The sequence below is a fragment of the Amphibalanus amphitrite genome, unplaced genomic scaffold, assembly GCF_019059575.1.
Source record: "Amphibalanus amphitrite isolate SeventyFive unplaced genomic scaffold, NRLGWU_Aamphi_draft 000045F_arrow, whole genome shotgun sequence".
In the NCBI taxonomy this organism is placed as follows: Eukaryota; Metazoa; Arthropoda; class Thecostraca; order Balanomorpha; family Balanidae; genus Amphibalanus; species Amphibalanus amphitrite.
In genome coordinates, this window is record NW_024881541.1 from 699,888 (window position 1) to 844,066 (window position 144,179).

Sequence of the window (144,179 nt, forward strand, 5' to 3'; positions counted from 1 at the left end):
AGGCGCCGCCACTGGGTGCTAGGCTCCCATGGCCGGTCGCTGGTCGGACTCGGGGGCGCTAGTATCGCTGTTTAAGCCGAGTCAGGCGTGGCCTTAGCCGTAGCAGAATGTATGTACGGCCCTCCAGCAAAAGAGTGGTTGGTTAGCCTATGTGCTTTTGGTGTAATAACTTTGAATGACAGAGACACTCCTGTAAAATGAGTCAATAAAAATGAGAAGAGGGTTCGTGCACACACTTCGGCAATGGTTTTCAATAGCCATTAGACGTATTCATCAATGCAGATCGCTTTTTGTGATGTTGGCGATCAACCACTAAATAACTACCTGGAGTGCCGTACGCCCAGCCCTCGTCCACTGCATGGTAGGTAGGAATTCATCTTGACAAATGTAACTATAATATGGACAATCATTGTATTGAGAGAGTATGAAATTCCACCATAGCACTATCAAAACAGTACAGTTACATATAGGCGTACCAGTTTCGTCTGCACAGTTCGTCAGCGCCAAGATAGGTATGAAAAATAATGCCTTGTTTTCCATACATGACGCTGACGACCTCTACAGACGAAACCAGTACACCATTAATGTAATTGTTTTGATAGTGTTATCGTGGAATTCCAGGTAGGTACTCTCAATACATTTTGACAAAGCAGACAATAGCCCCAGGGCTATGTTTTAGCCCCGGAGCTATGTTTCTATCACTTGCAGATAAGTTATAAGACAAAGACTCGCAATTCGCTACTGTTGCAAACAATTGCGCACCATACTTCCATAACATTCAGTTGGAAATATTACATCATTGAATTTGAAATCGCCATTCAGCACGGTAGTACGACAGACCGTTGCATTTCGTCAAATCTGTATGTTCTGTTTTTAAACTGGGTGGGAAGTTGAGTAAATCAGGGTCTAATCGCCGCGTAAAATAGCGTGTCTATGTGTAGCGATCTCTAATAGATCGATAGCAGAACCTCTGGGCGGGAGTGCACATTACGCTGTAGAACGAGGGCCTGCCCGGTGAATGGGAACTGCGTTACTGGCTAAAACACGCAGCTACAGCCAGCGCCCAACTGAAATAAAGGCAAAGAAAAGAGCAAAAGTATATTTTGCGTCTAGTGAGTATGCTGATGGTATATTGATCGGTACCTATCGTTCAAACCAGCATGACTACCGCTTGTTAGCGCCGTGTGAACAATCTTCTTTGGAAGTGCACGACCTTAAAGGTAGTGTGCCAGCTTTCTTGGACCATATGGAGTTTATGACCCGGATAAGGAGAACCGGATTTTTAGAACTTATCCATACCTTCAAAACTCATGGAAACGTCTTAAATTCTTCAAATTTTGAGTACCCCAGTGCGAAATTCGCCCCGACGGGTTGTCGGTCGTACCCCAACCACATTTCACACCACTATGAACAATAAATGCACACACTGAAATCGCTATTACCGATAGTCTCATCCAATCAAGTTTCGATAAACCCGTTCATCATCATCTCCTGCGGTTTCGAACACGCCTGTTAGGTGGCTTCTGATGCTCGTCGAGGTCGGAATTTCCAAACACGCGTGGTGCGTCGGGCCGCGCGCTCTGACTTCGGCCAAGAAAAATGCGTCAGCTGATCATTGTCATTTCTGCCACTTGCGTGTGGTGAAATGGGGTCATAACTTAAGAGACGGCTGTTTCATATCAATTATTTTACATAAAATCATATTTCAAACCATAAATTAATGTTCGACAGCCAAATTAAAGAAACAATACCAATACAGGCTTACAGTCTAAATTCGACATTGTGTTGTCTACGATTAGACAGCTGAGTTCTCATTCCCGTACGTCGTACCTAACTCTATAATGACCTTTGCTTATTGTCACATGTGCGCCGCATTCGCGATTGTTGCCGACGCCTGTTTGCAGGTCAGCCCGCTCGGTTGTTATACATATCGAAAAACCGATAAACTTTTAGGCAAAAAAGTCACTATTCCAGGCCCATTTTTGATTTTTTTTTGCGATATTAGGTAAAAACAGAAGCTTCTTATCGTAGGAAAAATAAAATGGGAAATCATTGGAAGGTGGCACACTACCTTTAAATACCGGTGAGGGCATACCTGGATAGGGACTGCAGAGAACAGCGTGTGAGGAAAAAATTAACATGCATTGCGCTTGGTTTGTGCGATGGCTTAGTTACTGGTACGGCATGCTCTCTAGTTGGAGGATATTTCACACATCGGAAACAGCCACACACACAAACACACTATCAGATGTCATTGTATTATAATCATTATTATCAACAGCAGTGAAAGCGTCAGCGACCGGCGGCAGGCAAGACGAGTCTGGCCGCCCGGTGACCGGACTGGAATAAATACGGTGCCGTAGAAATCTGGGCGAGATGTGTTGGGTGTCGGCCGGTCAGACGGCCAGGTTCTGCACGAGCACACCTTCCCCGGCCACCTGGACGTCGTACACGCCGTAACCGAGCTGCGGGCGGCCGAGAGACGGGGTCAGAGAGAGAGGACGGCCGGCCCGCGGCCGTCACACCCCACCCCACCACAGACCAGCGCCCCATCAGACCGGACAGACGCGCTCAGACGCACTCCAACTCCGCGCGCCGCGCCGCGCTACTGTCCGTAGGTGGGCACCGGCAGACACCGGCACCGGCACAGCTACCCGGAGAACACCGCTACCGCTGCCCGGAGAACACCGCTACCGCTACCCGGTGGGTATCGGCACAATTGTTCACGCTACCGGTACAATTGTAACCGTCTCTGCACGATATGGCACGCCACGGAGAACAGAGCGACACACAGGACAGAGAAACACAGAGAACAGAACGGCACACAGGACAGAGAAACACAGAGAACAGCACGACACAGAGGACAGAGAAACACAGAGAACAGAACGGCACACAGGACAGAGAAACACAGAGAACAGCACGACACGGAGAACAGAGAAACACAGAGAACAGAACGGCACACAGGACAGAGAAACACAGAGAACAGCACGACACGGAGAACAGAGAAACACAGAGAACGGCACAGAGGACAGAGAAACACAGAGAACAGCACGACACAGAGGACAGAGAAACACAGAGAATAGCACGACACAAAGGACAGAGAAACACAGAGAACAGCACGACACAAAGGACAGAGAAACACAGAGAACAGAACGGCACAGAGGACAGAGAAACACAGAACAGAACGGCACACAGGACAGAGAAACACAGAGAACAACACGACACAGAGGACAGAGAAACACAGAGAACGGCACAGAGGACAGAGAAACACAGAGAACAGCACGACACAAAGGACAGAGAAACACAGAACAGCACGACACAAAGGACAGAGAAACACAGAGAACAGAACAGCACAGAGGACAGAGAAACACAGAGAACAGAACGGCACACAGGACAGAGAAACACAGAGAACAGCACGACACGGAGAACAGAGAAACACAGAACAGAACGGCACACAGGACAGAGAAACACAGAGAACAACACGACACAGAGGACAGAGAAACACAGAGAACGGCACAGAGGACAGAGAAACACAGAGAACAGCACGACACAAAGGACAGAGAAACACAAAACAGCACGACACAAAGGACAGAGAAACACAGAGAACAGAACGGCACAGAGGACAGAGAAACACAGAGAACAGAACGGCACACAGGACAGAGAAACACAGAGAACAGCACGACACAGAGGACAGAGAAACACAGAGAACAGAACGGCACACAGGACAGAGAAACACAGAGAACAGCACGACACGGAGAACAGAGAAACACAGAGAACAGAACGGCACACAGGACAGAGAAACACAGAGAACAGCACGACACGGAGAACAGAGAAACACAGAGAACAGAACGGCACACAAGACAGAGAAACACAGAGAACAGCACGACACGGAGAACAGAGAAACACAGAGAACAGAACGGCACACAGGACAGAGAAACACAGAGAACAGCACGACACAGAGGACAGAGAAACACAGAGAATAGCACGACACAAAGGACAGAGAAACACAGAGAACAGCACGACACAAAGGACAGAGAAACACAGAGAACAGAACGGCACAGAGGACAGAGAAACACAGAACAGAACGGCACACAGGACAGAGAAACACAGAGAACAACACGACACAGAGGACAGAGAAACACAGAGAACGGCACAGAGGACAGAGAAACACAGAGAACAGCACGACACAAAGGACAGAGAAACACAGAACAGCACGACACAAAGGACAGAGAAACACAGAGAACAGAACAGCACAGAGGACAGAGAAACACAGAGAACAGAACGGCACACAGGACAGAGAAACACAGAGAACAGCACGACACGGAGAACAGAGAAACACAGAACAGAACGGCACACAGGACAGAGAAACACAGAGAACAACACGACACAGAGGACAGAGAAACACAGAGAACGGCACAGAGGACAGAGAAACACAGAGAACAGCACGACACAGAGGACAGAGAAACACAGAGAACAGAACGGCACACAGGACAGAGAAACACAGAGAACAGAACAGCACAGAGGACAGAGAAACACAGAGAACAGAACGGCACACAGGACAGAGAAACACAGAGAACAGCACGACACGGAGAACAGAGAAACACAGAACAGAACGGCACACAGGACAGAGAAACACAGAGAACAACACGACACAGAGGACAGAGAAACACAGAGAACGGCACAGAGGACAGAGAAACACAGAGAACAGAGAAACACAGAGAACAGAACGGCACACAAGACAGAGAAACACAGAGAACAGCACGACACGGAGAACAGAGAAACATAGAGAACAGAACGGCACACAGGACAGAGAAACACAGAGAACAGCACGACACGGAGAACAGAGAAACACAGAGAACAGAACGGCACACAGGACAGAGAAACACGGAGAACAGCACGACACAAAGGACAGAGAAACACAGAGAACAGCACGACACAGAGGACAGAGAAGCACGGAGAACAGCACGACACAGAGGACAGAGAAACACAGAGGACAGAACGGCACACAGGACAGAGAAACACAGAGAACAACACGACACAGAGGACAGAGAAACACAGAGAACGGCACAGAGGACAGAGAAACACAGAGAACAGCACGACACAAAGGACAGAGAAACACAGAACAGCACGACACAAAGGACAGAGAAACACAGAGAACAGAACAGCACAGAGGACAGAGAAACACAGAGAACAGAACGGCACACAGGACAGAGAAACACAGAGAACAGCACGACACGGAGAACAGAGAAACACAGAACAGAACGGCACACAGGACAGAGAAACACAGAGAACAACACGACACAGAGGACAGAGAAACACAGAGAACGGCACAGAGGACAGAGAAACACAGAGAACAGCACGACACAAAGGACAGAGAAACACAGAACAGCACGACACAAAGGACAGAGAAATACAGAGAACAGAGAAACACAGAGAACAGAACGGCACACAGGACAGAGAAACACAGAGAACAGCACGACACAGAGGACAGAGAAACACAGAGAACAGAACGGCACACAGGACAGAGAAACACAGAGAACAGCACGACACGGAGAACAGAGAAACACAGAGAACAGAACGGCACACAGGACAGAGAAACACAGAGAACAGCACGACACGGAGAACAGAGAAACACAGAGAACAGAACGGCACACAAGACAGAGAAACACAGAGAACAGCACGACACGGAGAACAGAGAAACATAGAGAACAGAACGGCACACAGGACAGAGAAACACAGAGAACAGCACGACACGGAGAACAGAGAAACACAGAGAACAGAACGGCACACAGGACAGAGAAACACGGAGAACAGCACGACACAAAGGACAGAGAAACACAGAGAACAGCACGACACAGAGGACAGAGAAGCACGGAGAACAGCACGACACAGAGGACAGAGAAACACAGAGGACAGAACGGCACACAGGACAGAGAAACACAGAGAACAGCACGACACGGAGAACAGAGAAACACAGAGAACAGAACGGCACACAGGACAGAGAAACACAGAGAACAACACGACACAGAGGACAGAGAAACACAGAGAACGGCACAGAGGACAGAGAAACACAGAGAACAGCACGACACAAAGGACAGAGAAACACAGAGAACAGAACGACACACAGGACAGAGAAACACAGAGAACAGCACGACACAGAGGACAGAGAAACACAGAGAACGGCACAGAGGACAGAGAAACACAGAGAACAGCACGACACAAAGGACAGAGAAACACAGAACAGAACGGCACAGAGGACAGAGAAACACAGAGAACAGAACGGCACAGAGGACAGAGAAACACAGAAAACAGAGCGACACAGAGGACAGAGAAACACAGAGAACAGAACGACACACAGGACAGAGAAACACAGAGAACAGAACGGCACACAGGACAGAGAAACGCAGAGAACAACACGACACAGAGGACAGAGAAACACAGAGAACGGCACGGAGGACAGAGAAACACAGAGAACGGCACAGAGGGCAGAGAAACACAGAGAACAGCACGACACAGAGGACAGAGAAACACAGAGAACAGAACGGCACAGAGGACAGAGAAACACAGAGAACAGAACGGCACAGATGACAGAGAAACACAGAAAACAGAGCGACACAGAGGACAGAGAAACACAGAGAACAGAACGACACACAGGACAGAGAAACACAGAGAACAGCACGACACAGAGGACAGAGAAACACATAGAACAGCACGACACAAAGGCCGGCGTGCTCTGCCTGTACCGCGGGCCGTGGCGTGACCAGTGCCGCCGCTGCAGGGAGGGGGGGGGGGACGGTGATCTGTCGTCCCCTCCCCGCGCCAAGCAGTGCTCTCAGTAGCGCCGGGACGCGGCCGGACGCCGATATCGTGACCCAGGGCCACCAAGGCGGGCGTCACTTCCGTGTGGGCCGGTCGGTCACACGGCTGCCGGCGCCGCGGAGCTCCAGCACGGAACAGCGCACCGAAAGGAACGGAGCACAGGACGGGACACACAATACAGCATGACAAACGACACACAACACAAAACGGTAGAGGATACAGAATATAGCAAATTAGCAATTGGCACGGCACAGGAGACAGAATACAAAAGGACACAAGACACGAAATAGAACAGGGCAAGGGACACAGAAAACAGTACGGCACAAGACACACAACACAGCTCAGGAGTATTGTTTGGCAGAGGACGCAGAACAGAGCACAGGGCACAGACACAGCACAGGACTCGGAGTACAGAACAGAGCACAGAAAACAGTACGGCATAGGACACATAATGCAGCACGGGACAGAATACAGATACGTGCATTGCGGCACAGAATAAAAAGATGCACCACCACGGCACTGGACATAGATTGCGCCATCGCCGCCGGGCCGCCAGTAGTCCCCCGGTGCCCTCTGCCCGTCCCCCTTCTGTCCCCCTCTCTGTGCCCCTCTGCCCGTCCCCCTTCTGTCCCCCTTCTGTTCCCTAAGCCCTCCCCTTTTGCATGCGAGTATTTCCCCACAAAGGATTTCCCACCCATCGTCTTGGCCGTGGCGTTCAAAGATGGCGGCCATATTGCGCAGACCAGAAACCGGCCGCCACATCCGCTACGTTTAGATGCGTAGATACGGAGCCCGCCATGTTAAGCAGAATTAAGCGGAAAACACGATGGGATCCTCACAAGTTCTCAGCTATAAGTAACTGATGTTATCACTCAGTGATGTATCCAAGATCTTGAAAAGGGGAAAGCCAAACCTTCTGAATGGGCCCCACCCATGCCTTAGGGGCCCCAGTGGTAGCATAATTACCCACGCCCAGGTGCGGTTCTTTGCCACTTTCGCCATGTGAGAGAACCTTTTTAGGCACACTTGGCAATCTAAAAAATAATGTTAAAACGTGAAAAAGCCTTGGCGACTTCATATGCCGTAGTTTCGTGCAGCTTTGATCACCAACTCCTTTCCAACGCCTTGGTAACTCCTTTCTTTAAAATAATAAAATAGGTGGACAGCGTGTTTCGTTTCAGCAACCAAAAGAAAGCGCTGGCCGCGGCCTGGAGCATTAACCGTGTAGCGCCTTCCTTTGGTCGCAAAACGAAATAAGCCCCGTCTCGAGGTCCATGCCTGTCGGGTCCCGATTTGAGAAGCAATACTAACATAGGTACTGACAGCACTGAGTACCGAGTGGCAGATACTGATGCCAGTGCCAGTGCGTTTTTAGGGTTTTGTGCTCGGATTCTGCCAGAATGCTCTTTTGTGTACAGGTCAAGGTAGTGTTGGAAATTTGGCCTTGTGGTTTAAATACGCGGTTTTTTGGGTGATATGTTTTTTTTTGAAAACTCACTAAGGTAGCTAATGTTGTCATACGCCTGGCAAAAGTGAGCAAAAAAGGCGGAAACCATAAATTCTTAATGAATATTTCTGCTGGGCCAAAGTTGCCATACCAGCATACAACATTGGCCACTTGCATTTTCAAAAAAAAATGTATGCAGTGTTGCAGCACACACGAATTTGTCATTTTCGAAAAGCCAAGCATCGCCTCTATCTACGCCCTCCGAAGTTGCACGAAACTATGGTATGACGTCACGTCAGGATCTAAACGCGAACACTAGGGATCGGACCTTAGGGGAAGTTGGGGCAATGCCGGAGTTGGGGCAAAGCCGAAATTCGAGATATTTCGAAAACCGTACGACATGGATGCCACCTGTCAGTGATGCTCTGAAGCTTAAGTGACTACCAATTATCGCATGTTTGTTACCAGTCGTCATTCGGAATACTTCGGCAGTGAGGGCGCCAAGAGCGTTTTCAAGGTACGTTTCCTTTGTACTACATGCGTCTTCGAAGCTGCATTTCCTACTCATTATGCTACCGTTTGTCTGGCCAATTCGGTCAAGTAATCTTCAGCACGTCTTTGCATAAGTGTGCTGCCTATTTGAAATTTATACAGCACGTTGAAAAGTTATGGGCCTGCAAATGAAAGTATGGCTAGCTGGGGTAATGCCGAAAACGTGCAATTACGCGCGTTAAAGCACGCTACGTGAACTTTACCGCTGTAGAATAGCAACGCGTATTTTTAGTCACACAAATTACACTTTTAACCGACACAACGGCCTGTTACCATAAGGAATGATTTACCTGGCCTTTTCTTATTATATCACACAATTATAACTTCCAGTGTGCACCAAGCGTCCTCAAGCTCTTAAAACGCGTGTCAGCTTTGACGAATTCTGGATAAAATTTGAGATAAAATAGCAAAACATCAATTTCGGCATTCCCGTAGATCATTTCTCCCATTTTCGGCTTTCCCCGCAGTCCGGGGCAACGCCAAAAAGTCACTTCTTTGATATTTTTAGTTTGTGCGCTTAACGGTATGCGAATTCATCAAATGCGCCTGGTATGTTTGAAAGGCAAAAGACTGGCCTCTCGAATGACGCCAACAAGAATAGCTTATGTTGTCTACCTTGCGTGCTACGGGCGTCAGAAAAAAAGTATTCGGCGTTCCCCCAACTTCCCCTACAAGCCGGACTGTATGACATTACGAATGGAGACCCTTGAGTCATGAGGGCCAGGGTAGGGCCTTTAGGTCAGTATGGGGCTCTTAAAGACCGGTACGAGCCCAAACGACCTGTGTGGGGCCGCCACGACAAAGGTGAGGCTCTTGGCATCTGGCATGGGGCCTACATCAATAAGGATACGGTATGAGATACCCAGGCGTCAGTCATGAGCACCAGAGGCCGAAATGGGGCGCTCCGAGCCCGCTGTTGGACCAACCCAGAAGCCAGCGGAGGGTCCTTGAAGGCCAGTATGGAGACTTATATCTAGGTCTAATATCTAGGTTGATGTACATAGGCCCTCAGAGGACGATGTTAGCCCTCAGACGCCAGCATGGGGCCCTCAGAGGCCAGCTCGGGGCTATCAGACACCGATTGGGGCCCTCAGAGTGCATGGCCCTCATAAGACAGTGTGGGGCCCTCAAGAGGTCGACGTGGGCCCTCAGAATCCAGTGTAGGCACTTACAGGCCAGTGTGGACCCTAAGAGGTCAGTGTTGGGGCCCTCAAAAACCTGTATGGGGGCCGTAAAAGCCGATGTGGGTTTTTAGCATTGTCATAATCGAACAAGAACCAGGGCTCCACACAACCATGATGGGGGCCCATCAGTTGTTCGGGAGCAAAATGTTATGATGCCCCCCCCCCTGATATGCCTTGGGAGGAGGGAGCATGGTCATCATGGCCCCCTGGCGACCGCCACTGACTTCCAGTGGCGCATGCCTAACTTCAGTTTCATAGAGCTCACACCACATTCATCGTCCTTAATTTTCAATCTTTGATTATAACAATTGCAGGCACCACAGCTCCAAATAGCTACCTTTAGCAGATGGCCACGACCCCTGAGATACATCCCAGCAGCAATCCTCATTCAAAATTTGTCTTGTTTCGCTCATAAATGCCTCAACCTAACAGCGAGTCACGCGCCAGCACTATGGCGGTCGGACGCAACCATTGCTTTCTGGTCTGCGCACCATGGCGCGGCGCCCATTGGACACCATCTGGTGGCCGATAGAGTTCCGCGGCTCGCGCTCTGTGTGTCGCTCTGGCCGCGCCGCGTGTGTCTGCGTGTCTGCGTGTGCTCACCCGGTCGAGGTCGTCGCGGACGGCGGCGGCGGCGTGCTCCGGTGTCCCGGCAGGCAGCATCACCAGCGCGAAGCCGCCGCCGCCGGCGCCCGTCAGTTTGGCGGGCAGGCCGCGGCGCGCCGCCGCCAGGCAGACGGCGTCCAGCGCCGGGTGCGACACGCCAAGGGCGGCCAGCAGCGCCTGGTTCAGGCCCACCAGGCGCGCCAGCGCCGGCTGGTCGCCGTCCGCCAGCGCCGCCAGCGCCGACTCCGAGACCGCCTGCATCGAGTCGAGCACCGGCTCCAGCGCCGCAGAGAACCGGTCGTCAGCCAGCTGCTCGTGCACGTGGGCCACCATGGCGCGCGTGTTACGCGGAACACGCGTGTCCACCAGCAGCACCTGCGTCCGCGGCCGTAACGGTCAGAGGGCACCGGTCAGCTCAGCGCACACGGCACGGCGGTAACGGCCACAGGTCAAATCATAACTCACAGCATATGTCACAGGCCAAATTATTCGCACGAAGCATTACATATCATTCACTAAATAAACTGAGTCATCAGTACATTGAAACGGTACGGAAATTCGCTAAGTTTCTTTTGTGTTACAAAGTAATTCGTATACCTATAATAAAATACAAAAAAAACGTTTCGTATTATTAGATTTTCCAAGGGTGATATCACCCTTGAAAAAAAAAAAAAATACGGAGCGAGCGAAGTCTTAGCGTAATTACGGAGCGAGCGAAGCGAGCGGAGTCTTTCGTAGATTAACGGAAATTTCTGAGTATGAGCGGCCGGCCGGCCGTGCGGACGCTTTTGCGAGGTTCATCTCAGCAACCACTTGACCGATTTACATCCGGTAATTTTGTAGGGTACCTTCATTCCTTCTACCAAGTATTGGACTATTCCCGATGCATGTGGGTGACCCCTTATGCACGTGCCACGTGCAAAACGAAGAGGTTCCATGACAGATCGACCAAGCCATAACACCCTACTTCTCAGATTTTGATGAAATTGCGTCTAGGGGGTTATCTGTACCATAGATTCTTAACCCTCGCCCGTATAGGGGGGGGGGGGGTCGAACGGACCCCCCCATGGTTTTTCGCGAATAACTCGCGTAAAAAGCGGCCGATCGCGACGAAACTTTCAGTACCCTCGCGTTCATCAATTTTACACCTATCCTGAAAATTTCATGACCCTGACCCAAATGACCTTTGACCTGTGACCTACTTTTCGAGACCATGTTTGGCCGGAATCGCGATTCGGCGTATGTCGGCTCGCATTAGCCGCGCGTTTGCAGTCTTTTCGTGGTTTCAAGCGTTCAAACATGTGATATGATGTTGCCCCCATGCATTAGGGTGGGTGTCAAGGTCACCTGAAGGTCAGGTCAGGTCATTGACCTTTGATGACCTCGGTTCACTTTTTCGAGTTTTACATGTTTCTAGGCCAGTTTTTGGAGCTGAATTCGAATTTAGCAACCATATGAACATTTACGAAGTAGTTTTGGTGCCTTCGTAACATGTTACGAAACTGTCAGAGGCGGTTGCCACCTACTACGAATACCCTTACTGGTTGACCTGACCTGACCTGACCCGACCTGGCCTAAATGCATGAAGACATCATCTGTGATCAAAACTAACATGATATTCGTGATCAGCACCCCGAAAAAACCAATAGCAGCCACACTTTACGACGTTCTAACACGTCCCGATTTTCCCGACTTTTGGGTCATTGACCTGACCTGCAAGGTCAGCCAATGACCTAGGACCTTAAAATTGGGTATCATCGGCTTCCTCTCGTCACGGGCAACACGCTCGTTTTTTCCGCGAAGCTCTAGCTCGATCAGGGGCGAAACGGGAAGGGGGGGGGTCCAACGGACCCCCCCTTATACGTTCGCGGCTGGAAAAACACCAATACGGGCGAGGGTTAATCTCCTATTTTCAGCGTTATAGGTACTTACTTTCCTTTCTTAAAATGGTTTACGATTTATAGCCAGTGGCATTTTTCAAAATGCTCAGAGCAACCATCTTTTTGACTCATATTATATAAAAACATGGCCAGTAACTTACATTAATATGTATTTCACTAGAATCCTCATTGACTGCAGAAAATGCATCAATAAAAATATTTGGAAAATTTTCAAAATCTCAACATTTTTTAAATAAATTATTTTTTGATTTCTGATTTTCAAAATGTGGCCATTCAATTTTTGACAAAACGATTATGCCTAAAGGTGCCTCTGGATATGGAAATTTAATGAAAAGAAATTTGAAGAGGAGTTTTGCCTTTAACTTTTTACATATATTTCTTTTATTTAAGGCAATGTTTAGGGTAAAAGGGAACATTTGGTGACACGTTCCGAAACCAATCATTCTCCTACCCTAAACCCTCGAAATAGTTTATGAAAATTGGAAATAAAAGCCTGGCACTCACACTCACACAACCGACTGCGATTATTCAATGATTTCGCTTAACTTTCGTTTCACTTTCGGGCATTGTTCAATGTCTGTCAAGAAAGCTAATTTAGAGCCGAACACTGATGTGTGCTGCCTTGCATGTACGTTTTGTGTTTTTTTTGCGGTGTTTGTGTTTGGCGGCGGGTGAGCGGGCGATGCGGGCGGTTTTTTTGCGTCGTTTGAGGTGTTAAACTTGTTTGCGGCTGGCGGCCGCTTTTTCTTTTTTGCGGTGTTTGCCTTTGGCGGCGTTCGGGCGATTTTTGGGCGTTTTCAGTTGGCGGTTAGCGGGCGTGCGACGCTGGCGGTTTTTTGCGCTGTTTTTGCGTTTTTTGCGGTTTGCGGCAGGCGTGCGTTTGTTTGTTGTTTCTGTTTGCGACGTTTGCGTTGGCGTTTCGGGCGTGCGTTTTGCGGCGTTTACGTTTTGCGGCGGGCGGGCGTTTTTCACAATTCAAAGTCCAAACCTTCGGGCCACAGCGCTCCTCAAAAAGCGCTGCCCTCGAGTAATTGATATCACAAAAATCTTTGTTTAATATCAATTATGGGGATATGCAGTTTTATATGAATCTAATGAGTATTTAGCTTAACCCTCGCCCCGTTGGGGGGGGGGGCATTTTGCCCCCCCCCCCCTGTGGTTTTTCCTGAATAGCAAGAAAACGGCGGCGCGCAGCGCCGCCAAATTTTCAGTACCTTCCCGGGCATCAATTTGACACCTTCACACCAAATTTCAAGTCTTAGGTCACCTTAGGTCAGGAGTTATTGAGGTCAAACTGAGGTCATGTTCGAGCAAAAGTGAGCAAAAAACATGCAATCTTGAAACACTCACCAAATCTACAGTTATCAAGCAATTTCAAAGTTCTTTATATGGTCTAGTAGACAAAAAGCGGCGCTACAAAACTGTTACCTCGGATTTTCAAAATTTTGGGTTTTTGACCCCAAAAAATTCAAAAAATTGATTTTTTTAAGAAAAACTAAAAAAAAATACAAAATTTTTCCGAATTTCGAAAAAACGGAATATATGTGATAGTCCCTGCGCTCTTCTATAAACATACCAAGTTTCAGATCGATATCTCGTTTTTTGGCCAAGTTATAGCGAAAAAACTGTTCAAAAATGATTACGTCAATTTTTTGAGCTCAATTTTTAGCGATTCTAGACCACGTACGGCAAAACAAAGACCACCATTGAACTCCCCGTGACAAGCTGCATCAATTCGATACCCATTTTATGCAAAAATATTAACTTTGAAATTTGACCTAATTTGACCTGACCTTGACCTGACCTTGACCAAAACGTGACCTAAGCTGGCCCCAAAGGCTGCCTGACGCACATAATCGCATTTGTCATGTAAAATGGACCATAAAACATGTATCACACGACACTTTCATATTGTGCCCCCCCGTGACCTGACCTCTGTGACCTGACCTCTGTGACCTGTCCTGGTATCAGTGACCTCAAATAGCAAAATATGTGTTTGAAGAACATTTCCCTATCGATGATTTTAAATGAAATGCATTTTACTCGATTTTACAACGCATTTCTTGAAATGCCTGTGAAAATTGGACCTTTGACCTGACCTGTGACGTCATCGGTTTGACCTAGGTCAATAAAATTGGGTCACAAGGTAGTTCCCTGACAAGGGCTATCCAACACCGTTTGCCGCTTGTCGCTAGGTTGCGTGGTTCTCTAGATCTTAGGGGGGGGGGCCAAAATGCCCCCCCCCCCCAACAGGGCGCGTTGCTCGGCAGAGCCCAGCGGGCGCGCGGGTTAATATCTGCGGATGAAATTTATAGTTTTTATGCTAGTCACTGGGGCAATATCTCCCCAAGTATTCGACGGATGTGATTTAAAATGTTACAACACGAATCGCCGGGCTAGATAACCCCATAGCCGAAATTTCATTAAAATTGGAGAGGTAGGGTGTTATTTCGCGTTTTTTTTTTTTTTTGTTGATCTGTTGTGGAATGCCCCAGGTGTCCGTTTTGTAGCAATCGCAATATCTCGGTAACTACTGAGCCGATCGCGCTGAAAGTTGGCATGTGGGTAGGCACTCAATAGGCAATGCATAATGCATATCCATGTGCCACAGTTATGGTGCTGGTTCACGTGCGCGCGCACGTTCAGGGGTCGATTCCAGATCTCGAGAACGGCTGGACCGATTGCGCTGAAATTTGGTGCATGGTTAAGGACCGGCTACACTGTAAAAAATGTTAGCACAGTTTGAGTTTTCTGACTCACTTTAATGATGTGTTCAAACAAGCTACCTTGCTAATGAATCCGTATTTATCGAGTAATTTAAACCTTATTGCGAAGCAAAACACGGTTGATCCAAATCAGGATGAACTTAGCTCGGAATCCCCATGTACAATGACACCTTTCGAGTAATCGCCATGTATTCATACCTGCATTTGGCGGACACTGTGTTCCGAAACACGAATACGATTTTGTGGAAGCATCTTTGCGCACGGTTATACCGTGTTGAATGACACGTTGGCGTGTTTTACCCCTCTGCGTCGAGTTTAAAAAGCAGAATGAGGTTATTTGAGCCGCGATCTTGAGAGATATTACCACTGTGGGTTGTTAACTTACTCGGTTCAGTTTCGCGCCAAATGCAGCGCCGCGTGGGCCTCAGTCGCCATCTTCGTGCGATCCAGGGAGCTCGTGTCTGTGCTGCGTCTGACGTCTTGTTGGTAAGTACAAGCGATACTTGCTCCAAATTATTCTTAGAAATAACATCAGTGATATTAAATGTCTTTTAGGCGTGGTTGCATAAATATTATCCGTGCAGTGTGGCGTTATGGATGGAAAGGAGGAGCCCTCGGCCCTGATTCTCATTCTGCCACTCCACCACTGGTGACTATGTGTGCGTTTATAAAAATGCTATAGGTACATGAATAATTTGGACTGTACCTTTTCAACTTTGGCTATGAGTATGTATCTACCAGCTAGTTATGATTAGTCTGCCTGGTTTCTCTCTTCCCCTCTCTCTCTCTCACCTAATCTTTCGCTCGCTTCCTCCCCCTTTCTCCCTCTCTCTCCCATTGTGCCTCCCTCCGCTTTTCTTTTTGTCTGTGGAAAACAAGTAGGTAGACATCTGTTTGGCTGCGAACTGACATAATTTATTTACTTCAGATACGGCTCAAGATGAGCAGAATGAAGGTCAATCTCGAAGTCCCAGTCAGAGCTCAAGGCCTGTGAGGCAGGACTTCATTCCTTGATGAATGCGGCTCAACTGCTAACAGGATAAAAAGGTATTGTTCTAGGCTATTTCTGCCGATTTATTATTTCACATATCACAATTAGTGTCTGCATGGGACTCGGTTGTAGTTTAGTAGACTGGGGTTTTGCCTTCTATAATTTGAAGCCGATATGAAAATTGAAATCACATGTTTAACGTATTTATTATCATCAAAAGCGTAACCGAAACCCGACGAGAGCCCGGGCGCCCGGGCGCTCTCTACCCCTGCGCTCTCCCTCCCTCTCTCGTCCCGCTCCCGTGGTCAGCTGTCCCGCTGTCCAAGCGAGGCCGTTGCCATGGCGACCGCTGACGGCCTCCTCCGACGGACGGATCCGGACGCCGAAGCTCTTAGCTCAGCCGTCTGTATTTTGATGTGCATTGGCTATTATTGGGTTGATGTTGGACGATAGGTCTATAATAGCCGTTTTCACGACGGCCATCTGGTACACTTTTGGTGCACATTTGGTGTAGATTAGGTGCAGCTTTGGTCAAATAAGGTTCAGTGTGATTCTTAGTTGCTATCAGCTAGGGTTGCACTAAGTGCGTAGATGTCTGCTTTGTCAACTTATCAGACATTATCAACGATTAAACCGCTCTAATTAATTTATAAAATGAAGATATTGGCTCTAAAAGAGATCAGGTGCAGATTTGGTCAAATTAGGTGCATTCGCCGGGAAGCCCGTCGTGAAAACGGCTAATGGGTACCTACACACCTTTTTAACCTCAAATTAAAATAAGTCAACTTCAAATTAAAATAGGTCAACTTCAAATTAAAATAGATCAACTTCAAATTAAAACTGTCAACTTCAAATTAAAATAAGTCAACTTCATATTAAAATCAGTCAAGTTCGTTTTAAAACATTGCTACACTAATAGTTATGTTCTTTGAAGCGCATATATTGTGTAAAACCATACACAGTGACAGATTCATTGGCTGATCCAGAAAGGCGGTCTTGGACGCCGCGGGGGGGGGGGCATGCCCCAAAAAGTTTCTCCAAATTCCAAAAACTCACCGGATTTTAATTCCCTGCGCACTGCTGTGCAGTTTAAAACAAACTTTTCTTATTAAAAGGTGTTTAGTTTCCGTTTTTTTCTCGAAAAAAAACGAAAATTTTCGTCAATTTCGGGGACTGCAGGGGGGGGGGCATTTGCCCCAAATGCCCCCCTTGGATCCGCCAGTGGACAGATTTGCTGCACCAATTTGTCACCGTGTATGGTGTGTATGCAGCCACTGTGAGCTGCACCAATACATACATATGTCACTGTGTATGGGTTTGCATTATATTCGCTTCAAAGAACATAACTACATAGTGTAGCAATGTTTTAATATGAAATTTACTTTTTTAATATGAAGTTGACCTATTTTAATTTGAAGTTGACAGTTTTAATTTGAAATTGATCTATTTTAATTTGAAGTTGACTTATTTTAATTTAAAGTTTACTAATTTTAATTTGAGGTTAAAAAGGTGTAGAGTCGATAGTGAACTTACCGAATCCCCAAGTATATGTTAGTTTAGTACGTTGGCCTTTCGTGTAAGAGTATAATGACAGGGAATGGCCATTTAGAGGTCAAGGGACAGTCACTTCAGTAATGGGTGCGAGCTTAACCCGCGACCCGTTGGGGAAGGGGGAGGCACCCCTGTTGTTTTACGCTGATAACTCAAAAACGGCCGCGATTTTTAACTCCAGATTCTAGTACTTCTCCGGACATCAATTTCACTAAACTCCTGAAAAATGGGTCCTAGGTCACCTCGGGTCATGAGTTATGGAGGTCAAACTGAGGTCATGTTCGGCCATTTTCCGTCGAAAAAGTAAAAAAGTGGTTCACGGAAAAAATCACAAAAATAAATGATCATTCTAGAGACTAAAAATTCGCACAGTAGGTACAAAATGCATGGCAAAGGGAACTGCTACCACAAAATTTCCAAAATAGAAATATCAAGATCTTGATATTTCTACACCCAAAACTCCTTCAGGTTTTTTTTTAATTTAGAGAAGTAAAAAACGGAGCATATGTCGGATATCTCCTTATTCCTTATCGGCTTTACACATCCTAAAAAATCAACAAAATAGGTATCTTTAAAACTGCCAGTAATGTGTATAGTTATTTGAAAGACTAAAAAAAAGCCACTGTTCTTGTGACGTCCTATTTTTTCAGCACTTGTTAGGTACTGAAAGTAGTCTAGAGTAATGTCTACGATACTTACCCTCTCTTCCTGACTGAATAGGTATAAACGTTTGTCGTCTCTTTTAAATGATAAAAGCCACTTTACGTAATAAAATGTTTGTCATTGTAAACTGGTACAATTTGACCTTGCTTGCCGTCCTGTGATGTCATAGGTCAAAGAAAAATGACGTCGAGACGCGTCGAATAACCTACAAGTTGACCTAAAAATGTCAACTTAAAAATTTGACCTCAGGTCAAGGTCACGGAAAAGGTCATGTTGCATGTCATTCGATTCGTATTGTTAATTTGAACACATTCCTGGTGTTTGCAGACACTGTTTGAGACGTTTCGTGACCTGAGATGACCTCAGAGGCATTAAAGGGGCCACAGGTGCAATTTTCCGGTTCATTGTGTCATGTTCATTTGTGTCCCGATGTTTGAGGGTGTTTTCGGCCAAAAGAAGAGGATTTCAATTTTCTTACATTGACTATATAAGTCAATGGAGAGGTCGCAAAATCGACCTGACAGGTCACCGAAATCGAAATTCCGAGATATGCAAATTGTTCATACTGACAAGCTCATGCAATCACTGGCGGATCCAAGGGGGGGGGGCATTGGGGGCAAATGCCCCTCCCGTGAAGGGCATTCAATGTAAGTATGCCCCTCCCGCCAGATAGGTTATTTTTGGCGTTTTTTGAGGTTCGAAATTTCAAAATTTTCTTCAGAATCCCATAATCTTGTCCAAATTGGATGCTTACGCATCAGACATCGTTTTAAAACCAACTTCAATTAATTAAAAAGTTAAATTTTCCTTCCAGGTACATACAAATGTCAACTTCGGTCATATTTCCGATGATTTTTTTTTGGGGGGGGGCCCAAAACGGCATGAGGCTCAATTTGAATATATTTTTTATTTTTAATTAAAAATAAATTTCGGCAAATCCCAAAAAATAGTGGCCTAAATCCAAGGAGTTTTTAGTTTTAGGGGCACCCTACCTTGGGACCCTTCGCTAAAATGCCCCTCCCATGACAGGTGGCTGGATCCGCCAGTGCATGCAATAGCATGAGTTTCAAACTTCTGGGATGTACGAATTTACTTTAGAAATGACTGAATCACAAAGTTTTTAGAGGCATAATCACTTAACTTGACCTGTGACCTGACGTTATGTGACCCGGGGTCAAAAATATTACTCACGATGCGAAATTGATGTATCATAAGCTATACCAAGTTTCGCAGCGCTGCTCGCCGCGTTTTTTACACTCGCAAAAAAACTGGCAGGTGTGGCCAACCCCCACCCGCACCCCCCACCCGTGCGAAGGTTAAGGTATGTATCATTATGCTGTTCATTCATGCACTTCGTCATTTATTAACAATAATATTTCTTTCTTATTTCAGACACGGACCAGGGTTGGACGCTTTTTAGAATTTCCTCTCGTGAGGCACAACGACGTGTCCGCGAATGATGGGTCCGCGACGCCGTCCTCCCGGCTCCCCCTGCATCCAGAACGCTAGTGTCATGGGTGGAGGGGAGCGAGGCTGCCATCTCCGAAGACAACACGCCTCTGAGTGTGCGCCTCCTAGTTTGTGCGGCAATGTTCCCCGTGTTCAATGAGAAAATTCAATGCCCCAGCGCCCAGCTAGTACTGACGCAAGAGCTCTCCCAAAAGTCGTTCGGAAAGTCGTTAAAAAATCGTTGCGCCGACCGGCTCCACAAGCTGAAGACTGCGCCAGTCAATGCATTTGAAACGGCACCTCTACTCTCCCATCGCCAGGCCCAAAGACGTGTTGTTCATAGGTGTCGTTCACACTACTAGTGTTGCTGATCGCGGAGGACCACTGTCCACTGCTCGTCCGCCGTGGCGTTACTTCTGATGAGGCTCAGAGCGCATGTTTACTGTGAACAACCTGCTGAAATATATAATGAGTAAATTTGTATTCTGAGACTTAATGAACTTGACTAACGAGGATGTGTGTTAACCCGCGCCCTGATGGGGGGGGCCATTTTGGCCCCCCCCCCCGTGGTTTTTCTTAAATAGCGCGAAAACGGCGGCGCGCAGCGCCGCCAAATTTTGGGTACCTTACCGGGCATCAATTTGACACCTTCACACAAAATTTCAAGTCACAGGTCACCTCAGGTCAGGAGTTATTGAGGTCAAACTGAGGTCATGTTCGAGTAAAAATGAGCAAAAAACATGACATCTTGAAACGCTCACCAATTCTACAGTTAACAAGCAATTTTAAAGTTCTTTATTTGGTTGTGTAGAGAAAAGACGGCGCTACAAAAATGCTATCTCGGATTTTCGAAATTTTGGGATTTTGACCCCCAAAAACAAAAAAAAATGATTTTTTTAGAAAAACTCAAAACAATTCCAAAATTTTTCGAATTTCGAAAAAACCGGAACATATGTGATAGTCCCTGCGCTCTTCGATATACATACCAAATTTTAGATCGATACCTCTTTTTTTGGCCAAGTTATAGCGAAAAAACTGTTAAAAATTGATGACATCAAATTTTTGAACTCAATTTTTAGCAATTCTAGACCTCGTAGCGCAAAACGGAGACCACCATTGAACTCCCCGTGACGAGCGGCATCGAATTGATACCCATTTTATGCAAAAATATCAACTTTGAAATTTGACCTAATTTGACCTGACCTTGACCTGACCTTGACCTGACCTTGACCTGACCTTGACCAAAACGTGATCTAAGCTGGCCCTAAAGTCTGTCTGACCCACATAATCGCATTTGTCATGTAAAATGGACCATAAAACATGTATCACACGACACTTTCATATTGTGACCCCCCCAGTGACCTGACCTCTGTGACCTGACCTGGTATCAGTGACCTCAAATAGCAAAATATGTGTTTGAAGATCATTTCTCCATCGATGATTTTCCATGAAATGCATTTTACTCGATTTTACAACGCATTTCTTGAAATGCCTGTAAACGGTGAAAATTCGACCTTTGACCTGACCTGTGACGTCATCGGTTTGACCGAGGTCAATGAAATTGGGTCACAAGGTAGTTCCCCGTTGGGGCTATCCAACACCGTTTACCGCTTGTCGCTATGTTGCGTGGTTCTCGAGATCTGAGGGGGGGGGGCCAAAATGGCCCCCCCCCCCATCAGACCGCGTTGCTCGGCAGACCCCATCTGGGCGCGGGTTAAAGCAAAACGAACTGTGTTACACGCCTCAATTATTATGTGGAATGAGTTGTATAAATGTATACTTCGTGTCGATTTATTGCGGTTAAAGACGTTACCTCTGTTTAAACGCGGCTGGGCCTGTTACACCCCGTTCGCATCAAAGGAGGTACGCCTTTCATCGCAATGAATAAGTCCACATGAATTATATATTTATATATTCATTCAACATGATCATTGCATCGTGTAATGCAGCTCATTTTGCGTTGATATACATTCTAAAAGGAGGTACTGGACGGGAAGTATATGAGCACGAACCGAGCTACGAAACACGTTACACGTTTATGGCGAGTTTACTAACATCTAATTTCCGGATATGTTAACACAAATAAGTTTATGTAGCCGATAATTATCCGAGCCCAGAAACACCAGTGGTGTTATTGAGCACTTAACATCTTTAATGCGAGCTATTTTACACGTTATTCGATACGCTAGAAACATGTTGGCGAGTTATCGAACTCGGTAACACGTCTTTATCGAGTTACGGAACACCACTTTTTGGAAAGTCAAAACTCATACCGAGTTATGTAGCACGGATTTACCGTGTATGAGAAAACACGGTGGCGTGTTATGAGATACGGCTGTACCGAGTCGTTTTTGGCCATATAACACAAAACGTGCTATCATTTTTTACAGTGTAGTAGGGTGCCGTGCAAACGTCAGTTAGCACCCATTTTGCACGTGCGCACGTGCAGGGTGCCGCTTCCAGATCTCGAGAACGGATGGGCCGATAGCGCTCGAATTTGGCACATCGCTAGGGACCAGTTAGTAGGGTGCAGTGCACAGGTTAGTTGGAGGTACCCTCTCGCAATTTCGCACGTGCAAGGCCCACCCTCTCGCTCGTTCCGTTGGTCGCCCCAAAGGCGTTTTACCCCTAATACGTTGGGTGGTTTTAGTGGTTTTATCTTACATTATACAAGAACTACTGAGCTTCTCGCATTGACCTGAATGTCACCCTCATGACCAGGACGTTCCCCCGCTGACCCGGGCGCCCCCCGCGCTGACCTGGATCAGCTGAGCGTCCTGTAGTGGCTCGATCACGCCGGCCCGGAAGGTGAGCGCGCCGCCGTGCGTGCTGACGCTGTTGTCGATGCCGCTGGCGTTGCCGTGGATGATTTTGTCGCTGGCCAGCGCCCACTCGGAGATGAGCGCCCGCGTGGCCGCGTCCGGCCGCACCGGCTCGCCAGTGCGCAGCGTGAGCCGCTCGTGCTGCGAGTTGGCCACCTGGTGGTATCGGTACAGCAGCGCCGTCACCAGGCTGACCCCGTAGGCGGCCGAGCTGCCCAGGCCGGCGCCGGTCGGCAGCTCCGAGCGCACCTCCACGTGCAGGCCCGGGAAGCCCGGACACAGACTGCAGTACAGGTAAAAGAAGGAGACCAGCGCCAGGGCGTGCTGCGCGCTGATGTCGGGCTCTCGGCGCCGGACGGCTTCGAGCAGCGCGTGGCGCAGCGGCTCGCTGGCCGGCTGCGGCGTGTGCCACTCGGCGTGCACCAGACCTCCGATCCAGGCGCGCAGCTGGTCGGCGCGCCAGCAGCGCTGCAGGCCGATGTCGGGCAGGTCGAGGCTCACCTCGCCGTCCGTCTGGTACAGGTTCAGCCGGGTGCGCAGGCTCACTGAGACGGCCACCGCCAGACGCTTGTACACCACGGAGTGCTCGCCGAACAGAATCACCTTGCCCGGAGCGGACACGCGCAGCACCGGCTGGCCGCGCTGCTTCGAGGCCATGCTGCTGCTACTGCTGCTGTCGCTCCTCCCACTGCTTAGGAGTCAGTGTCTTCTGCGAGAACGCGTGGATGTCCTTCAGTTCCTCACTGAGCAGCGAGTTGACCAGCCTGTGATTAAGCAGAGGCCGGTGTCACAGTGGGTGGGCGGGTGTTGGGAGCGCGGCGGCAAGCACGACGATCAGCAGACAGTCATCAGTCAGCCTGCCGCTGATAACGACCACTCAATGAACACGCTGCATCGAGAGTCATTCAGCCACACGGTGCTTTGGGAGACGAGAAGTGCGAGGACTGGCAAACAGGAGCCGGAAATTTCCATATCAGCCTAGAATCAAGAAGCTTATCAAAATTACTTTTTGTCCGTAATATACAAGTTTTAATGACCAGATCTCCTTGAAATGAACAAAAAATAAAAAGGTAGATATCTACCCGTTGGTATTCGTTGTTATCCGATAATATTAATGCATGAAAAAGTGATGAATTTTCGGTCACGGACCTTCTTCTGATCTAAATCTGTTTTTGAGTACAATGAAAACAAGTTTCCTAACCAACACAGGGCATATTGAATTAGGGGGTATGACCAAGACCAAGGGGGTGCGTCTGTCCGTTACCGAGGTCCCGAATTGGTGGTGCTTTGCGTGGACTACAGGCCAGACCGTTGCACCTAGCGCCCTGAAATTTGCCCAACTTATAGATCAAGGATGCGCGACGTGCCTTTGAGGGGTCTGGGCTCGATCAGATTGGTAGGGAGCGCGTGGCGTGTGCTCAAAAAGTGCAAATTCGCGTCATAGACTTTACATGTATAAATCGGCTTGCAAAATCGGGCGAAAATGGCTAAATTTGCCCGACACGGGTCCGATCCCCGTGCAATATCTCGGTAACCGTGGGCCCGATCGGTACGGGAAAAACAGCATCGTGTAGAGAATCGAACGGGCTATTGAATGGTGTGCGGTGCAGGGGATGGCATGCGCCACGTGCACCCGTGAGGATACTTTTATTGGAAAAATTGCGGTTTTTGACGGATTTTGGAATTAATTTTATTTTCAGGTAACCGTTAAATGGAGCGAGTTGAAACAACGCCTATTTGCAAGAGAAATGTACCGCCTCTCATATAAAAATTGTGAAAAGCTGATTGATCCAAATTAAGGTGGTGCAAATCACAGGAGAAAATGGTGTTTGTCAATGATGTGCCACTTTATTAATTACACGGGTTTTGCTGCATAACCTGATACCTTTGGCAATTGAATATGGTACCATTGGATAGAGCATTCAATTCTGTCCAATATTCGCTCTTCATTTTTGCATGATGAGCAACAGTATTCTTAAAAATGTAAATGTTCCAAACCATTACATTGTCATTTTTAGCGAAATTCATCGATGGCCCTCTAAAGAATTCATGCCAGTTTTCGAATCATTCTTAAGTAGAACGCATGATAATACAAGTCGGGACCTCGGTAACGGACAGACGCACCCTCCTGAAATAGTAAGATAGATGACCAAGTTTAGTAGGCATGATCTCAGCAATTACCTTGTTTGTAAGTCGGTTTTTATAATCACAATGGGTGGAGACTTCCGCTGGCGTCCAAACGAAATATATTCGGCCCCGGGCACGAATATATTTTCACAGGCGTCTAGCTTGCACGCCTCTTAACCCTCCAGGAGGTGGGGGGGGGCATTTTTTGCCCCCCCCCCCTCTAGGGTTTCCGATATATCTCCAGAACCACTGCGCCGATCGTCACCAAACTTACAGTACCCTCCCGTGAATAGCTTTTACACACTGTGATCAAATTTTTTTCAAAAGGCTATGATAAGTTGGCCGCAAATGACGTCAGAATGACGTCATTTCTGCCATTTTCGACCCAAAAAAGGTTTCGCAGGAAGAGCTGTCAGGCCTACAGCTTTAGAGATACAAAAAAATGTTACAGAAATAAAAGGTGTAGAATTAACAGGGCTACAAAACTGCTATTTCGGATTTTTGAAATTTTTGGATTTTGACCCCTAAAAATCAAAATAGATTTTTAATATAATAGCCGGAAAATAGAAAAATTGAATTTCGAAAAAACGGTATAGGTATTTGTGATAGTCCCTACCGCCTTCTATCCACATACCAAATTTGAGATCGATATCTCTTTTTTTGGCCAAGTTGTAACGAAAAAAAAACTTCAAAATTGATGACGTCTAATTTTTAAACTGATTTTTTTTGCAATTCTAGACCTCCTAGCGCAAAACAAAGACCACCATTAGACTCCCCCTGATGAGCTGCATCGAATCAATACACATTTTATGCAAAACCATGAACTTTGAAATTTGACTTTTTTACCCGAACTTGACCCAACCTCCACCATTGAGTTGTAAATGAAAAATTGGCCATAAAACATGCATCGCACAACCTTAGTAAAGTTAGGTTCATATGCTGACGCTTGGTGACCTGACCTGTGACCTGACCTGGTATTATCAGTGACCTCTAATAGCAACATATGTGCTAGGCAACTGACGCCCTATCGCTGATTTTCGACAAAATGCGTTTTAGTCGGTATTATAGCGCATTCCCTAGAAGACCCGAGAACGGTGAAACATCTTATCTTTGACCTGACCTGTATCGTCATCGGTGACCCCGAGGTCAATGAAGTTTGGTTTCTGTCGACAATTTTGACAGGGCTATCGAACGCCGTTTGAATTTTACGGATCCGTTTAGTAGTTTCGGAGATACGGGCGGGGGGACAAAAGAATGCCCCCCCCCCCCCACCGCGCGGAAAGTGGTCGGGAGGCCCGCTGCCTGCCGGGTTAACCCGGCAGGCGGGTGGGGGGATTTTTTTGCCCCCCCCCCTGTATCTCCGAAACTACTGGACGAATCCGTAAAATTCAAACGGCGTTCGATAGCCCTGTCAAATTCGTCATGGAAAACCAAATTTCATTGACCTCGGGGTCACCGATGACGTCAAAGGTAAGGTAAAAGATAAAATGTTTCACCGCCCTAATGAAAAAATCCTACAGGATTTGTACCAAAATCCTGTACGTCCCTACAGGGTCGTGCAGGGTTGCTGGAGAAGCCGTACAGGATTTCATGCAGGTAACTATGGCTGTACATGGAATCCTACAGGGTGCCCTGCACGACATCCAACAGGGGACCCTGTACTGAATCCTACAAGGAGCCCTGTACGGTATCTGATAGGGAGCCCTATAGGGAATCCTACAGGGCCCTGTAGGGAATCCTTCAGGGAGCCCTGTATGCAATGATACGGGGAGCCCTGTGCGCAGTCATACAGGGAGCCCTGTGCGCAGTCATACAGGGAGCCCTGTACGCAGTCATACAGGGAGCCATGTACGCACCCATGTGAAAAAGTCTACAAGATTTTACCAGAATCTTCACTATCTTGCATGATCTTATAAGATTTTGAAGACAGTCTTGCAAGGCCTAGCAGAGCTTGTACAAGATTGGCCAACATCATACAGAGCTTATAAGAATCTAGCATAGGCAGATTCTCGCGAGAATGTGATTCTGGTAAGATTGAAGAATCTTACAAGAATGTGCTGATCCCATGGAAGGCTACTCCCGCTAATCGTTTTTCGCATAAATCATAATTACAGAGCTCGCTTAGCTCTCAAGCAAATGCGATCATTTGCTCCACACGGACTACGTGGAGAACAGTTGTTAACGATGCACCTGTCAAGTAAAGTATGAGGACTGAGGAGTACCTACCTAGGGAGAAATGCCTCGCCCCGGTGCGTTGATATGTTGGACAATGGACATTTTTCTCAATCTGCAACCTACCGGGATTTATTCATCTCATCAGGACGGTACTGCTCATTATTAGAACTGGCGGGGACATAAACATTCGAATGTTGTTGTCAACATTGTCCCGATATATAGGGAATTACGAATGTGAATTGATCCCTAAAAGAATCGATTCACTTCATAACTCCCTAATCCTTTCATAACATTATCATCTTAATTTGACGTGTTGCTGTACTGTATTATTCGGGGAATAAAGTGTGCATTTGTGCGCTGTGGTGATCTTTCAGAGACTGTACCGACTGGAATTTAGCGACCACTGTCCGTTTTGAGACTGTACGGTCGGCGGCGGGCGTCCCGATCCTCGCCTGGGGCGGAGAGGGGAGCGCGCGTCCCCCCTCCGCCGCATTCCGTCCGTCCCATTCACTGCCCGCTCGCGATGTGCGGAGAGCCGACGGAAGTGTCGAGTGTGTGCCGTGCGGTGTCATCTGCCGTCTCCTCTTCCGACCTGAAGGTAAGTTTCTGCCATGCTGTATTGCTGTGTAACAATAAAAATTGTTCTCAATATTTGCAGCATTACAGACAAAAAAAAAAAACGGCGCCGAAACGTTCACTCAAAAATAGCTGATCGAAAAAAATAGCTGAAAAAATAGACATTTAAATGTCTACTATCAGATACCAGAGGGCATTAGTAGCGTCGACGCTACTACATAGTAGCACACAACATTAATTCAATATTAAAAATTGGTTGAATCCAGGTTGATTGTCAACATTGAGGATCAACCAATTTTCGACATCGATCCAGCATTTATTTCACGTTACATTTGCGTTGTATTTGGTTGATAGGAGCACGGAGAAATTTAAAACACTGCTAACGGTGTAAGTGGTTAAACTGCATACCCACGGGTGTTTTTGAAAGGTGTCAGATAACACTTATATGAGCGTCAAGATACACCATTGTACTATCCCTAAGGGTGTCCAGTTTCTGTACTGTGGTGTCATACACCCCAGACAAGGGTGCGTTTCGACTCTCCTCAGACACCCTATTTACACTTATAATGGTGTCACCAAGATAACACCCGTAGGGATACTGGGGGGAATAATCGCTTGGGTGTGTGTTAAACTGCATACCCACGGGTGTAATTTAAAGGTGTCACAACGCTTATAACGGTGTCACCAAGTTGACACCCATAGGGATACTGGGGGGAATAATCGCCTGGGTGTGTGTTAAACTGCATACCCACGGGTGTAATTTAAAGGTGTCACAGCGCTGCTTACACTTATAACGGTGTCACCAAGTTGACACCCACAGGGAGCCCACAGGCTCCATATACTCCATGACACCCTGTGGGTGTCATGGAGTATATGGGCGGCTCCAGTGGCGCAGTTGGTACACGGAGAAAATTTAAAACAACGCAAATTCAAATTCAAAATTCAAAACAAGTCGCATGGAAACATGGTTTCATTAGGTTGCATGTGGTGGGATTCAATCGGATCTCAGATCCTGATTTTGGTTTGTTATAAGATGCAATGAGATCATAGATTCAGAGATTCAGGATACATTTCTACGTGGGATACAATGGGATTATAGATCCAAGCTTGTCGTTTGCTTTAAGATCCACTGAGATCATGGATCAATCACTCGGATCCATGCACATGTCTACTACATATCAGCCCCCCCCTCCCTCTTAAGTCCGTATCAGTTCAGTGTTCACCGAGGTCGCCGTAGGACGCTAGCTCTCTCTAGCCCTATTCACACACTTATTTATTTTTTATTTATTTATTTATTTATTTAGCAGATCTTTGTGGATTCCAATATACAATTGGCTGGTTATTCCACAGCGTCATACAATGCAGGGCTGCCGTCAAATTACATGAAAACACAGTGCATATTATACAGTACAATACAGTCACTACTAACTTCGTCATACAACACTGGATCAAGACATTCTAAAAAGACATTCTACTGTTTGCTGAGATAAAAACTCTTGACTCGTTTCTTAAAAGTACAGACGCTGCCGCAGTTGCGCATCCCTTTGTCAAGATCGTTCCATGCAGTCAGTGAGCGGACGGGCGTCGCCATACGCGTTCTTTCCAGTCGGGCGCGCGGCACATGGAGAAGATCGGTGGCGGTCGCCCTAGTGCTACGCTCTGACACGTCGGCTCGCATCGAGACTAGGCTTTTTAGGTGGACTGGCGCGTTTGCTTCATGTAGCATGGCGTGCACCAGAATACAGTCCCTGTAGTCAATCGTGCGCTCGAATGACAGCCAGCCGAGCTCACGTTTCGCCTGTGAGATATGGTCAAATTTACGCTTTCGGGTTACAACTCGAGCGGCGTGGTTGATCACTTTTTCCATGCGCAGACGTTCGCGTTTGGTAGGCGGTGCCCAGGCCGGTAAACAATATGTCACATGCGGGAAGACCAGTGAGCGCACGAGATGAAGTACAGTTGTTTTGGGAAGTGTGTCTCTGATCTTACTAATGGTGATCAAGCCACCGTAGCATCGCTGCACTACTCTGCTCGTCTGCTGATGCATGTTGAGCTCTCTGTCAAATATTACACCGAGGATTTTGACGCTTTGAGCAGGTGTGAGCTGTACGCCTTCAAAGTCGATAGAGAAGTCAGCGGTCTTTTTTAGAGCCGCTGTTGTTCCGAATAGAATGAGTTCCGTTTTGTTGGGGTTGATTTTGAGCCCGTTGGAGCAGAACCAAGCAGAGAGTGCAGCCAGGTCGGTTTCCGTTCTGAGACGCAGCTCAGTGAGACCTGACAGAGTCGGCGGAGCGCTATGTACTATCTGCGAGTCGTCGGCGTAAGAAATGAATGCTGCGTGCTGGGACAGGTGACACGGTAGATCGTTTGTATAGAGACTGAACATGATTGCTCCGATCGTGCTACCCTGGACCACACCGAACGGTACTGGGAGGCTGAGGCCGCCGTCTATAGCCTGCGTGCGGTTGCTGAAGAAGTCAGCGAACCAGTGCGTCGAAATGCCATACCACTGGAGCTTTGTGAGCAGTGCCTCGCGGTTAACACAGTCAAAGGCCTTGGAGAGGTCGCATGATGACAGGCACGTCACCATGCCCTCGTCACTGTTCGCTGTGATTCGGCTGACGAGCTCGACAGTGGCGCTCTCGGTAGAATGGCGAGGCCTATACGCGTGTTGGGATGGTGACAAAGCATGGTTCTCAGTCAGATAGGTCAGACTTCGCAGTTCATAATCGCCTGTCGTGCCTACCCCCCCCCCCCCCTCCCTCGCCACACACATCTTTTACAGCTCTGTTCACTTCAGCGCGGCCCGAAGCTTGATCTCTGAGCCCTTCTATCTCTTTGCCCTTTGCTTCAGCTCTTTGAAAACGGAGCGCACTTGAGTGGGTACATGGCAACTGAGCTCCACTTCGAAGACCGTTTGCTCCATGAAAATGTTTATGTTCTTGGCTTTTGGAGGCATATTCTGGAGAAACACGAAAGGACGACACTTAGAAATAGAAACACGTACAGACTACAGAAACAAGTACAGGATGACTCCGCGGCGGGCTTGAGGTGTTTGAACATGAACACCACTCCCCCTCCTGCGGTATTTCGCAGATATTAACCCTCGCCCGTATTGGTGTTTTTCCAGCCGCGAACGTATAAGGGGGGGGGGGGGTCCGTTGGACCACCCCCCCTTGCCGTTTCGCCCCTGATCGAGCTAGAGCTTCGCGGAAAAAACGAGCGTGTTGCCCGTGACGAGAGGAAGCCGATGATACCTAATTTTAAGGTCCTAGGTCATTGGTTGACCTTGCAGGTCAGGTCAATGACCCCAAAGGCGGGAAAATCGGGACCTGTTAGAACGTCGTAAAGTGTGGCTGCTAGTGGGGTTTTTCGGGGTGCTGATCACGAATATCATGTTAGTTTTGATCACAGATGATGTCTTCATGTATTTAGGCCAGGTCGGGTCAGGTCAGGTCAGGTCAACCAGTAAGGGTATTCGTAGTAGGTGGCAACCGCCTCTGACAGCTTCGTAACATGTTACGAAGGCACCAAAACTACTTCGTAAATGCTCAAATGGTTGCTAAATTCGAATTCAGCTCCAAAAACTGGTCTAGAAACATGTAAAACTCGAAAAAGTGAACCGAGGTCATCAAAGGTCAGTGACCTGACCTGACCTTCAGGTGACCTTGACACCCACCCTAATGCATGGGGGCAACATATCACATGTTTGAACGCTTGAAACCACGAAAAGACTGCAAACGCGCGGCTAATGCGAGCCGACATACGCCGAATCGCGATTCCAGCCAAACATGGTCTCGAAAAGTAGGTCACAGGTCAAAGGTCATTTGGGTCAGGGTCATGAAATTTTCAGGGTAGGTGTGAAATTGATGAACGCGAGGGTACTGAAAGTTTCGTCGCGATCGGCCGCTTTTTACGCGAGTTATTCGCGAAAAACCATGGGGGGGCCGTTCGACCCCCCCCCCCCCATACGGGCGAGGGTTAAAAAAACGGCGGCGCCCTGCCCACTTTTGTCAAAGATTTTTGCACATGTTAAAATTCATACCCAGGTCGCTCAAGGTCAGGTCACCAGGCCACATCAAGTGACCTCATCCCAGAAAATTAAGAGTTTGTTCGCCAATGCTACACTATCTGAGTGATCACTTTCAAATTTTAGGCGATTGATAAGATTAACAGCATGAATAAATACGTATCTCTGAAGCTTGATATCTGTAACCTGTAAGGTCAAGAATGCAAACATTATGCATAAGTCAACGGGAACAAATTGAAATGTGTTCTTTTGGACGAAAGTCATACTTAACGCCCCCAAACATTGAATAACAGAGAAACATTACACACTGAATGGGAAAATTGCACCCGTGACTCTATTTATACCCAAGACGTGCTATCAGGTCATGACATGTATCCACTATCCACTATTCAGTTTTTTTTTACAGTAACTTTTTATAGAGCTAGAGCGATGAAAACACATAAGATGTGTTCAGCTCGACAATACTAATCGACTAATTTGTAACATGACCTTTCTGGTCGGGTCATCACCATAACCCTTGGTCAGATTTTCCAAATCACATTTGACGGTCATATTATTTTTTAATTAGACGCGTCTCAAATCGAGGAACACGATGCCGGAACATAAATGTCGTGTCGGTTTTGAATCAAATGAATTGCTGCAGAAAACAATTTCTGTAAAACCGTTTATTTCATAGGTTTTCTCCTCTGTAGGGCAATTAGTTGATCTTAGATCAAATCTGAGGACGCATTTCACACCCACAAAAAAAAAAACGTTGAAAGAGCTACTGGGTGTACTTTTCGGCGGCGCTGTAGCTCTATTCGTTCACAAGTTATTCGCCGATTCGTCAACAAGTGGCGTAAGAGGCAAAATTTGTCCTTCGATGAACTTTGGTGACCTGACCTTTGACCTAATCTAAGGCTCCCTTAATATCAGCTTCGGGTTACGTTGTTTTTAACGCCCTTTGGAATTTAAGCTCATCCTTCAGGCGTCCATTAAGGGTGTACTTCAACACTGTTAAGACACCCTAGTAACACTCGTAACGGTGTAAAATTGATAACAAACACTGACATTGCAGGGAATGACGCTCACATGTGTGATAAACTGAACACCCACTTTCATCATTGGTGTTATTCAACCTTGTTATTACCCACAATTCATTTAAACTACCAGTGATACATTTGTACCTGACACCCTGTACCCAATGGGGGAATCAATAGGGTAGGGTGGGGTAATTTGAACATGTGGGGCAATTTGAACATAGTGTGAATAACAGAAAATTACGGAAAATCCATAAGTGGCATGACAATAAGACCAATGAGAGAAATTATCGTAACTAAAAGGGCTATCATATGAACGGGGTTTGAAGTTTCAGGGAATGAAGATGTTGACGCACAGTGTAAAAAATCAATTTCGCAAGGAAAAACGCCTAACAACACGTCATTGCAACTTCATTGCAGCGCAAAATCTTGCATTGCTAGCGCTAATACGCAACGGCTTTTGTTGTATAATGACCTAATCAGTGCCTTCAATCCAAGAAATTTGCTTTTGAACCCTGTTTTTAAAAATGGCAAAATAACTTTTAGCGTGGGGTAATTTGAACATAGTGTGAGAATTTGAATGAAGACAGGGGTAGCTCCGAAAAAAAAACAACGCTCCCAGTTTTTTTTTGCCAATATTTTCGACCCAAGGCAGTAGCAGATAAGTGATGCCAGTTTTAGAAAATTTACGTCTAATATCCGTCTAATGTCCGGCATTTTGTTGATTTTCCGTCCAAAAATGTTAAAGTCAACTATTTGTCCAAATATGTCCGAAAATTATGCAGCCATCAACACTCAAAACCGTCATATATATTGCTTATCATGTAATTTTACCAGCCGAAAAGTGTTCATTATATTGAGACCTTAACAAGCTTTCCATTCGCCAATCAATGCTATGCACGATTACTTTATAAAAAGCGCTGAAGTGTAGCAAGCCATCGTCCAATGTTGTCCAGTCTGCTACCTTTGTCCAACCAATTCCGGATTGGACATTGGACAAAATCAGAACTCCAAATGTCCAGGTTTCCATTGGCACCACTTTAACAGATGTAGTACGGTTGGGAGAGTTTTTATCGAACAAAAATGATAGACGTTCTGTTATTTGAAGAGGGGCGAATTCTGTCAACTGACCGGTGTGCAGAGTGCAGATATTGATACTCTGTAACTGTTATTTTTGCTGTTGTGTTGATTTTTCAAGTGAAGGTATGTTTAGAATTGTTCTGCCTATTTGTTTATGGGTCAAACAACATCGGTGCAGGCGAGACTATCGTTTTTAGGACAGGTAAAGGCAGTATGTTCAAATTACCCCACGGTGGGGCAATTTGAACACACCGTGACTTGGTGGAGAAGTGAGGCTATGCTTTTCAAGGTATGCTCGGCTCGTCCAAAAATGAGGCTTGCATGGTGAAAGCAAGTGACACTTGCGCTACTGAAGCAGTTTTTCTTCATCCAGGGTTGAACTGGAATTTGGTACAACGGAGAAGACGTAAAAATATGTTCAAATTAACCCACACTACCCTAAGTTGTATGCATACCTATATGATACAGCGTTATGAAATTACACACAGAATGTAGGTTGCAGGGAACAAATGCCACCATATTGCATCGCAAATCAGTCTAGCAGCACGGATACGCGGAGCATAATAGAAATAAGCAGAATCCAACCCCCTCCCCCTCTCCAGTGGGGTTACGAATTCGGATAAATACCCAAGCAGGGTGCGTGTTAAATTGCACACCAACACAAGAGAAAAAATCTGAGGATATATTTTTCGGATATTAAAGAACCCCTATCGGGAGTATGCCGCCATCCCCCCCCCCCCCCCCCCCAGCGGCGTACCATGTCTTTCGGAATCCGCAGCAGTGCCATTGCTAGCCAAGAATAGCTCACCTTTGCTAAAACTGGAGCTCTTCGAGTACCAAGACACCACTCACGATCACTTCTAACTCACTTGCACACACTTATACTCCTAACACACCGTAATCCCACCAGCGCCTCCGCCCGCAGTCGCGCACGTTTCAAACTAGTATGGCGGCCGGCCGCATGGAAGCCAACGGTTGAACATGGGCTACTAGGGCTGCATTATGTTCCCAATATTTTCCCGACGCGTTTTCTTTGAAGTATTGTATATGAATTTATTTATTTATTATCGTGGATTTGTTTATTTGATGTAGTTGAAGCAAATCCATTAGAATATAAATGCAAACTCTGTACACCATACAGCACAGCAGCGCCATCTACCCAACTGCACCCATAGGGAATTTCAAGGGTGTCTGACACTGCAAAGACAGGCTGACGAAGAAAGACGAACGTCTTTCGAAAGCTCCCGTAACTAATAAACGAAGCTGGTAATTTGAATATTTTTATGCTAGAATGTCTCTGTCCCAGCTAAACAATAACATTTATAACTACATGAAGTACCAAGAGAATACGAACGGTGTTAGTCATCCCCGAAACACTGCCACTATAAAAAATGGGTACATCCCAAGTCACCAAGTGTGCTTTTCAAGTGTCGTGTGACACCTTAAACGGTGTTTAAGGGATGACATGGCACACTCAGTACACCTAACGGGTGTTATGTTTTCTCTGTAACACCAAAAAAGGTGTTGGATGGGAGTTGAGACACCTCGATTACACCCCAAGTGTGTTATTTCAAGTGTCATGTGACACCTTAAACGGTGTTCAAGCAATGTCATTACACCAATAACGGTGTTCAACGGGGTAATGACACTGCTATGAGTGTTGAATGGGAGTTACGACACCTCGATTACATCCCAGGTGTGCTCTTTCAAGTGTCGTGTGACACCTTAAACGGTGTTTAAGTGATGACATGACACTTTCAATACACCCAGAGGGTGTTTTGTTTTCTCTTTGACACCAAAAGGAGTGTTGAATGGGAGCTACGGCACTTCGAGTACATCCCAAGTGTGCTTTTCAAGTGTCGTGTGACACCTTAAACGGTGTTTAAGGGATGACATGGCACCCTCAGTACACCTAACGGGTGTTATGTTTTCTCTGTAACACCAAAAAAGGTGTTAGATGAGAGTTGAGACACCTCGATTACACCCCAAGTGTGTTATTTCAAGTGTCATGTGACACCTTAAACCGTGTTCAAGCAATGCCATTACACCAATAACGGTGTTTGAACGGGGTAATGACACTGCTATTAGTGTCATGATACACCATTAATGGTGCTTAACACCCATAATACACTAATAAAACACCCGACCAGTGTTTTATATTTTTTCAGTGAGATTGATATGCAATATTGTGATAGGTACAACATCAAAACAATGTTGTATGCCGATCACTTTGTATCGCGTTGTTTGTATCACTTTTATGCCGATTAGTTACTTTCGACGGCAGGGGTCCCTTCAATCAATATATTATCATTGTAACATGTGAATATCCACCTTGTTACAGGAACGCAGGATGCGAGGATCGTCGGGCGACACCACCACTCGAGATTCGTAGATCGATGGACGGAGCGGCAGCCGCGACGCGACGACGTGTGTCGTAATGTGACGGGATGTGACCCGGAAATGGCTGTGTATTTATCCCAGAAATACATTTATTCCGAATATTGACTTTGTCGGTAACGCGGGAACTCGTGGGTCTTTTTAGCATTCCTGGTCAACCGGCTCAAGATGCCCGAGTCGGAGAAGCCCGAGTCGGAGGTGTGCTGAGCCGCTGTTTTCAACAGCGGCTCAGCACAATAACAAGATGCGGAATACTTATAGAATGGCGAGTGTGGTGCCCTGTACGAGATCCTTTACGATACCCTGTACGACACTGTGCACGGTACCCTGTACGACACCGTGCACGGTATCCTGTACGACACCGTGCACGGTACCCTGTACGAAACCATGCACGGTATCCTGTACGACACCGTGCACGGTACCCTGTACGACACCGTGCACGGTACCCTGTACGACACCGTGCACGGCACCCTGTACGACACCGTGCACGGCACCGTGTACGGCACCCTGTACGACACCGTGTACGATACCGTGTACGGTACCCTGTACGACACCGTGTACGGTACCCTGTACGACACCGTGTACGGTACCCTGTACGACACCGTGCACGGTACCATGCACGACACTGTGCACGGTACCCTGTACGACACCCTGTAGGAACCCTGGTAACAATTTCGTCAAAAATCCTGTAGGGTCAACCATACAGGGCTACCCTGTAAGATTTTTTCACTAGGGCGTTCACGGGTCGTATAGGGAATGCGTTATAACATTGAGTAAAACGCATTTGTCGAGAATCAGCGATAGGGCGTCAGTTGCCTAGTTCATATGTTGCTATTAGAGGTCACTGATAATACCAGGTCAGGTCACAGATCAGGTCACCAAGGGTCAGGACATGAACCCAACTTTACTAAGGATGTGCGATACATGTTTTATGGCCAATTTTTCATTTCCAACTCAATGGTGTTGTTTATAAGAACATCAGGTACGGTTTAGGTTACTTTTTGGTCGAGGTCAGGTCAAGGTCAGGTCAAAAAGGTCAAATTTCAAAGTTGATAGTTTTACATAAAATGGGTATTGATTCGATGCAGCTCGTCACGGGGAGTCTAATGGTGGTCTTTGTTTTGCGCTACGTAGTCTGGAATTGCGAAAAATTGAGTTTGAAAATTTGACGTCATCAATTTTAAACAGTTTTTCGCTATAACTTGGCCAAAAGAAGAGGTATCGATCTCAAATTTGGTATGCGGATAGAAGGCGGTAGACCACATGGAGGGCCGCGAAGACCAAATATTATATTTCAGGATCAGCCTTTGCGCGAGTAGGGGAGGGGGGAGGGCGTTTTTGGCCACACCTGCTAGTTTTTTTTTTGCACGTGTTAGGAAAATCGCGGCGCGCACCACCGCGAAACTTGGTATAGCTTATAATTCCTCAATTTCGCATCATGTGTAGAGATTTTGACCCCAGGTCACAAAAGGGCAGGTCACCAGGTCACCTAAAGTAGGTAACCATGCCTCTAAAAAAACTCTGTCATTCCTACAGTTTATTACATCCCAGAAGTTTGAAACTCGGGCTTTTACATGAGGAAATCAGTATGAACAATTCGTATGCCTATCTCAAAGTTTCCACTTCGGTGACCTAATGTCAGGTCAATTTTGCGACCTCTCCATTGTAAGTCAATGGGAGAAAATTGAAATGCTCTTCTTTTGGCCGAAAACACATTCAAACGCCGTTCCACACGTAACCATGACACACTGACCCGAGAAATTGCACCTGTGATACTTTCTATGACCTTGAGGTCATCTCAGGTTTTGAAACATCTCCAACAGTTTCCCATAACTTTAGGTAGAAACATGCTAGAGCGCTGATAACACCATAAATGTGTTCAACTTAACAATACCAATCGAATGACATGCAACGTGGCCTTTTCCTTCAAGTTGACCTTTTCAGGTCAGCTTATTGTTCATTCGACGCATCTCGACGAGACAAACGCGACACGCGATGCCGGTAAAATCAGCGTCATACAAGCTTGGAGTCAAAAGTTGTGATACAAAAACCTTTTCCGCAAAAACGCCAACTTTTGATAGTTGTTGCCTCTGGAGGCTAAACCGCTGACCTTGGGTCAAATCTGAGAACATGTCTCAGAAAGGCCTTTGAAAGACTGCTATCGAATGCGCTTTGCCGCAGCACTTCAGCTCGTGGCCAAAAAGCCTCCCCTTACCATGGCGAAGCCGGCTGAGAGGCCCACCCGGGCGCGGGCTAAACAAAACACCCATAGTTTTGTATTCCGTTGACTACATACCTATTGCTCTTCACGTCGATTTAAAGAGAACATTTGGCTATTTAAGCAAAATGAGGAGGTCGTCGGTTTTACTGGGGACGGTCCCCAGTAACTCAAAAGTTACTGGGGACCGGTCCCCAGTGTCCCCAGTGATGGTTACGCGCCTGGCCTCCCCCCCCCCCCCCCCACCGCCTGGAAAAACTGTCCATGCTATTTGGTGCGTATTTTAGGTGTAAGCATAGCAGTTTTTCATCGCACAGAATGGAAGACTTAGCACATTCCAGGCACTTAAGTATACATTTGTAATGGCGAACAAAATCTTTTTGATCCAACTGGGACCAGAAAAGAGTCTTGTTCCCAACATTGGGTCACATAAGTAAGCCTTTGCAGTTTTGCACAGGTTTAAAATGTTACAACTTTGCAACGTTTTAAGATCATTTACAAGGAAATAAAGCTTACACGATTTAGTTAACTTCTAAGGTGTCACAGCTTTTAATTCTTGTTTTTTTTTTAAGAGGTCATGATCACGTGCCACTACAATCTTATGACAAGGTCAAAAATATGGGTTCACGGAAAGGCCTATAAAAAGAAGACTGATCGGCATTCGGCACAGGTGAAAAATATTACCAGACAGAATCGGTGCAAAGTTGCAAAAATATCACGACACGCATTGTTTTCACTGGGGCCTTACTGACTACCGCTTGAGTTCCATTCCCGGTTTTCTTTTGTCACACCTCGTACAGGCCGGATAGGAGACGGAGGTAGGTGGCCAAGGCTGAGCGAGGCGGGCCGACTGGCCACCGTTAGCCTCCGGCGCATGCTAATGACGTGGCGCGCGGCAGACCGACGCGCCGGTGAAAGTGTGAGAGCCGGCGACTAAAGACGGGGCGCCACCTGCGCGCCACGGCACACTCCCCAACGGCCGGCCACTGCGCGCCCCAGAACAATACCACCGCCGGCCACTGCAGACACTCCCCGCCACCGGCCACTGCAGACGGCAGTGACACTTCCCGCTGCCAGCCACTGCAGACGGCAGTGACACTCCCCGCCGCCAGCCACTGCAGACACTCCCCGCCGCCGGCCACTGCAGACGGCAGTGACACTCCCCGCCGCCGGCCACTGCAGACGGCAGTGACACCCCCCGCCGCCAGCCACTGCAGACGGCAGTGACACTCCCCGCCGCCGGCCACTGCAGACGGCTGACCGGATGGATTTCTGTCCGACACGCCGGCGGATTATCGGCCCGGTTCAGATGATATGCCGCCGCTGGACGCCAATGAGCCGCATACCGGCGGACCAGCGCGACTCCTTACCGCTGACCTCTGGCTCTGACACACAGCCGCTCTGACCACCGACAGCCGCTCTGACCACTGACGACTGACCACCGAGTCGCTCTGACCACTGACCACCGACAGCCACTCTGACCACTGACCACCGACAGCCGCTCTGACCACTGACCACTGACCACCGACAGCCGCTCTGACCACTGACCACCGAGTCGCTCTGACCACCGACCACCGACAGCCGCTCTGACCACTGGCCACCGACAGTCGCTCTGACCACTGAGACTGACCATCGACAGCCGCTCTGACCACTGAGACTGACCATCGACAGTCGCTCTGACCACTGACAGTCGCTCTGACCACTGACCACCGACCACCGACAGCCGCTCTGACCACTGGCCACCGACAGTCGCTCTGACCACTGACCGACAGTCGCTCTGACCAATGACCACCGACAGTCGCTCTGACCACTGACCACCGACCACCGACAGCCGCACTGACCACTGACAGTCGTTCTGACCACTGACCACTGACCACCGAGTCGCTCTGACCACTGACCACCGACAGCCACTCTGACCACTGACCACCGACAGCCGCTCTGACCACTGACCACTGACCACCGACAGCCGCTCTGACCACTGACCACCGAGTCGCTCTGACCACCGACCACCGACAGCCGCTCTGACCACTGACCACCGACAGTCGCTCTGACCACTGACCACCGACCACCGACAGCCGCTCTGACCACTGAAACTGACCATCGACAGCCGCTCTGACCACTGACAGTCGTTCTGACTACTGAACACTGACCACCGAGTCGCTCTCACCACCGACCACCGACAGCCACTCTGACCACCGACCACCGACAGCCGCTCTGACCACCGACCACCGACAGCCGCTCTGACCACTGACCACCGACCACCGACAGCCGCTCTGACCACTGACCATCGACAGCCGCTCTGACCACCGACCACCGACCACCGACAGCCACTCTGACCACTGACCATTGACCACCGACAGTCGCTCTGAGCACTGACCACCGACAGCCGCTCTGACCACCGACCACCGACAGTCGCTCTGACCACTGACCACCGACAGCCACTCTGACCACTGACCACCGACAGCCACTCTGACCACCGACCACCGACAGCCGCTCTGACCACTGACCACTGACCATCGACAGTCGCTCTGACCACTGACCACCGACAGCCGCTCTGACCACTGACCATCGACAGTCGCTCTGACCACTGACCACGGACAGCCGCTCTGACCACCGACCACCGACAGTCGCTCTGACCACTGACCACCGACAGCCACTCTGACCACCGACCACCGACAGCCGCTCTGACCACTGACCACTGACCATCGACAGTCGCTCTGACCACTGACCACCGACAGCCACTCTGACCACTGACCATCGACAGTCGCTCTGACCAGTGACCACGGAGAGCCGCTCTGACCACTGACCACCGACCACCGAGAGCCGCTCTGACCAACGACAGTCGCTCTGACCACTGACCATCGACAGTCGCTCTGACCACTGACAACCGACAGTCGCTCTGACCACTGACCACCGACCACCGACAGCCGCTCTGACCAATGACCATCGACAGCCGCTCTGACCACCGACCACCGACCACCGACAGCCACTCTGATCACTGACCACTAACCACCGACAGTCGCTCTGACCACTGACCAGCGACAGCCGCTCTGACCACTGACCATCGACAGCCACTCTGACCACCGACCACCGACAGCCGCTCTGACCACCGACCACCGACATTCGCTCTGACCACTGACCACCGACCGCCACTCTGACCACCGACCACCGACAGCCGCTCTGATCACTGACCACTGACCATCGACAGTCGCTCTGACCACTGACCACCGACAGTCGCTCTGACCACTGACCACGGACAGCCGCTCTGACCACTGACCACCGACAGCCGCTCTGACCACTGACCACCGACAGCCACTCTGACCACCGACCACCGACAGCCGCTCTGACCACTGACTATCGACAGTCGCTCTGACCACTGACCACGGACAGCCACTCTGACCACTGACCACCGACAGCCGCTCTGACCACTGACCACTGACCATCGACAGTCGCTCTGACCACCGACCACCGACAGCAACTCTGACCACCGACCACCGACAGCCGCTCTGACCACTGACCACTGACCACCGACAGCCGCTCTGACCACTGACCACCGACCACCGACAGTGGCTCTGACCACTGACCACCGACAGCCGCTCTGACCACTGACCACCGACAGCCACTCTGACCACTGACCACAGACAGCCGCTCTGACCACTGACCACCGACAGTCGCTCTGACCACTGACCACTGACCACCGACAGCCGCTCTGACCACTGACCACTGACCATCGACAGTAGCTCTGACCACTGACCACCGACAGCCGCTCTGACCACTGACCACCGACAGCCGCTCTGACCACTGACCACCGAGTCGCTCTGACCACTGACCACCGACAGCCACTCTGACCACTGAGACTGACCATCGACAGCCGCTCTGACCACTGACAGTCGTTCTGACTACTGACCACTGACCACCGAGTCGCTCTGACCACTGACCACCGACCACCGAGAGCCGCTCTGACCACTGACAGTCGCTCTGACCACTGACCACGGACAGCCGCTCTGACCACTGACCACCGACAGCCGCTCTGACCACTGACCACTGACCATCGACAGCAGCTCTGACCACTGACCACAGACATCCGCTCTGACCACTGACCACCGCTCTGACCACTGACAGTCGCTCTGACCACTGACCACCGACCACCGACAGCCGCTCTGACCACTGACCACCGACAGCCGCTCTGACCACTGACCACCGACAGTCGCTCTGACCACTGACCACCGACAGCCGCTCTGACCACTGACCACTGACCACCGACAGCCGTTCTGACCACCGACAGCCGCTCTGACCACTGACCACCGACAGTCGCTCTGACCAATGACCACCGAGAGCCGCTCTGACCACTGACCACCGACAGTCGCTCTGACCAATGACCACCGACAGCCACTCTGACCACTGACCACCGACAGCCACTCTGACCACTGACCACTGACCACCGACAGCCGCTCTGACCACTGACCACCGACAGTCGCTCTGACCACTGACCACGGACAGCCGCTCTGACCACTGACCACTGACAGCCGCTCTGACCACTGACCACTGACCACCGACCGCCGCTCTGACCACTGACCACCGACAGCCGCTCTGACCACTGACCACCGACAGTCACTCTGACCAATGACCACTGACCACCGACAGCCGCTCTGACCACTGAGCACCGACCACCGACAGTCGCTCTGACCACCGACCACCGACAGCCGCTCTGACCACCGAAAGCCGCTCTGACCACTGACCACCGACAGTCGCTCTGACCACCGACCACAGACAGCCGCTCTGACCACTGACAGTCGCTCTGACGACTGACCACTGACCACCGACAGTCGCTCTGACCACTGACCACCGACAGTCGCTCTGACCACTGACCACCGACAGCCGCTCTGACCACTGACCACTGACCACCGACAGCCGCTCTGACCACTGAGCACCGACAGCCGCTCTGACCACTGACCACCGACAGCCACTCTGACCACTGACCACTGACAGCCACTCTGACCACCGACCACCGACAGCCGCTCTGACCACTGACCACTGACCATCGACAGTCGCTCTGACCACTGACCACCGACAGCCGTCCTGACCACTGGCCACTGACAGCCGCTCTGACCACCGACCACCGACAGCCGCTCTGACCACTGACCACCGACCACCGACAGCCGCTCTGACCACTGACCATCGACAGCCGCTCTGACCACCGACCACCGACCACCGACAGCCGCTCTGACCACTGACCACTGACCACCGACAGCCGCTCTGACCACTGACCACCGACCACCGACAGTGGCTCTGACCACTGACCACCGACAGCCGCTCTGACCACTGACCACTGACCATCGACAGCAGCTCTGACCACTGACCACAGACAGCCGCTCTGACCACTGACCACCGACAGCCGCTCTGACCACTGACCACCGACAGCCGCTCTGACCACTGACAGTCGCTCTGACCACTGACCACCGACCACCGACAGCCGCTCTGACCACTGACCACCGACAGCCGCTCTGACCACTGACCACTGACCACCGACAGCCGTTCTAACCACCGACAGCCGCTCTGACCACCGACCACCGACAGTCGCTCTGACCAATGACCACCGACAGCCGCTCTGACCACTGACCACCGACAGTCGCTCTGACCAATGACCACCGACAGCCGCTCTGACCACTGACCACCGACAGCCACTCTGACCACTGACCACCGACAGCCGCTCTGACCACTGACCACCGACAGTCGCTCTGACCACTGACCACGGACAGCCGCTCTGACCACTGACCACTGACAGCCGCTCTGACCACTGACCACTGACCACCGACAGCCGCTCTGACCACTGACCACCGACAGCCGCTCTGACCACTGACCACCGACAGTCACTCTGACCAATGACCACTGACCACCGACAGCCGCTCTGACCACTGACCACCGACCACCGACAGTCGCTCTGACCACCGACCACCGACAGCCGCTCTGACCACCGAAAGCCGCTCTGACCACTGACCACCGACAGTCGCTCTGACCACCAACCACAGACAGCCGCTCTGACCACTGACAGTCGCTCTGACGACTGACCACTGACCACCGACAGTCGCTCTGACCACTGACCACCGACAGCCGCTCTGACCACTGACCACTGACCACCGACAGCCGCTCTGACCACTGACCACCGACAGCCACTCTGACCACTGACCACTGACAGCCACTCTGACCACCGACCACCGACAGCCGCTTTGACCACTGACCACTGACCATCGACAGTCGCTCTGACCACTGACCACCGACAGCCGTCCTGACCACTGACCACTGACCACTGACCACTGACCACCGACAGCCGCTCTGACCACTGACCACCGACAGCCGCTCTGACCACTGACCACTGACAGCCACTCTGACCACCGACCACCGACAGCCGCTCTGACCACTGACCACTGACCACCGACAGCCGCTCTGACCACTGACCACTGACCATCGACAGCCGCTCTGACCACTGACCACCGACAGTCGCTCTGACCAATGACCACTGACCACCGACAGCCGCTCTGACCACCGACCACCGACCACCGACAGCCACTCTGACCACCGACCACCGACAGCCGCTCTGACCACTGACCACTGACCACCGACAGCCGCTCTGACCACTGACCACCGACAGCCGCTCTGACCACTGACCACTGACAGCCACTCTGACCACCGACCACCGACAGCCGCTCTGACCACTGACCACTGACCACCGACAGCCGCTCTGACCACTGACCACCGACAGTCGCTCTGACGACTGACCACTGACCACCGACAGTCGCTCTGACCACTGACCACGTACAGCCGCTCTGACCACTGACCACCGACAGCCGCTCTGACCACCGACCACCGACTGCCCACTACCGACCACAATGAAATCAAGTGAACGGCGAGAAAAATGTTGTGGTATGCCATTCCCTGGCTATTTGAATATAAAATACAATTGGATCCCGAATTGACACTGACAGTCGTTCTGACTACTGACCACTGACCACCGAGTCGCTCTGACCACTGACCACCGACCACCGAGAGCCGCTCTGACCACTGACAGTCGCTCTGACCACTGACCACGGACAGCCGCTCTGACCACTGACCACCGACAGCCGCTCTGACCACTGACCACTGACCATCGACAGCAGCTCTGACCACTGACCACAGACAGCCGCTCTGACCACTGACCACCGACAGCCGCTCTGACCACTGACCACCGACAGCCGCTCTGACCACTGACAGTCGCTCTGACCACTGACCACCGACCACCGACACCCGCTCTGACCACTGACCACCGACAGCCGCTCTGACCACTGACCACCGACAGTCGCTCTGACCACTGACCACTGACCACCGACAGCCGTTCTGACCACCGACAGCCGCTCTGACCACTGACCACCGACAGTCGCTCTGACCAATGACCACCGACAGCCGCTCTGACCACTGACCACCGACAGCCACTCTGACCACTGACCACCGACAGCCGCTCTGACCACTGACCACCGACAGTCGCTCTGACCACTGACCACGGACAGCCGCTCTGACCACTGACCACTGACAGCCGCTCTGACCACTGACCACTGACCACCGACAGCCGCTCTGACCACTGACCACCGACAGCCGCTCTGACCACTGACCACCGACAGTCACTCTGACCAATGACCACTGACCACCGACAGCCGCTCTGACCACTGACCACCGACCACCGACAGTCGCTCTGACCACCGACCACCGACAGCCGCTCTGACCACCGAAAGCCGCTCTGACCACTGACCACCGACAGTCACTCTGACCACCGACCACAGACAGCCGCTCTGACCACTGACAGTCGCTCTGACGACTGACCACTGACCACCGACAGTCGCTCTGACCACTGACCACCGACAGTCGCTCTGACCACTGACCACCGACAGCCGCTCTGACCACTGACCACTGACCACCGACAGCCGCTCTGACCACCGACCACCGACAGCCGCTCTGACCACTGACCACTGATCATCGACAGTCGCTCTGACCACTGACCACCGACAGCCGTCCTGACCACTGACCACTGACCACCGACAGCCGCTCTGACCACTGACCACCGACAGCCGCTCTGACCACTGACCACTGACAGCCACTCTGACCACCGACCACCGACAGCCGCTCTGACCACTGACCACTGACCACCGACAGCCGCTCTGACCACTGACCACTGACCATCGACAGCCGCTCTGACCACTGACCACCGACAGTCGCTCTGAACAATGACCACTGACCACCGACAGCCGCTCTGACCACCGACCACCGACCACCGACAGCCACTCTGACCACCGACCACCGACAGCCGCTCTGACCACTGACCACCGACAGCCGCTCTGACCACTGACCACCGACAGCCGCTCTGACCACTGACCACCGACAGCCGCTCTGACCACTGACCACTGACAGCCACTCTGACCACCGACCACCGACAGCCGCTCTGACCACTGACCACTGACCACCGACAGCCGCTCTGACCACTGACCACCGACAGTCGCTCTGACGACTGACCACTGACCACCGACAGTCGCTCTGACCACTGACCACGGACAGCCGCTCTGACCACTGACCACCGACAGCCGCTCTGACCACCGACCACCGACTGCCCACCACCGACCACAATGAAATCAAGTGAACGGCGAGAAAAATGTTGTGGTATGCCATTCTCTGGCTATTTGAATATAAAATACAATTGGATCCCGAATTCCTCCCCCCCCCCCACCCGTATTAACTGGCAATGTCGTCCAGATAGCCTCTTCCAAGTGAAATCTTATAGCGGTATCATGCTTCTTGTGAGTTTACTAGCGGCACGCTCACTGAGCTGTCTATGATTGGCGCTCACTGAGCAGACCAATGAGCCAATGAACGCCCTGTTGAGTATCCGCCAGAGGCGATGGACGGGGTCAAGGGTGAGCGATACGAGCATGACCTCTGGCCGGCCTACAGACTGTTTCCACCTGCAGTTGTCAGACACCGGTGCCTCCGTCAAACAGCAGTTCTACTCCTGCCGCTGGCGCAGGATTTTGCTACAGCGTGCATCTTATGACACAGGCCATGACCGTACTGGTGATGTCCTTAACAAACTGAGCTAAAAAGTAGCTGAGCCAACAAAACCAATGCGCAAATATCTTAAAGAAATAGACTATAATACAATACAGGTGCTTCGAAAATAGGTTAACACTCGCACCGACGGGGGTCTGCGCCTACTTCGTACCGACGGGGGGGTGGGCGGATGACCGCCCCCCTGAGATCTCGAGAACGAAGCAAGATAGCGACAAGCGGTAAACGGCATCGGATACGCACGGACAAGGTCTACAATTTTTACTAAGGTCATTTTTAGGTCGGGTCAAAGATGACGTCACAGGGGTCAAAAAAGTCAAAATGGCGGCGCTAGGTATGGAGAGAGGTTTTCTCGAATAACTTTCGAACTTAGTCAATATAGGAACAAACTAAGGGCAGCATCGTGATCCTCTCGTCAATCCGCATCGAATGATATATATGTTGACCTCGAAAGGACAAGGTCAAAGGTTGACCTCAGGTCACGTGATCTCGAGGTCATCATGTATATCATTCGATGCGCATTGACGAGCTGAACACAATGAGACCATCCGCGCGGCTGTATCTTGTTCCTGTACGGAGTTATTGTCAAAAAACCGCTGGTGACCTTTGATGACGTCACATGACCTTACAGCTGCCTAACAGCAAAACAGACCTCAAGGTAGTGAAGGTTGATCGTATATGAGGTTATGTATGGTTTATGGGGCCATTCCGACCCGTTTTAGTGGTAAAAACAGGGAGCTGATTTTTCCCCCATTGACTTGTAATGGGGAGGTCGCGAAATTTACCTGACCTTAGGTCACCGATATCAAAATTCCGAGATATACAAATTGTAGCTACTAATGACCTAATAACACCCTGCGACTTTCAAAGGCCTCCGACATCTACTGTAGCTCTGGCACGGTGACAAAGTTGCAAAAAAGTGACTTGAGGTTGGGTCATTCAAAGTGACCTGGTGACCTGACCTTAAAAGTTAGGAGGTTCAAACTTGCACACCATGTGTAAAATTGATGAGAGAATAGTCGTACCAAATTTCGCGGCGCTACGCCGCGGTTTTCCCGCTATTCGCGAACCCCCCCCCCCCGTCGGTGCGCGTGTTAACAAGTTGATAGGATAATGTTATGCATAACACCTATCTAGCTAAATAATTTGAAGTTATTGAAAATAGAAGCGGCGACACAGGCGCACACGTCCAGCCTCAGACAGCCACAGTCCAGCCTCAGACAGTCACAGTCCAGCCTCAGACAGCCACAATCAGCCACAGACAGCCACAGTCCAGCCTCAGACAGCCACAGTCCAGCCACAGACAGCCACAGTCCAGCCTCAGACAGCCACAGTTCAGCCTCAGACAGCCACAGACAGCCACAGTCCAGCCTCAGACAGCCACACACAGCCACAGTCCAGTCTCAGACAGCCACAGTCCAGCCTCAGACAGTCACAGTCCAGCCTCAGACAGCCACAGACAGCCAGACAGCCACAGTCCAGCCTCAGACAGCCACAGACAGCCAGACAGTCACAGTCCAGCCACAGACAGCCACAGTCCAGCCTCAGACAGCCACAGTCCAGCCTCAGACAGTCACAGTCCAGCCTCAGACAGCCAGACAGCCACCGGCCATTCACAGACAGCCCCGGCCGGTCAGCTCATACACACAAAAAGTGCCGCCACCAGATTCCCAGCTCTCCAGAGCCTGTGCTACACCGCAGCTGAGCGCCTCTCCAGATACTGTGCTACACCGCAGCTGAGCGCCTCTCCAGAGACTGTGCTACACCGCAGCTGAGCGCCTCTCCAGAGACTGTGCTACACCGCAGCTGAGCGCCTCTGCAGAGACTGTGCTACAGCCTCTCCAGAGACTGTGCTACACCGCAGCTGAGCGCCTCTCCAGAGCCGCGTAGGCTCCCAGCTCGTTCTATGGCAGCAGCGCAAGTGGCGAACGATCGCCGTGGCTTTGCGGGGCTCGCTAGCCGCTGGTCCGGCGCCGAGCGGCCACCGGAGACCCTGTCCCTCACCTGTGACGGGCCAGCAGCGGCTTTCCCTCGAACTGCTTGGAGACGATCAGTACGGAAAACTTTCCGCCACAGCCGTCTGATTCGTCCACCACCTCCTGAGAACAGAGAGAGAGAGAGAGAGCCAGCCTTCAGCACAAGGAGAGAACCAGCCTTCAGCAAAGGGGAGGGAGGAAGGGAGAGAGGGAGGAGAGAGAGAGAGAGAGAGAGAGAGAGAGAGAGAGAGAAAGAGAGAGAGAGAGAGAGAGAGAGAGAGAGAGAGAAGCAAAGTGAGAGCCAGCCTTCAGCACAGTTCACAGAGAAGGCGGCTTTCAGCACGACACAGGGGCACAAACCACGTTACTGCGGCGGTGCCGATGGCGCGCCGTCTGGGGGCCGAGTGAGGCGGCTGTGCGCCGGGCGGCCAGCCGGCAGTGGGAACGCGCCGCCGACCGTTCGATACACTAGAGTGGCCGCATTGGTCGACTAACGGTACCGGCGCCGGCGAGGCTGCCAGTTACGCTGAGAACGGGCCGCAGTGGCGGCGGAATAGGGGGTGCAGGGGGTGCAACTGCACCCCCATCGAAAAACATGGGGGTGCAAACATATCTTTTTGCACCCCCAAAATCCGTACAAGGGGCCCGTCGCACCATCCAATACATTTTCTCCTGAAAACCAGTGATCGGGAAACGAACACTGATGTGGAATCATCCAGGATGTCCAATTATGGTCAGGAGCGCCCCATGCTAGTCTTTGGGGCCCCACACCGGCTAGAAGTGTCCCGAGCCGCGTTTGGTGCTCCATGCGGCATCTGAGGGCCCCCACGACGGCCTCAGAGGGCCCTTTTATGACGATCTCTGAGGGCTCCCACGACGACCTCTGTCCCCTGGGGCCCTACAACGGCCACTAAGGGCCCTCATGACGACCGCTGATGGTTCCACAGACTCCAGGGGCCCAAGGAGACTCCAGGGGCCACGCTGGCCTCGGAGGGCCCCTATGACGGCCTCTGAGGGCCCTTACGATGATCTCTGAGGGCTCTCACGACGACCTCTGTCCCCTGGGGCCCTATAACGACCACTAAGGGCCCTCATGACAACCGCTGAGGGTCCTACAGGACTCCAGGGGCCCCGCTGGCCTCGGAGGGCCTCTACGACGGTCTCTGAGGGCCCTCGTGACGGCTCTAGACCCAACTCAAGTCTGAGGGCCCATTTGGCTTCAGACGGCCCCGCGACGGCCTCTGAGGGCCCCAACACAACCAGGCTGCAGGGGCTATGCTGGCATCTGAGGGCCCTGCAACGGTCTATTGAGGGCCCTAACAATGGCCTCTAGCGGTCTTACCAAGGCCTCTGAGAGCCCTGCAAATGTATCTGAGGGCCCATGAAGACCCTCACTATGGCCAAGGACCCTCATGACGACCTCTGATCATCAATGATCCTCTCGAAGGCTTCTAAGGGCCCTCACAACAATTCTGAGGACCCCAGGACGGTCCCTGAGGGGCTGAGGGCCCTGACGACGACCTCCCTGGGCCCTCACGATGGTCTCTAAGACCCAACGCAAGCTCCAAAGGCCCACGCTGGTGTCTAAGGGCCCCACGACGGCCTCTGAGGGCCTCGACGCAGGCAGGCTCCAGGGGCCATGCTGACCTCTGAGGGCCCTCTTGACGGCTTCTAGGGCCTAACGAAGGCTTCAAGGGCCAACGCCGGCCTCTGAAGAACCCTACGACGGCCTCGGAGGGTCTCAACTCAACGCAGGCAGGTGCCAGGAGACATGCTGGCCTCTGAGGGCCCCGCAGAGTTCAGATTTCAGATTCAGTGGACCTTTGTGGACCTTACGAAATACGAAGGTCTCCGAGAGCTCACGCAGGCTCCTGGAATTACACACTGATTCTCAGGCCCTATGTCGGCTTGTTGAGGCACTTTATCTGCCCTTGGTTCCCCGTCGCCGGCCTCTGAGAGTCTCAATGTCGGAACTTATGGGGCCATGGGTCCTACACCGGCTTTTATGGCCCCTACATCGACTCTTGGGACTCATGACCCATGAAATGTGGGTCTAAGCGGCTTCTAAGAATCCCCATGCTGGTTCTAGTAGCCGCCAGCCGAATATTTGGGCTCACACGCGAGCTCCTGGGACCCCGTGCATACCCCAGGGGTCTACCTGCCTCTAAGACCCCACACATACTTTTGGGGCTCAAACGCTTGCCCCTGAAGGCCCCACTGAGACCCCTTTCCTCTATTCAGTCCTCCATACCGGCTCTTTAGGCTAAACATGGGCTCCTGTGGCCTCCATCCCGGCTTTGGAGGGCCTCCATACAGGCTTTTTTAGGGTCCGATGCCGATTTCTGAGAGCCCTCAAAAGACTTTCGAGCCTATACTACCTTCTGAAACCTTTCAGCAACTTTCAAGGGGCCGACCCTGATTGGAGGGCTCATTCAGTCTGGGGAGTCATGTAGGTCTCTAGAGGAGTCTCTATGTGGTCAGTTTCCAAGGGGCTTCTAAACACGGTCTTCTTGGAACGGTCTCGTACCTAGGGCCCTCAATGGTCCACTGCGGATCCAGAAAAGTGGTTTGAGACGCTGCGGGTGGTGGCTAGACTAAACGATTAGCCGATAAAAAACTAGCTGCATTTGCTTCTTTCTGCTTTCATTATTTGAGATAGGTAGGTACTCTGCAATTTCAAACCTTTTATAGAACTTGTGTGTATGGGGATAATTTTCCAAAATCTTCGTTTTTTTATAAATCAATAATAATCACTCAAAAAAAAAAAATGGAGGGGGGCCCAAAACTTCCAGAGGGGCCCTTTGAGAAAACTTTGCACCCCCATCCAAAATTACCTTCCGCCGCCACTGGAACGGGGCGCCTGGAGCGGCAAGGAAAGAAGCCGCTGTGCTCCCTAGTGTTACGCGTAATGCGCTGCGCGGTGACTCGAGTCGATTGGAAAAATTAGGATCAAGCACGTCAGACTTCCGTGGACTAGACTGAAAGTAGAAAATAGCCATGTAATAAAAACCAAAGTTATATGAAATGAAGCGAAGCCAAAAGCACCTACACCCTACCTAGTTAAAACCCTAGGGCTGTTCACGGGCCCTGTGTGCGGTCGGACCGCACACAGCCTCGAAGCTCCGCCCACTTCGTCCCTACGTCAGCATTCCGTCACCGCACACAGCGATCGCTGTGGCCGGTCGGGACTGGCCACAGCGGACCGTCCACCGCACGCAGCCGTGACGTCAGAACCGCCTACCCATCCCCTACCCCCACGCCTGCAGGGCCTCGTTTCATAAAGCGAGTCCGTAACTTACGCCGGTTTTTGGTCTTGAATTGCAAGTGCATGTGAAGCGATGACGATAGTTTGAATCGTTGAATTTATCTATCTTGCAAGCAAGAACAGAAGGGAGAAGGGGATATAAATTTATCGCTTCACATGCGCTTGTAATACAAGCCCAAAAACCGGCGTAAGTTACAGACTTGCTTTATGAAACGAGGCCCTGGACGCACCGCACACACCGCACGCAGCAGTGTGCGGTGCCCGTGAACACCCCTCCAGTGTAGTGTGATGACAGTGTGCATACAATCAGAGAAATATGTCATACCTATGTCAAATATTTATCATACGATCTATCTATCTAAGTCATCTACAATAAAATAATGATCACTGGCTACTGAATCAGGTACCAATGTTGAGCATGTGTACGTCCAATGTTGCGAGGTAAAAAGGAGTCGCCACCACCCAAGTCGTCACTCCACCGGCTGGCTCGTCCACAAACTCCCGTCCCCTGCCATCAGGCCATCAGCCCACACTGGTAGCTGGGTTCGAGCGGCTGACTAATCTGGCCACTCAAGTGGCCCTGATTGCGTCATCGGAGCGGCGGGCGACAGGAGAGGGCGGGGAGGGCGGGGAGGGCGGGGCAGGCCAAAGGAGCTGCCGTGGCACCCATGAAATGTAACACACATGAACGGATAGCAGGCACTGCTGTCAAGGTCACCTGAAGGTCAGGTCAGGTCATTAACCTTTGATGACCTCGGTTCACTGTTTCGAGTTTTACATGTTTCCAGGCCAGTTTTTTGAGCTGAATTCGAATTTAGCAACCATATGAATATTTACGAAGTAGTTTTGGTGCCTTCGTAACATGTTACGGAGCTGTCGGAGGCGGTTGACACCTACTAGGAATACCCGGAGGACCCCTACTGGTTGACCTGACCTGACCTGACCCGACTTGGACTAAATGCATGAAGACATCATCTGTGATCAAAACTAACATGATATTCGTGATCAGCACCCCGAAAAACCCCATAGCAGCCACACTTTACGACGTTCTAACAGGTCCCGATTTTCCCGACTTTTAGGTCATTGACCTGACCTGCAAGGTCAACCAATGACCTAGGACCTTAAAATTGGGTATCATCGGCTCCCTCTCGTCACAGGTAACACGCTCGTTTTTTCGGCGAAGCTCTAGATCGATCAAGGGCGAAACGGCAAGGGGAGGTCCAACGGACCCCCCCCCCCCCTTATACGTTCGCGGCTGGAAAAACACCGATACGGGCGAGGGTTAAGGGGCCTCCCAGTCCCAACCGTTAAAGGTAGTGTGCCACCTTTGAAAGATTTCCCATTTTATTTTTCCTAGGATAAGAAGCTTCTGTTTTTACCTAATATCGCAAAGAAAATCAAAAATGGGCCTGGAATAGTGCCTTTTTCGCCTAAAAGTTTATCGGTTTTTCGATATGTATAACAACTGTAGTGGGCTGACCTGCAAACAGGCGTCGGCAACAATCGCGAATGCGGCGCACATGTGACAATAAGCAAAGGTCATTATAGAATTACGACGTATGGGAATGAGTTATCAGCTGTCTAATCGTAGACAACACAATGTCGAGCCTTAAACTGTAAGCCTGTATTGGTATTGTTTCTTTTATTTGGCTGTCGAACATTATTTATGGTTTGAAATATGATTTTATGTAAAATAATTGATATGAAAAAGCCGTCTCTTAAGTTATGACCCCATTTCACCACACGCAAGTGGCAGAAATGACAATGATCAGCTGACGCATTTTTCTTGGCCGAAGTCAGAGCGCGCGGCCCGACGCACCACCACCGCACCACAAAGTATGAGCAGAAGCCGCGCCCAAAGCCAGGGCCCCGGTAACGTGAGGTAGCCGAGTCGGGGCAGCGTGCGCTGACCCAAGCCGGGGCCGCAGCTTTGGGCGCGGTCTACCGCATCCCCGCGGGCAGCCCCGGGCTATCACATGACACCGGGAGGACGCGCGGCCCCGGCTTGGGTCAGCGCACGCTGCCCCGACTCGGCTACCTCACGTTACCGGGGCCCTGGCTTTGGGCGCGGTCTACCGCACCACCTAACAGGCGTGTTCGAAACCGCAGGAGATGATGATGAACGGGTTTATCGAAACTTGATTGGATGAGCATATCGGTAATAGCGATTTCAGTGTGTGCATTTATTGTTCATAGTGGTGTGAAATGTGGTTGGGGTACGACCGACAACCCGTCGGGACGAATTTCGCACTGGGGTACTCAAAATTTGAAGAATTTAAGACGTTTCCATGAGTTTTGAAGGTATGGATAAGTTCTAAAAATCCGGTTCTCCTTAACTGGGCCATTAACTCCATACGGTCCAGGAAAGCTGGCACACTACCTTTAACGTCTACGGCTCTGTGGTGAGCGATGCCGGGACTGTGAAAGACTTAGGAATTCAACTCGACCGTCATCTGAGTTACCAGGCACACATTGACGCCGTGACTTCAAAATGCACCGGTATACTCATCGCCCTCACCCACGCACGTCACGTGATGCCATCCAGCACACTGAGGATTGTAGTGCAGGCCCTGGTTCGTTGCATTGCACAGTGGGGATTTTTTCCGATCTAGCGCGTCTTAATTCCAAAAAATCTTTTTTTGGGTTTTTGTTTTTTTGTGTCAGTGGGGCTAAGAAATGTCTGAATGTTTCATATATGGCATTGTTACGGAGCGAGCGAAGCGAGCGGAGTCTCATACTGAATTAAGGGAAAATCCTGAGTATGAGCGGCCGGCCGGCCGGCCGGCCGTGGGGACGGTCTTCAAAAGCTAATATCTTAGGAACGGGACATCCGATTGACAAGCGGTCTTCTTTACTGTTAATGTCACTTGGACGTAAAAGTTCTGTGGTGTGATGGCCACCATGCGTTCTTGCCAACCACAGCACGTGGCGCGTGGTAAAGTTGGACATTTTTTAAGAACCCCCAAAATTGCAACCTCAATAACGGCACAACGGTCGGGCCGATTGAATTGAAACTCGGTACACAGTTAGGTCTCCATCAGATAATTCATCTGCATGTGTTAAACCTCGCCCATGTAGGGGGGGGGGGTTGGTGCAACCCCCCCTTGATGCTTTTCGGAAATAGTGCAAAAACGGCGGCGCGCAGCGCCGCCAAATTTTGTGTACCTTATGGGGCAAACCTTGCGCATCTTTTGATAAAAAAAAATTTGACCGGGTCATGTCAGGTCACGGAGTTATGACGTCACAAAGGGAACAGCCTCCGGCCGGATTTTCACAAACTGAGTGCCAACGCCCGAGGTTTCCTGCCGGTGGTACGGACATCGGTTGATGGATCGTGATGAAACTTCCCATGCATGTTGGGGCAAGTATTGGCTATCATATGGTATAAGAAACTTGACCGGGTCAGGTCAGGTCACGGAGCTATGACGTCACAAGAGGAACAGCGTCCGGTACTATTTTTGAAAAGCGCCCGAACCACTATTTTGCTAATTCTTGTCACCTCAATGGGAATATGCAGCAATATTAGCTTCTATAGGGAGCAAATGGACCTCCCAAATCCAAAAATACAATCAGATTTCAAAAATTTAAATTTTGATTTTTCGAATTTCTGCCGCCGACTGTGACCTTGCCGACTTCCGGCGCTCCCAACGCGCCATTTTTAGAGCTAGGGAAACGAAATACATACCAAACGATAGACAATTGATCAAGGAACACGATAGTGAAGGTTTCAAGTCGATATCTCCCACCGTTTTGCCGCAATCGCCGCGGAAAGTTGAAAAAGTCTATTTTTTCCGAAAATTTGACCTTTGACCGGTCAAAAGTAGGTCAAATGTTGACCTAGGACCAAAAAATATACCACCAATCGCGAGATCTCGGCGAGAGCAATCCGTTGGTCTTTTCCGCTAAGCTCTACGACGCTCCGTTTTCAAACGCCAAGGGGGGGGGGGGTCGCACCAACCCCCCCCCCCCTGCATGGGCGAAGGTGGCAGATCGCCGTTTACGGGCGAGGGTTAAGGTTGGGGTGCTACAGCACGTGCGCACGTGCAGGGGGCGCTCCCAGATCTCGAGAACGGCTGGGCCGATTGCGCTCAAATTTGGTACACGGTTGGGGACCAGTTAGTAGGGTGCCGTGCAAAAGTCAGTTTGGACCCCGCTTGCACGTGCGCACGTGCAGTGTGCCGCTTCCAGATCTCGAGAACGGCTAGGCCGATTGCGCTGAAATTTGGCACATCGCTAAAGACCGGTTAGTAGGGTGCAGTGCACAAGTTAGTTGGAGGTACCCCCTCGCAATTTCGCACGTGCAAGGCCCATCCTCTCGCTCGCTCCGTTGGTCGCCCAAAAGGCGTTTTACTGGTTTTATATGTATGTCCACAGCAAGACTTGGAAAAATGTGCCCAAAATTCGCACTCATGCGTGACTACTCAATGGGCTCAGTAAGGCCCGAAAGTATAGCTCAATTTCATTGTCCCGTCCTGTTGGTTTTATTCTTGCGAGGTCTTAAAGGTGCATATCTTCTGAAAGGTACCTTTATTAGGAATGGAATGGCCAACAGAAAGTATGCCGCAACCTTACTAAGGTCACAAAAATGCCATTTACAAAAATCCCTTACAGACACCATATTAAAGGAATGCTATTCTAAATAAATGTAGGAAATCAACAATGTTTTCCACACCTTTCCACTCAGAAACATATCCTATCGAATTCGTCACTTTCTCCTGCACAAGACAACGCCTAGTTTGGCTGCCAGAACTTACCTGAACATGGAATATTCACATTAGAGTATCTTAATACCCCACTCTAGGAGCGCTAGGTATGCTCCGGACTAGAGATGCACCAAATTTGCAATTTCATTACCCGCCCCGCCCCGCAGCTACCCCTTGCCCAACCACAACTACCCGCAAGCTGATTTTGGCTGAGCCGAACCCGCAAAAAACCCGCAATTTTAAAAACCTGTTTTTACAAGAAAAAAAACAGCTGGATCAATGCTAGAGCTATATAAACCTTACTTGCTTCATTGCTGTTCAGAAAAAGACAGCCAAACAAATAATGACTTGAAATTGCTATGCTGTCCTCAGGAGGTGCACACTGGATAGTGCAAAATGAATAATGCATCAATACATTTGAAATTCCTTTCTGAAAAGAGTCCAATAAAATCTTTCTCTCACCTTACCCTTCAGCATTGGCTGAGGATCAAAATTTCACTCTGGCTCCCTCTCAATGTTAGGCTTCTGGAATGATATTAGTTATCAAAATGAATGTTGATATAAAAGATATGCGATTTCCATTTTCCAGTTAAAAATAAATAGTGACACGGTGAATAATGAGTATCCAGTCGATCTACACAAAACAATTCATGCAAAATCCCAGCAAAAACCAACTAACCACCAATGAACCACGCAGACCACGCATTTCTGGAAACATGCGTCAGAAGCGTCGCCAACAGCTGATTGCAAGGAAAGTTACGACTAAATTATTGCAGCCGTAGTTAGTGCGAATTTGTTGCGAAGACAGCGTTGCATAATGCATATTCATGTGACATTCTGATAAAATCATTTTACACAACAGCTAAAGTTTTACAATTCAGAGTTTAATCACCGGTTAAGAAATAAAAAGACAGTAAATGCTAAATTAAATGTAATAATTTCATAGATGGTTTGGTAATGCTCTCCGGCTGGTCCTCTCTCGGCATACAAATGATAAGGACGTAAAAAGAAAAATAAATAAATGCGACCAGCTACGTGGTTTTGTAACATGTATAACTGCTATTTTAAAGTATTCAAAAAACCAAGACAGAAAAATTGATCCTAAAATTACTATCACGTTATCAATGACAGCTTTCCTTCGCCTCATGAGACCAAAATTGACGCAGTCAAATGCCAATCCTTGTCAGAATGTCGGAAGTGCGCCATTATTGTATTGCGTTATGTTTGGGCCGCATGTCAGTCAATACTTTAATTTTTTGTAAGGATAATTGCTGTGTTATTTTTGTAATATAGGTGGGGCAGAACGTAGGGTAGGATAATCAATGAATTTGCATCAAATTTTGTTTCGCTGATAGCTCTTTTTTATGCCGACCAGATGCAAATAAAGTAACATGTGGCATTTGCTCTGATTTGGTTCTTCCATAATGTATACCTAGTGCACACTGCACATATACTTCAGTTCAGCTTTCTATAAGTTTGCTTTCAGGTTCTTTTATGTTTTATGGAATGCTTTCATCAGCATTTATTTATGCTTTGTAGTTTGTTGCTTGTACCACTGGTTTGGTCATTGCTAGACTGTGAAGTGTGGATGCTATTGCTGGTTGTTTTCAGTTTTGCATTTGAAATGTGCTTCCTTGATATATTTTTCAATTTGGTTCTGTTTTGAAAGTTGTTTTGATGAATATTGTATTGTTAGCCTGAGGAAATGCACTTGGCATTGTGTTTTGCATCTAAAAAATATATATTATAGGTTCTAAGATCTGACCGCCAAATACCCGCCACACGACTAAGTTTTGCTTCTCGAACCCGCCAAAAACCCTGCGGGTTTTGAAAACCCGCAAAAGGCGGGTTCGCGGGTTCAAAAAAGGCATCTCTACTCCGGACATAGGCGAATAATTTTACTTCGTGATTTATAAATTATATGATGCATATTTTCTGAGACACATTCATTAGGAATAGGATGACAATCGTAAATTATACATACCGTAACATTATTAGCCTTCGCACTTGTGGGGAGCAGGAGGGGGAAGGGGTCGGATGAACCCCCAGGGGTTTCGCAAATTACTCGCGCAAAAAGCGGCCGATCTCGACGAAACTTTCGGTACCCTCGAGATCATCAATTTTACGGTACCCTCGAGATCATCAATTTTACATCTATCCTAAAAATGTCATCACTCTGACCCAACTGACCTTTAACCTGTGGCATATTTCTCGAGACCATCTTTGGCCGGAATCGCGATTCGGCATATGCCGGCTCACATTATCCGCGCGTTTCCAGTATTTTCGTGATTTTAACCCGCGCCCCAGTGGCGGTCTCAGCCAACTTCGCCCTAGTGGGGGGGGGGGGCATATGTTACCACCCACCTCTAACTCAAAAACTAAGAGGGCTAGAAAGACGCGGTAAAAAGCAGTCGATAGCTCTCAATGCGTACGTTTGAAAGTATTTCAGTCATTTTTCACCTTAGATGAATATTGGGGTCACCAGAGGTCATCAAAGGTCAACATTTGCCAATTGTCATTATATTTTTCAGAAAACATGCCGATATCTCAGGAACTATGGTAGCTAGAAAACGCATGGAAGAGCAATCGATAGCTTTTGAGCTCTTCTTTTGAAAAGGTCATTATCAATATTGACCTCAGGTTAACGGTTTAGCCTCCAGAGGGCAAAAACTCCAAAAATAGCTGTTTTTACGAAAAGTGTTTTTCGACAATAACTTTCGACTACAAAAAGCCACGACATTTCTATTGCCAGAATCGTGTTCCCCTCGCCGAGACACGTCGAATGAACTATAATTTGACCTTGAAAGGTCAACTTGAAAATTTGACCTCAGGTCAAGGTCATGACCTGACCGGAAAAGGTCATGTTGCATATCAGTCGATCCGTCTCAACAAGACAAACACAATGAGACCATCCCCAGCGTTCTATCTCTTTCCAATCGCGAGTTATTGGCAAACAACTGTTTGTAGCCTCAAATGACCTCGGATGACCTTTCTAGAGGCTATCAGCAAAAATGACACCTTGGTCATCACGAGTGGACTAAATCATTGTGATTCTGAAATATTTGGACTGTTCCTATGCGTACACACGGATCTAGAGGCATTTTCATTTTTCTCCATTGACTTGTAATGGAAAGGTCACGCCACTGACCTGACCTTAGGTCACGGATATAAAAAATCCGAGATAAACAAATTGTAGGCGCCCATAACAGCATGCAATCCACCAAGTTTAAAACCTTTCTGACAAACACTGCAGGCTGGACATGATTGCAAACTTTTTTTAGGCTTGGTCAGTTAACTTGACCTGGTGACCTGACCTGACATGACCTGGGGTCAAAAATTTCACACATTGTCCAAAATTGATGTACCAAAAGCTACCCCAAGCGGAGAGGCGCTACGCGCCGCGGTTTTTTATTCACACGCAAAAAACGCGACAGGGTGGTAACATATGCCCCCCCCCCCCCACTGGGGCGAAGGTTAACCCGCGCCCCGCTGGGGGGGGCAGAATCTGCCCCCCCTCCCGTTTTTCGCCAATAACTTCTAAACGCGTTACGCCAGCGACGTCAAACTTTCAGTACCTTATCATACATCAATTTGACACGTTCCCTGAAAATTTGAACGAAATCCGTCGGAAAATTTTTGAGAAATTGACGTTTTAGTGACGTCATGTTCGCCATTTTCGCCTAAAAAACGGCAAAATTTCAAACGCCGCTAACATCTTCATTTTTAAAGGAATCAAGACGTAACAAAAAAGGTTATACGTGATTCCACGTTGTCTATCAAATGGCTATCTCGGTTTTTTGAAAATTTTGGATTTTTGCCCAAAATTTTTCAAAAAACTGATTTTTTTGGGAAAATAGTTATAAAATCCAAAATTTTGAGTGTATCGAAAAAACCGGAATATATATCAGAGAAGAGGTCAATGTGCATCTACATACCAATTTTCAGAAGAATCGGTTCAAAAATGTGGGAGTTATTCAAAATTTTATGACGTCACGACACACAAAATTTTTGAAAAATGATTTTTTTGGAAGTTCTAGACCTCGTACGGAAACAAAAATAGCACCATTCGATTCGCCGTGAAAAACTGCATCAGATAGACACCTTTTTGGGCCTTAACAACCAACTTCAAAATTTGACCTCACTTGACCTGACCTTGACCTGACCTCGACCTGAAATTCATCCAGAGGTGGTCCATATCACTTATTGAGTGTGCCTATTGAATTCTATGAGTAAAATGAACCATAAAACATGTGTCGCACATGTCCTTTTCTATATTTTGTTTTTGGTGACCTGACCTGACCTGACCTGACCTTGACCTTGACCTTTGAATGACATTGTATGCAACGAATATTGTCTTGGTAGTCTAAGAACACGTTTTGGGCAATCAGTCTCAGTCCATTCTTCGGCAACTACGGTGCAAGGCCGATACTGTAGAAACTTGCATTTTGTACCCTTGACCTGACTTTGACCTGACCTCTGACCTACTTAAGCAAAAAATTTTGGGCTCTTAAGATCCGCCTTGTTGAGAGCTTTCGATTGCCGTTTTCCCCGTCTTTCTACGACCATCGGTTCGGAAGTTAGACAGGGGGGGCAGAATCTGCCCCCCCCCCCCAGCAGGGCGCGTATGGCTGAATAGCCCAGCGGGGCGCGGGTTAAACGTTCAGGCATGTGAAATGATGTTGGTGCTATGCATTATGGTGGGTGTGAAGGTCACGTGAAGGTCAGGCACAGTCATCGACCTTTAATGACCTTGGTTCACTTTTTCGAGTTTTACTTGTTTCAAGGGTAGTTTTGGGAGCTGATTTCGAATTTAGCAGCCATTTGAACGTTTACGAAATAGTTCTGGTGCCTTCGTAACATGTTACGAAGTAACATGTTACGAAGCTGTCAGTGGTAGGCGACACCTACTATGCATTTCAGACCCCATGAGACCCTGTTTTTCTGCGATAATTTCTTCAATTTTTGTCCAATTAGCTTGAAATTTTGGCAGACGATGTTTCAGCTCAAGCGCCAATTTTAGTCAATATGGTCTTTTAACAAAATATCAAAATTTAGAGCACTTGTCGTTGCCTCGTTATGTTAAAATCGGCTTCGTAAATCCGTCAGTGGAGTAGAGGCTATCCGTACGTAGGCGTGACGTCACAAACACATGACCATTAAGCTCCGCCCTCCCGGCGGACGGGGCGGTGACCTTGGCCGGTCAGTCGGCTGCGTGGAGCGGGCGGGGCAGTAGCTGTCGCACCGGGGCGGCTCGCATGAGACGTAGCTGCCGTGCAGTTGTCGTTGCAGCCGTAACTTCATCGAATGAGCTAAATAGCGCGCATAAGTAACGCACTAGCTGAAGCCCTCGACTTTGTGTTTATCACAAATGTACGTACACCTTGTTCAGTCACAAGAAATATCTATTTTCACACAAGATTCGGGGCATTAAAAAAACGCTCATAAAAGTAGCTGTTGATTTCAAATGCTTGCGTAAAATTATGTATCGCGTCAGACTACGTCCAAATTGCAAAATAGAATCACCATTAATAGGATGTAGTTTATTGACGTTTGATATATGAAATTTGATTAGGAATGTATGCCGGCGTGATCGATTTATATCATCCCGGTGCAGCGTAAGCATTGAATACCTTCAGGACTAATCCATTTTATCATCGACTTAGGTTGAGGAGGTCGCCGGACTAACTTTACACCCAGATCTTGTGTGCTGAAATGCAAATATGAAAAGTAAAAGCCTAGAGATAGTTACCTCACCATTGAGGACATGCCTACTGTTACATAAGTTTTACAAAAAGATACGTGTTTCTTGATGATCGTTCTTGTGTAGTGCATTACGTTCGCCTGCCACATTCCTATTTGTTTCTGTGCACGTCTAAACAATATAACACACACATGACATTCTACCATACGACACATTACGCCTCTGCCCCACCCGGCGCCCCGCACCGCTTCACGATTCACGGATACGGTCGTCTCGCTGGAGCGATGCCTCAGGCAATCGGCCGTGCCCGAGACTCTTCATCCTACTTTGTTGCTTTCTGCACCTTCCTCAGAAACATTTATTGACGTTGCCAAATATATCAATATTTTTGGGTCATGCAAAGGCTTACGCGTGATCTTATGGTAATCGCGTAGTGACCTGACCCTACCTGACGATGAGATAGGTGCAACTGCGGCTTAAATAAATGTTCAGAGTCCAAGAGTTCATCTATCTTTCCTTCAACGGCCGGTTCCGTTCCAATAGATCCTACCTTGATTCTGATCATTCTGAATATTCTGAGCTGGTTCGACGTTTAAATACCAAAATAAGGAAAAGAGGACATCAAATGCCCTCGAACGAATAATTTTTTGGCTTTCGTCCCGAAACAACTTTGCCAGCTTCACTTGTCTCCAGTATGTGGTCCCGCTGCGACCTCTCCGCGGTGCTGACACCGACTGAAGCGGCATAGACCCATCACGGTCACGGCCAGTGGGCGGAGTCAAGTTGAGCACGGCGTAGCGTGATTGGCCAGCGCTCCTATCCAATCCGGTGCGGTAGCGAGCGAGCCTCTATCCGGGTGCAAAAGCTGATTAACATTACGAGCCAACGACAAGTGCTCTAAATTTTGATATTTTGTTAAGAGACCATGTTGACAAAAATTGGCGCTTGAGCTGAAACATCGTCTGCCAAAATTTCAAGCTAATTGGACAAAAATTGAAGAACTTATCGCCGAAAAACAGGGTCTCATGGGGTCTGAAATGCATAGTAACTATGGATACTATGTTACTATGGATGGCCGGCGGGACGCCTACTGGTTGATTTGACCTGACCTGACCCGACCTGGCCTAAATGCATGAAGAAATCGCCTATGATCAAAACTAACATGAAATTCGTGATCAGCATCCCGAAATACCCCGTAATACTCTCACTTTACGTAGTTCCAAGAGGTCCCGATTTTCCCAACTTAAGTTGAGTCACCAAACTGACTTGGAAAGTCAACTAATGGCCTAGGACTTTGAAATTGGATGTGTTCGGCCTTCTCTCGTCATAGGCAGCACACTTGATTTTTCCGCAAAGCTCTAGCTTGATCAGGGGCCAAACGGCTGGGCGGGGGTCCAATTGACCCCCTGTACTATGTTGATTATGCCCATTTACAGGTAACACTCTCACCAGAACACACCAGCAAACATCTGTGCACAATCTGGCTACAATACTACCTATGGTTTGCTCTCTACGAATAAAGACGTGCTAGATCGGAAAAATCCCCACTGTGCATTGTGCGGTACTGCATGAGTGTGTACGGGACGTGTGGTGTGACACAGATGACTCGCGTACAGAAGATCATCAACTTTTGTGCGCGGGTCGTCAGCGGTCGCAGACGCAGTGACCACATCTCCGATGTCATTGAGCGTCGCGGCTGGCTGCGAGCTGATGAGTTAGCAGAGTACCACACTATCTGCGTAGTCCAGCGAGCTATCACCACGAGTCCACGAGTGACGAGAACTCCTGAGTATATCGTCAAGCGTGCTGTCTATGACGAGATGAGGCCGAATATATCCAATTTCAAAGTCCAACATCATTAGTTGACCTTCCAAGTCAGTTGAATGACCCAACTAAAGTTGAGAAATCGAGACCTCTTGGAACTTCGTAAAGTTATGGTGTTACGGGGTATTTTGGGGTGCTGATCACGAATTTCATGTTAGTTTGGATCACAGACGATGTCTTCATGCATTTAGGCCAGGTCAGGTCAGGTCATGTCAGATCAACCAGTAGGCGTCCTGCCGGCCATCCATAGTAGGTGTCACCTACTACTGACAGCTTCGTAACATGGTACAAAGCAGGCGCGGATCCAGGGGGGCGGCGGGGGCGGCCGCCCCCCCCCCCCCCCGACATCCGAAAAAGGCGCCCATAGCCCGCGGCAGAGAGGGCGCCTCGAGCAAAACAGAGGCGACACAGCAAAGGTTGAGCAGAAATAGGGCGCCTCCAGCAGAAGTTGGGCTCACCAAGCAGGAGAGCGACGCCCAATTGCCCATTCCCAGCAGATCAGAGTCGCCCCAGAAGCAGATGGGCGCCCCCAGCAGAAGAGGGGCGTCTTATTACAAGAATAAAAAGATGCCTTCTGTTCAAGAGGGGCACTCCTGACAGGAGAGGTGTCCCCCTGAAGAGGAGCGACGCCCCAGCAAAAGTAGAGAGGCGCCCCCATTCCAAGAAGAAGAGGGCGCCCTAACAGCAGATAGGCGCCCCAACAAAAAAGAGAAGCCCCATAATAAAAAATGGGTGCCACTGGCAGAAAAGGGGCGCCCCCGGCAGCGGAGGGGGCCCAGCAGGAGAAAGGAGCCTCCAGCAGGAGACGGGCGCCCCAGCGAAGGGGGGGGGGGCGCCCCAGCAGAAGAGAGGAGCCCCCTGCAGGAGAGGGGCGCCCCCAGCAGAAGAGGGGCGCCCCAGCAGAAGAGAGGCGCCACAGCAAAAGTTGATCAGAGATGGGGAGCCTTCAGCAGAGGTTGGGCTCGCCAAGCAGGATAGGGGCGCCCCATTGACAATATCCGGCAGACGAGAGACGCCCCAGCAGCAGATGGGCGCCCCAGCAGACAGCAGCTGTTGGGCGCCCCCGGTAGAAGAGGGGCGCCTCATTACAAGAAGAAAAGGAGTATATTCTGCACAAGAGCGGCGCCCCTGAGGCAGCGGAAGGGCAACCCCAGCAGAGGGGCTGTGCCCCAGTAAAAGGAGAGTGGTGCCCCGCTCCGAGCAGAAGAGGGGCGCCCAAGCAAAAAGAGGAGCCCCATAAGAAGAAAAGGGGTGCCTCTGGCAGGAGAGAGACGTCCCCCGCAGTGGAAGGGCGCCCCCAGAAGAGGCGTCTCTAGCAAAAGATAAGTGCCCCTGCAGGAGAGGGGCACCCCGCAGCAAAAGTTGGGCAGAAATGGGGCGCCCCCAACAGACTTTGGGGTCGCCGAACAGGAAAGGGCCGCCCCATTCACAGTAGAAAAAGGGACTCCCCAGCAGCAAAGGCGTGCCCTAACAGAAAAGGTGCACTCCCAGTAGAAGCGGGACGCATCAAGAAGAAGAGGGGCACTTCTAGCAAAAAATGGGCGTCCCAGATAAGTGGGCCGCCTACAGCAAATTGGTCGTTCTTAGAAGAAATGAGGCGACTTCAGCAAAGTGAGCCTCCCCATGACGGATTGGGCGATCCAAGCAGAGGTTGGGCGCCCCCGGGAGAAGTGAGGCATACCAGCATAGGTGAGACGCTTCCAGAACAGAGGGACATCACCGGGAGAAGAAGGACGCACCAGCAAATGGAGGCCACCTTTTTGCTTATCTCTTTTGCTAACGAAGCGGCGCCAATCTACGACATTTAACCCGCGCCGTGCTAGTGGTCTAAATTTTCCGTGCCGTGCTGGGGGGGGGGGGGTCACGCCCCCTCGTCTAACTCGGCTCTTGGGCCGCGTAGCGACACGCGGTAAGCGGCATTCGAAAGATCTCCAAAAACAGGACAAAACAACTCTGTCATTTTTTAGGTCAGGTGAAAGGTCAGGTCACCATGGTCATCAAAAGTAAAATGTTGCCTATTTCAACATTTGTTTTTTCGAAACACCGGCACATACCTAACTCGGAAACCAATACAGCTATAGTGCAGCGGAAAAGCGCATTCGATAGCCCTTTCAAAAGTGTTTCCGTAACTTGTCCTCAGATATGACGCAAGGTTAACGGTTTAGTCTTCGGAGGGCAAAAACTCTAAAAATAGCCGTTTTAGGAATTAACAATGTCTTCCTGTAATAACTTTTGACTCAAGAGAGTCTCGACGTTACCTTTGCCATCATCACGTTTCTGTTCGAGACGCGTCGAATGAACAATATGATGACTTTTAAAGGCAATTTTGAGAATTTGACCTCATGTCAAAGTCATGACCTGACCGGGAAAGATCATATTGCATATCAGTCGATCCGTATCGTCGAGCTGAACACAACTGAGTTTTTATCGCTCTGGCATGTATCTATCAAAAGTTATTTACAAAAAAAAAACAGCTGTGAACCTTTCATGACCTGGGATAACCTCTGGAACATAACTAATGAGTGGTCACAGGTGCAATGTTCTTATTAAGTGTGTTAATTTTATCTGTATCCCAATGCTTGAGATTGTCTAGAATGGCGCTCGTCCAAAAGAGATACCTTTCAATTTTCTCCCATAGACTTATATGTAGAGAGGTCGCAAAGCTGACCTGACCTTAGGTCACATATCAAACTTCCGAGATATACATTTCATGAATATTGTTGCTTTCATCAACTGCTGAAAGTTTCAAAGCGATCGTTCAGTCGGTATAGCAATGGTGAGCATTTGAACTTTTTCTAAGGTTAGGTCACGTGGAATAACCTGGTGACCTGACCTTGCATCACCCGGGTCTCACATTTTTACAACATGTGCAGAAAAGATATATGATAACTGATAATGTATACTGAAAACGGCGGCGCTGCGCGCAGCCGTTTTAAAGATATTTGCGAAAAACCTAGGAGGGACGTGACAACGCCCCCCCCCCCCTCACGGCGTGGGTTTTAAACTCTCGATTTTGACGACGGTTTGGCGCCCCCGGATTGCCAGGTCGCCCCTATTTCAACTTGCCGCCCCCCTCCCGAAAATTCCTGGATCCGCCCCTGGTACAAATGCACCAGAACTACTTCGTAAATATTCAAATGCTTGCTAAATTCGAAATCAGCACCAAAAACCACCCTAGAAACAAGTAAATTTCGAAAAAGTGAACCAAGGTCATCAAAGGTCAATGACCTTGACTTGACCTTCACGTGGCCTTGACACCCACCATAATTCATGGCACCAACATTATTTTACATATTTGAACATTTAAAACCACAAAAAGACTGGAAACCGCGGATAATCTGAGCTGGCATACGCCGAATCGCGATTCCGGCCAAACATGGTCTCGAGAAATAAGGTCAACCGATGACCCAGGACTTTAGAATTGGGTATCATCGGCTTCGTCTCGTAACGGGGAGCATGCTCATTTTTTTCCGCGAAGCTCTAGCTCGAACAGGGGCCAAACGCAGGGGGAGGGGGTCGTACCACTACCAACCCTCTTGTGCCGTCAAAGGACGCAAAATGGCCTGTGCCGGCGAGGGTTAAAAACATGGTGGCAGTCACCTCATGTGGCCTGCAATTCACTTGGTAAAATTGTACCCAAAATTTGAGCTAAATGAATTGATAAATGCCACTTTTTTGGATATGCTAACATAACAGCCTTGTCATGATCAACCATCCAAGTTTCAGCATCGCACCTGGTCTAAAACATGGATAAAAAATAAAAAGTTTGGACCACTTCAAATTTGACCATTTCAATGGCTCCAATAAAATGGGGCACAGTTAGGTATTGATTGATAACTTATCTGGCAGTGCTGACTGCTGACTGACTGGCAGACTGACCATGTCCATTACATATGGGCAGAAAGGTCGTGTTTCTGTAAATAGTGTGTGGTTTTGAGTTTTTGACGCGTTTGTTCAAAGCAGCAGGCATTTGTACCTTCCCCTATTCACCTCGTAACAGTACGTTTAAAAATCTGACCTGCCACGGGCCAGTGTTAACAACGTTTAAAATAACAATCGTATGCTCAATTATTATCAAAACGGCTTTGGGGTTTTCCGAGAATATTCGGCAAAACAGCACCTGTTTCCGTTGTTGGTATGGGGCCCATTTTACTTGAGGGGGCCGACGTTGCTGGGAGCCCATCGCGAACGCCTCAGCCCTTTCGCCAGAGTTCTGGCTGCGCCCCTGCAGTCGAAACACGCCTCGCGCCCGGTGCGGTCGGAAGCTATTGTTGGCCCTCACGGCTGCGGTCGGGGTCGTCGGAGCCCGACCCCGACCCCGGCCCCGGCCCGGACGTCGGTCGACCTGGGCACCCACACCCAGACAGATACCGGCTCACCGATACACCGTATCGGATGGCGGCCCCGCCGCGCACCCTGCGATAACGGCCCAGAATGGAGCCGGCCGGCCGCACAACGGGCCAGTGGCCCGCAATAGGAATGTCGAACTCGGGGTCGAGATCCCGAGATTGTGTCAGTCCCGATTCGCGGGATTAGGATGACCGGAATGCCGATATCCCGAATTGCAAAAATAGCATATTGTGCAGCTAAATGCTGCTATTTTTTTCTCACAAGAGAAATGTTTTAACTACGGTGACTAAATATCAGTCGGATCAGGCTGATTACATTATGCATCCAATTAATCGTTCAATGGTTTGCTTTTAGTCACAGAAGCTCCACGGCTTTGACCGCCTCAGTAAAACAGCAGTGCCAGCCATGTCACACGATTTTATCCCACAGGCCCCAGTCTCGGATACCAAGAGTTGAACACGACACCCGATGCCAACTACCGCGCGTATGGGCCAGCAGCTGCAACGGGCTCTGGCGACGGCGGCGGAAAGTCGTGTGCCTAGCGCACCGGGACAGGTGGGCAGATCCCAACTTTCCATGGTGTGTCAAAAGTGGAAATAGCAGGTGCGTCGTCTGGCAACCCGGCAGCCCGCTGCCATGGGGAAATTCATGCTTTTTGTCGCTTTTTCGCTCCTTATGAGTCACTTGGTCTAATTAGAGCTTAATTAGGAATGAGGCGGATCACTTGGACGTATTCGGGAGCCGAATACGTTGTTTTGGAGCCAAAACCTGGGAAACCCTATCCGCCCAATGCGAGTTTTTAAGAGTCTACATGCCCAAATTAACGTTGAGCGCGGCCGTTTTCGGTCGAAAAAAAAAACAGGAAAAAAACTAAAAATAGGGCCCCACCAAAATTAAGTGGCCGAAATCCGTTGAGTTTTTCATTTTGGGTATAGGTAGGGCCCCCACTTCGATTCATGACCCCCCCCCCCCCCCTTGGAGTTTTTCTGGATCCGCCCCTGGGAGTCGGTGACGGTCAGGGGCACTACAAGCAGAGCACCATAAGCCGGTGACAGCGCTGACATACCATGTTTTGATAGCATGACTGGAACAGCCTTTTTGGGTAGCCAGGAAATCGCATGCGAGAGCCTATTCAAATTCTTACATCGGCTTTTATATGCACCAGTCGCATACAGGTACGGGATTTGGCATACGATTTCCAGACAATCGAAAGACTGTTTGGAGCCAACGAAGGAAGGAATGAGCGAGTTAAGTTGAAAATATCAATTTGGTTCAAAATGATGATGTAGATAACTTAGTTATTTAAATCTAAATATCTTATGACGAGAGCGATTGGCATTTTTGGTATGCAGTGTTATTAATTGAAAACAGGTCGGAGCGTTACAGAATCTGGCTTGAATCAAAGGTCAGGTATGCCAAGTTTCAGCTCTCTATTGCCGGCGTGTTAAGTGTTACCAAAACTGTGGGGGAGGGGGGGGCGCACCTTCTTGGCCGGCGAGAGTTAATATTTTTGCGTATGAGTTTATCATTTTAGCGCTTGGCACAGAAAACACTGAAATACTAAAATTTAAGCAGTCTGGTGGCGATCTGGCTAGTTTCTCAGACGCAATTCTTTCTTCACGGATGGTAGTAGGTGGTGATAACCACTTCTTTTGGATTTTACACCTCCATTTCTTACCAGCATTTTTTTGTAATGACATTTTGAAATCATCGTACCAAGCATACCTACCGGTGTACCAATTTCCAATGCTTCACAGACAAACAAAGTTAACCCGGCGGCCGCTGGGCCTCCGCGCCACCCGCCGGCCGCTGAAGGGGGGGGGCATATAGTTGCCCCCCCCCTTTACTTCTGCAACGATATCGTCGCAACGCGAAGAGATAGAAAAGCTAAACTTTGCACACATCTTCCTGAATACCTAGCCGAGGTTGTGTCCAAATTTGGCGTCGATCCGATTTGAAATGACGTCACAGTGACGTTAGAAGTCAAATTATAGGTTTGCGACTCTCAGTTTCCTCACGATATATCCGATACATGAGATCGAATATAATATGAATAATATAATATAATATGGAATATGGAAGCATGTATGTTTGTGTGCATACTGTGCTAGCCAAGAAACTGCATTAATACATACTTTACGGTGCGTTCACTGGAGATTAACCCGGCAGGCGGTGGGCCTACCAGCCACCTTCCGCGCGGTGGGGGGGGGGGCACTTTTTTGCCCCCCCCCCCGTATCTCCGAAACTACTGGACGGATCCGGAAAATTCAAACGGCGTTCGATAGCCCTGTCAAAATTGTCGAAGGAAACCAAATTTCATTGACCTCGGGGTCACCGATGACGTCACAGGTCAGGTCAAAGATAAAATGTTTCACCGTTCACGGGGCTTCTAGGGAAAGCGCTATAACACCGAGTAAAACGCATTTTGTCGAAAATCAGCGATAAGGCGTCAGTTGTCTAGTACATATGTTGCTATTAGAGGTCACTGGTCATACCAGGTCAGGTCACAGGTCAGGTCACCAAAGGTCACCAAGGGTCACCACATGAGCCCAACTTTACTAAGGTTATGCGATGCATGTTTTATGGCCAGTTTTTCATTTCCAACTCAATGGTGTTGGTTATAAGACCATCAGGTACGGTTTAGGTCACTTTCTGGTGGAGGTCAGGTCAAGGTCAGGTCAAAAAAGGTCAAATTTCAAAATTGTTATTTTTGCATAAAATGGGTATCGATTCGATGCAGCTCGTCACGGGGAGTCTAATGGTGGTCTTTGTTTTGCGCTACGAGGTCTAGAATTGCTAAAAATTGAGTTTGAAAATTTGACGTCATCAATTTTGAACAGTTTTTTCGCTATAACTTGGCCAAAAAAAGAGGTATCGATCTCAAATTTGGTATGTAGATAGAAGGCGGTAGGGGCTATCACATATATTCCGGTTTTTTTCGAAATTCAAAAAACTTTTTGGACTTTTAGGTTATTATATTCGAAAAATCTATTTTTTTGATTTTTGGGGGTCAAAATCCAAAAAATTCGACAAACCGAAATAGCAGTTTTGTAGCCCTCTTAATTCCACACCCTTTATGTCTGAAACATTTTTCTGTATCTCTGAAGCTGTAGGCCTGACAGCTCTTCCCGCGAAACCTTTTTTTGGGTCGAAAATGGCAAAAATGACGTCACTCTGACGTCATTAGCGGACAACCTATCATAGCCTTTGGAAAAATTTTTGGTCACCATGTGCGCTAGCTGCTCCCGGGAGGGTAATGAAAGTTTGGTGACGATCGGTGCAGCGGTTCTCGAGATATATCGAAAAAACAAAAGGGGGGGGGCAAAAAAATGCCCCCCCCCCACCGCCTGGAAGGTTAACCGTGCGTTAATTCGAAGGTAGCCGTGCACCAATTTAAATTGGTGCACGCGCGTGCAGTGATGACTTTCTCGACTGAAGTTTTTCGGAAGGGTCATTGACTTTATTCTAAGATTTCCCATAAAGGGCCCTTTTTAGTGGCATGGACTAGGTTTAATTTTAATTTAAATTCGCACCGTTAAGCATGTATTAATTAGTTTAACACATGGTTTCCGTGCATTAACCCGCGCGGGGCTGGGGTCTCCAGCCGAACGCGCGGGGCTGGGGGGGGTAAATTTTACCCCCCCCCCCTGTTATCTCCCGAACTAATGGTCCGATTTGGAAAATTCAAACGCCAATCGAAAGATCTCATCACGAACAACTAAAAACATGTACTTAATTTTAAGTTTGAGGTCAAGGTCAAGGTCAGGTCAAGGGTACAAATTGCAAGTCCCTACAGTATCGGCCTTGCACCGTAGTTGCCGAAGAATGGAGTCATGGACTGAGACTGATCGCCCAAAACGTGTTCTTAGGCTACCAAGACAATATTCGTTGCATACAATATCATTCAGAGGTCAAGGTCAAGGTCAGGTCAGGTCAGGTCAGGTCACCAAAAACAAAATATAGAAAAGGGCATGTGCGACACATGTTTTATGGGTCATTTTACTCATAGAATTCAATAGGCGCACTCAATAAGTGATATGGACCACCTCTGGATGAATTTCAGGTCGAGGTCAGGTCAAGGTCAGGTCAAGTGAGGTCAAATTTTGAAGTTGGTTGCTAAGACCTAAAAAGGTGTCTATCTGATGCAGTTTTTCACGGCGAGTCGAATGGTGCTATTTTTGTTTCCGTACGAGGTCTAGAACTTCCAAAAAAGTCATTTTTCAAAATTTTTGTGTGTCGTGACGTCATACAATTTTGAATAACTCCCACATTTTTGAACCGATTATTCTAAAACTTGGTATGTAGGTACACATAGACCACTTCTCTGACATATATTCCGGTTTTTTCGATACACTCAAAATTTTGGATTTTATAGCTATTTTCCCAAAAAAGTCAGTTTTTTGGAAAAATTTGGGCCAAAATCCAAAATTTTCAAAAAACCGAGATAGCCATTTGATAGACAAAGTAGAATTACGTATATCCTTTTTTGTTACGTCTTGATTCCTTTAAAAATGAAGATGTTAGCGGCGTTTGAACTTTTGCCGTTTTTGAGGCGAAAATGGCGAACATGACGTCACTAAAACGTCAATTTCTCAGAAATTTTCCGACGGATTTCGCTCAAATTTTCAGGGAACGTGTCAAATTGATGTAAGAAAAGGTACTGAAAGTTTGGCGGCGCTGCGCGCCGCCGTTTTTGAGATATTGCAAAAATTCGCGAGGGGGGTAAAATTTACCCCCCCCCAGCCCCGCGCGGGTTAATGGTTTTAACGCACTCGTGGATGGAATGGAGCACTTGTGCGTTAATGCACTCGTTTCACTCGTGCATTAACACACTCGTGCTCCAATCCATCCACGTCGTGCGTTAAAACCATTTACACACGGGAAACCATGTGTTAATATATATTAGCAGATACTCGCAGCTCGCTAATATTAGATACAACCAATTCCAAACGCATTCCACGGTATGTGTTTCTGATGCATCAACAATATTTATCGTTCGATGGCGGATACAGTTGTAACAATACAAAAAATATTTTTGCACAGCTCTATTCCTTGAAAAAATCTCTTCAACGCCTTATTCCTAGTTAAGCGAATGGGTCCACCCTGGTTGAATAAATAAGGCGATTTCGCCAAAAGGTCGCGGAAACCCGACCGAAAACGGCCGCGCTCAACGTTTATTTGGGCATGTAGACTCTTAAAAACTCGCATTGGGCGGATAGGGTTTTTTTTGTCCCACTGAAGGGTTAGTATATTTTCCTTTACAAACACAACAGTACAGTTGCATCAATCGCTGCTTTAACAACACAACTCTTCACAAATGAAACAAACGAAACAGAAATACAAATAACTTAGGTAATAAGTGTAAATAAAATACGTCAATAGGACTAAATAAGTCGATATAGTCTTGCGTGTGTGTGTTTGTATGTGTGTGTGTGTGGGTATGTGTTTGTGTATGTAGGTGTGTGTGTGTTTGGCGCTCCAGACGGGCCGCCAGCCCACGCCCGCACCGCCCGGCAACTTGTCGGGCGGCGCCCCCTAACCACCGACGCATGGGTGTAGGAGCGCCAAAAATATTAGTGAAGGATGTCACCTGACCCTTCTGAGAAAGTACAGGACCTTGCCGAAGTGGAGAGGAGGGGGGGGGGCGAATTTCGCCAACCCCTCCTGTTTTTTTTTTCTCGCAAATATCTCACGCCATTATCATCTAATTAACGTCAAATTTTCAGTACAGTACATGCCTAAAATTGAATTCTGCATCTTGCCATGAAAGCAATGAGTAAGTCGGTGTGCAACTTCTTTTTTAGTAACAGGGGTGTACAGTCAAAAATCCCTCCGGAGTGGCGACGCGGGCGGTGCCGGCCGATTTTCACTGCCGGCGCCGGACGGTTACGTCTTTGCGTTGCGCTGCTTACCGCTGCTAATGCTCGATTCGCGTCAATATATCATTGCATTTTGCAAACTTAAAAATGCACGGACTACAAGCAATGTTATAGTGAAAGAAATACGAAAAGCAGCCGGTAACATTATGAGTCTCGTCACTCGTGTGTGCAAAGCAAACACAAAACTGACTGAAACGCTTCCACTAGCACACTAGTGGTGCTAATCGGAACTTGGACCTTCGGAATTCCGATTTTGTCCTACAATATCCAATTCGGAATTTGATTGGACACAGGCAGCACGCTTTGGACAAACCCAGTCGAACCCAGTCGTTCTAAGCATTGGTGAAGACCCTCACATGCATTGCTCAACATTGGTGAAGGATCCTTCACCAATCTTAAACTTTGGTGAAAGGTATCATTCACCAAAGAGATACGTTGCTACACCCAGTGGCGTATACAGGGGGGGGGCATGGGGGCCATGGCCCCCCCCTTTCCGCCCAGCCGCCCAGATGGCGCCCCAATGAGCGCCGAATAGGCTGATGCCGTTTTACAGAGGGAACATGAATTAAAAAGTGATGTGCAGACAGGGATCGAACTCAATATCTCTTTGGGGGTGCCTGGACACCCCAATGTTCTCCAGGGCACCCCGAAATAGGACCTGAGCCCCCAATTATGAAGGGCGCCCCTCCGGAAACCAGAAATTCCAAACCCCCAGGGTCGATGGCGCCCCTGTAGAGTCGCTGGCACCCACCTGAACGGAGCAGTCGCCCCATTAAAGGTTGATGGCACCCCTCTAGACCACCCGGCGCCCATCTGAGACTCACATTCGCCCCATCCAAGACAACGCCCCTGAGACTACAGTCGCCCCACACAAGCTCAAGGCGCCCATCAAGAGCGTCCGGCGCCCTGCTGAAGGCAACAGTGGCCCCATCCATGCCCAATGGCGCCTTCAACGCCCTTCTAAACATCACAGTCGCACCATCAATCCGAGGTCGCTGGCGCCCCTCAAGAGCCATTGGCGCCCACCTGAAACGGGACTTCAGTCGGCCCATCCTAGATCAATGGCGCCCCTCTGAAACTACTGGTGCCCCTCTGAAAATCCCAGTCGAACCATCCGAGATCAATGGCGCCCCTCCAGAGCGTCCGACGCCCTACTGAATGCAGCAGAGACCCCATCCAAGCATCGCACCCATCTAGAGCACCCGGTGCCCTTCTTAAGATCACATTCGCCCTATCCGAGGTCGTTGGCGCCCTCCAGTAGTCACGGACGCCCATCTGAATGGAGACTTCAGTCGCCCCGCCCCATTCAAGATCGATAGCCCCCCCCCCCCCCCCCCGAAACCACTGACGCTAGGTAATTATTTGACAATGGGGCTTTCTCATCGACACCAAGGGCCCTTTTCAAGATGCAGCAGCCAGGGGTCGCCGAGCTGGGCTAGGATGTGCCAAGCGTTTCTTATGAGGCAGCCTCGTTTGTGCCACCGCCACTCGTTGCGATACCGCCCCTCAATGGGACGACGCCGCCCCTTCACCGTACAATGCTACCCCTCAATGCAAGTGGTGCCCCTCAGCGCAGTGCCGCCCATTGCGATGCTGCCCCCGCCTAGCAGTGCGGTGCCGCCCCCAGCGTACGCGTTTTTTTAATTGAACCTGCTGGGGGTGTTTGAACACCCACTTCTAACTCAGCTTGTGGGCCACGTGGAGACACGCAGTAGGCGGCGTTCGAAAGAGCGTCAAAAACTATTACAAAACTACTTAGATCATTTTCAAGGTTAGGTCGAACTGGTCGAAGAGTTTGATTTTCGGTTGTCAGGTCCCCAGAGACAACCGAAAATCAAACTTCGCCGATCTGACATTTTTTTTTCGACAAAACGGCGCAAAAGTCAGGATTCAGAAACAGGTTGACCTACAGCGCCGCAGCAAAGCGCATTCGATAGCTCTTTTTATGCTCTTTCTGATTAATTATCTCAGATTTGACCTAAGATAAACGTTTTACCCTCAAAATATACGTTTTCGCGGAGGACGTTTATCTGTAATACCTTTTGGCTCAGACCTGCACGAGATAAGTTTAACCCGCACCCTGCTGGGGTCCTGGAATTCCACGCCCTGCTGGGGGGGGGGGGGTTGAACACCCAACCCTCTCTAACTCGGCTCCTGGGCCACGTAGCGATACGGAAAAGGCGGCGTTCGAAAAAGTGTGGAAAATAAGGAAGAAATCACTTCGGTCACTTTTTTGGTCAGGTCAAAGGTCAGGTCACCAGAGGTCATTGAAGGCCAAAATTCGCCGATTTGTAAGTCAGATGTCGACAATTTTAAACAACTTGACGCACAGCTCGGAAGCTAATAAAGCTGCAGAGCCGCGGAAAAGCGCATTTGATAGCCCTATTGACGCTCTTTCTGAGTAATTTTCTCGGATTTGACCTACCGTCAACGGTTTTGCCTGCAGGGGACTAAAAGTAACAAAATGGCCAATTTTTTCGAAACAGGTTTTTTTTCTGCAATAACTTTTGACTCAAACCTTGCACGAACGTTCTTTTACTAGCATCGTGTTCCTCTCGTCAAGACGTGTCGACTATCACTTGACCTTGAAAGATCAACTTGAAAATTTGACCTCAGGTCAAGGTCATGACCTGACCGGTAAGGGTCAGGCTGCATATCAGTCGATCCGTATCGTCGAGCCAAACACAATTAAGATGTTTTCAACGCTCTAGTATGCCCTTATCAAAAGTTATTCGCGAAAAACAGTCAGATACCATTGGTGACCTGAGATGACCTCAGGGGCATAAAAAGGGGTCAAGGGAGCCATTTTCATGTTCAGTGTGTCAAAGATACTAGTAATTCAGTGTTTTAGAGTGTTTATGATGACTTCCGTCTAAATAAGACGACTTTCAAATTTCTCCCATTGACTCACAATGGGGAGGTCGCAAAATTGACCTGACCTTAGGTCATTGATATCAAAATTCGATGATATACATTTTGTACATGATGTTGCTCTTATTATTCTCTGAAAGTTTCAAAGCGATCGGTCCCTCGGTGTAGCTTTAGCAGACATTGAAACTTTTGATGTAGTGAGGTCACTTGAACTGACACTGACCTTAAGCGACCTGGGTCTGAAATTTTCACAACATATGTAGAACAAATGTATAATAAGGTGTGCCAAAAACGGCGGGGCTTCGCGCCGCCGTGTTTGGGGCATTCGCGAAAAACTGCAGGAGGGATGTTCAACCTCCCCAGCAAGGCGTGGGTGAACCGGCATCGTGTCCCATTTTTCGAGACCAGTCAAATGAACTAGAATTTGACATTAAAAGGGCATTTTGAGAATTTGACCTAAGGTGAAGGTCATCACCTAACCGGGAAAGGTCATATTGCTTATTAGTCGATCCGTATTTTCGAGAAGAAAAATAATTATATAAGGTGTTTCATTGCTCTACCATATATCTATCAAGTTATTGTCCAAATCCTACCGGAGTCCTTTTATGACCTGAGATGACCTCAGTAGCATAAAAGTGGTCACATCACGAGTGAAATTTTCCGAGTAAATGTGCCATGTTTATCTGTATCCCGATGTTTAAGGGTGTTTTCGTTCTTCAGAGGAAGAGCATTTCAATTTTCTCCCATAAACCCGCGCCGTGCAAGGGGGGGCGTTTTTACGCCCCCCTCCCCGCTAGGTTTTTCACGAATATTTCAAAAACGGCGTCGCGCAGCGCCACCGTTTTTACTTTGGATCAGTGAGTGAACTTGTATATATATTTTTTTTGCATGCAATAAAGGTTGTGTCTATCGAGCAACGTATATTTTACCGTTTCGGATTGGCATGGATGCTTATTTTTGGGAATAAAATGTCCGAAGCCTTAGATCGTTACCGATTTCGTGCTAAATATTTATCAAGATCAAGGTGTTTTGATAAAAAACTAGGCTGCAAATTTGATTAATTGGATATGAAAAATCAGCGAAACCTGTTTTTCATACTCGTATTTTGAAACTAGTAAATCATGCATTAACAATGACGTTATACTTTAGACTGATGCCCCATGGAAGGCAAGACTGGCAAAAACAGCCCCTTTCACTAGCTGACAATGGCGCCCCTCTCAAGGGAAAAAGTCGCCCCCTCGAGCACCATGGCCCCCCCCTTTCGCTGATTTCTGGCTACGCCACTGGCTACACCTATGCACCGACGGATAGGGTTTCCGATGTATTGGCTCCAAAACAACGCATTTGGCTCCCAAATACGTCCAAGTGATCCGCCTCGTTCCTAGTTAAGCTCTAGATCAAGTGACTGATAAGGGGTGAGACTAAATGCTTACTTCGAAATCTAAGCTGCGTTGCGGCATTGGCGGTTATGTGCGGCGTGTATGCCGCATGATTAGTAAGCAGCGACCACTAAATTAAAGACTCAATTGTGATTTTTTTTGCAATAATGCGTAGGGGAGACCCGGGAGGTATGGGCCGGTTTTGTGAAAAGGCAATTTTCTTCCAGTGGGCAGTGGCTAGAGCCGGTTTTTCACTCTGTGTACGTGAAATTACCTTTGGCCTGCAAAGTGTGCCTGATATTAGGCATCTGGGATCAACTATTTTGTCTCGAGATAACTTTCAATAAATAATGTGCTTTTTCGATCCATCAAAATACGCCGGGAGGTATGGGCCATGGCCCGGGAGGTATGGGCCGGTGACATGTTTCATATTCTTTCTCGACAATGAGAACAATACTCGTAGCAGGTATCTACCTTGATCTCTCTTAGAGCCCAGGAACCGCAAAAGCGGCCAACAGCTTACTTCATGGAGGTCACTTGTGAACATATGTATTTTGGTAAACTCAATCATGCACCATGAAATACAATTCATAATATTTTTCTGTTCGAATGAAATTTGAAGTTAAATTTTCAACTTTGCGCGACAAAAATAAAACATATTGAAGATGACACAAATGAAAGCATCTTTTTATTGAATTAGGCTCAACGGGGTGGGTGGCCCGAACCTCCCGGTTAGAACGTCAGAATTTGCGTAGCATCTCAGCTCATAATCTTGCAAGAAAGCTTCAAATTGTCTATTCAGTCTTAAGTTGCATGCTTCAAACTTGATGTTAGCATTGGTCTGACATCATAAAACGAGCCTTGTTCAAATTTATCGCGAATTTTCTGTCTGTGCAGTATTTTACTCGAAGAGGGCAAAAACGCTTTATCATCGCTCATTTCCAAAGAAGACTGAGGAAGATTTTGAAAATCGCGTGGGTTATATAACGGAATGGCTGCTACCAGTTTACGCAGTCAAATGTGTAAAAATACGCAACACTTCTTCAAAACTGCGATGGCCCATACCTCCAGGGGGCCCATACCTCCCGGGTCCCCCTATAACTTGGCCATTTTTGAAGATATTTAGCTAAACTTGCTAGAGTACGTCAAAAGCATGTGTTTTATCACATATATTCTGTTTTTTTTCGAAAAGTCAAAAGTTTTTGAAAAAATATAAAAATATAAATTTTGAATTATATCATATACTGTAGTTCGTTTTTTTTTTTAACCCGCGCGGGGCTGGGGTCTCCAGCCGAACGCGCGGGGCTGGGGGGTAAATTTTACCCCCCTGTTATCTCCCGAACTAATGGTCCGATTTGGAAAATTCAAACGCCAATCGAAAGATCTCATCACGAACAACTATAAACATGTACTTAATTTAAAGTTTGAGGTCAAGGTCAAGGTCAGGTCAAGGGCACAAACTGCAAGTGTCTACAGTATCGGCCTTGCACCGTAGTTGCCGAAGAATGGAGTCATGGACTGAGACTGATTGCCCAAAACGTGTTCTTAGGCTACCAGGACAATATTCGTTGCATACAATATCATTCAGAGGTGAAGGTCAAGGTCAGGTCAGGTCAGGTCACCAAAAACAAAATATAGAAAAGGGCATGTGCGACACATGTTTTATGGGTCATTTTACTCATAGAATTCAATAGGCACACTCAATAAGTGATATGGACCACCCCTGGATGAATTTGAGGTCGAGGTCAGGTCAAGGTCAGGTCAAGTGAGGTCAAATTTTGAAGTTGGTTGTTAAGGCCTAAAAAGGTGTCTATCTGATGCAATTTTTCACGGCGAATCGAATGGTGCTATTTTTGTTTCCGTACGAGGTCTAGAACTTCCAAAAAAAAAATCATTTTTCAAAATTTTTGTGTGTCGTGACGTCATAAAATTTTGAATAACTCCAACATTTTTAACCGATTCTTCTAAAAATTGGTATGTAGGTGCACATTGACCACTTCTCTGACATATATTCAGGTTTTTTCGATAAACTCAAAATTTTGGATTATATAATTATTTTCCCAAAAAAGTCAGTTTTTTGAAAAAAAAATTGGGCCAAAATCCAAAATTTTCAAAAAATCGAGATAGCCATTTGATAGACAAAGTAGAATTACGTATAACCTTTTTTGTTACGTCTGGATTCCTCTAAAAATGAAGATGTTAGCGGCGTTTGAAACTTTGCACCGTTTGAAACTTTGCCGTTTTTGAGGCAAAAATGGCGAACATGACGTCACTAAAACGTCAATTTCTCAAAAAAATTCCTACGGATTTCGCTCAAATTTTCAGGGAACGTGTCAAATTGATGTATGAAAAGGTACTGAAAGTTTGGCGGCACTGCGCGCCGCCGTTTTCGAGATAATGCAAAAATTCGTGAGGGGGGGGGGGTTAAATTTACCCCCCCAGCCCCGCGCGGGTTAAGTTTGCCCCTCACTGTAAACGTCTTTTTGAACACAACACGAGAACTGCCAGCTGAATTACTGAGAAAACTGGTTGGCGCACATTGTATTGGAGATATGAATAATATTTTCAAAATAAGTTTTGAACACAGACGATGTAACGTGTCGTTCATGTTAAACGCCGTGCAACTTATTAATTAGTTCAGACATAATTCCTGAGAAGTCGTCTATCACTGTGGAGCTGTAGGTGTGGGCAAATACGAGGTATGAGTCTGTGAAATAGTTAACAAATTTGATGAAATTGATAGTCTGTGAAATCTGGTGAAATCAATGTGCGCCAACCAGTTTTCTCAGTAATTCAGCTAGCAATTCTCGTGCATGTTGACGTTTACAGTGAGGGGCAAACTTAAAAAAACGAGCAATAGGTGTCCAGCATAACGCGCAGCGTAATAAATCAGTTTTGATTAAAATTGGCCCAGTAGCGGCCGAGTTATTGCAAGAATAAATGTTGCGTCTCCTCCTGGCCGGCGGTGCCCTGCGCCGGTGTTCATTGCCAAAGGTCAGTGACTTGCCGGCTCTGATTTCGCTCAGTTTTGCAAGTGAAGAAACTGAGCCTAAGGCACGTGCCGTCAGCCCGGCGCCGGCCGCGGCCAAAATGCCGCAAAGATGCACCCGCCACGTGCAAACCACCCAACCCACCCCTCGAAAATTTAATACGACAAATGGTTACACGCGCCCGACTCGGCGCCAAAGTTTCAACCCCGCAGCCCGCACCGTCGCCTCGCAACAGCCCGCCAAAGGGAACTGACGCGTTACGTACATAGGTACAGACGTTTTGATTTTTATATAGGCAAAAAATTTTCAAATTTTCAAAATTTTGAAAATCCGTGATAGCAGTTTGAAAGCGCAGTCTATTCTGAGTCCTCTCATGCAAAGAAATTGGATCTAGCTTAAAGGGACCCTCCCACCTTAAAAAGTTAATGAATTGGCATAAAAGTGATGTACCGTGAATCAGAAAGAGCGAAAATGAACATCTACCAAATTTCACCGAAAAATATTCACCCGTTTTTGAAATATAAGACTTTTATTTTATAACGCGCGGTCAATGGGCTTGATGACGTCATCAGAGTCCGTTAGTGTTAAGAGATAGGGACTACGCTGGTCCCACCCTGCAAGTAGGTAAAGGGAAGAAATTTCTTGAACACTATAAAGCTGCGGGGGTTGCGACCAGGATAAATGGTGGTTTCTGAGCCTGGCCGCAAACTTGGCTATCTCAACTCATAACTAATGTTAAGGTGGGAGGGTCCCTTTAAAAACTGAGCCTTTGGGAGCGATTGCCATGGTTCAATGTTTTGCGTCGAAATCGGCCGAGCATGACGTCACTCTGACGTCATTTCCGGCCGACTTATGGTAGCTACGAAGCTCATATTTTGAAAAAAGGTGTCACATTGATGCAGCCGAAGGTACTGCAAGTTTGGCGTCGATACGTCAAGCGGTTTGGAAGTTATTGCAGAAAAACGGGAGGGGGCTATGAATAGCCCCCCCCCCCCCCCCAGTGGGGCGCGGGTTAAGAGTCTACTTGTGTGAGAAATCAATTATGTAAAATTATATTTTCGTCTTTAAATCTTTGCGGTGCAAATCCATCATAACCCAGAGTTCGCCATTTTCATGTGCTTAGGTGTGTTTTTCAGACCCGGAGGTATCGCTTGGTTTATATAAATGTGGGATTCCTCCTAAAATTGATCGTTTTCGTGGTTTTCGTGGATCGCAGCGGGCGCGGCGCGTACCTGACAGTCGGTCCGGGCCGTGCACCTGCTACAGACGACTCGCGCACTCAACAGACAGCACTGTCACTCCGGCCGCCACCGCCGGTCAGCGTCCGCTCCACTCCACAGCCGGCCGGCCACTGCCCAGCGCCCACTGGTCGCCGCCGGCGGCCGCGGGCGCCGCACAATGTGCAGGCGGCCGCATTTACCGCGACAAAAATACAGTTTCGCCTGTCAGGGCCTCTGGATGCTTGAAAGCAAATAATGTTAAGGTGAAAAGTCTTTGGATGTTGTTTAAAATGTTTCCGGGACACATGACGTACATTTATTTTATGCTTACCATAGCAGGATGGTCGTGGTGCAATATTCAATGTAAATACTATAAGGTCGCCAAAACACATAATCACTACACAAAATAACACACAAATACATTAACTAAATCAAACACAAAATACATCATCAACCATGCAGGAATGAAATGCAAAATATTTAAAATGTTATTGCTTTAAAGGTAGTGTGCCAGCTTTCCTGGACCGTATGGAGTTAATGGCCCAGATAAAGAGAACCGGATTTTTAGAACTTATCCATACCTTCAAAACTCATGGAAACGTCTTAAATTCTTCAAATTTTAAGTACCCCAGTGCGAAATTCGCCCCGACAGGTTGTCGGTCGTACCCCAACCACATTTCACACCACTATGAACAATAAATGCACACACTGAAATCGCTATTACCGATAGGCTCATCCAATCAAGTTTCGATAAACCCATTCATCATCATCTCCTGCGGTTTCGAACACGCCTGTTAGCCCGCGACCGCCTGGGGGGGTCGGATCCGACCCCCCCTCCGTTTTTCTTGAATAACTTATGAACCGCTTGCGCTATCAACTTGAAACTTGGCATACCTTCTCCCCCATCAATTTGACGTCTCCTGTGCAATTTTTAAGAAAAAAATTTCAAAATTGTTTGAGATATATCGATTTTAGTGATGTAACTACATGGCGTTTTCAGTCAAAAAATGGTAAATGTTTAAAAAATTCGCCAAAAATCGAGGTTTTAAGCAAATTGCAAATTAAGGACAGGAAAAGACGCAGCTCAACGAGTTCTTTAAAATGGCTATCTCGGATTTTCCATAAAATGCGTTTTTCACCCCTAAAAATTCAAAAAACTATATTTTTTTTAAACAGCTAATAAAATCCAAAATTTTGAGAACTTCCAAAAAACCGGAATATATGTTATAGAGCTCTATTAGAACATTAGATGTCCCAAATTTCAACTTTCTATCTTGATTTTTGACCCCCAAATTGTAAAAAATAGCTCCAACATGCATAGGGCATGGTGACGTCATAAGCATTTTCGCGAATTAGAGGCACTTCTGAACATCGCATGTGAAAACAAATGGCACCACTAGATTCCTGGGACAAAGCTCGTCTAGAAAAGTGCATTTTTATGTCAAAAATAAAAAGTTGAAAAATTGACTTTTTTTCTTAACCCTCGTTTAGTTATGCATGGTATAAATGATTTTTTATGCTTTCAATGCACACTTATCACCAGCACAGTGACTTGGGGTCACATATAACCATTACCATCGGATTTGGCGTGAAAAATAAGCCATAAAACATGTGTCGCACGCCCATGTAGCAGAAAGTGAAAACCGTGACCTTTCGTGACCTGACCTGGCCTTGAACCGTACTTAGTATGACCCCTATACGCACATGGTACCTTCACTAGGTCTTTGAGGTCATTTGTGGTGAGTTTCGAGCAGCAGCTATCGATTCCGCTGTCCGTAAGCCTAATCATGCAAAACCCCTGAATTTGACCTTTGACCTGACCTTGACCCGAAAGTTGACCTCAATCTTAAAATCTTAAGAGTGCTTTGGGAAGGTCTCGTAGAGACCTTTCGAACGCCGCCTCGCGGGGCTCGATACGACCATTGGTTCTCGAGATAACAGGGGGGGGGTCGGATCCGACCCCCCCAGGCTGTCGTGGGTACGGAAATAGCCCAGGCGGTGCCGGGTTAGGTGGTGCGGTAGACCGCGCCCAAAGCCAGGGCCCCGGTAACGTGAGGTAGCCGAGTCGGGGCAGCGTGCGCTGACCCAAGCCGGGGCCGCGCGTCCTCCCGGTGTCATGTGATAGCCCAGGGCTGCCCGGGGATGCGGTAGACCGCGCCCAAAGCCGCGGCCCCGGCTTGGGTCAGCGCACGCTGCCCCGACTCGGCTACCTCACGGTACCGGGGCCCTGGCTTTGGGCGCGGTCTACCGCAGGTGGCTTCTGCTCATACTTTGTGGTGCGGTGGTGGTGCGTCGGGCCGCGCGCTATGACTTCGGCCAAGAAAAATGCGTCAGCTGATCATTGTCATTTCTGCCACTTTCATGTGGTGAGACAGTGTGGCCAAATTGGCAATGTCGTGGGGAAATCCTCCCCTAATGAAAAGGATAATGACATCCTAAAAATTGGGAAAAAGACATCCTCCTCACGACTTTTTCACTTAAATATATCATACTGTTCTGCAAGCATCAATGTGTTTGGCAACTTCTTGCTAGGTCATAAAATACCTCTGTCTCAATAAGTGCCAATTTGAATATAGGCATACACAATGTTAAGCAATATTCATATTCTTATGTTCTGGCAATATTGATATAAAGTATAGGTTGAGGTATGTATGCAGCAACTGCAAGACGTATGGAAGAAGACAAATGCAAGACCAGAGACAGCATGGCATTAGCAGTTGAAATCAGCATGCTGATGCCGCATGGGTGATGTGATTGTGACAAAATAAAAACTGCATTATATTCCAGTGTCTTGACTTTTGGAGCTGAGTTTGTACCTACCAAACAACATGCACAGGTTTGGTAAGGAAATCACAAATTGAATTGTACCAACAACTAGGCTATTTCAATTTCAATTTCAATCGATGCTCACCCAGCGCAGATACAGCAAATAGCCTTGGACCAGACTCGGATTAATATACAATAGTTATCAATTGATCGCAAAGAATAAAAGCAAAACTAAGCTCAAACACAACCACTGAAAATCAGGATAAGCACAAACGCCTCGGACACAACACCAATGCATCCACAGCGTCCACAACACAAGCAGTCGTTCGAGATTCAAGGCCATCAAAGACACAATAATCCCCTGTTGACTCTTCATACATCATGCACCACCGCCCTGTCGTGCTTTGTTCAGCCTGTGACGTCACCGGTGGTCAAAAAGGAAGTCGTTATCGGGAAGTCAAAATCCCGAAGGAAGTCGTTATTTTCCCCCTAACTCCCCCTAGCTTATAATGACGACAGCACCGCTAATCGACCAAACCAAAACGAGAAAATGAGATAATACGAAAGAAAATGAAACCAGTATAACGCCTTTTGGGGCGACTAACGGAGCGAGCGAGAGGGTGGGCCTTGCACGTGCGAAATTGCGAGGGGGTACCTCCAACTGACTTGTGCACGGCACCCTACTAACTGGTCTCTAGCGATGTGCCAAATTTGGGCACAATCGGCCCAGCCGTTCTCGAGATCTGGAAGCGGCACCCTGCACGTGCGCACGTGCAAAATGGGTCCCAACTGACTTGTGCACGGCACCCTACTAACCGGTCCCTAACCGTGTACCAAATTTGAGCGCAATCGGTCCAGCCGTTCTCGAGATCTGGAAACGACCCCTGCACGTGCGCACGTGCAGCAGCACCCCAACTCTGGCACATGGATATGCAGTGCCTAGTGGGTGCCTACCTACTTGCCAACTTTCAGCGCAATCGGCCAAGTAGTTACCGAGATATTGCAACAATTACAAAAGTGACACCTCTTCGTTTTGCACGTGGCACGTGCATAAGGGGTCACCCACATGCATCGGGAATAGTCCAATACTTGGTAGAAGGAATGAAGCTACCCTACAAAAATTACCGCGTGTAAATCGGTCAAGTGGTTGCTGAGATATAAGCCTCGCAAAAGCGTGACCACGGCCGGCCGGCCGGCCGGCCGGCCGCTCATACTCAGAAATTTCCGTTAATCTAAGGAAAGACTACGCTCGCTTCGCTCGCTCCGTAATAATACATTGCATACGCGGTCATTTTCTTGGAAAATTTGCGAAATGCTTGTTTTTGAGCCCAGTAAACTTCCGTCATTTTCATGCGAAAAATCCGCTGATTTTGCGGAAAAATGGCTTCTGAAGAAATGAAATTGTTAATTCCCAGGCTCATTTTACGAGCTAAATGTTATACAAAGTGAAAGAAAATTGATGAATTATGCCCACCTATGCATCAAAACTGATATTAAGCCCAAAATACTATATTTTGACATGTTCAAACATAATGACATCCTTCGCCTGTTTTGGCGAAATTCTACCCCTAACTACCCCTAACTTCAACTCTTCGCCAAACTGTGAAAACCCCATTTTTTGTGATTTGGTATTCACATATATCATGCTCCATTGATTTCCCTACAATATTATCATCATTTTACCGGCTGTATTGTCTTAATTTTCACGTTTGGCTGGCTTTCGTGAGCCGCTGTTTTAGGGATGTCGGAAGTTTTTCTGCCGAAAATCTCTGAAATCGTGTGACGTAATACGGAGGCCGCGAAGTTCGACAGGTGCGTCGAGATTGATAATCTTGTACAATATTTTGTAGACGAGGAAAACCGAAACATTTGCTCCTTACAAACGATTCGAGAAATTAAATTGAATAGACAAGCAGTGTTGTGTTGTGGGCCTGTGGCCTTGTTGCCTTATTTCAGTATTTGATAGAAGTGTAATAGAACTGATAGCAATACTTGCAAGCTATTAGTCAAGGTACAGGGACCTAAGACCTTGATCCTGGAAAGATCTCAATTAAAGTTGGGATGATGTTGGTCTATGCATGCACGTTTGTTATTTGTAGGTGGAGAGCGTAGGCTGAGATTGCTTTGGAGAAGCATGGAACAGGAACACAGCCTCAGGTAAGAACATTTCTCAGCATTTCGAGCCTTTAGCTCTTGCCATCATCAGGAATCCGCAACCGAACCTGGATGTTGAGCTCATTCACAAATATATAAGGCATCAGTTAAAATTTCATTTGTGTGCATCTGTTACTTTTCCTGATTTGATACATTCATATGCTTCAAAAATACATATTACCTAAAAACACCAACAATCAGAACTCAGAAGAAATTTCCAGTGATGTTGGCTGGTTCCATTAAGTTAACTATTAATATTTGGGATTAGCACCTCAGCAATGACATTGTCATTGCTAGTAAAAAGTAAAACCCTCTAGTTTCAAAGATTTTTCATTACCAGTTACCACCCATCTACTCTGTGCATTCTGACTGAAAGAAATGTAGGCATCTGGCCAGATTCTTACAGATTGATATATATATATATATATATATATATATATATATATATATATATATATATATATATATATATAGGTATCTGGTATGATAAAATTTGGTTTATGTGTAGATAGGTTGTGGGCTTAAGGTTGTAGGTTGTATGTAATAGGTTTTGAGTTGGGACTGGCAGGTTGAAAGTTTTAGATTGGTAGGTAGCTAGGTAAGGTCAGATCAGGTTAGGTTATGTTCAAAATATTCACTGGACTTCATATTCACATTTACTAAAGATTTCTTATATTGAGGGGTGATCTGTTAATATTGGACATTTGATGAAATGTTAATGTGAAGGCAGATGTGATGGGTATGCAGATTTCATTACATCAATCATTGCTTTAGTGTGTGAAAAATCTTTATGAAGAAAATGCATTCTGGCATTTGCAAACACCATTTGAACTATGATGATGTATTGAACTGCTTCATTCTGAAGCCTGATCTGATTCAGATGGGAAGTAGGTACCTAATCATTTCAGGGATTTGGAGCTGCGTGTAAATTTAAAGCGATCTACATTTCTAATTCAACATAACTAGGCACTTATTCATTGCAAAACACTACTTATAATTGCAGTGGTACCTAGGTGAGGGGTGTTTTAATTTATGAGGAAAATACTGAGCAATATACATTATGAAATCTTTTCAACTTCACAACAACTGCATAGTACATTATGGCGACATCTATTGAGTAGGTTGTGGTGTTTACAGAGCCACCTACTGGCAGACGTCCAAAACGAAACAACCAAGACTATGTGCACTATGCGTTCACTCATAACACTATGCAACAAAAAATGAAAAATTTTCTGTTCCTGGAAAGCGACCGAATTTTTCTTATTCATTGGGACCTATTATAACCGAAATGGGCATTAGTTTTGATCTGAAAATGCTTTTCCGGTTTTCAGAGACGATTTTCGATTTTTGGCCCCGAAATTCGGTTTTTGGCCCACCGTGTCCGATGTAATTGAGTAATCGACTCGCGGTAACTTTCATCGCCTTTCCTATGCCACAAGCTTTCGAATGATATCTGGTTTTGCATATTTGCGTGCAAAAATAACGTCATAAATCTATAAAGTAAGAAAATGTTGAAATTTTGTAAAAATTTGACATTTTTTTCGATTTCATTTCAAAATAGAAGAAAAACTAAAGGCCCCATCCAAATTCTGAGCCCAGTTCCTTGAAGAGCATTCAATTTCCGTTCGGAAGGTACCTTTTTAGTGCATTTTATCGGATTCCTGTGGCGTCCAGATTGAGTTAACCTAAACACATATCCTAAGTCATATCACATAGCATTAACCTGATAACGTATGTTAACGCCATAGGATCAACGAGGGGTCAACTGAGGTCATTTTGTTGACCCCTTGTGACCTCGGGTCACACGCAGGAACTTACTTTTGAGCAGTCCTGTCGCTCAGAATCTTGATCTGTTGGGGGCCCGTTTTTCAAATGACTCAATCTGGACGCCACAGTAAACCGATAAAATGCACTAAAATAGTACCTTCCGAACGGAAATTGAATGCTCTTCAAGGAACTGGGCTCAGAATTTGGATAGGGCCTTTAGTTTTTTCTCTATTTTGAAATGAAATCGAAAAAAATGTCAAATTTTTACAAAATTTCAATATTTTCTTACTTTAACATAGATTTATGACGTTATTTTTACACGCAAATATGCAAAACCGGATATCATTCGAAAGATTGTGGCATAGGAAGGGCGATGAAAGTTACCGCGAGTCGATTACTCAATTACACCGGACACAGTGGGCCAAAAACCGAATTTCGGGGCCAAAAATCGAAAATCGTCTCTGAAAACCGGAAAAGCATTTTCAGATCAAAACAAATGCCCATTTCGGTTATAATGGGACCCAATGAGTCCAAAAAAATCGGTCGTTACTCAGGAACAAAATGACTGTTGCATAGTGTAATGAACTGATTGGTGAATTGGCCCCAGTCAGTCATACCACCATTCGTGTGACTGATTTGTGAACCTACCATAGACAACTTACCTGCAAAGCATGACAATCTCGATGAGATGTCGCGTGAATGCACTCAGCTAGACGCTGGTGTGTTGTACAGCACAGCTGATCCACTGTCGTGTGGTACGATTTTTTTGTGCCCAACCAACATGGTATCGTGAACTTCGGTGTGAGACTGAGCACATACCCTGTTGTGCTAGGAAAAGGAAATGATAGGGTGAACTACGAGACCCACAACGGGTTGAGCAGGGAATAAATCGTCGTGTTTTTTCCTTCAAACTCCATATCTGTTCTCCCGTAAATTTCCGACAGGTTGAAAAAAGCTTTAAAAAATACAGTGACTCGGTTTTCTGAAGTTTGTCTGTCTCAGCAGATCAAGCAATGTCAGCACAAGCTCACATGCTCACATACTTGATCAGGATCGAATAATTGGACTTTTTAAATGGGATTTTTCGTGCTTCCGGGCAATTCACGGGAAGAAGATCAGGGTTTGGAAAAAAAACGCGTCGAAATGACCGGCTATGGTGTTTTCTCCTAAAAAAGTGTGATAGGCTGGTAAATATTTTATGACCTATTCAGTAATAGCTCTAGGTCTTGCTAGATGTAGGTGTGTTTTTCCAGCTCTGTTAGCTCTGTTAGAGTCCGTCGGGCTGGTGAGGACTCATCACCTTAGTTGGTGCAGCTCGTCGACATATGTTGTCTCGTCTAGATATGGATTTGCGATCTGGCCAGCGATATAACGGTGACAAAATGTGCTCATCTCATCAGTTCGACCAACTCTTCTAGTTCAGTGTTACCCAGCCCAAAAAAGATCGGCGATATGGACGTTTCGGTACCTTATTGCATTTTATTTTCCTCTCAGTTGCCGTTACTACACACAGTAATGAGTAAATTCATCGCACACATTGAACCCAAGATCACAGTTGCGGTTGGATTCTGGGATATGCACTAGGACATTAATGTCGAGGATGACATCGGGAGTTGTACTGGCCACTGGCCATATCGGTCAACATTTTATATTAGTGATAACTTTTCTTAGTTCTCATAATCGATGCAATTCTGATTATTATACTGATGCAATGTTGATACAATAACTGATTCAGAAATGGTCGTATAGTCGATTAATTCGATTGATTCGAGAGTAACCTATTAAACACAACACTATGCATTTACATTTTATAAAACGTGAATAGGTATGCAGTATGCGCAGCTGTATCTTCGGGGAGCAGACGTCGGTGTCCGAGGTCATCTGGCAGTAGGGATCTTGATGGATTTGTAGGTTCACGATGATGACAGGAGTGCTTGGAAATTGGAAGGCTCGCGATCTTTTTTTTCAGGAATGGATGAGGAATATGCCTGGAATAGAGTGAGGAGAATCAGCATCGGGAAGGTGGTGGTTGGCAAATGACCAGTGGCCGTTGAAGTTGTTCCTATTAAACGATTGTCTGAAAAAGGATTGCTATTTCTACATATGTATCACTGAAGTGCTTTCTTCAAAGATACATCAGTACTGAATGTTAGTAAGGCCATTTCCCACCTTTTCTATGAAAATTAGAACTAAAAAAAAATCAGTAGACCATTTTTCAAAAAAATAGTTACATCCTCTGGCGGCTTTTTTTCTACATCCTCCCCCAAACGCAAAATGGATTTGGCCACACTGTGGTGAGATGGGGTCATAACTTTAGAGACGGCTGTTTCATATCAATTATTTTACATAAAATCATATTTCAAACCATAAATTAATGTTCGACAGCCAAATTAAAGAAACAATACCAATACAGGCTTACAGTTTAAATTCGACATTGTGTTGTCTGCGATTAGACAGCTGATAACTCATTCCCGTACGTCGTAACTCTATAACGACCTTTGCTTATTGTCACATGTGCGCCGCATTCGCGATTGTTGCCGACGCCTGTTTGCAGGTCAGCCCACTACAGTTGTTATACATATAGAAAAACCGATAAACTTTTAGGCGAAAAAAGCACTATTTTAGGCCCATTTTTGATTTTTTCCGGTATTAGGTAAAAACAGAAGCTTCTTATCCTAGGAAAAATAAAATGGGAAATCATTGGAAGGTGCACACTACCTTTAACCCGCGAGTTGCTGGGGGGGGGGGCGTTAAACGCCCCCACTTTTTTCGCCGGGCCATAGCATAAAAACGGCGCGCCGCAGGCGCGCCAAATTTTGGGTACCTGTAGGGAATTGATTGAAGTTTATTGTGACAAAGTTTAAAAAAAAAAATCGGTCCGAAAAATTTTGAGATATCGAGGTTTTAGTGACGTCATGATTTCTGAGTTTTCGACCAAAAACGGCATATGTTCAAAAAATGATATAAAATCACAGAACAGACATACTGACATGCGGTAAACGCCAATTAGACTGCCAATACCATGAACAATTAAATGGCTATCTTCGATTATTGATTATCGTTCCGCATTTTCCAAAATCTTGAACTGAATCTTGGCAATTTCTCGTGACTAGTTCACGACCATGATACATGCATTTCTTAAATTGAACTTTTTGAGCCAAACACGTACACATATGATAAAATGAATGTCACCATCGTGTTCTACGCCCCAAATTACCCATAAAACATGAGTCACGGGCTGCGAATATCAGTTTTGATTTTCGGGGATATGTGCCTACCCGGTTGACCTGACCTTGACCCTGACCTATGCTTGACTGACCCCTACATGGAGCTGACACTCTTGTAGGCCTTATATGATGGATTGTGCACCGTTTTGACAGAGTTTATGACGAGAGGCGCACATTGCGAAGTCCTGAAGTCCATGCTACTGAAAGCCCGATTTCAGGTGTTTGACCTGACCTTGACCCGACCTGTGACCTCAAAATTCGACTTTAAAGTACTCATCTGAAGCGTCTCGTCGCGTTCTTTCGTTTGCCGCCTCGTGCGTTTCGCTGCGCCTATTGGTTCTCGAGTTATCGGCTGGGGGCGTTTAACGCCCCCCCCCCCCAGCAAACGGTGGGTGGCGAAATACCCCAGCAACTGCCGGGTTAACCCTCGCCCGTATTGGTGTTTTGACAGCCGCGAACGTATAGCGGGGGGGGCGGGGGAGGGGGTCGTTGGACGTTGCCCTTACCGTTTCGCCCCTGATCGAGCTAGAGCTTCGCGGGAAAAAAACGAGCGTGTTGTCCGTGACGAGAGGAAGTCGATGATACCCAATTTTAAGGTCATAGGTCATCGAGTGACCTTCCAGGTCAGGTGAATGACCTGAAAATCGGGAAAATCGGGCATTGTTAGAACGTCGTAAAGGGTGGCTGCTATGGTTTTTTTCGGGGTGCTGATCGCGAATATCATGTTATTAATGATCATAGATGATGTCTTCATGCATTTACGCCAGGTCGGGTCAGGTCAGTTCCAGTGAGGTCAACCAGTGAGGCTTCTGCCGGGTATTCGTAGTAGGTAGCAACCGCCTCTGACAGCTTCGTAGCACGTAACAAAGGCACCAATACTACTTAGTAAATATTCAAAGGGTTGTTAACTTTGAATTCAGCTAAAAAACTAGTTAAGAAGCATGTAAAACTCGAAAAGGTGAACCGAGGTCATCAAAGGTCAATGATCTGACCTGACTTTCCGGTGACCTTGATACCCACCCTAATGCATGGGGCCAACATCACATCACATGTCTGAACGCTTGAAGCCACGAAAAGACTGCAAACGCGCGGCTAATGCGAGCCGACATACGCCGAATCGCGATTCCGGCCAAACATGGTCTCGAAAAGTAGGTCACAGGACAAAGGTCGTTAGGGTCAGGGTCATGAAATTTCCAAGATTGGTGTAAAATTGATTAACGTAAGGGAACAAAGTTTCGTCGCGATCGGCCGCTTTTTGCGCGAGTTATTCGCGAAAAACCGAGGCGGCGGGGGGGGGGTCCGTTCGACTCCCGCCCCTATACGGGCGAGGGTTGAGGGACAAGTTAACTTAGTCCGTACCAATCTAGTTGAAGAAAAATAGATTTTATTGCAACCGGTAACAACATTGGCAGCTGTGTCACGTGACATGTCAACCAGCGAGCCAGTCAGCGACCCGGAATAAGCCCACGTGTGGGGTCAGCGACATGCCTCATATCGCCCAGGCGCCCGGCCGCCCGCGTGCCTGCCGGGGGGATCCAGGGCGTCGCAAGTCCATCTACGACACGTCGCAAGTTACGACACATGTCCCGTCGCAAGTTGTGTCGTAGCGAAAAAGGAGGGATGTTGAGGAAAGAGGGGTTTGTCGGAGGATACGACAGAACGTAGCTCCGACGATGCTTAACCTGGCAGTTGCTGGGGTATTTCGCCACCCACCGTTTGCTGGGGGGGGGGCGTTAAACGCCCCCAGCCGATAACTCGAGAACCAATAGGCGCAGCGAAACGCACGAGGCGGCAAACGAAAGAACGCGACGAGACGCTTCAGATGAGTTCTTTAAAGTTGAATTTTGAGGTCACAGGTCGGGTCAAGGTCAGGTCAAACACCTGAAATCGGGCTTTCAGTAGCATGGACTTCAGGACTTCGCAATGGGCGCCTCTCGTCATAAACTCTGTCATAACGGTGCACAATCCATCATATAAGGCCTACAAGAGTGTCAGCTCCATGTAGGGGTCAGTCAAGCATAGGTCAGGGTCAAGGTCAGGTCAACCGGGCAGGCACATATCCACGAAAATGAAAACTGATATTCGCAGCCTGTGACACATGTTTTATGGGTAATTTGGGGCGTAGAACACGATGGTGGCATTCATTTTATCATATGTGTACGTGTTTGGCTAAAAAAGTTCAATTTAAGAAATACATGTATCATGGTCGTGAAGTAGTCACGAGAAATTGCCAAGATTCAGTTCAAGATTTTGGAAAATGCGGAACGATAATCAATAATCGAAGATTGCCATTTGATTTTTCATGGTATTGGCAGTCTAATGGCGTTTACGGCATGTCTGTATGTCTATTCTGTGATTTTATATGATTTTTTGAACATATGCCGTTTTTGGTCGAAAACTCAGAAATCATGACGTCACTAAAACCTCGATATCTCAAAAATTTTCCGACCCATTTTTTTTAAACTTTGTCACAATAAACTTCAATCAATTCCCTACAGGTACCCAAAATTTGGCGCGCCTGCGGCGCGCCGTTTTTATGCTATGGCCCGGCGAAAAAAGTGGGGGCGTTTAACGCCCCCCCCCCCAAGCAACTCGCGGGTTAAATACCCGCTTTACTCGAGAATTTAAAAGGCTACACGATCAGCTGATCCCGTAGTAAACGTCAGTAAGGTCGAAAACTCTATCACGCATAACGGAACATTCGCCTTTCTGGTTTGCAAGCTTATGAGACAGCCAGGTCAAGCATGTTCTCTGATTCTGAAGCTTTGTCTCAACGGGGTAACTTGTGATCGCTAACGCTCACGTGATTTGCCATAAAATTTGGGATCGATCACAGGAGATTCGTGGCTAAAGAGCATCTAGAAGCGATGCTTTACAAGAAATGAGTTCAGAGAGTTTAAAGTCACAGAGAGGTAAGAGAGTTGAAGTTGGAGGTCACAATTGGAGGTTACAGAGGTCATCTGGGACACGTCAGGTCACAGAAGTCAACTTGGGGACACATCAGGTCACAGAGGTCAACTTTGGGTCATCACAGAGCTCAATTGGAGGTCAACTGGGACACGTCAGGTCACAAGAGTCAGCTTGGGGTCATCAAAGAGCTCAATTGGAGGTCACGGAGGTCATCTGGGACACGTCAAGTCACAGAGGTCAACTTGGGGTCATCACAGAGCTCAATTGGAGGTCATATGGGTCATCTGGGATACGTCAGGTCACAGAGGTCAACTTGGGGGTTATCACAGAGCTCTATTGGAGGTCATGGGGGTCATCTGGGATACGTCAGGTCACAGAGGTCAACTAGGGGTCATCACAGAGCTCATTTGGAGGTCATCTGGGACACGTCAGGTCACAGAGGTCAGCTTGGGGTTAACAGAGAGGTCACTTAAAGGTCACAGAGGTCATATGGGACACGTCAGGTCACAGAGGTCAACTTGGGGTCATCACAGAGCTCAATTGGAGATCATCTGGGACACGTCAGGTCACAGAGGTCAGCACGGAGTCATGAGAGAGCTCAATTGGAGGTCATATGGGATACGTCAGGTCACAGAGGTCATATGGGACACGTCAGGTCACAGAGGTCAACTTGGGGTCATCACAGAGCTCAATTTGAGATCATCTGGGACACGTCAGGTCACAGAGGTCAGCTTGGGGTTATCAGAGGTCACTTAGAGGTCACAGAGGTCATATGGGACACGTCAGGTCACAGAGGTCAACTTGGGATCATCACAGAGCTCAATTTGAGATCATCTGGGACACGTCAGGTCACAAAGGTCAGCTTGGGGTTATCAGAGAGGTCACTTAGAGGTCACAGAGGTCATATGGGACACGTCAGGTCACAGAGGTCAACTTGGGGTCATCACAGAGCTCAATTTGAGATCATTTGGGACACGTCAGGTCACAGAGGTCAGCTCGGAGTCATGAGAGAGCTCAATTGGAGGTCATATAGGACTCGTCTGGTCACAGAGGTCGGCTTGGGGTCATCAGAGAGGTCACGTAGAGGTCACAGAGGTCATATGGGACACGTCAGGTCACAGAGGTCAACTTGGGGTCATCACAAAACTCGGAGGTCATCTGGGACACGTCAGGTCACAGAGGTCAGCTCGCAGTAATGAGAGAGCTCAATTGGAGGTCATAGAGGTCATCTGAGACACGGCAGATCACAGAGGTCAACTGGGGTCATCACAGAGCTCAATTGGAGTCATGGGGGCCATCTGGTACACGTCGTTTTTGGAATTGGGAGAATCTTTTGGGGGATGCCCCTCGCAACGTCCAAGACCACCTTTCTGGACTCGCCAGTAGTTGCTGAATGGTATAAGGCTACTTTATATCCCTGAATACCCCAATAAATGTGAATATAACATATAATGCACCATTTTTAACACTCGCTGGCACGGATTGAGGCCTCACAGATGACCCGTCGATTCAAGCTCTATAACTCGCGTTAGCGTCAACGGATTGTCACCAAATTTTTAGGATCTAAGTTCAAACTATTTTACACTTACCATGTAAATTTCGTGACCATGACCCGAATGACCTGTGACCTGTGACCTCTTCCTCAAAGCAAGGTTAACTTGCGACACAACTTACGACAGCTATTTTAAATTCGTAAGTTGTGTCGCAAATCAGGCAACTTGCGACAGACTTTACTACTTAAGTAACGCTACTCATCGATTGATCCCTCCAAAAACGACTTACTACACAACTTGCGACACGAGGCTTACGACGCTCTGGATCCCTCCAGCTACGTCGTACAAAAATGGTTTTAAGTCTGAAGATCGCGGGTAATAGCAGCTACATGTTATCGAAACTTGTAGATAAACACTCATTTTAACTAAATAAAAAAAAAACAGAACTACGTCGCGGAAATCGTCGGAAATTGTAACTTAAGGGTTCCTCGAAAATAAAAATTGCATTTTCTGAAGCCTTCTTCGTAGCGTCTCACAAAAATGCATATTGTAGATATTGTGCAGAGGAGTTGTGGGAAGTGATATACCTGTTTCTGCGTTGATTATGTCCTTGTACATCGTAAAATTTTAGAAAATAGGCTTACCGTCGGGTAGTTTCTGTTTGATAAAGCAACGAACACAGCGCATTGAGCATAGCAGATTGACCACCATGTGATGGATGGCAAACATTGTCGAAAGTTTCGCTCATTTTAGCGTTGATGGCATTATGCCAGCAAGCTTATTTTGGTATTTTTGAATGCCCCACGTAATTCTTAGTTTAAACGCATCGTTGTTGTATATTGTTGTCGGAGGTCACCAAAATGATTTTTGTCGCGCTAACTGCGGCCACCCGCCTATTGTGCGCCGGACGGCGGGGCGGTGACGTGGCCGGACTGGGACAGACCCGCCGCGCCGCGCCGCGCCGGGGATAGACGGCGCTGAGTCAGTCCCCGGCGGCGCAATGGCGGGGAACACCAGTGCCCCCTTGATATCTGAAAGGGGGCACCAATAGAGAAGTGCCCCTCCTCCCATTAAATTTCGTACAAACACAGATGTTTAAATGTTTGCTTAGATGTTTTTGTTTAGATGTTTGCTCAAAGATGTAGAAACAATGAACACTGAACAGGAGTCAGAGGAAGGAAAGTCGCTGTGTTTTAGTGTCCCCCACTTAACCCGCGCCCCGCTCGGCTATTCAGCCATACGCGCCCTGCTGGGGGGGGGGGGCAGATTCAGCCCCCCCCCCCCAGCGAGTTCCACCCTCCATTGTATGTGAACATCACATTGGAGCAGGATAAGTGCAGTGTGGAGAGGTGAGGGATACTGATTTCTAATCAAAGTAACCGAGAGACGGCAGCGGCCAGTTGCAACTCGGAAGACACAGACAGGAAAACAGCCAGCGTGATGCGACAGCCGCCCCCCCCCCCCCCCCCCCGCACTTAGCAGCAAAATCTTCGGTCTATTCCACATCGCACTCTGAAAATGTACGTCATTGCCGCGCTGGCTGCGTCGGCTGTAACGATAGTGGCAGCTGTAGGCCTGACAGCGGCGGTGGATACAGCAACGGCAACGGACCCACAACAGCGATGGGAGCGACGGCAGCGGACAGGAGCTGGGCGGACACAGCAGCTGCAGACACAATACCGCCAGTGAGCACGCTTGGCCGTCTCGATGCTGCTGTGTCTGTTACGCGCGAAGACGGTGGATTGCGGCATCCCATCGGTTATGATCGCCGAGTCACTGAAGAGAGGTGGCGAGTTGCGGAGAAAATGATCCATGTAATCTGGGAGGCACAATGCGCCCTATCGATCCTTAGGACTAACCGGCGATCCATTCTCGTCTTCGAGCACACTTCTCTGTACCTATATTGACGGTGCACCCGAGCGATCGGTAGGGGCAGCTCTAATTGGAACATATGCACTTCTGTAATTATTGGGCGCCAGAGCAGTGTGACTTTTCTCATCGGAGATCGTTCGTCTCGACGGAATACATACATAATCGACTCAGCTGGCAGTCACAGCGCTGCACCAGTCGGTGGTCGACTCGGTTCATTTACACTTTCATTTCATGGCCCTGAAATGGTCTCAACGAACCGATAAGGAAAACTCAGCATACAAACAAACAAGCAACTCAGGATACAGAACGGGTGGCCTGGATCTGGTTAACCCGGCAGGCGGTGGGCCTCCCGGCCACTTTCCGCGCGGTGGGGGGGGGGGATTTTTTTGCCCCCCCCCCGTATCTCCGAAACTACTGGACGGATCCGGAAAAATCAAACGGCGTTCGATAGCCCTGTCAAATTTGTCGAAGGAAACCAAATTTCATTGACCTCGGGGTCACCGATGACGTCACAGGTCAGGTCAAAGATAAAATGTTTCACCGTTCACGGGGCTTCTAGGGAAAGCGCTATAACACCGAGTAAAACGCATTTTGTCGAAAATCAGCGATAGGGCGTCAGTTGTCTAGTACATATGTTGCTGTCACTGGTCATACCAGGTCAGGTCACAGGTCAGGTCACCAAGGGTCACCACATGAACCCAACTTTACTAAGGTTGTGCGGTGCATGTTTTATGGCCAGTTTTTCATTTCCAACTCAATGGTGTTGGTTATAAGACCATCAGGTACGGTTTAGGTCACTTTCTGATGGAGGTCAGGTCAAGGTCAGGTAAAAAAAGGTCAAATTTCAAAGTTCATATTTTTGCATAAAATGGGTATTGATTCGATGCAGCTCGTCACGGGGAGTCTAATGGTGGTCTTTGTTTTGCGCTACGAGGTCTAGAATTGCTAAAAAATTGAGTTTGAAAATTTGACGTCATCAATTTTGAAGTTTTTTTCGCTATAACTTGGCCAAAAAAAGAGGTATCGATCTCAAATTTGGTATGTAGATAGAACGTGGTAGGGACTATCACATTTATTCCGGTTTTTCGAAATTCAAAAAACTTTTTAGATTTTTCGGCTATTATATTTAAAAAAAAATCTATTTTTTATTCTTGGGGGTCAAAATCCAAAAATTTCAAAAATCCGAGATAACAGTTTTGTAGCCCTCTTGATTTCACACCTTTTGATGTCTGAAACATTTTTCTGTATCTATTAACCCGGCAGTTGCTGGGGTGTTTCGCCACCCACCGTTTGCTGGGGGGGGGGGGCGTTAACCCTCGGCGGCCGGGGGGGGGGCGGGTGCCGCCCCCCCCATAGGGTTTTTTTCGCGATAGCTCCGAACACGCTGGCGATAGAGAGCTGAAACTTGGCATACCTGACCTTTGATCCAAGCCGCATCTTTTGACACCAACCGCATTTTTGGGTCAGGTCAGGTCACTGACCTATGACTTCATAAGTGAACCTCTGCACGGTCTTCAGATGTCGCAACTTCGCAACGCCCTCACTGCCAGAGGAGATGTCACAGGGAAATGAAACTTGCAGGATCTAGTATCCATTATGAGTCTCACAACTTGTATATCTCGGATTTTTCCTAAAGGTCATATGAGGTCAGGTCATTTTCGTGACCTCACCATTATAAGTCAATGGGGAAAAATGAAAACTGCTATTCTGGCGCCGGGAACGATCTCCAACTATCTCAAGCACACATAATCGTGATTTGATGCACTCCTTGCAAGGTTAGATGCGTCACTTTTGCAATGTTGACCTTCCGTGACGTCATTTATGACGTCATCAAGGTTATATTAGTTTTTCGTCAATAACTCCCGATCAAATTGAGCTAGCGAGTCAAGAAAGCCACCAATGGACTCAGGAAGACCTGCCGAATCGAATGATATGCGACATGACCTCTTTCGACCAACTTGGTGACCTGGGGGTGCTGACCTGACCTTGACCTGAGGTCAACACCCTAAGTTGACCTGACCCGAACAAAAAGTATATCATTCGACGCGCCTGAGCGAGGCAAACACGATGCTGCCAAAATCGCGGCTCTGCGGCCGTTTTTTGCGAAGTTATTCACCAAAAACTGAACCGTACCCTGGGGCACTTGACCTGTCCTCAGAGGTCACTGGTTGACCTAGGACCTTAAAATCGGGTACCAATCTCTGCGTCTCGTAACGGCGCACACGCTCGTTTTTTCCGCGAGGCGCTAGCTCCACCAGGGGCGAAACGGCGAGGGGGGGTCGTACCCCCCCCCCCCTCGGCCGGCGCGTATGTAGAAAACCAATAGGTCCGGCGAGGGTTAAACGCCCCCAGCCGATAACTCGAGAACCAATAGGCGCAGCGAAACGCACGAGCCGGCAAACGAAAGAACGCGACGAGACGCTTCAGATGAGTACTTTAAAGTTGAACTTTGAGGTCACAGGTCGGGTCAAGATCAGGTCAAACACCTGAAATCGGGCTTTCAGTGGCATGGACTTCAGGACTTCGCAATGGGCGCCTCTCGTCATAAACTCTGTCAAAACGGTGCACAATCCATCATATAAGGCCTACAAGAGTGTCAGCTTCATGTAGGGGTCAGTCAAGCATAGGTCAGGGTCAAGGTCAGGTCAACCGGGTAGGCAAATATCCACGAAAATCAAAACTGATATTCGCAGCCTGTGACACATGTTTTATGGGTAATTTGGGGCGTAGAACACGATGGTGACATTCATTTTATCATATGTGTACGTGTTTGGCTCAAAAAGTTCAATTTAAGAAATGCATGTATCATGGTCGTAAAGTAGTCACGAGAAATTGCCAAGATTCAGTTCAAGATTTTGGAAAATGCGGAACGATAATCAATAATCGAAGATAGGCATTTGATTGTTCATGGTATTGGCAGTCTAATGGCGTTTACGGCATGTCTGTATGTCTATTCTGTGATTTTATATGATTTTTTGAACATATGCCGTTTTTGGTCGGAAACTCAGAAATCATGACGTCACTAAAACCTCGATATCTCAAAAATTTTCCGACCGATTTTTTTGAAACTTTGTCACAATACACTTCATTCAATTCCCTACAGGCACACAAAATTTGGCGCGCCTGCGGCGTGCTGTTTTTATGCTATCGCCCGGCGAAAAAAGTGGGGGCGTTTAACGCCCCCCCCCCCCCAGCAACTCGCGGGTTAAGTTGTAGGCCTAACAGCTCTTCCCGCGAAACCTTTTTTTGGGTCGAAAATGGCAAAAATGACGTCACTCTGACGTCATTAGCGGCCAACCTATCATAGCCTTTGGAAACAATTTTGGTCACAATGTGCAATAGCTATTCACGGGAGGGTACTGAAAGTTTTGTGACGATCGGCGCAGCGATTCTCGAGATATATCGAAAAAAAAAACTAAAGGGGTGGGGGGCAAAAAATGCCCCCCCCCCCCCCCACCGCCTGGAATGTTAATGTGCCGGCCAACAACGGATTGTCTGTGGGTTCTGATTTCTCATTGCTTCCTGCACGCTCTGACGGCGGTGAGCATTGCCGTCAGAGTCCCAGCGTATACCCTCCGTGCCAGCATTAAAGGTAGTGTGCCACCTTTGAAAGATTTCCCATTTTATTTTTCCTAGGATAAGAAGCTTCTGTTTTTACCTAATATCGCAAAGAAAATCAAAAATGGGCCTGGAATAGTGCCTTTTTCGCCTAAAAGTTTATCGGTTTTTCGATATGTATAACAACTGTAGTGGGCTCACCTGCAAACAGGCGTCGGCAACAATCGCGAATGCGGCGCACATGTGACAATAAGCAAAGGTCATTGCTCAGGGTTACATGAGCAGAGTTAATACGCATTACAAACGGACTACAATGGTGAGCGAATAGGAAAATCCGTTCCTGATACGCATTTACTTGCTCATGTAACCCCGGTAATTATAGAGTTACGACGTACGGGAATGAGTTATCAGCTGTCTAATCGTAGACAACACAATGTCGAGCCTTAAACTGTAAGCCTGTATTGGTATTGTTTCTTTTATTTGGCTGTCGAACATTATTTATGGTTTGAAATATGATTTTATGTAAAATAATTGATATGAAAAAGCCGTCTCTTAAGTTATGACCCCATTTCACCACACGCAAGTGGCAGAAATGACAATGATCAGCTGACGCACTTTTCTTGGCCGAAGTCAGAGCGCGCGGCCCGACGCACCACCACCGCACCACAAAGTATGAGCAGAAGCCGCGCCCAAAGCCAGGGCCCCGGTAACGTGAGGTAGCCGAGTCGGGGCAGCGTGCGCTGACCCAAGCCGGGGCCGCAGCTTTGGGCGCGGTCTACCGCATCCCCGCGGGCAGCCCCGGGCTATCACATGACACCGGGAGGACGCGCGGCCCCGGCTTTGGCACATTGCCCCAAAAGACGGTAAATAACTTTTGAAAATACCTATCTCCAATTTTAGTGTTTTCTGGACCAAAATTTTGCAAGGAATCCGATGGTGTGGTCCATGAGATCCGAAAAATTTCCATTTTGGAGATAGCACCTATTTTTTGAAAAATAAATATTCGTCAGGCATAATAGTCAAATAAATTGAAAATATTATGAGTCAATTTTTGTAACAACACTAGAATGTGTCGAACATGAATTAGAGATATATTTTAGCTGAGATGATACTATATCTGCGCATACATGTACATGAACTAGTACATTAACCCTCGTCGGCCGAGAAGGGGTGGGGCGGGTGCCGCCTCATAGGGCTTTTCGCGATAGCTTAAAACTCGCTTAGGGTAGACAGCTGAAACTTGGTATACCTAATCTTTTATTCAAACTGGATCTTTTGACCTCAACTGCGTTTTCAGGTCAGGTCAGGTCACTGACCTATGACGTCATAAATAAACCTCTGCGAAGTCCTCAGATGTTGCAACTTTGCAACGCCCTCAGTGCCAGAGAAACTTTCACAGGAAGATGAAAGTTACAGGACGTAGTATCCTTCTGAGGTCTCACAACTTTTTTATCTCGGATTTAACCTAAATGTCACATGAGGTCAGGTCGGTCACGTGACCTCACCATTATAAGTCAATGGGGGAAATATTGAAACTGTTATTTTGGCGCCGGAAATGATCTAAAACTATACCAAGCACATGAAATCGTGGTTTCATGATCGGACCTTACAAAGAGTGCATGAAACCACGATTTCATGTGCTTGAGACAGTTTTTAGACAATTTCCGGCGTTAAATAACAGTTTTCATATTTCCCTCCATTGACTTATTATGGTGAGGTCACGTGACCGAACTGACCTCATGTGACATTTGGGAAAAATCTGAGACATACAATTTGTGAGACCTCTAAAGGATACTACGTCCTGTAAGTTTCATCTTCCTGTGAAAGTTCCTCTGGCACTGAGGGCGTTGCAAAGTTGCAACTTCTGAGGACCGTGCAGAGGTTCATTTATGACGTCATAGGTCAGTGACCTGACCTGACCTGAAAACGCAGTTGGTGTCAAAAGATCCAGCTTGAATAAAATATTAGGTATGCCAAGTTTCAGCTGTTTTCCCTCAGCGTGTTTTGAGCTATCGCGAAAAACCCCTATGAGGCGGCATCCGCCCCACCCCTTCTCGGCCGACAAGGGTTAATGTACTAATTCATGTACATGTATGAGCAGATATAGTATCACCTCAGCTAAAATATATCACTAATTCATGTTCGATACATTCTAGTGTTAGTATAAATATTCACTCATTATATTTTCAATTTATTTGACTTTTGTGCATGACGAATATTTACTTTTCAAAAAATAGGTGCTATCTCCAAAATGGAAATTTTTCAGATTTCAGGGACCACACCATCGGATTCCTCGCAAAATTTTGGTTCAGAAAACACTAAAATTGGAGATAGGTATTTTCAAAAGTTATTTACCGTCTGTTGGAGCAATGTGTTGGGTCAGCGCACGCTGCCCCGACTCGGCTACCTCACGTTACCGGGGCCCTGGCTTTGGGCGCGGTCTACCGCACCACCTAACAGGCGTGTTCGAAACCGCAGGAGATGATGATGAACGGGTTTATCGAAACTTGATTGGATGAGCCTATCGGTAATAGCGATTTCAGTGTGTGCATTTATTGTTCATAGTGGTGTGAAATGTGGTTGGGGTACGACCGACAACCCATCGGGGCGAATTTCGCACTGGGGTACTCAAAATTTGAAGAATTTAAGACGTTTCCATGAGTTTTGAAGGTATGGATAAGTTCTAAAAATCCGGTTCTCCTTATCTGGGCCATTAACTCCATACGGTCCAGGAAAGCTGGCACACTACCTTTAAGACCGAGCTCATCATCCGAGCCACACTGATGGTGCCATGCATACCCAAGGCCAATTAACAGACCTAAGGCAAGATACATTCAGTGCTTGATAACTCCAAAGTGGCACTCTAAACACTGGACGCTGGCGCACGGCTCAGCAGCACACTAAGAGCGGCGTCCCCTCAGAAATGGCACTAAGAACGAACGAGGGAACCCGGCTTCATCTGCGGTGTACTCGAGCCCACCGCGTTCCATCCGATAGAAGGCGTGTTGTTGCTCTCGCCGGGGAGGCAGACGAACTGCTCCAAGACATCGCACTGTTGAAGCTGGGGACTGGGGAGTCCGGTTCAGGCCGCCGCTGGAGCCTTAAGGTCTAGCTACACTATGCGGGATCCTAAGTCCGTGATCTGCGAGTTTGCGGGTTTTGCAGAAAATCGGTACGCAGGTCAAGTTCAGCTGATAGGAAATACACAGGGTCGGCTACACTGGGATCACGCAGATTCAGTCAAGGAAATCCCGGATGTTCAGTGCAGGAAATGCCGGATAGTCAGGACGGTCAGGATGTTCCGTACCGATATAAAGTTCAGAGCTACGGACTTTTTTTTGCAGAATCTGCGAGATTGCGTGATATGAGATAGTTGTTGGCGCACTTGGTGACGCACCGTATGAATCCATGTGACGTAATTAATAATTGTTTCTTTAATTTTCGTGTTTTTTATGTTTTAATAACAAAATAAACTAATTATTAATAAAATAGTATAGAAGATAGCAAACTTAAGCGTTTGTCGCGAAACCATTTATTAGTTGTTATTATTACGTCAGCATACAATAATTCACGGAAATTCTGGAAAATCGCAGAAACCGATGTCAAGGGAGTCTCGCAATCACGGATCTGCAGAACACGGACGTAATTTCCTGGACGGTCACGCATAGTGTAGCTTAGCCTTTACGTCGCAGCTGGAAAACGGACTGGCCTGCAGGATGGCACACGACCGACGGCACACACGACCGATTTTACAATATACATCATGCGAAGAGGGACACTATCAAATATCAACATATGGACGAGTCGGCAGCAGGGAGGCCAATGTGATGTATATAGATAATTAATTACTCCGAGCCAGCCAGAGGAGCAGATCGTTCTATTGCCTGAAGTCTACTCTCGATCCGACCACTACTCGACGGAACCCTTTCCTGGCTGTAATCATAGTTTTGATAACCCGACCGGCCACTGGTATAAGGCAAGGATGCGAATTCTGCGGCATGACAGCTGCTACTCGTGACTTTGCGGGGTCAGCCTCAATGCTATAGGCAGTACACAATGTATTGTCCAGCAGACCTACAACACGGCGACGTGGTGGCTCCGGTTTTCTGCCCCTATGCTAGAGCCGATTGACTGCGTGCCGGCGCTGACCGGGGTCAACAGGAACAACCAAGCAATCGATAAACTATCTGGCTCACACATCCAGACTCCTAATATGCTTGTGAGGTGGTCGAATTAATAGTAAACTGTAATATTTGAGCATTTATTTCCATATTGTAGACTCCATATAATACCCAACGCGATCGCAGCGACATCTATGAAAGCTACAGTACAAATGCCGGTCAGCAAACCAGAAGCACTTAATGCTTAACTGGCACGCCACTCCCAAAATTAGGGCAAAAATACATAAGAATGTCATAGTCAAGCTGTTGAAGTGCAAAAAAAGTGTTTATATCAAAATAATTTGCTTGAATTTATACGGCCTTGGCTTGAATGAAGAAGCCATCAATTAGTTGCACATTTCGCCAAGAGGTGGCGCTGTAGTCGCGGACATGGCCACAATCAACTGCTTCTAGCCTTCCAAATATCGATCTTTAAAGGAAATTTTCTTTACTTCTTAAAAAGCTGAAACTCTGCTTGAGGCTCATGATGAATTTTCTGTAATTATCGCTGACGAAGCTCCAGGAGCGAAATATTCGATAACTTTAAATATAACTTTTTGGCTCCTATTTCTGATTTATATTATGAGGTTACTGGTTATTCTTATATTATTATTATGAAATTTTCTTTACAGTTAGTAGGGCATATTTTAAGGCACTTACTGCGTCCCATTCTGGGACGTAGCCCCTGCTGATTTGACCCACTGCGTCCCTGCCCTGTGCCCTGTCCGGTTCCCTGACCTGTGCCCTGCTGTGTGCCCTGACCTGTACCTTCCCTCTAAAATGTCCTGTGCCATGCCCTGTAACCTGCCGTGCCCTACTTTCTGCCCTCCTCAGTGCCCTAATGGTGTGTGGCCGGGGGGGGGGGGGCAGGGAAGAGTTGTGAGTTGTGACGAAACGATGATTGATGAAGTGATGAAGTGGCGAGATGTTGTGTAATGTGGTGTATGTTATACGCCTGCAATGTGTCGCTGTTTTGTGCCAGCTTCACACACAAAAGTTACGGAGAAAAGCGGAAAGGTGGCACGCATTTTGACAGACTGTGCAAATGTGCAACCAGGCATGGGCTCCAGAAGCTCTTGTACTGCAAATCTATTATGTCTTTATGAATACCCATTTTGATTTTCGGGGATATGTTTTTGCCGGATTGACCTGACCTTGTCTCTGACCTGACCTATGCTTGACCGACCCCTACATGGATCTGACATTCGTGTAGCACTTATATGACGGGTTGTGCTCACTGCACAGTCTTGACAGAGTTTATGACGAGAGACCTCCAGTAAGAGGTTATAAAGTCCACGCTACTGAAAGCCCGATTTCAGGTGTTTGACCTGACATTGGTCCCTCCCCAGCAAACCGGCGCGGCGAGTGGCGACGTATCCTGCAGCAACTGCCTTGTCAGCTGCTGGTATGCCTACTAGGCGCGATGTAGATTGTCCAATGCCGAGGACAGCGCCAGCCACCCCGTGTCGCCCGGCTTAGCATGTGGCCAGGCCCGTGTGCAGCTGCGCGCGGCCTACTCACCACGTGAGCTGCCTCCAGTCCGGCGATCAGTCTGTCCCGCAGATACTTCTCCGTGTACGGCATCTTAGCCGGGCGGCGACTTCAGCAGCAACGTCTGTAACGGCACAGCCACCGGCTCAGCAGCTGCACCACTTACTCACCTGTCCGTAAGCGAGAGGCGTGACGCTTCATAAAATAACCGCTCGTAACGTCTGCAGCATCACTGGCATAGCAATTCATGTGAGAAAAAAAAACTACAGAAACGCAAAATAGGTACCCATAACCAATGTATCTGGCAACAAACAACAGTAAAAACAATGTCACAATATCTGCATATTGCTAGTCAATGCAACTGTTATCCAACAGTCGTCCATCAAGACAGCTTTAACCCACGTCCCGTTGAGGTCTGGCGAGGGGCGTTCAAGAAGTTCTCGGCCCAACCATGACGGAGTTGGAATTTCGGGCTACAACGCGGTGTGTTCAATGATGTGTTGTTGGGATGTCCACTTACGTAGCCATTAACCAATCTGCCCTGTGATTGGTTCAGGCTGCTAATTAATCGTAACATAGTTTGCCATTTCCCGGTCAGAATGGGCGACGCCCAGAAGAGAGCAGTGATTTGGTTCATGTATTGCAGAAAAATGCACCAAACGTTATTCACAAAAAGCTAGTGCCAACACATGTTGAGGTTTGTCTTTCTTACAGTAGCGTCAACAAGTGGGCATCTCTGTTCAATTTTGGTCAACAGATCATTAAAGGAAAAGGGCCACCTTCGTGAAATATGAAGATATCGTTGTTTTTCATTTTGACATTATTATTTTTCATTTTCTTTTTAAAACTGGTGCCAGAAGTGCACAATTCGCGAAAAAGTATTTAAAACTATTTAACATATTGGTACTATGTTGATACTCTCTACGGCACCTACTGTATGATGGCATAGCGATGACGTCACACTCAAGCCAATCAGCGTACAGAAGACAGACTCGTCGGATTGTGTCAGATAAGCTGATTGGTTAAAGCTGAGCTGATTGGAGCTGATTGGTAAAAAACCAAAGCCTCGCCGCGGGTGGCTGTATTACAGGGTAAGGACGCATTCCTGGGATAAGGACGCATTCCTCTTTTAAAATTGCCGATACCTACGAATGGAAGCCGAAATCGGCCGTAAGGATATAGACTGGTCAGGTGGGTTTTCGGACACGGGCTACAAGATGGCTATCTCAGTTTCAATCCCCATGTTAAAGGTGGCCCTTTTCCTTTAATGGTCACCCCCGCAGTGGCCAGCCATCAACAGCATTGACTCAAGAAAATATGAAAAAATAAGCACTTCTTTGTGAAAAATGACAAATGTTCTGGTTTGGAACAGCGCAGCAGAAGCGGAGGTGTCTATCAGGTTCCTCAAAGCCATTCTTCAACAGCGTATTAATATGTTTAAGATCTCTGCAAGATGCATCCCCGTTTGCTGACTCCAGAGGAAAGGCAAACTCGAAAGGCGGCGTAACGCGAAAATTTTGGTCCCTATATCGAAGATCCAAAAGAGGTCATTGAACTACTTGTTACTGTGGAGGGATTGTGGGTGTCACACGTTGACCCCAAGGGCGTGACCGAGTTGCACAAGTGGAAGCACACTGAGTAAAGGCCACCAAATGTGTGTGACGTGTTGAAGTCAGTCGGCAAGGTGACAGTGGTTGCATTTAGGGATGCTGACGGGGCTCTGCTCGTCAACTTCCTAAAACAGAAGCGCACAATTGATGATGAATACTACACCTCCCTTCGATAACAGTAGCGAGCAGCAGATATCGAGGAGAGACTAGGGAAGCTGACTAAAAGTGTGCGCCTGATCCAGGACCATGCACCAGCACACATGAACAGGGTAACAATCAGCGAAGCAGTAAGCTGTGGCTTCGAGTTGTTGTCACAGCCACTTTTTTCTCCGTACCTTGCACCCACTGGTTGCCACCTCTTCCCCAACACAAGGAAATTGCTTAGCAATGGCAACTTCGCTGACAGCAAGGAGACAAAAGCAGCCGTCTTGGACGTGCCAGATGGGTCCAAAACCAACTTGGCTATGGAGACCCTGGGGCCTCTCGCGAAGCGCTGCGCGAAATGCTTTTGTCTTAACGCTGGTTATTTGACTAAATGAACATTTTTGGTCTAATAAGTCGACGTCGTATCTCTGCTCCTTCATGGTCAGGCCGAGAACTTTTTGAACGCCCCTCGTGTCCTGCCTGGGGGCAAGAGGGACAAAGGGCTCTCGTCGTATCTTCAGAACCAATATTCGGACCACAAAATGCAAACGGCGTTAAAAGCAGGGGTGGAGATCTGTCAAAATTTCAGGGGGGGTCCAGGCCGGGCAGATGGAGGCGGGCTGGATGCAGTACCATTGACTTACATAGCAGTAATTCGTTTTCAGGGGGGTCCTGACCCCCCCCCGACCCCCCCGAGATCTCCACCTCTGTTAAAAAGACCTCATCCAGTACACAATGCACATTATTCAGTCTCGATTACCTACCTCGATACAGGGTTGCAGGGGGTGGCAAAACTGGTTTTTGACAGTAATAAACTCAACGTGATTTTTAATTTTCTATACACCTGCGTAATAATTCAGCATATTTTTCGGAAACGTTTTTCGTTCAATAGATGATTGCACAATCCAGTCGGGTGAAAAATATTGGCCTGTCGGAGCCGCGATGTGGCGTCGCGCCAGCCGTCAGCCGTCTGGCGTCATGGGGTGTTGCGTGTGTCGGCGAGATTCTCTTGTGAACATTTTCGGTATTGTATACCTATAACTGGTTGATGGGCATCGGAGCCTGTTTTTTATTATTGCCTATCGATTTATTTATCAAATATTCCCTTTGACAGACCAATGGAATGAATAACCCTATCTCTTCATAAAATGAGATTTTTCATCGTCGACGAAACAGCGCGGGACGTTTAGTCGGTTCGAGCAAAATGTATCGTAAATGAAAAAAAAATCGGTGACAAATACCATATTCAAGTAACACATTTCCAAAATCTAATGCATGAACTCCGAAAAGAAGTTCGCGAAATAGTCCCACATTTTGATCAGAAGCCCCTCCAATTCAATGGATTCAGTAGTGACTAGTTCAGTAGTATTCAATGGCAATGGCTTCAGAAGTATTAAATGTCTCAATTTGTTTTTTTAAAAAGTTAGGTAATGTTTGGCATTGATTCATAGTGTGAAACCACCCAACCTTTAGCTGGTTTAGAGGTTTACACTGATAATTACTTGATGATAAAATTTCCCGATTTCCATATGTTTCTTTTATCACAGAGTGAATATTGATATTACTGTTCATTGCTCTGGTAAAGATTAACAAAAAGACGTATATTGAGACGTATTATAGCTATTTTCTTCAGCGCTTAAATATGTAATCTTTCTCCTTTCTGTATATTTCAATCCCTGATGACGAAGACGAGAGGTCTTTGAAACCGGTTGGATTTATTAAAATATGCTGCTCTGTGCCTCAATATACGTCTTTTTGATAAAATTTCCCTTTCTTCTTTAACCCTCGCCCGTATTGGTGTTTTGCCAGCCGCGAGAGTAGGTAAAAAGGGAAGGGGTTCCGTTGCACCCGGCACCCCCCCCCCCCTTGCCGTTTGGGCCCTGATCGAGCTACAGCTTCGTGGAAAAAACGAGCGTTTTCCGTGACGAGAGGAAGCCGATGGTACACTCGGGGGCAGATTGATGTTCCACCACTCCCTACCCATCGGGCTCCCATGGCTCAGCACTGGCTGCTGCCAGTGGCAGCACTGGCAGCACTGGCACTGGCAGGCAGTGCTGAGCAGTGCTAAGGGCAGGCAACACTGGCAGCGGCCAGTGCTGAGCCATGGGAGCCCGATGGGTGGGGAGTGGTGGAACATCAATCTGCATCCGAGTGTACCCAACTTTAAGGTCCTAGGTCATTTTGACCTTCCAGGTCAGGTCAATGACCCAAAAGTCGGGAAAATCGAGTACTGTTAAAGGGACCCTCCCACCTTCAAAAAAGTTAATGAATTGGCATGAAAGTGATGTCGCTCGGTTCAGAAAGAGCAAAAACGAATATCTACCAAATCTCATCGAAAAATATTCACCGGTTTTCAAGATATTATACTTTTACTTTTGTTAACTTTTTGGGATCTCCGCTGTTCCTAGCGACTTTATTTGAAAGTGCGGCATTTGTTGCGCGCAAAGCAGCATATACCACCGCGTGCTACAAAACGTTTTAGTCAAACATTTAAAAATCGTTAGATATCTGCGCTGACGTCACACATTCAGAGGGGTATTCCTATGCATTAGCCCCTCTGAATCAAAATGCTGCAATTTTGAAATTCAATATTTCCGATTTAAGGCATTTCTCGATGTTGTGAGTGCCGAAACCGGTAATTGTGAGCCAGGGACCCCATTTTGGCTATCTCAACTCAAATCTAATGTTAAGATGGGAGGGTCCCTTTAAAAAGTCGTAAAGGGTGGCTGCTATGGGTTTTTCGGGGTGCTGATAACGAATATCACGTAAGTTTTGATCACAGATGATGTCTTCATGCATTTAGGCCAGGTTGGGTCAGGTCAGGTCAGGTCAACCAGTAGGTGTCCTGCCGGGTATTCCGGGTGTTGGTCCCACCCTAACGCATGGGACAAACATCATATCTAATGTCTGAACGCTTAAAACCACGAAAAGACTGCAAACGCGCGGCTAATGCGAGCCGACATAGGGGAGGATGGGGTAATTTGGCAGTTTTTTTTTAGGAAGCGCTGTAGCTCGAAATTGGCGACATAACTATTTCTGCACTCTCCCAACGCTGGCAGTTGTAGCATTCATTTTACTTTCTTGTACAGTAAACTGAAAATGATACAGAAACTAGGTACAGTGGAATCCGCTTAATAAATCCAGCTTGGTGACAAGGTGTTTTGGATTTATTAAGCGGTAGCTTTATTAACCAGAGTCAGATATTTTCATTAAAAAAGCATGTATTGCAGCTACATGTTCCGTTCCCGTGAAATATAAGGGTATAGGCTAGCATTCCTAAATCCTAATTACCGTAAAATGGGGTGTTAAAGGGACAGTATCACCATTTTGATGAAATTTGACATTGCATAGGCCCCACCTTTCTGGTCCGGGAACTGAAGACCGATCCTCGAAGCTCCACACCGTTATCTCGCTATCGCCGCTCAAAGTACGAAAGGTGTACCACACTTTGAATCGTGCTTCACTATCTTCACTGTTTAAATGTTTGCGCCGTTTTGAATTGACCGCCAGTAATAAAACTTTTACCCTGGTCACTTTATCAAATTTTATAAAGCCAAAACGTTTTTCGCACTTATTCATCACCGTTAAATTCATTAAATAGTCGTAGGCAATTTCCGCTGTTTCCTTCGGATTCTAGCGGCTCAACAAAGGAATTCCTCCAGCTTGAATCACAATCTCCCTCCAATGTATGACGTTTATCACGTGATTGTCACGTGATATTTTCTCCCATTGTCAATTGTCACGTCCAATTGTCACTCCCTCCAATTGTCACGTTATATTTTTATAGGCAATACCTAAGGCTACCTCTCACTAAGGACAACTCAATCAGAAGAACGACCGCGTAAGCGTAGCGTCAATAATGTATTATCTGCGCCAGTTCTGTAGTAATTTTGCATGCTTCCAAACTGGCGGCTAGCTTGTATAGTGGTGGTTCGCTCATGAAAATGAATCATGAAAATGAAATGTGGTTGCAATATTTTTCACCGAGTTCGGTCCTCAAACTATGTTTTTCTGATTCAGAAAAATAAGAAATGCTAGTAAAAAAAAATCAGCTCCATACATGGATTTTTTTTTCGATGATACTGTCCCTTTAAGGGACAGTGGGGTGATAAGGGACAGTTGAGTGGGAAAAACTTTGAGTCATGTTAAGTTCCTAATTTGAGAAGGTTAAATAAAAACTTGAGTGTGGTAGTTGACACTGTTTTGTTCTTGACTATAGGACAAAATGGCATGGTTTCTCATGGAAGTGATTTGGTTCAAAAATGGTTTTGAAAATCACGCTAAATTTTCACAAAATTGAGACATCTCCAAAAACTCTGTGTGTACCACATAAACTAGTGGGTGTACAGGTAAAATGAATGCATAGGTGTAATGTCACATGTATTGCACATATTTCCTGAAAAACGTATACAAATCCACCCATTCATTCATCATCCTCTTCCTCTTTTCCGGACACATGAATATTTTGAGGTGGATTTGGGGTGCTAAGGGACAGGGAAGAAAAAATAAAAAATAATATCTAAATATAATTTCATAAAGTTTTCTTTCAGTAGGCATAGAAAACACCAAATTCCACATAAAATATTGGCAAGTTCATGCTTTTATCTCTAACACATCTTAAGTTATATAATAAAACACCTCAAAACTCCCCTAACACTCTTTTACAATGATGGGTCAATGAAGACTGATGTAGGTTAATGTGATGTCATCATCAAAAGGCCAAAACAATGAGGGCAACATAATGACAAGTGACTAGCTTCAAAATGGGTTTTTGTTGATGACAGAAGGGTACTTTTTGGTTCTGTTTACCATATAATTAGCACATTTTCCAGAAGCGTAAACTGCATATCATGTAATTGGCTAAAAAGGCCATTAGTGGTGAATAAACCTGACTTGTTTTGTGACAGAATATGAAAAAACATTTCAATAAATAAATTGTGTGCCCTTTCACACCCCAACTGTGGGCATATGATGACCATTTCTTGGAATGATATACAGGCACGTACCCAGGATTTCGCCCAGGAGGGGGCCACCTGCTGTCGAAGGGGCCCCCCACAGTGTATAGGGCCCCCCAGGTTCCCCGGGGGCCCCCGGGAGTCATGAAGAACCTTTCGATGGTGGGGGGGGGGGCATAGTGGGTCCTGTCTCTCCTGCAGACGTAGGTGAGAAAACGCCACGTGTGTGGGAAAACGCAATTCAGTTCTTTACAACCTAATGTAGCATTTGGTTGTGATTTCTCACGTTCAACTTCATCAAAGTCAATTAAAACGGTCTCTGTAACGGTCTAAGCCTTGAGAAAATGTGGAAAATTGGAAAGTAAAAATATTTTTGCTTGAGGAGTGTGCATGAAACGCACGGCATTTTATGAGCGAGCGCCTCAATTACTGAACATCCTCCAATTCCGGATATGTAGGTATATAATATAATAGTGGGGAATAAATGTCTCGTTATCGGAATTCCACTATCTGGCAACTAGCCGTATGTAAACGCGGCTATTATATGTTTCACTAGGAAACGAGCGCAATACTTTTAGCCAGAAAATAAATGCTTGGGTAATTCTGGGACACTCTGTATTAATTGGAGGAATAGGACTTAGGAGGAAATGCGATTGCAAATCGACCCACATCCCTGTGTTAGCCAATGACGCCTTTGGGGCCAAGGTTGGGGGGTATTCAGTTTAGCCTTTTTGTTTTTCTGTGATATCTCCGGCACCGTGAAAGATATTGGCTCCTTCAGATGAGTGCCTACTCCAGTCACTACTTATATCCAGTAGCCAGTAGCCACTCAGATGATTTGGGATCAATCAGGTGATAAGCGTACTTTCAGACGACCAGGGGCCCCCAGTCGACCAGGGGTTCCCAGGCGACCAGGTCCTCCAGATGACTAGGGGCCCCACTGCCCCAGGCGACCAGGGCCCTCCAGGCGACCAAGGGCCAATGCGATCAGGTCCCCAAAGCGGTCAGGGGCCCCCAGGCGACCAGGGGGCCCCATGCGAACAGGGGGCCCCATGCGACCAGGCCCCCGGCTACCAGGGGCCCCCAGGCGACCAGGGGCCCTCTAGGTGACCAGCGGCCCTCAGGCAATCAGGGGCCCCCAGGCGACCAGGGGATCCCAGGCTACCAGGGGCCCAAGGCGACCAGGGTCCCCCAGGCGACTAGGGGCGACCGGGGGCCCCAGGCAACCAGGGGCCCCATGCGACCAGGCCCCCCGGCTACCGGCCTAGTCGCCTCCTCTGAAGGCGACTAGGTACCCCCAGGCGATCAGGGGCCTCAATATCATGCAACCAGAGGCCCCCCATGCGACTAGGGCCCCCTAGGCGACTAGGGGCCACAGACTATCAGGGGCACATACGACCAGGCCCCCGGCTATCAGGGCCCCCTAGGCAACTAGGGGCCCCAGTCGATCAGGGGCCTCATGCGACCAGAGGCCCCCCATGCGACCAGGGCCCCCTAGGCGACTAGGGGCCACAGGCTATCAGGGGCCCCCATGAGACCAGGCCCCCAGCTACCAGAGGCCCCCTAGGCGACCAGGGGCCCAGGAAACTGGGGGCCCTTGGATGACTGCAGGGGCCCCTCGGGTACCCAGGGCACATAAATGAAACTTTAATATCAATTTTCTTCCGAGTAAAAGACGTTTTATCCAGTGTTTAAAAAATATCCTGGGGCCTGAGGGGCCCCCTGAGCGCCTTCGGCGCTCAGGGGGGCCTTGGCCCCCGTGGCCCCCCCTTGGGTACGTCACTGATGATATAGGTGTCCCTTAAGACCCCACATTGGGGTGCTAAGGGACAGTGATGTAAAATAATAAAAAATAATATGCATGTATATATTTTTAAAACTTTAATGTAGCAGGCATGTAAAGCACCAAATTCCACATAAAATGCTGACAACTTGATGCTTCTATCTCCAACCCTTCTTGAGTTATATAACAAAACACCTCAAAACTGTCCCTTAACACCCCGTTTTACGGTACCTTACATAAGCCAATGAAAGTGAATTTTTGTAATGAGCCTAATTTATAAAGCCGTGCATTTCAGGGTTGGATATCCCCCAACCCTGCGACTGTAGTGGAGCCCCTGAAAGTGACCAGCGCACACTGCACAGCTGTCACACCAATCAAGTCAACATATCTATTAGAGATGCCACTTTTGAACCTGCGAACCCGCTTTCTGCGGGTTTTCAAAACCCGCAAGGTTTTTGGAGGGTTCAAGAAGCAAAGCCTAGTCGTGTGGCGGGTATTTGGCAGTCAGATCTTAGAACCTATAAAATATTTTTTTATTTAATTTTTTATGCAAAACACAATGCCAGATTGCCAGGTGCATTTGCTCAGGTTAACAATACAATATTCATCAGAGGCCAGTTTTATCAACACAAAAATAGCCGCCTGCTGGAATTTTTTGCCTAAAGACTGCTTCACATACGGAGTGTAAACATGATGGACACGTAAATGGATAGGGCTGTACCGCTCATGCTCTGTATGTGAAGTAACCTTAAGACAAAAAATCCAGCAGCCGCCTATTTTTCTGTTGGTAAAACTGGCCTCAGAACAACTTTTAAAACAGAACCAAATAGAAAAATATATCAAGGAAGCACATTTCCAATGCAAAACTGAAAACAACCAGCAATAGCATCCACAGTCTAGCAATGACCAAACCAGTGGTACAAGCAACAAACTACAAAGCATAAATAAATGCTGATGAAAGGATTCCATAAAACATAAAAGAACCTGAAAACAAGCTTATAGGAAGCTGAACTGAAGTCTATGTGCAGTGTGCACTAGGTATACATGGAAGAACCCAGACTTAAAGGGACCCTCCCACCCTCAAAAAAGTTAATGAATTGGCACGAAAGTGATGTCGCTCGGTTCAGAAAGAGCGAAAACGAATATCTACCAAATTTCATCGAAAAATATTCACCGGTTTTCAAGATATTAGACCTTTACTTTTGTTTACTTTTTGGGATCTCCGCTGTTCCTAGCGACTTTATTTGAAAGTGCGGCATTTGTTGCGCGCAAAGCAGCATATACCACCGCGTGCTACCAAACGTTTTAGTAAAAGATTTAAAAATCGTTAGATCTCCGCTGACGTCACAAATTCTAAGGGGGCATACCAATGCACTAGCCCCTTAGAATCCGAAAACTGCAAGTTTGAAATTCCATATCTCCGAATTAAAGCATTTGTCGATGTTGTGAGTGCCCAAACCTGTATTTGCAGGCCATGGCCACCAATTTGGCTATCTCAACTCAAAACTAATGTTAAGGTGGGAGTGTCCCTTTAAATGAGATGTTGAAATCAGAGCAAATGCCACATCAGCCCACATGTTACTTTATTTGCGTCTGTTCGGCATAAAAAGAGCTATCAGCTAAACAAAGTGTGATGCAAATTCATTGATTATCCAATTTTTTGTTCTGTCCCACCCCACATTACGAAAATAACACAATTACCCTTACAAATACATAATCAAAATATTGACTGACATGGGCCCAAACATCACGCATTACAATACTGGCGCACTTCCGACATTCTGACAAGGATTGCTATTTGACCGCGTCAATTTTGGTCTCTGAGGCGAAGGAAAGTTGTTATTGATGACGTAATAATAATTTTTGATTTTTGAATACTTCAAAATAGCAGTTATACATGTTACAAAACCACGGAGCTGGTCGCATTTATTTCTTTTGTCTTTTTACGTCCTAATCATTTGTATGCCGAGAGAGGACCAGCCGGTGATCATTACCAAGACCAGGGCTGCGGAGTCGGAGTCGGAGTCGGAGTTGGAGTCGGTCGGAGTCGACAGTTCTTCCCGGAGTCCGAGTCGGAGTCGGAGTCGCCAAAATCTTACCGACTCCGACTCCGGAGTCGGAGTTAGCGATGCATGGCTCAACTCGGATATAGACGACGTATATACGTCGTCTATAGGTATACCCATTTTGTCCCATTGGTACCGGCTGAGTCCCACTTTATCCCGCTGGGACCGGCCGAGTCCCATTGTGTCCCGTTGTAGTCGGCTGGGTCCCAATTTGTCCCGCTAAACCCGCTGAGTCCCACTATGTCCCGCAGTAGTCGGCTGAGTCCCACCGCTGGGACCTTACGAGTGCCACCGAGTCCCATTGTGTCCCCCGCTGGGACCGGCCGAATCCCATTATGTCCCGCTGGGACCGGCTGAGTTCCACTTTGTCCCACCGTCTGAGTCCGACTTTGTCCCGCTGGAGCCGGCTGAAACCCATAATGTCCCGCTGTAGTCGGCTGAGACTGAGTCTTCCTTTGTCCCGCTGTAGGAAAAAGTAGGTTGTGGTGAACGTAAATTAGTAAATTTCAACCTGAGAATCTTATAACGAGAGCATCTTAGGCATGAAGTGTTATTCATTCAAAAGAAGGTTAGATTACTCTGAGATGGTATATGAGAAAGCAGTTACAGAAAATAAGAGATAACATGATAAAGATAAATAGGTAGGGGAGACCCGGGAGGTATGGGCCCCCCGGAGGTATGGGCCATCGCGGTTTTGAAGAAGTGTTGCGTATTTTTACACATTTGACGGCGTTAACTGGTAGCAGCCATTCCGTTATACATTCCACGTGATTTTCAAAAACTTCCTCAGTCTTCTTTGGCAATGAGCGGTGATAAAGTGTTTTTGCCCTCTTCGAGTAAAATACGGTACATTAAGAAAATTCGTGATAAATTTGAACCAGGCTCGTTTTATGAGGTCAGACCATCGCTAACATAAAGTTTAAAGGATGCAAATTAAGACTGGATAGATAATGTGAAGCTTTCTTGAAAGACTATGAGCTGAGGTGCTACGCACATTATGGCGTACTAACCGGGAGGTTCGGGCCACCCACCACCGGTGATCCTAAATAAATAAAAAGATGCTTTCATTAAATGTCCCCGTCAAAAAGTTTTATTTTTGTCGCGCAAGGTCGAAAATTTAACTTCAAATTTCATTCAAACAGAAAAATATCATTAATCTTATTTCATGGTGCATGATTGAGTTAACCAAAATACATATGGGCCCAAGTGACCTCCATGAAGCAAGTTGTTGGCCGCTTATGCGGTTCCAGGGCTCTTAGAGAGATCAAGGTAGATACCAGCTACGATTATTATTCTCATTGTCGAGAAAAGAATATGAAACATGGCACCGGCCCAAACCTCCCGGGCCATGGCCCATACCTCCCGGTGTATTTTGATGGATCGAAAAAGCACATGATTTATTGAAAGTTACCTCGAGACAAAATAGTTGATCCCAGATGCCTAATATCAGGCACATGTTACAGGCGAAAGGCAGTTTCACGTACCCAGAGTGAAAAACCGAGTCTAGCCACTGCCCACTGGAAAAAAATTGCCTTTTCACAAAACCGGCCCATACCTCCCGGGTCTCCCCTACCATAAGTTTTGATTGTCAGCCTATAGGCTTACAAACGTTCTTCGAGGGATTAGCAATGAGGATGATTCGTTTTTAATTTAGTGGTCGCAGTTTAAAAACAATGCGGCATACACGCCGCATATTAGCGCAAATGCCGCAAGGCAGCTTAGATTTTAACCCGCGCGGGGCTGGGGTCTCCAGCCGAACGCGCGGGGCTGGGGGGGGGGGTAAATTTTACCCCCCCCCCCCCCTGTTATCTCCCGAACTAATGGTCCGATTTGGAAAATTCAAACGCCAGTCGAAAGATCTCATCACGAACAACTAAAAACATGTACTTAATTTAAAGTTTGAGGTCAAGGTCAAGGTCAGGTCAAGGGTACAAATTGCAAGTTCCTACAGTATCGGCCTTACACCGTAATTGCCGAAGAATGGAGTCATGGACTGAGACTGATTGCCCAAAACGTGTTCTTAGGCTACCAAGACAATATTCGTTGCATAAAATATCATTCAGAGGTCAAGGTCAAGGTCAGGTCAGGTCAGGTCAGATCACCAAAAACAAAATATAGAAAAGGGCATGTGCAACACATGTTTTATGGGTCATTTTACTCATAGAATTCAATAGGGACACTCAATAAGTGATATGGACCACCTCTGGATGAATTTCAGGCCGAGGTCAGGTCAAGGTCAGGTCAAGTGAGGTCAAATTTTGAAGTTGGTTGTTAAGGCCTAAAAAGGTGTCTATCTGATGCAGTTTTTCACGACAAATCGAATGGTGCTATTTTTATTTCCGTAAGAGGTCTAGAACTTCCAAAAAAAATATTTTTTCAAAAATTTTGTGTGTCGTGACTTCATAAAATTTTCAATAACTCCCACATTTTTGAACCGATTCTTCTAAAAATTGGTATGTAGGTGCACATAGACCACTTCTCTGACATATATTCCGGTTTTTTCGATACACTCAAAATTTTGGATTTAATCATTATTTTCCAAAAAAGTCAGTTTTTTGAAAAAAATTGGGCCAAAATCCAACATTTTCAAAAAACCGAGATAGCAATTTGATAGACAAAGTAGAATTAGTACAATTTTTTTTTACGTCTTGATTCCTTTAAAAATGAAGATGTTAGCGGCGTTTGAAATTTCGCCGTTTTTGAGGCGAAAATGGCGAACATGACGTCACTAAAACGTCAATTTCTCAAAAAAATTTCCGACGGATTTCACTCAAATTTTAAGAAAACGTGTCGAATTGATGTACGAAAAGGTACTGAAAGTTTGGCGGCGCTGCGCGCCGCCGTTTTTGAGATATTGCAAAAATTCGCGAGGGGGGGTAAAATTTACCCCCCAGCCCCGCGCGGGTTAAAACTCTCCCCTAATGTCACCCGTCAAACAGTTATCGGGGTTACATGAGCACAGTAAATACGTATTTAGCTAATGCGAATTAGGAACGCATTACCGACTCATGTAGCCACCTGCTAGTACGAATCGGCGATCCGAACCGCGGTTACATGACCAAAGCAAATACGTATCACGATCGGATTCACCGCTAATGCGAATCAGGAGCGTACTACCGACTCATTTATCCACCTGCTAATACGAATCGGCGGTCCGAACAAAATCCGCTGGGAAAGCAGGCTTAGGAGCGAATAGGACCAAGATACGTATAACAGGAACTATTACTTCCCAAAAAGAAGCTTTAAAATGAAAAATACAAGGTATTTTGTCATTTGTTGCTTTTGAAATCAAAAGTTAAAAAATATTTAGGTATTTTGTCAAGTTTTCAAAATAAATATGATGAAAACAAAAAAAGAAAATGCCTAAGTACCTACTTTCAGTGGAAACATTTTTCTGACAGCACTACAGACGAATCGAGAGAGGCAAGTGAGCAATAAGTCAAAACAAGACAACTTTATTTTCAACTTTTTTCTCTAGTTAACTTAGAATGTTCTGAGAAGATGAAATGCAAAAAAAGACATAACATATTTAATTATCAATTCAGTCACCTCGCTACGGAAATGCGCCACATTTGTATGTTATTCCGTTTGTAATGCGCATCGGGCCGAGAGCCAAACTAGATCCGTTTGACGTCACTAAAACGAATTTGCTCATGTACAGGGTGATTTTTTTACAGGGCAAAAAGTTTTTAAGCCTAGAGATACCAAAACATATAACAAACGCAAAAAAGTATATCCATGTGAAAGGAAATTGTTTGTCATTTTGTTTTCAGGACCTTTTAAAGACTTCTTGGGACTCATTCTGTTGTGAAGTTCCGTGAAAATGGCGCACAACAAAATGTTTTCCCCAAAATCACCAATTACTCCAGGCTTGCGTGCATTAAAACTGTGCTCACTTCGAGCACGTTCTGTAAGCCTAAACGGAGCTCACACTCAAAGTTTGTGTGTGCAAATGAAATGTCAGAATGTGCTTAGTACAAAGATATACATTTGCTGTCAGTTGATGTGTTTTCTGGTACCGCCATTGCTCTTTACTTTTTGCCCTGTATAAAAATCACCCTGTAGTTGGTGCCGTGAATAAGTTCTAGGGGAGCTGATGCGAATTAGCGTAGTACGTTTTTGGAACGGATCGCTCATGTAGCCGAGGTGCACGACTCGGACCGGAAATGGACGTATTTCACAAAAACTATTTTTTGCTGAATGGAATCGTCAAAATGCAAAATAATAAGCATTTTTAATTGAATGCTTCGTAGAAAATAGTAAAAAAAAAATTGTTGATATTTTGGTTTAGTCTTTGAAGGTGAATTTGGTAAGTAGCAAAAATAAAATGAATGAAATATTTTGATGGATAAATTTATTCTGACCACCCTGCATGGCTAATCAGTGCTCAGTGATTTAAAACACGAAAACTTTGCTTTCAATGTTTGATTTCATGTTTATTTTAAATGTTTTTCAGCATATCAAATGATATTATATCGTTCAATAATCAAAATTTAGTTCGGTCGTCCCGGTAAATGCCGCAACTGCGCCATGACTGTACGCTAATCCTATTCCGTTTGTGATGCGAATAACCGGCGGTCGAGGAGTGAGCCCGGGTGAGCCAAACAAGATCCGTTTGACGTAGATAAAACGAATAAGTCTCATGTAACCGGTGCCGTAGATACGTTTGTGGGGAGCTGATGCGCATTAGCGTAGTGCGTATTTGGAACGGATCGCTCATGTAACCCCGGTAAGTTACCGGGGTTACATGAGCAAGTAACTAAATGCGTATCAGGAACGGATTTTCCTATTCGCTCACCATTGTAGTCCGTTTGTAATGCGTATTAACTCTGCTCATGTAACCCCGAGCATTGATTGGCACACAGGGGAGCACTGCCGCTTCAACCCTATTGGCCGTAGTGTCTAACGGTGGCGGCCATATTGCGCAGACCAGGAACCGGCCGCCGCCTGTGTTGAGGAATAGGGAATTCGGGACCTCGATTTACCTTTGCGGCCGCCACATCCGGTACGTTCAAGTTACGTAGATACGGAACCCGGCATCTTACGCAGAATTGAGTGGGGAGTACGATCGAATCTTCAGAATTCCTCAACTTCACTCGCCGGACCATCGTCTTTCTACATTTGACCCGGCCGAGAGGTTTAATTGAACCCACCTCGCTAATGCGCCGCTAATTCAACTAGAATTTAGCGGTAAAGTGGTCGTATGAGGCAGAGTACAATGCAGAGTGACTGGCAGGAATCCGCTTTAAAGGTCTCAGGTCAACCGGTGACCTCTGAGATCAGGTCAAGTGACCTAAGGCACGGGCTTGGTTTTTGGTAAATAACTTCGCCAAAAATGGTTGTAGAGCCGCGATTTTGGCATCATCCTGTTGACCTAGCTCAGGCGCGTCGACGTCGAGTGATATACTTTTTGTTCGGGTGAGGTCAATTTACGGCATTGACCTCGTGACAAGGTCAGGTCAGAGCTCTCAGGTCACGAAGCTGGTCAAGTAAGGTCATGTTGCATATCATTCGATTCGGCAGGTCTTTCTGAGTCCATTTGTGGCTTTCCCGATTCGCTGGCTCAATTAGATCGGGAGTTATTGAAGAAAAGCTTATGACCCTTGTGACGTCACAGATGACGTCACGCAAGGGCAACAATGCAAATGTAAAGCATTGGATCTCGCAAGGAGTGCATGAAATCACGATTCTATATGCTTGAGATAGTTTCAGATCATTCCCGGCGCCAAAATAGCAATTTCCATATTTCCCCATTGACTTATAAAAGTTTAACGTATAAGTTCCTTGTATCTGAGGATTTTTTAGGATGTCATCTTATTCTCCACTCAATTCTGCGTAGGATACCGGGTTCTGTGTCTACATAGCTTGAACGTAACGGATGCAGCGGCCGCAAACGTAAATCGAGGTCCCGAATTCCCTATTCCCCAACACAGGCGGCGGCCGCTTCCTGGTCTGCGCAAAATGGCGGCACCGTTGGACACCATCTGGCGGCCGATGTGCCTTCCACATTATATACCGGGGTTACAACATGAGCGATCCGTTCCAAATACGTACTACGGTAATGCGCATCAGCTCCCCAAAAACGTATCTAAGGCACCGGTTACATGAGACTAATTCGTTTTATCTACGTCAAATGGATCTTGTTTGGCTCACCCGGGCTCACTCCTCGACGGCCAGTTATTCGCATCACAAACGGAATAGGATTAGCGTACAGTCATGGCGCAGTTGCGGCATTTACCGGGACGACTGAACTAAATTTTAAATATTTATATCATTTGATAGGCTCAAAAACATTTGAATTAACATGAAATCAAAAAATGAAAACAAAGTTTTCTTGTTTTAAGTCACTGGGCACTGATTCGCCATGCAGCGACAGCAGGGTGGTCAGAAAAAAATTATGTATCAAAATATTTCCTTCATTTTATTTTTGATCTTTATCAAATTCACCTTCAAAGACTTAACCAAAATATCAACATTTTTTTGTTATTTTCTACGAGGCAGCCAATAAAAAAAAAATGCTAAGTATTTTGCATTTTGACGCTTCCATTCAGCAAAGAACAGTTCTTGTGAAATACGGCCCGAATCGTGTGCCTCGGTTACATGAGCGATCCGTTCCAAATACGTATTACGCTAATTCGCATCAGCTCCCCAAGAACTCATTCAGTGCCCCGACTACATGAGCAAATTCGTATCAGTGACGTCAAACGGATCTAGTTTGGCTCTCGGCCTGGCGGAAGGTAATGCGCACTACAAACGGAATAGCGTACAAATGTGGCGCATTTCCGTAGCAATAGAGGTGACTGAATTAAAAATTTAATATCTTATATTTTTTTGCATTTAATCTGCTCAGAACATTCTCAATTAACTTAACAAAAAAAGTTGAAAATAAGGTTGTCTTGCTTTGACTCATTGGGCACTTGCCTCTCTTGATTCGTCTGTAGTGCTGTCAGAAAAATGTTTCAACTGAAAGTACTTGGATATTTTCTTTTTGGTTTTCACTATATTAATTTTTGAAAACTTGACAAAATGCCGACATATTTTTTATTATTATTTCAAAAGAAGCAAAATAAAAAATACCTTATAGCCGTTTCCACGACGGAACTTTCGCAGAGGAACCTATTTGATACCTGGAAAGTACCTACCCTTTGAGGCCTTAACATCCCTCCAACTGAAATATTTTATGTTCAAAATAATTTTAGAAGTTTACAATCTGGGCATTTTTTGCCCTCAAATCACTTATTTATTTACAAACACAGCAATTTTCGGTTCTAGTAGCCCACCTTTCGACTATGAGGTATCAACTCAGCGTGGCAACTTGCTCCCTCGTTGCTCCCTCGGGTATCTAATTCCGGAATTCTTAAAAACAAGGAAAGTATATATCGAGTTCTCTTTTATACCTATTCAATTATGTTTTATTGGTGATTAAAATATGGCAATTTTTTTGATTACATTTCATATAAGAAAAACACGCAAAACAATGAAACAAAAATTTAAAAAGTTAAACTACGGCGGATAATTACCTTCAGGTATCTAATTCCGACCAATCAGCACCTCAGTAGGATATGACGTCATACAAGAATGGTGTTGAAGGCCGTTTGCAGTCCCGGCCGGTAGGTCACGTGACCGCCGGGGGCCTCGGGTCACGCGGCGGCCGGGAGTCGGATGCGGGACGTGGTCGATTGCGGACGCGCGGGGCATCATGCTTTGCTTTGTTTGCTTTGTCAACTTAATATAACTTACGATCGCATATGTGTGAAACCCAAACACTGCTCAGTGCCCTTAGAAATTGAGTTTTGGAAAGCTCAAGTCCCTATAACTACTCAGGTCGGCAACAGTTGAAGCCTCATCTGAACCCATCTGAAAAAAGCGAGGGTAAGGAACCTTATGTTGCTTTTTCTTTTACAGTCATAATTATCTCAAACCATCACAATTTTGAGTTGCCACATTGTCTGGTTCACTACATTCGTGTAAAACTTGGGTAAAGGCTGGTGGCTCAAAGAAAAGTGAAGATATTTCTTTAAGTGCCTAATCCGTGAAATATCCCGGCTTTACAAATCTACACTTTTTATTTTCTCCACGATATATTTGTTAAAATTGTTAAAATTTAATCTACATTTGTTACAATCGGGGCTTTAGTTTTGTGTAAACTAGATCATAAAGTTTACTATAGTTTTGTGTAAAACCTGGTGGCTGAAGAAAATAGTGATTTTGCTAAAATGATTTGCGGAACTTTGTTGCTTTCCAAATCAAGTTATTTAAACCTATGTTTCATTCAAAATTAGGAGGCATTATTAACTACTGTTTTTTTTTTGTAACATGGACTGAGTTTGGGTACAGTGATCCGGAAACGTTGTGGAACTTTAAGCTAGCTAGAGCAGTTTCCATAAAATTGTTTAGATAGTTGACATGGCTTGTTGACAACTGTTTTGATGTTTCTAAAAAAGTGAAGAATATTTTCCTGCATTAAGCAGACAAGGCATGTTATTCTCATAAGCTATCGAATGTGTGTGTGTGCGTGTGCGTGTGTGTGTGTGTGTGTGTGTGTGTGTGTGTGTGTGTGTGTGTGTGTGTGTGTGTGTGTGTGTGTGTGTGTGAGGGTGTGTGTGTGTGTGTGTGTGTGTGTGTGTGTGTGTGTGTGTGTGTGTGTGTGTGTGTGTGTGTGTGTGTGTGTGTGTGTGTGTGTGTGTGTGTGTGTGTGTGTGTGTGTGTGTGTGTGTGTGTGTTCTTAAGCTGTCAATTGTAACTTCAGTTACTTCACTTTAGAACATATTGCCCAGAATGCGTCACTGATCATATCATATCATATGTAGCAAATACATAAATGAGAATAGTGTGTCATGAATTTTTGTGCGTGCTTCTGGATCATCTGTAATTACATCAAACGCTCGGCTCAAGAGTGTCCTGCCGACCAGCTTATGCCCAACCCTTTCTGTCCGCAGAACGTCTTCCGTCGCCTGCGACTCCCGCACGCCGTTTGCGCCCCGTCCGTCCGTACCGGTCTTCGCGCTGCGAGCCGCGCTGCTGGAGTTCGCGGCGTCGTCGTGGAGCTCCCATCGGGACGGCGTGTGATGCCCGCGTCGAGCTTATAAGCCTTGAGCTTCGATTGGCGGCTCACGCGGTCACCAGCTGTATGTACAGCCTCGGCCCCAACGACCCTGCTAATGGCCGAGACCGGCACACCCCCGGCATGGGTCCGCTGTCCGGCGCAGCGCTGGCCGCCCGCATGTTACGTTTGGCTGTATCGCTGCCCAGCGGGAGCGCGCTCCACGCTGCGGTAGAGGTACATGTTGCGACCCGACTGAGGACCGCAACCGGATGGTGAGACGTCGGCCTCTGCGCCCTGGCCGGGGCAGGCGTGACCGACGTCACAGTGGAGGAACGCCCAAACAAGACCAGCCCGCCGTCGGAGCAGCATGGAAATATCATGTTCTGCCTGGACGTCGGACCCGGCGGCCGCAGAGCACCTGCACTAGGGTGGTCCATTTTTCCAAAGTTTCTAGGATCTTTCGGGCCGGGTCGGAATTCTTGTCGATACCATGATACAAGGTTGTGTGCAAAATTTTATTCCGATCGGATAAATTTATCCCGTCCCGCAAAGCGACCAAAGTTTTCCCTATGTTAACAATAACGGGGTGAGCGATAATACGAATTCTCCCACTCAGTCCACATTTTTTGCTCAATACGCACTGGCAGTCACTAAAAAAAGAACAGCAAAGGAGAGAAACACATCAGAGTGGAATAGGCATCGGTGAAAATAGCATATCTGGTATAGATACAAATACAAAATCCACCGTGCGTGCCACCATGTACTATTGGTCTCAATATAAGGGCCCAGGCGACCTGTAGTTTTAATGCGATGAATACCCTTACTCTCGCCACAGCTCGGGCCGAGTGCATCCCTCCTCCCACCCAGCGCAACTCCCACTCGAGTTGTGGCGAGGGTGAGGGTATTCACCGTATCCGAACTACAGGTCGCCTGGGCCCTTATCTTGAGACCAATAGCACCAATATCCCTCTCGGATGCAACGCCCGGTGCAGTGGTGCTCCTCGACCTGAAGGAAGTGCTTTCACTATTCCTTGCCGTGCGCGATGGCGCTAAAAATTTCCCACTGATAAGGGCAACAGTGCAATACCCAGCTCTCGCAAGTCGTTCACCACCCGTATATGTGCCGGGCGCCGATGAGCAGTGGTCAAGTCGTCATTGTCTGACCACTCGGCCGAGTCGACATTGAGGAAATCGTGGCTGGCCCCGAGGGATGTACCGACCGACAGATGCAAACGACGCCAGCGAGCGCTGCCCCACTGCGTCGAGGGCGACTTCGGCGCGGCAGGGTTCGTCTCTCTCAGACGCTGCTGCATGGAGGTGGCGATCGCCTCTTTTCCTCGACCGTCGTCCCGTCGTTGAAGAAGGAGAGACCGATGGTCTTGCCCATCACCTTGCCCGGTTACCGTCCGATATCTGTGTGGTAAGCGGTAGGAGCCTTTGCGGAGGGCGATGTCAGTTCACGATGCTGAGGTCAGCGGGCAGCGGGCAGACAGCCACGGTGCTACTTACCTTGTGACGATGAAGCTGGTGAACCGGACCATCGTCCTCTTCTCGTGCTCGGTGAGCGCGAGCTGACAGAAGAGTGTTCTTGAGAGTGTTCCTGACTTGAGAAATCTTACGTGTTGATCACCTTTGCCATCCAACGAGCACGTTGTAAGGCAACCGGTTTCAGGATGCTCGCTTCCAAGTCACCGTCCATCACGACGGTGGTGAAGTACACCACATTGCGGTAGTCATCACGGGGCCGCTGCTTCTTCAGCAACGCGCGTCAGGTGACGATCATCTTGTCGGCGAAGTCGATTAAGTCATTGAGCGGTTTGAACGACACTCGGTCCGTGAGCTGCCACCACTTTACAAACCGCTTGAACGACGGGATCTCGGGAGTCCGGGGCCGGAAGACGGATGGTGTGAAAAGTGAAAAGATGCGTCATGCATTTCGTAAGAGGCTGTTTCATCCAACAAGGATTTGCTTCTGGCTGCCAAAACAAGCCACAATTCGGTGATTGAGCGTGTGCCTCTTGCAGCTTCAGCGGCCATCCCAGACGCAGGCAAATCCATAACTAGCGTAATGCATATCGCACCTCCTGGCATAAAGGGCATTGCTCCTGGCACTGAGAACAGGAACTGCAACAGGAACTGTGGATTATCGTTCCTGCCTGTGGCTGATAGGAAGACTAGATCTATCATTGAGAAGGCTAGAGAGGGTTGGTGCGTTGAGCAGGCAAGCTCTTTGGTAGATAGCCGCTGGCGCGACTGGGCAATGTTGAAAGACAAGTATTCGCCCTATACTGAAGGCTGGTACGTATAATGGAAACTTTGACCGCTTTGCGGGACGGAAAAAAATCATCCGATCCTAATGAAATTTTGCACAGAAGCTTGCGCTATAGTATCGACAAGAATTCCGACCCGGCCCGATGAATCTGGCGAACTTTATTTTTTACCATGTAAATGTGGACCACCCTAACCTGCACACGTGCGGAGAGGGGCGCTGGAGGCTACTCTGGAGCTTCTGCCATCCCGCGGCACGGCTGCTGGCAACACCTGATAACGGCGGCGATGGAGGCGGTTGGGAACAGCTGCAGCAATGGTGATGGGGGTGATGGCGGTAATGGCGACATGGCGGTTTGGGACTTCATCTCAGCGCGGCCGCCGCCCAGGCGCCGCTGCGCCCGGCTGCTCAGCCACCTACCGGATGGCGGGGTGGCCCTTACGGCCCTCGCCCGTTCGGTCTGCGGCCACGTTCTGGGGTGGCGGTCGCGGGGTTAGCGGCGTTGGACTTCGTCCTTTATCCAGACTGCACCGTACCATCTGGACGGATGGATCTGCCAAGAAAGATGACATCAAAGGCGGCTATGAGGCGATCACAAAGCTTCACCAAGAGCTTCTCCTTCATAGGGCCGGCCGGCCGTTAAGTCGCAACACCGGCTGCCGAGTGCCAACAGCTGCGTGCGCTGGCGCCGACGCGTTCTGGGCCGCGCTGCTGACGCCCAAGCTGCGATATCAACCATCTATGAATAAGTGGCAGCGGTGGCGGCTTGTCAGTTGTTAACGTGCCTTTGCAGACGTTGTGAATAGCCCGCGTTGGAATCGCATGGTTTGCAACACCACGCAAGTTTTAATGGACTTCCTTGATGAACCTACTTTTTAAAAGCATTGTAGCCTTTGTAATTTTGGATGTTTTGCCGTAGGTATCATTTTCTACATATATACTATATAGCCTATAGGCACTCACGTGCTTTGAATCGCACAATGCAATTGAACCATGGTAAAGACAATGATAAATGAACTGAGAGCTGACATGCCCCATGCTTTGTGTTTCTTTTTTTTGGCGAGTCGATAAAAGTGGTTTTGGACACTGGATGAGTTTTTAGGGGTGTGGTGAGGGGGATGTAATTCCACAGACCTTTTGTCAGATTCACTAATGCAGTAGGTCTGTGCGGTATTTAGTTATCGGAGCATTCTTTGAAAGTCGTGAATAGGGCCACTGAGTACCTATAGCCGTGATATTCCCCCACAAAAACTTCTTTTAAAGGTAGTGTGCCAGCTTTCCTGGACCATATGGAGTTAATGACCCGGATAAGGAGAACCGGATTTTTAGAACTTATCCATACCTTCAAATCTCATGGAAACGTCTTAAATTCTTCAAATTTTGAGTACCCCAGTGCCCCGACGGGTTGTCGGTCGTGCCCCAACCACATTTCACACCACTATGAACAATAAATGCACACACTAAAATCGCTATTACCGATAGGCTCATCCAATCAAGTTTCGATAAACCCGTTCATCATCATCTCCTGCGGTTTCGAACACGCCTGTTAGGTGGCTTCTGCTCATACTTTGTGGTGCGGTGGTGGTGCGTCGGGCCGCGCGCTCTGACTTCGGCCAAAAAAAAAAAATGCGTCAGCTGATCATTGTCATTTCTGCCACATTCGTGCGGTGAGATGGGGTCATAACTTAAGAGACGGCTGTTTCATATCAATTATTTTACAAAAAAAAAATCATATTTCAAACCATAAATTAATGTTCGACAGCCAAATTAAAGAAACAATACCAATACAGGCTTATAGTTTAAAGTGACCATCCCACCTTAACATTAGTTTTGAGTTGAGATAGCCAAATTGGTGGCCATGGCCTGCAAATACCGGTTTGGGCACTCACAACATCCAAAAATGCTTTAATTCGGAGATATGGAATTTCAAACTTGCAGTTTTCGGATTCTAAGGGGCTAATGCATTGAGATGCCCCCTTAGAATTTGTGACGTCAGCGGTGATATAACGATTTTAAACCTTATACTAACATCTTTTTAAAGCAGTGGTGGTATATGCTATTTGCGCGCAACATCTGCCGCGAACGCCGCACTTCCAAAATGAAGTCGCTAGGAACAGCGGAGATCCCAAAAAAGTAAACAAAAGTAAAAGTCTAATATCTTGAAAACCGGTGAATATTTTTTGGTGAAATTTGGTAGATATTTGTTTTTGCACTTTCTGAATCGAGCGACATCACTTTCATGCCAATTCATTAACTTTTTTGAAGGTGGGAGGGTCCCTTTAAGTTCGACATTGTGTTGTCTACGATTAGACAGCTGATAACTCATTCCCGTACGTCGTAACTATAATGACCTTTGCTTATTGTCACATGTGCGCCGCATTCACGATTGTTGCCGACGCCCCTGTTTGCAAGTCGGCCCACTACAGTTGTTATACATATCGAAAAACCGATAAACTTTTAGGCGAAAAAAGCACTATTCCAGGCCCATGTTTGATTTTTTTTTTGCGATATAAGGTAAAAACAGAAGCTTCTTATCCTAGGAAAAATAGAATGGGAAATCATTGGAAGGTGGCACACTACCTTTAAATAACCGGGGATACTCGTAGGTACATAAATGCTATTACGAACGCCTATCACAATACTGAGCGAATAGGAAAATCCATAGATGGAGAATTGTGCCGCGTTACGGGTGCTCGGGCGCAGTTAATCCACCGTTACCCCAGCGGTGACCTTGACCCGCATCGTCTGTCTCGGCTCCAAAGCCAAGCCGGCGTGGAATTGGGAGCGCTCGAGCACTCATGGTCCAGCGCAATTCTCCACATAAATCCATTCCTGATACACATTTGCTTGCTCATAGTCATGTAAGCCCGGTAAATTCACCCAACTTTCATATTGGTCGCTCCATAGACAGATGGCCACAGAGATCAACTTAAAAGGCCATTGTTGTATTCATTTAGCGGAGATCATTAAAGAGCCGTGATAGGCCACAAGTCGCGTGACATCACACGTGTAACAACCAATGACGTCGGCCTGCAAAACCCAATGGAAGCGGCTAGCAGCGTGCAATAAAACAGGGCGCTGCTTTCTAAATGTCTGTCGTGCGCCATAAATGAATATATTCTTTGTAGCGTGGCAACTCAGTATCTTTTTTTAACTATTGTACTAGTATTTAATAATTTCATAATTTTATAATTGTGCTTACGCTTTATGTTGATATTAGTGATTAATCCTTAGATAAAGTAAATCGATGTGATATTTAATAGAAAAATAGCAAACTAACGCACCATTCATTCGAAAGCTGGGAAGCCTACTAAAAAGAACTACTAAAATTCCTGAGGAACCAAAGGATCAAACAGGTATCAAATAGATGCCTGCTATTCCGTCGTGAAAACGGCCATTATTTTGCATTTTAATGTTTCTTTTTGGGAAGAAATAGTTCCTGTAATACGCATCTTGGTCCTATTCGCTTCTAAGCCTCCTTTCCCAGCGGATTTTGTTCGGACCGCCGATTCGTATTAGCAGGTGGATACATGAGTCGGTAGTACGCTCCTGATTCGCATTAGCGGTGAATCCGATCGTGATACGTAGGTATTTGCTTTGCTCATGTAACCGCGGATCGGATCGCCGATTCGTACTAGCAGGTGGCTACATGAGTCGGTAATGCGTTCCTAATTCGAATTAGCGGCTAAATGCGTATTTACTGTGCTCATGTAACCCCGATAATAGAGTTCAGTATATTGGCACATATGGCGGATTGAAACAGAGGCGCCAAAAATGTAAGCAGCACCGTGGTTTAAAAATGTCATTATTTTTTTTATCTTGTTTATGGTTTTTCTATTTGCGGTTGAGTTATCATTTTAAATTTAAATATATTTGTTTATTGTAATTAAATTAATTTTTTTAACAACTTTCTATCAAAATACTAATCCATTTATTGAATGGCCAGCTGAATGTGACGCCCAGAACCTGCAGAAAACAATGGTAACTTGGTAACAACTGGATTTCCATTACGTCATGGAAGATGATGTCACACCACGGGTGACGTTTCACTGCTGCTATTGCTGTCCACGGAGGGCAGCGTTTGTGAGTGGAAAACAGTAGCAAAATTGTAAATGAAGGCGGCATTGGCGCTTCTGCTACATATGAAATTTATAACAACATATTGATATTAGTGAATGTTTATTTTTGTTACTTTTCATGAACTCTCCAGTTTCCAGAGTCTGCATGCAAAAGTTCTGTTATTTTAGAATCAAGCTATTGTACTTACAGTAGGTCTACTAAAAAAGTCCCCCGCTCCATGAGGCGGCCGCCCGGCCGAACCCCGGATTCCAGCCTTCACTATTGCGCAGGCCGCGGCAGCGACACGGGTCAGGTCGCGGCGCCCGGCGAGTGGGTCACAGGGAGGCACCGGTTCTGACGTCACACGAAAATATCAGTCGGCTGGTTGTGGCACTGCCCCGTGCCGGCGCGACTGTGCTGCCACCTAGCTAAGCCTAGTCAGCCTATATGTCAGTGTAGGACGGGACGGTTTTACTTTTTCTCGTCGAGTGGGGCAGCTTGCGACGACACTCGGTCGACATAGCGATAGCTGTGCTGCAACATACCCCAGGTTCGGAGTCTCTCGGACGGCCAATCCTGTTCCATAACCACAGCTAAGTCCCCGCTGACCTTAACCAGGATTGGCCGGACGACGTTGAATCTTCGTAGTTCGAGAGACACCGAGCCCGGGGATAGTCTGTCGAAGCCTTGGCGGCTGAAGAAAGGCTAGACATATCTCACTTGATTTTGGCGAGGCCAGCCTCACTTCTGTAGTTTTGCTTCACAGCATTCCACGTCCTATTGAGTTTCCGGTTACGCAGTACACGACCACGTTCAGGAACTTGATGTTTTTTAGATACATCACGTAATGACAAACTTTTGGCAGCATTTACATTTGTTGCCTGCATATTTTGTGAGGAAAAAACACTATCGCAGTAGTACAATCAAGACATACCACAAAGGATCAGAGCTAAAGCAGCATTATTAACCAAAAGTGTATTGCATTGATCACCAGCATGTTCGTAAAATAAAATACATCACGAATAAAGATGACAACCAAGCCGGACCAGGACACTTATAACAAACATGAACGCTTAAGTGGCGACACAAATGAAAGAGAGAAGATGAATCTGCCCTTGGCAATCGTCAACCTAAAATAAAACTTCAAATATACAACAGACCTCTGTGCATTTAAAGAACATGAATATACTCGCTTTGTCGTCGACACATAATGGGAACATCCTGCCGGCCCAGCTAAACAGCGCGCCCGCCTTCGAGTAGGAAATAGCAGCGGCCGCAGAAGTGGCTAACAGATAACTACCACATTGTTCGTCACGCCACCTGCACTGAAACGTAACAGCTATTTAATCGTGAAATGTAGCTATCCATCCAAAAATGCTGCACTACACCAGCATCACCGCACAGTTAGCAGATAGGTACGGAACGCAGGTCCTGGTCTCTGTCTCTTCCGAGTAAGGTCTCCGGACCGGTCACCAGCGCCACCATCTCCGCGCGGTAGCTATAGCACAGCTCTCCGGCCGGGGCCCGCAGTTCCTCGGCCTCTTCGTCCAGCCAGACCAGCACGGCTCCCGCCCAGCGCCTGAAGACTCCGCCCTCCGCAGATCCGTCCGTCCAAAGCCGGACAGCACACAGGGGCAGGAACGCGAGGTGCAGCGTAGCCACGCTTTCCCTTTCCGCCGCCGTGGCCCCAGCCTGGATCGGGCACACGTCCAACCGGAAGGTGACGCCAGCCGTCTGTTGCCACGGTGGGATTCTCGCTCTCGCCCAGGCCTGGCGGCCTCGCAATCTCCAGCCTCGGACTGAAGACAGGCGCGCCGGTGCCGAGGCCTCGGCGGTCGCGCGCAGGGGGTCCCCTGATGGCAGAGCCAGCGCCCTCCCCAGCAGCCTGGCAGCCAGCGTCCAGCTTCTCTCCTCCATCGGAGAAAGTCGGGCTTCCGCCATTAGTGCGTGGCACGGTGTTGAGCGCGGACACAGACGATGATGCGGCCGCCTCTCGCAGTCCTCGCTCCAGGAGATTCACGTGCGAGGGGGCGGCCGCCGGCAGCCACGCGACGGCAGCGTGTTCGAGCGCCCCTCGGACGTAACCGATTGGCCACCGTACTAAGGGCACCCTCGTCCAGGCCCCAGCTATTCAACCAGAGGCCTGTTTCACTAAAAACTTGTAATTACAAGTGTTTGTAGTTTACAATTCATAAGTATTTTTACCAACTACGTAAAAACCGATTTCACTAAGCTTCATCGCCAGTGGCACCTCCGATAAGAAAATTTTGCAAATAAACTTGTAAACAGTAAAATTGTTTTTAATCAAGAACTATAGCATGTTAAAGATATTGTTTCTTTTTATCAAATTTTGTCTAGTATTCATGTCAAAAGCTGCCTAATTAAATTATAAATAATGATGCTGTTGGAAAAAGATATAAATGATATTTCAAATTATCCTATTATTGAAAGAAAATAACACGCAAAGCATTTGACAGCAGAAGACTGTTAAATGCAATTATGGCGCGCGAATGATAAAACATGACGATATTTTAATACCGATTATTTTGCTTCTTAGGGTGTGTGCTAAGTGTAACACGGCGGTTTCTCGTGCCCAGGGCGGGGCGCGCCGGTGTTGTTGTCAGCCCTTGCCAGAAGAGATGCTCTGCCGGTCCAGGTGTATTGTTTCACGAGCACAACACAGCGAGATGGTCAGCTACGGTGTCGGTCGAGACCGATGCAGAAACACGTCCGGCGTGGGTGACGGCCGGGGGTCTTCTGCCCTCCCTTTGCCGGGGAGCTCTCGGCTCGGCTCACCCCCACCTAGTTCCTACCACATACTAGAATATAAAACTATCCTGCGTGACGGCCCGCTATTGGATTAAAACATTTTCGCTTTGAGACTCGTCTTGTGATTGGTTATTACTATGTCACCGCCCCTCGGCCCTCTGGTAGCTCTCAGAAGACACGTGTCAGATGAGTTGCCAATCGTCGCGCGCTGGCACCGTGGTTGAGGGGGCGTAGCATGATATCGTTCCAAGAAGCGCGTCAGAAGCATTGGTGGACATTAACCAGGTCACTATTCTGCGCGGGCCGGCATGAATGACGGATGGCGGGCGTCAGGCTGGCGCGACTCAGCGGCACCGTCGTGGCGGGCTGGAGACAATGAGTCACACATGGATAAACTATGACGCGCCGTTGGGCCGACCGCGGGGTCAGCTGCGGTGAGCTGGGTGCGGGCGGAGAGCGGCAAAGGTAGCGAGCGTTGAAAATGCGAAAATGAAATATAGCCACCACGCAGGTATAATTAGACTACGAACTAATTAAGCCTAAACCCATAAAATATAAGCAGCAATTAATGCAAGGCAACGGCGATAAGCAATGACACACACTTTACACACCTCCCCCACCCATAGCAAGAGCTTTGGCTAAGACAAAGCAGAGTCCGGCGCCTGAAGGGCGAAGGACGCAGCAGGGGAGACATACGACTAAACAACCGCGACGATAACGCGACGCAGCGGGTGGGAGGGCGGGGAACGCGACGGACAAACGCGGAACGCAACGGATGAACGCGACGAATAGCACTGGGGCACTCGCTGCAGTGCACTGAAGCAGTGGTTGTAGTCCATGACGTGAGGCATCGGAGCCCACGGAGTCAGGCGGTGACCCGGATCGCGAGCCGTCGAGTCAGCTGGTGACCCGGATTGCTGGTGCGCGGGGCACTTCACTCGGTAGCGCACGGCTGCGCTCGGGGCGGTGCACTGAGTAGGTCAGTGACCCGGATAGTTCCTCGGTCCATTGTGATGCAGGCCCGGTGCCATGCATACACAAACACACACGCACACGGGGGGAAGGGGAATCAAAGAGGCCTCACACCTCTGGCGACAGTCGCAGAGACGGCGTCGGTCGGTGGCCGTACGTGGCCCGTCGCGGCATATCCGTTGTGGCACTAGGCTGAGCGCTGAGTGATGCCGGTGCATCGTCTACAGGGTCCGTTTGCAGGCTCTGCTGGCTGCCCGGTGGGGCTGCTGGCGGGTCGAGCACAGGATGACGCTCGTCGAGTTCAATGGCTGGCTCACGAAAGTCTCGAGTAGCAGAAGTGGGTACAAAGCGGGGTAAGCGGTAAGTAGCCATGGAGCGAGGGCAGCAGTGTTTAATGCAGAAGCACATGCAGCAAGCGGCGAGAGCGCTGATGACGATAATGAGTAGCCAAGTATAAGAGAATGCAGATGGTGTATCGTCAATAACCTGTTCAAGGGGAAGGGCTTCGACACGATTGAAGTAGTCATCGGCTGGCATACCGTCTACGTGAAGCTTGGGTATAGCTGAGACGTTAGATTGCAGGGCGGTTGGAATAGCAGTGGCCCAGTGCGAACGCCAGATTGGGACCAGGGAAGAATCATTGGAGATTGTGAACGTATCATCGAAATCAGGGAAGTCGAGGTGAGTCTCACTAGCATAGTAAGGGGGGAGATATAGAGAGTCACTAGAAGCTGAGCATTCCATGGACAAGGTAAGAAGGCGAACAGGGGATGAAATGGATAGCGTGGTGCTATTGTACGGGCAGACGATAGTGATGGACAGAGGAGGGCGAGAAACTATTAGCCACGTGCCTTGGGAAAGGTAATGAGCTTTGGGAGCATCGTTCGTAGGGCGGACGATTGGAGCACAAAGACGAGAGATGGCCTGCTCGTCCCGACGGAAAAGAGCCACAACACACGAATCCGCATTTGCCGTGGAGTAAGCAGGTTCGTGAAGGGGGCAGAACGGTTGCTTGATCAGAAGGCAAGCTTCGATCTCAGAGTCGACAGGCTGGATGTATTGCTGTCTGTTTTCTGATACAACCAGATAGCGGGGTTCGTTAGGAACATAGAGAAGGGAGATGTTATGGCTGTGAAGTGGGACCTGATAAGGGAAGAAGCGATAAACGTCAAACGCATGGAGCGTGTGGAGCAGTGGAACGTAGAAGAGGACGTGAAAAGCATCATCAACTGGGATGAGCTTGGTTTTGACAATGCGAACATAGTCGCGAGTAGCCGAAGGCGGGAAAGGCAGCGCAAAATGTGCCGGGAGACTTTTGCTCACCTTACGAAGGACACGGTTGAGGTCACGTGAATGAATGAGGTCAGCGTGTAGGATTCCTACTTGAGCTAGAGCAAGTTTGCTAGAGAGCGACACCAACGAAGTATAAAGATGATTGAGACTTCTAGTAACTTGTCTTACATTCTCTGCAAGGTCGGCTACGCGGAGCGATACGGTGATGAGTGCCTCTGCATTGTCGGCAGCCCTGATCAGCTTCAAATGCGATGTGCTCATCGAGCTCATCGCTGATTGTAGAGTACGGAGAGCTTTACGATTTTGAGTAGTGGCAACTCTAGTAGAATTAATGACGTTAAGCGTGCCGTTAAAAGTATGAGCCATAGCAACTTCTTTGGCATTGATAAGCTGTACGTTATGATCCAGATGTTTGATTTCACTTTCAGTGGCAGTTCCAAACAGAGACGACATTACGCTTCCAATGCCATCGATGAGTCCTCGCTTAACACGCTTGGAGCGTCCAATCCGACGGATGGAGTTAGCCGAGCGTGCGGAGCTTCGCGGCTCAGGCATGGACAGTAGGTCACGAAATGTGTCAACGAGATGGTTCTCCTCTGTTTGCAGCTGACTAATGGAATGAGACAGATGTTTGAGCGATACAGTCAGTGAAGCATGAGCAGGGTCAGCAGCGGTAGCATTAGTAGGCGGCGAGTGGTTAGCGAGCAGCGCTCTTGCGGTGCGGGAGAGCTCATTAGTAGCATCATTGATTTTACGGACATCTTGACGATAAGGTTTCATGCTTATTGATAGAGTGATTGCCCATGAACTATAGCTTGGGTAAGTCTTGCCTAGTGGTATAAAGAGATGTCCGGGATCAGTAGGGGGAGCAGCGCAATTAGCAATATTTAGCACGTTTGTTACCGTGAGCAGCATCAGCCATTGACACAGCATCGTTGTGACAGCCATGCTCTGAAACACAACGACCATTTATTACATTGAGCTAATATGAGCCATACTCAATGCATAAACTATAAACAAAAGAGCTTTCGGTATCCAACCTGATGATTCACTGCGATCGTGGTGAGTCATCTCTGCAAATGGCTGCTGAACTTCAACATCATTTGGACCGCTAGCTATCACTGCCAGGCAGTCAGTTTCCGATTGGACCTTAGGCCTCTTGTCTGGTGGGCACTCATCAAAACTGTCATTTCGTTTCCTTACGTAAGGTCGGCGTACGTACTCATACCCTTCTAGAGGCTCGTTCGTTTGAGCTCGAGACCTGAGGTTGTATCCATGTAGCCTCTGTGGTAGCGGCGGCAACTGACCAAGCTCTCCACTGTCCGGTAACGGTGGGGAGATTACAGTGGGGTCACCTAATGCTACTGAAGGGTTCTCAGGGTGAGGACCGTTGCCCTCTTCCTGGATATCTGGAGTGCCCTCTTTTGGTTCATCTGTGGGGTTTGGTGTGCTCATAGAAGCAAACCAAGGTTGATCACCTAACGGTAACCTGGCCGCACGGAGCGGCTGCTGGCGAGTAGGCTCCTCTTCCGGACGGATACCTACCTGTAGGGGACGTTTCACTACATCGTAAACTCTATCCCAAACATCAGTTTCGTCCTTCCGACGTAGGTTCTCTGAATGTACTACCTTCGATTTGCCCGTTAACATGTTCTTGATGCAGTAGTTCTCAGGGCCTGATTTTGAAACTACTCGAAAATGGTTTTTCCATGGTAACGTGAATTTAGGAGTATCACCTGGTTGTACTGAAGGGTCAAAATAGTAAACAAGGTCACCGGGTGCAAAGTCTGAAGGGGTTGCGTTTTGTGCAATATGAGCTTTGTTTCGATCTCTAGCTTCCTGCATGTTTTCAACCACATGTGCGTAAGCATTATGCAAATGCTCGAACATGACTGGGACGTAGTCCTCGCCAAAGTACCGTAATCGAGGTTGCAGGAGCGTGTCGACTGGTAGAACGGGATCTCTACCATACATGATAAAGTAGGGCGAGTATTTAGTAGACTCATTCTTGCTCACCCTGTAGGCGCCTAAACATGGTTGTAAAACTTCATCCCATTTTGTTTGATCTTCGCTAATTTGTTTCCTAATCATGTCGTTCATGCACCTATGGAATCGCTCAGTCTTTCCGTTTGACTGGGGATGATAGCTGGACGTTCTGACCCGTGCAATTCCTAATTCGCGATTGACTAGGTCCAGGAGTGCATTGCAATATTCCGTACCTTGATCACTAATGATGGTTCGCGGGCATCCATGCCTCGGGATAAATTCTTCTAAAAGTAATTTGGCAATGGTATTTGCCGACTTGTCCGGAATAGCCCATGCTTCTGGCCATCCGCTAAAGTGATCAACAATCGTGCACACATATTTGTTCCCTTTGTCTGAGACGGGAAATGGACCACACGTGTCTATACCGATGATTTCCATGGGAGCTGAAGGCATAGGCATGTCCTGCATCGGCCGTCTTTCTTTGTTGAGCCTTTTCCTGTTGCACGTGTCGCATGACGAGACATATTGCATGACGTCTTTCAGCATCGAGGGCCAATAATACGATTTGAGCACTTTGTCAGTCGTTTTCTCGATTCCCAAATGGCCTCCAAAATAACCGTCATGAGCGCTCTGAAGGACTATTTTCCTAAACTCAGGTGGCAAAACAAGTTGGAGTTTAGTAAGTGGCCGGGTTTTCGTGCTTTTCTCTATGTGATAAAGGAGTCCGTCGTCTAAACAATACCTCTGGCTATTTGGGTTGCTTTCATCGTTTGACTGAAGGTCCGATATAATTTGTTTCAATTCGGGGTCGTTCCGTTGTGCTTTTCGTAATGAATCTGCGTCGATACCGTGATAGTCTAGTGGTTTTTGGTTGACGTCATTTTCGTCTGCATCAATTTGTACCCGGTTGTCAACTACATTGACATCCATCGACTCTCCTTGCCAGTCGAGGTGCTCATTGTCGTTCAGTTCACCTGCTACTGGGGTATTGTGCAATCGCGACAGCATGTCGGCTGCTACGTTCTGGGGGCCGGAAATGTACTCAATTTTGCAATCGTATTCACCGAGGATAATAGCCCATCTTTGGATACGAGGATTTTTCATTTCACTCGTGAACAAATGCTTGAGCGGCTTGTGATCTGTATAAACGGTTATATCGGTACCAATGATAATCGGTCGAAGTTTTTCCAAACTATAGACGATAGCGAACGCCTCGCGTTCGATAGTAGGCCATTTGAGTTTTTGCTCCGAAAACTGGTGTGAAATGTATTGAATGACCCGATTTTGACCGTCATGTTCTTGCATCAAAACTGCACCTAAGGCGTACTGAGAAGCATCGGTGTACAGTTTGAAAGGTTTAGTTATGTCTGGGAAAGCCAAGATCGGGGCCTGGAGAAGTGCTTGTTTGATTGACTCGAATGCGCTTTGCGCTCCGGGCGTCCAGTGGAATCTAGCATGTTTCTTTGTCAATGCATTTAAGGGTTTTGCTAATTTACTGAAATTTGGAACAAACTTTCTGTAGTATGACGCCATGCCGAGGAAACTTCTGACATCTCGCACATTCTGGGGAGGTTGCATGTTTTGCATCGCTGAGACTTTTTGGGGGTCGACCGAAATTCCATCATTTGAAATGATATGACCTAAATAGTTGAGCTTGTCCTTGATAAATTCACATTTCGAAATTTTCAATTTTAGGTTGGCTTTTCGCAGCCTGGCGAATACTTCATCTAGGTGCTTCAGATGATCCTCAAGTGTTTCACTGAATACTATGATGTCATCTACAAACGCTAGGGCAAAATGACGGATATCTCCTAAAACAGCATTCATGCAATTTTGAAAAACGGCTGGCGAGCCAGAAAGACCAAAGGCCATCCGGTTATATTCGAAAATGCCTGCATCTGTGCCAAAAGCAGTCTTTTCTTTGTCTTCTTCTCTGATAGGGATTTGCCAAAAACCTTGCTTCATATCCAGACAAGTGCGGAACTTTGATTTTCCGAGCGCAAAGAATATGTCGTCAGCCGACGGGATGCTTGCAGCTGGCCTGACCGTAATAGCATTCAATTTTCGAAAGTCTACACAAAGTCTGAGAGAGCCATCCTTTTTGGGGACCAACAGAACAGGTGACATCCACGGTGAATTGCTCCGGCGGATAACATTTGCAGCTAGCATGTCCTGAATTTGCTTTTCTAGCGCCTCTCGGTAAGCGAGTGGCGGTCGCCTTGGGGCCTGGTATGTTGGCGGATGATCTTGC

General features: G+C 47.6%; 1 protein-coding gene and 2 long non-coding RNA genes across 7 annotated transcripts; 2 read left to right on the forward strand and 1 right to left on the reverse strand.

The window, feature by feature from the left end:
- Positions 1-2,242: 2,242 nt before the first annotated feature.
- On the reverse strand, positions 2,243-119,221 carry LOC122377477 (mevalonate kinase-like). 5 transcript variants are annotated; one of them, XM_043357535.1, is made up of 6 exons: positions 119,203-119,221; positions 109,007-109,100; positions 49,425-49,519; positions 22,649-23,475; positions 10,606-10,983; positions 2,243-2,465 (listed from the first exon to the last, which is right to left on the reverse strand). In XM_043357535.1, exons 4-6 carry the CDS (start codon positions 23,366-23,368, stop codon positions 2,397-2,399), a joined length of 1,167 nt encoding a protein of 388 aa, XP_043213470.1. In that variant the 5' UTR covers positions 23,369-23,475; positions 49,425-49,519; positions 109,007-109,100; positions 119,203-119,221; the 3' UTR covers positions 2,243-2,396. The 5 variants fall into 5 exon arrangements, with proteins under 5 accessions (XP_043213470.1, XP_043213468.1, XP_043213469.1 ...); XM_043357533.1 differs by having other exon boundaries at positions 109,007-109,102; positions 119,049-119,206; XM_043357534.1 differs by lacking the exon at positions 119,203-119,221 and adding an exon at positions 119,176-119,197.
- On the forward strand, positions 15,634-19,900 carry LOC122377480. The gene is made up of 3 exons (XR_006255874.1): positions 15,634-15,721; positions 16,164-16,282; positions 19,833-19,900. It is a non-coding gene; the product is annotated as an uncharacterized LOC122377480 (long non-coding RNA).
- LOC122377479 lies at positions 27,502-36,217 on the forward strand. The gene is made up of 2 exons (XR_006255873.1): positions 27,502-27,611; positions 36,060-36,217. It is a non-coding gene; the product is annotated as an uncharacterized LOC122377479 (long non-coding RNA).
- Positions 119,222-144,179: the final 24,958 nt, after the last annotated feature.

Excerpts from the sequence above, each read along its gene's own strand:
- LOC122377477 (XM_043357535.1), bottom strand. The coding sequence starts at position 23,368 with ATGGCCTCGAAGCAGCGCGGCCAGCCGGTGCTGCGCGTGTCCGCTCCG. Across the intron at positions 10,984-22,648 it reads AGGACGCTCAGCTGATCCAG|GTGCTGCTGGTGGACACGCG; the intron begins GTCAGCGCGGGG and ends CCGCGGACGCAG. Across the intron at positions 2,466-10,605 it reads TCCGCGACGACCTCGACCGG|CTCGGTTACGGCGTGTACGA; the intron begins GTGAGCACACGC and ends GGCCGCCCGCAG.